This window comes from Aythya ferina (genome assembly GCF_964211825.1).
Source record: "Aythya ferina genome assembly, chromosome: 1".
NCBI lineage: Eukaryota > Metazoa > Chordata > Aves > Anseriformes > Anatidae > Aythya > Aythya ferina.
In genome coordinates, this window is record NC_140296.1 from 184,501,516 (window position 1) to 184,645,694 (window position 144,179).

The window sequence follows — 144,179 nt, forward strand, 5'->3', positions numbered from 1 at the left end:
AGGCTGTATGATCTTGGCATTTGTTGAGCAACTGATAGCTGTCTGAAATTTTAAGTAACTGAGTGTGCACAAACTTCCTGGCAAGGCTACATACTATTCAGTGACAAGTTTACCAGGGATAATTCTGGACAATTATTTTAGACAGCAATTATGTTTTCTCGAATCAGGAAGCGCTGTACCACCTTTTCAGGTCAGTATTCATTCCAAGCTTTAGCCCCTGGGCTATGGCTCAAATACTACAGGAAACCTTTTAATGAAGACTATTAGGTAACAGAGCGCTTTGACACCTGCTGTCCAATTCATATTTTAATTATAGAAGATTTATTCATGTGCTTTTGAAGTACTGTAAAATAATATTCCAAAAATCCTCCAACCATGAAGGCTGTCTCAAGAAAATATTCTTTGTCATGTAACATGGTCTGCTAGGACTATTGGTGAGTTTGACTTCATACCTACAGATTTTTAAAGAACACTTTTCATTTATGAGATTTGACTTAAATGAGCTCAAACAGTGACAACATCTCCTTGTTCTATATAGTGGATTCTATAAATATGTCTGAGCTAAACTGTAGCCTAAATCTATTCAAGAATAAAAGTCATTGGACCAGATTATCTGTTCTGGGAATTTGTTAAAATCAGCGATTTGGTGAAAAAGTTGGCTGAATATGATAAAGAAATAAAATAATCTGAAGTAACCCTTTGGCTTCCCAACTGCAAATAATGCTGGAATCTTCAACCAACATTTTAAATAGCATTCCCTGAAGTAGAAGGATGTTGGACATCCCATTCCCAGTTCTGGTATGTAGCTACTTCATGATTTTGAAGAAATGTACTCACAACTTTTCAAAATAATCCAATAGTTTTGTTAAGTCTTTAGTAACTACATTAAATATTGCATCCTTATTTATTTTTTTTTTCAGATCAATTTCCACTGATTTTCTTAAATGTTGTGTAAGTATGTTGCTTCTCAAAACATCATCAAGAGATAGGTCTATAGTGTTTTGAGGCACATCCCAAGGCTACATTCAAAATCAGTTTCTCTGATTGAATGGATAATAAATTTAGTAGCTTGACTCAAGGTTCAGCTAGAGACTAGTCTCTGGACTGCAGGCAATTTTTCATGTGAAACCAGCAACATTTTGTGGCATTTGTTGTCTTGGTACATTGCCAACGTACACTGTAGGCTGCCTATAAGTATTTCTGTACCATTTGAAGCCAGTCTGTGAAGCAACTCTTTTCACAAGGCAAATGTATTTGGAGATATGTGTTGCCCTTATCACTTTTCCTAAAGCTGTGTAGGCATTGAGTATCATGTTAGACACATATAAAAAACATGGATTCAAAATCATTACACTTACTATTTCTCACCCATATCTACTTCAATTCTTATTTGTCAAATAAGAATTATTGTTATTCTGAACACAGGAGGGTACTAAGAGCTTAAATTCATTACAGCTCTTAAAAATCTTACTGCAGATATTAATAAGCTTGATTTCACTCTAGTACATACTCAGTTTTTCCAGAATGAATCAGTTTTTGCAGAATGAATCTTGCATCAGTTATTTGCTTTGTAAATACAAATGAATGTTTTTGTCTGAACTGAAAAATACACATGCAGATTTGAGGAACAATGTAGGGTTAGGTACAGATGCTTTAAAATTTATGAGCAACAACAAACAGGGAAACTGTAATGTGGCCCTGTACTGGGCTGAACAATGGTGAATAATGCTGGAGAAGGTGGATGGTGGTGGGTTAAAACAAACAAAATTTTATGGTTCAAAAGCTTGCAGAAAGGTGTGTATACAACATAATACAGAAGGTCATTTTCAAACCAGCATAGCTTTAAATGTAACCAGGCTTCATATTGTAATCTCATGATTTGAATATTGGTTGGAACAATGCCACATGTCAGCTAAGTAAATATATCCCTTATAGCCAATCAACAAACATACTGCAGTGAATGTGTATATGTAGTTATATAAAGCAAGTTATGATTAATCATTTTGGATTCTAACTGATGAGTAGTTAAACCTGCCTTGCTATTGCTCAATTATAAAGAGGTTAGTCATCAAAATATACAAATAAAAATATCTGTCCAATAGGTCAAGGTCTGAGTTGAACTTGATAGTTTAACAAACCTGACCGACTCTGGTCTCTGAAGGAGGTGAAATTCCAGGTGAATAAGCCAAGAGTCAGTCATCATTTGGCATCCCTGCTATCTCTGGAGACCAGGAAAGAGGTGGTGGTAGAGACAGATCCTAGGAGTAGCTGGCATACAAGTCTCAGATAACTCTGGAATGTGGAAAGGAAACTGGAACTTATGAAGCTTATGTATTTATTTAATGTTTACTTATATGTCTTCCAAAATAGGTTAGACAGACATAACTGATATAATTCTGTGAGGATCACAAATTAAAATTAGTTTTCCTTCAGAAAACAAAGAAATGGTAGTAGTTAATAGGACTGGTACATTGTCTTTTCCTGCACTGTCTGTCTTCTTTATGGAAAAAGTGGAGGATGCTATATTTGCTATATTTGCTTATGCGGCTAAAATCAGATCATATGGATTTAAAAATTTTCTGGCTCAAGGAAAACAGTTGTATGTGGTCCCCTTTTATTTTTATCAGTCACTATGAAAAAGTAGGCATCTTAGGAAAATTGAAGTTGGTAATGATGATGACCATGCCTATGTTTTTCTGTTATGCACATAAACTCTCAAATTTCTCATCACCAATCATTTCCTTTCCTCTGGGGAACATTTTCCTACTGGGGAACAGTACCACCAGACAATGATTGTGTACTATTATTGTATCAAGTAATGTGTGAAGCTTAATGCCTGGAGACAATAAAATCATATTGACTCAATGTGAGTTTATGTATATAAGAAAGGCAGAAAGAGATGAAGTGAAAAAGACTGATAGTGGGCATTTTAAATACAGTATACAAACAAAATAAAATCCTGAATGTGTGGATACAGCTTTTGAATTTTTTTTTTTTTTTTTTCAATTTAATAACAAATTTAGGGAGAACAAAGCATACTATCAGAAAAAATAATACCAAGACAGATATTATAGATAGCTTTGCACTTTAAAGGCTATATCACTGCTCATAAAAGACTAGGGAAGACCACTTGAGAAACGAAAGCAGTTCTTATTTTGGATTTTTTTTTTCTTCATATAATTCCCTCAGAGATGAGATAAAACAAGGACTGCAAGTAAAGGGAGCTTGTGTAACACTTCCCTTATTCTTGATGGATTTTCGACATTTGGATTCTCAGTGTGACTAAATACACATCTTTAAGAACTGAAAGCACAGCTAGCACCAGTGTTTGTTCACTATAGCTCTGGATCTCAGTAGGAGTTCAGGTAATCTCTTCCATAGACGTGTCTCTTCTCACCAGTATTCTGAATTACCTGCTGCTTCAGCTGGACACGTTATTGTAAACAGGGGAGGAAAGGCCTCACATGGTATCCTTCCTCTGTACATATTTGATCCATCAAGCCCAACTTAAGACAGTAATGTTGCTAAAAGAGAATCTGTAAACACTGGAGAACAAACAGCAGAGTTCTGGATTCACCCTAAGCACATGTTGCATTCCAACACAGTATACCTATCTATCTAAGTTTGTCCATCTTATATTTAACTGTAGAGGGAGCTTGTTCTCACTTTCTTGGGGAATTATTTTGTGAATTATTTTATCCATTTTATGTAGTTGCATTCTGCTGGCTAGAACTTTTTTATGGTCCTTCCAATGTCATTTCTTAATACTGAAATCCCTTGTAAAATATGCAAACTTCAAATGCAAACAGATTTCTGATGAGTCAGATTAGGAAGTCCAATTAATGATGTCATTTTCAGAGACTGATATGTGGAATATTTTATATATATATATATGTATACATGTATGTATACATATGTACACAGAAAGATATACTCACACTGTTATATAATCAACATGCAGCAAAAATGCTAAAAGAAGAATAAGAATCTCCATCTGAATCAGGATAGAGGAATACTTGTCAGTGTTTTTTGTTTGTTTGTTTGTTTGTTTGTTTGTTTTGAGTTTTGGATGCAAGAATCCCTTAGAAATTTTAATTAAACTTCACAACAGTCTTCTGAAGACATTTATATATTTATTTATGATTGTTAGTCCCATTTTACATGTGGGAAGACAAAGGGGTAGTGCACTGAGGTGACTGACTAATATCTCAGAACATTCAGAAGAAGATAGAATAATAAAACCTTCTTATTAATTCTGGTTGTTCTAAATAAACTTTTTTCTTTTTTTTTTTTTTTTTAAGCTGAATACTGCTTAGCAAGTTGCCTGAAGGTTTATTTTTTCTCACCCTCTCTCTAAAATCCTATCAATGTCATTGTAAACTGTTATAGATTAATCTAATCTGACTGTAATTGCCAGTGTACATGACCTGGTGAAGGTATCTAATCATCTACATGTAGATAAAGCAAAGAGACAGTTTGTGAAACTGGCATCATGTTTTATTGGATTTTGCATGGTTGGATAGCATGTATTTCGTATACAAAACAGACTCAGCAATTTACCTAAAAAAAACAGATGTCTTTTTTTTTTTTTTTAATCTTGTTAACATGCAACCTTACTGGTCTTGTAACAATCCAGAGATGTTACCCTCTAAAAATCTGCTAAAGTGTGAAAACTCTAGTATTAAAAAAATAGGTATTAAAAGTGAATTAAAGTGGAAATGGTTTACCTCAAAACACCAACTCACTGGAATAGATATTCCAAATGAACAAAAGTTGAGAAAATAAATTATTTTAATAGGGTTAATAAGTTTTAATCGTTTCTTCATTTTCTAAATACAGAAATATATATATATATATTTCCTGTCCTTTTTCTCTCCTGCTGACATTTGTACTGAGTCCATTTGGAATATTCTGAAAGAGTTGAGAGAAAGTGTGGAAGTGTTTCATGGGAGCAGTTAACAGCATCTCAATTCCTTCCAGACTTGGGGGTTACGGAGGGAATGAGAATGGGTTTCAAGCAACATGTTTAGAGTGTGGGAATAACGTCCCTAATTTGCAGCAGCAGATCAGGTCCTTTAGGCAGCAAAGCATTAACATTCTTTGATGGCAATTTCAGGTAATTCTCTAAGTGATCTGTATGGGGAGAGTGAGAAGATGTGCATTTCTTCTGAAAATGTCAGAATCACTAATATAGACAAAGAAAGTTTTGTAAGTGCCAGAGGTAAGAAAAGGTAAAAAAAAGTAATTTTTACATTAAATATGATATCTCCACATAAATTCTTAGCTCTACCGAATAACAATTCTGCTAGATCAAGATTTAAAATTTATGCAAACAAAAACTATCTTCAATTTAGTTAGTTATTTTATATGTTAATAAATTTTTCATAAGAAATTTAGAAAAGTAAAAGCACTGTCAGCCTATGGAAAATGTTGGGAGTGCCTTGACAAAGATATTTTCTCTGATATAAGAGGCAAAAAGGGACAAAAATTGGTCAAATCTGGGACACTGCAATGGGAAATTATCAGTCTGCTTTTATAAAAAAGCTGCTTTGCTCTTGTGTCATGATATGCTTTTTGATCTAATCTTACCATGTATTAATATATTTATTTTATGGGAATGAGTTACGGGAATATTGTGGAGTTTATTTGTCTTCCCTAATTTGCTTATCTCATGCCAGGAACACAAAGATGAGAGAGGTGACTAATGAAGACTTTCAGGCTTTCATTTTTTTTCTGCATGGTTTGTAAAGACTGTCATTCAGCACAAACGAAACAACAGCCCAAATGACCAAGCCTTCCTGGAGATGAAATTCCATGTGTTTTGAAGGAATGCAGAAGTAAAACTCAGCTCCCTTTTAACAATCTCAGTGCAGAGAGGGAACCACATGGTGTGAAAAACCATGTGGTATGCTTAGCACTTTTTTGGCTTACAGCTTTCACCAGAGGTGCAGTCATGAAGAGAACATTGCAATGAAGCAGGCTGAGTCCTCTGATTCTTCCAGGCAGAAAATGGGCATAAACTGAGGAGCCTTTCAGGTTGTTTAAATGTTGCTTAAAGGATCTCAGTGACCTCTCCAAAAAGGACCTTCTCCTGAGCTTTGTTTTCTTTGCCACATAGCATGTGGTTGTGTCATGGAGTTATTTTTGTTTTACCACTTATAATGACAGATCTCTCTTTGCCAGTGCCTAGTTACTTATGGTTACCTTAAATATGTTAAAAGTTGGTGATATTTGGAATTGAGACAAAGGTCAAAGCTTAGTTCTAAAACTCAGGATGTGGGATTTAAGGATTTCCAGAATAAACATTAGAGTGAAATGAGAAACAATTGGAAGATTTGCGACTGTCTGCTAGTTCACAAAAGATGATCACTTAAGATGAACCCACCAGCTTGTCTTGGATATTGATTTTTTTTGCTAAACCTGAATAGCTCTGCTTTGTTGGATTTATGCTGGCTATTTAATATTACCAGAATGGTTATACCATTAGCTTTTTTTTTTTTTTTTTTTTTTAAGCCATTTCTGTTTAGCATTTAAAGCACTCTGCTTTTACAGATGGTTTAAGCTTGTAAAAGCCATTATGTGTTTACTGCATAGTTCTGTTGATAGCCTGCTTGTTGTCAAGGACCACAGATGGTGAATACTATGTATTTTTCATTACTTTGGAATCCAGATTTTTCCATCTTTTTCTGTATCATTTTCAATCCTCAATTAAATTATATTGGTGAGTCTTCAGTGATCATTCTATGTATAATTTAAAGACAAGGTTTGTGTTCTCAAGAATGGCAGTTCTGAATGGAGGATATTTCTTATATTTTGCTATATGGAGATTTACCTGGAGAAGACCTGTTGTCACATGCATTGGGTAATGAGTGACAAATGCTGGTAAGAGAAAAGGTGGATATGTGTCTGAGAGTAAAAATTATGCTTATATGAAAATGTCTTCTTTGGATTTAAATAAATGGAATTGATTCATTTTAGCAGCATCTCTTTCCCAAAGGGAGTCATTTTTTTTCTGTGAATAAAATTAAATGGGAGTTGTTGTCAGCGTCAAGGGCCCTAAGCCCTAACAGGTCTTATGGGCCACAACCAGCCTCCATTGTGCCCAGGACCCTATTTTTCCCCTGTCAAGGGTTGTCAGCCACTCACCTGGAGGTGGAGGCTGCTCCCTGGTGGCTTACTTTGTTCACGGCTGGGACATGGGAAGGGCTCTGGATGCCAGGCCCTGGACAGCCCTCCATCCAGCCCTCAGAACACCTTGACATAGAGGGTTTTGGAGTCCTCTGTGTTCATATGAAATCAGACAGTTCATAGCCATCACAGGAGATGCTGACCTGACTAGAAGTCTTTCTTACAGTTGCTAAAGGAGGTGAAGAAGCTTTAATTGGACTGGTCAGCCTGCAGACTGTGAGATAGTTGAAGGCTTCAGGAAAATTAACTGTTGTCAAATGCTATTTCCCTAACTCATTGGAAAGCACATATGGGTCTTCAGCTGAACCAAAAATTCATGCAGAGAAAAACAAAGGGCTGTCCGTCATTTTTTTGATTGGCAGTTCAAGAAAACCAGTTGCAGTAAGGCTCAGGAAAGTCATCTGAAAGACAGCAGCCTCTTGCACCAAAATGTTACAAACTTCAGTGCTCTGAAAAGTGCTCATGTGATACGCTATGCAGCAATGACCTTTCGGAGAAAGTATTATTCTACATCATGTGAATGTTTTTTTAGTCTGAGCTGTACCATCCATCTCTACTCATGTTCCAAAAGATTAAATTATGTTAAAAAATAGTCATGCATACAGGTTTTTAACATAGCTTATTTTCCATTTCTTGAATTATTTGCCTTCTGAGTTGTTGCTTTTTTTTTTTATTATTTTCTTTTTTTTTTTTCTTTTCTTTTCCCTCCCTTCTGCTAATCGCCAGGACATTTTCACCATCATGACTTTAAGGAAGAGGTATCTATCTCTAAATCAATATAGACATGCCCAGAGAAGTGTTTTGATGCTCAAAACTAGTAATTCCCAGGAAAACCAGACCACTTTTAAGTGCTAATATATGGATTTTTTACAGCTTTCAAGACAACTTTAAGCACTTTAATGAATTGCCAGTATTTACATATTGCCGATTTCTAAATACTATTCAGAAGTGTTTACTTTGTGATTTGCAAGTGACCTAGGACAGATTCTCAATTTCTCCCCTCCAAAAACAGATGGAGAAGGGAAGTGGAAAGGGAAGGGGGAGAGGGAGGGGGAGTGGGAGGGAAGGGAAGGGAAGGGAAGGGAAGGGAAGGGAAGGGAAGGGAAGGGAAGGGAAGGGAAGGGAAGGGAAGGGAAGGGAAGGGAAGGGAAGGGAAGGGAAGGGAAGGGAAGGGAAGGGAAGGGAAGGGAAGGGAAGGGAAGGGAAGGGAAGGGAAGGGAAGGGAAGGGAAGGGAAGGGAAGGGAAGGGAAGGGAAGGGAAGGGAAGGGAAGGGAAGGGAAGGGAAGGGGAAACATCAAAGACTATCCAGTCCAACTGCCTGACCATTTCAGGGGTAAACCAAAGCTAAAGGCTACTGATGGCATTAGCCAAATGCATCTTGAACACTGACATGCCTTTACTAGCTTTGTTGTCCTCCTTTGGACACAGTCTTAATCTGTTTCAGGATTGTTGCATATCATCCAAAAGTGTTATAGATTAACTGGTGACAGAAACCTGTTGTCTATATGATTGTATTTGGAATGATGCCTTCATAATCAACTAATAAATGCTTAATTTGCTGCTCGGTCTTCAGAAAGTCTGGCCTCATACAGACAAATATTTTTAATAGCTGTGTACCAAACTCTTTAGAAATATTTTGCAAGTGAAAATAAACTTTTTTATTGCCATATTTTATTCTCCTTCCATGCAGCAGTGAACTATCCAAAGGGCACAACCTTAAATCTCAGTATTCTTTCAACTGAACAATGTAACACTATCAGTCATACTCACTTGTGCAGATTTGGCAGAGAAAGTTGATACATTTTAAATTAAGTTGTATATTTAACGCAGCTTAATGTTCCTAAACTTGAGGTTAAATTTTACTAAATTAATGACTCATTAACTCTTGCATTAAATATGGCTCTTATTATCTCTTTGTGCCTAAGCTTTCTACTTCACTTACTGTTCATCCACCATCCCCTCTCTATTTAATACCTATACTCAGTGATTTTAAGGCTTAAAGGACCATGGAACTTTGGATCGTGTTGTCACTGTAAAAGTATATACACAATGCCATAGCAATGACAGTAAGAATATTTTTGCCCTTAGAATGCCTTACATTTTTATTTCATCTGAACTGGAATATTGAATTGGAGATCTGACAGGTTCACATTATCTCAAAATAAATAAATAAATAAATAATAATAATAATAATAATAACGGTAATCACTATGAGAATGAAAAGCTTTGGTAACGAGAATAAGTTACCAATCATGACAAATTTTAATATATTAGACCAGATTCACAACTGGCAAAAGAGACAAAGCTCCTGTGGCCTTCAGCAAGCTTCTGCCATCTACAGCTGTTATTGCTTATACAGTTCTCCAAAAGAGAGATATATTAATCAATAAGAATATTCTCATTATTCTCTGTGCATTTCATACAGGCAATTAATATGTCTATTGGGCAGGATTGTGGTTTATGTTTTTTAAGCCATATTTGAATTTGCTATGTCATTTAGAACTTGGTGTTCTTCTTTTCTTAACTGATGGGATTCAGGTCTACATTGGACTCCCTCACTGAAGGATTTCTTGACACATAAAGTGTTAGCTGTTCTTAAAGACAGGGGAATCTTTACATGGTTTCTTTTCTGCTGCTCCAGAAACAGTTCCAATCACCAGCAATTCCTATGTGACTTTCTGGGAGAGTAATAAAAAAAAAAAATAGAAAGAAAATGTAATAATTTCAAGCAGTGATTGCATTGTAATTCTATTACTGTAATTTATGAAAAGTGACAGCAAAAATCATGGGAATGATTAATTATTACATAGTGCAAGATAGTCTTGGTTTGGAAACATCAGTTTTTATTATTATTACACTTTTTTTTTTTTTTTTAATAAAGGATGTCATTGATCTTTTAAACTGTGTAGCAGAAATGATCTGTAAGGTTTCAAGATAAGCTTGTATTGTAAAAAGCTCCATGCAAAAAGAGGGAGGGAGGGAAAGGTATGGTACAGAACTGTTCATCTGCTGGAAAGATGCATCACTGTCTTTCGTGGACAACTTGGGAAGTAAACTGGAGCTGCTGCCAATTGTAAGAGCTCCCTGTTAAATAATCTCCGAATTTAAAAAGAAATCAACTTCCAAGTCCAATAGGTGGTGAAAAGAGACAATCACATTTATATTTGGGCTTCTGAGAGCTATTACTTTTGCTTGGAAATGTGTTAGAGAACAGTGCTTTTCATACATTTGTAGCCCATAAGCTTATTTTGCAAGCAAATACAGTAAAATTAGCTTGGCTTAATGGTGTGAAAGGTGCATGCACCAGTGCTCAACACATTGTCTTTGGTGGTCATTAGCCATTGCCAAGAAAGTGACATAATTTCCACACTGACATTTAATTTTGATCTGTTTATCATGAATTAATAGCTGATTTACTGAAGCATGTAAATAGCTGTAGCAAAAGGGGTTTGTTGTTTTTTTTTAATACTTTTTTGTTGTGCCAAATAGTTATGTTACAAATTACTGTGCTATACCATGGTCCTCTTACACTCAGAAAAGAAGCCCTTCTAAAAATGTGAGTGCTGAAGAATTAAAAGTCAATTGATTAGGTCTAATTAGGTTAGACAACAACATACAAGTTACATAGATCTTTCCTTCTTCCCTTCCCTTCCCTTCCCTTCCCTTCCCTTCCCTTCCCTTCCCTTCCCTTCCCTTCCCTTCCCTTCCCTTCCCTTCCCTTCCCTTCCCTTCCCTTCCCTTCCCTTCCCTTCCCTTCCCTTCCCTTCCCTTCCCTTCCCTTCCCTTCCCTTCCCTTCCCTTCCCTTCCCTTCCCTTCCCTTCCCTTCTCTCCCCCTCCCCCTCCCCCTCGCCCTTCCCCTCGCCCTTCCCCTTGCCCTTGCCCTTGCCCTTGCCCTTCTCCATAAAAAAACGTAAAGACAAAGTTCTCAATTAAATTTAAAACACCTTAAAATATTTGGCATTCTTTAGAATTTGAGATATTATTTGCAGTTCAACTATCGTGGCTAATTTTATACCTTTCTGATGGGCCTGTTTCTGATGATTTAGAGCCTATTCCTGCAAATCTCTTTCTAGCAAGAGTCCTGTGGCTCAAATGACTATCATTTATCCTCTGCAAAGTGAATTTAAAATGTTATCAAATAAAGAATGTTAGCATTGAATGCTCACTTTGCTCTGGTGTAAGTACTGGTTGATACATAAAATCTTGGTTTCTGATTACTTTACTAGACTGTTGAATGCTTTAAGAGTGCATTTCAAATTTTCACATCTGGAAAGGAAAGCATTTATGCCCCCCCCCTAAACTTTTATAAAACAAACAAAACCGCTGTATCAGTTCCTGGAGAAGGAGACAGGGTTTATAGCCTTTCCCGTTAGCCACTCATTATTTGCAGTTAGACATGGGATACATTTAGTAAAGCTCCCTAGGCGTGCATTTTCATAAATTCTGTTATGGTTATCAAGATTGGTTTTGCTCCTTACAATATCTGATTTCACATATTCGTTCAGCTATTAATTCATAAATAGAAGTTTGCAAATCTCCCCTTATTTGCTTTTCTTATTCACTTTTATAGAGTAAAAACTGGATTGATTTCCCCCAGTTTTTCCCAAATCCAGGAACTATAATACAACTGTTTATAGTCATTTATTTCTTATGACATTACTATATTACATAACAAATAGTGTCATTCTGTATAAATGTTGTAATGCATACAAATAACCCATTAATGGCTTCCTCTAAAGCCACTGGAATGTAGTTTTTCCTGTAATGTAAAAGGAAATCATGCATGGGCAACATAATAGATTAATCATTAGGACTCTGTATTGTGCTGTAAAAAGTTATCTCTGTCTCTGTGTTCTGCATTGCAATACATAAGTATAGGAGGATGACTGCTTGTAATGTGACACTATAATACTACCAAGATTCCTTTGGAAAATCTATCTATTTTTTTTCCAATTTGCAAGAAGAAATGGAGTGTGAGTGTTATTATATTAAATTAATATTTGAAAAACAAACAAACAAACCACAAAATCGCAGACTTTGAGATGCTATGCTAACCATACATGGCTCTGTTTATGCTTATCTTGCTAATGTGGTGTCTCACTAATTTAATCCATTAACAATTGAACAAGTCCTCCATGCTGGATTTTGTCTCTCTCAGATCCTTAACAAGTGGGATTTTTCCCAACTTTGTTGTGTATTTGGTATATAGGACTATATATAGGACTATTATGTGTGCAGAAAGAGAGGCACCTCTTCAGCGTCACTGGCCCTTAATATTTTAGACCTTTCTTTAAGATAGAATTGCTTTGTCATTGACTATAGTCAGAGTACGGACTCCCACAAAACACATCAAATAGAGAACATTGAAATACTATCAAATATATCTAGAATATATCTGGAAACAGGGCATTAAGGATATCTCTCTGGATCAAATGACCATATTTTAGAAACTAGCGATTCTGATAAAGAAAATAATCTCAGTTCCCAATAATATTGAGTAAGAAGAGAGAATACAGTCTTTTAAGTGATAGAAGAGGTTTAATGCGGACAGTGTATAGAGAAGATTTTTTTTTTTTTAATTGTAGTATTTTTCTGATATTGCTACTGAAAGTCTGTATGAGGTTCTCAATTTTAAAATAATTATATAAAAATTGAGAAGATTCAAAATTTTTCCATAAAAGGTATTTAAAAGTAGGATATTCTTGAGGCCTAAAGAGCTCGAATGTTCTAATATGTCAGAAAGAAGATGGAAAGATGGAATTATTATTCTTTTACAATTCTTGTATAATCTTCATGGATAGAAAATATGAATTACTAAATTTATAAAGCCTCAATAAGAAGCACTGATTGAAAGCCGAAAACAGACATATCTGAATTTGAAAACTGAATTACCCTTTTTAACTGAAAAGATATTTAATCACTGGAAAAAACTGTCAGATGAAGAGGTAGTATATCCATCTCTTTCTTTTTAAAGTTTGAGACCAAGTGTCATCAAGAAAAATATGCTTTACTCAAATGCAAGTTATGCTTTAGTTAGTATGCAAATCATTAGGTTTGATACAATAATAACTGGATGAAATGCAGCACTAGCAGAAAATAAGAGGTCAGAGTAGATTATCTAATTGTCTCCTCTGGCCTTAATTTCCAAGTAATGTTAGATATTGTAATGGGTCAGATTCCCAGCTATCAAAAAATGGCAGATGCTGCAGATTTGAGGTGTTTCTGACATATTAATAATATATTTTTTCCTCTTGTTAAATACACTGACTACATTATTACAACTACCGTTGATAATCAGTTCACTGGATCACTGGAAACCTCTTCAGGTTTAGAGTATACTACAATACTACACTTATTTATTTATTTATTTATTTATTAATAAAGCCAATGTACTGATGCAGCATTTGGTTTTGCTTTCAGGTTATTAAAACAAAGAATGTTATATTTTGTAACAATCTTATTCTTAAGAAGTGTTTACAAGATTTGTAATGAAATGTTTATCTCATATCAACTTTATGCTTTTTTTTTTTTTTTCTAAAATATCTTCTAGACTATAACCTGATTAAATGTATTTAACATTATTCAGTAAAATGATAAGCAATAAAAATGAATGAGACCAAATCATTAAGCAAGATGCTGTTCACTCTAATCTCTCATTTTATGCAGAGTGCTAATAAAGCCTGGCATACTCTAATGGAAGCTCTTTTCATGATAGAGACCATCTTTCTCCTGCAAATGGGAATACACAATGGAAAGAGGTACAGGTGATACAGACAGGTGACTGACTTGTGTGGAAGAAAGACATATGCTTGTTATCAAGCATATGCACCTTATATTGAGATCAAATTCAGATCTGTGTTCAAGTAATTTTTATTTATTTATTTATTTATCTATTTATTTGTCTTAGACAAATCTGAGAAAATCCCATTTGGGTTCTCAGTGTCCTTTAATGCAGGGCCAAGTGACTATATTTTTACAGTGGGGATGAACCAGGTATGTGATGCTTCTTTTAGCTACCACATGTAACTGCTGTCTTTCCAAGAGAGCTGCCAGCATTGCCTGCAGTGAGAGCAGCAAGAATCTAACGGTTGTCTGAAGGGGTGCCTTGTGCTGGGTGAACCTGACAGCTGAATGTAGTGGCAAACTATGTGCAGTACTTGGGATCCCAGAGTCTTCTAGGCAAAGTAACAGGTCTGCTACTGCAGGGTGAACATCGTACAATTGATATCTTCTTTTAAAATAAAATAAACATAATTGCATATTCTGAATTATTTATAGCACTAGATAGACAGAAAAATAATCACTTACAGACTTCTTTGTCCTAAATCAAAGCCAATGAACTTTGTAACTTGTAAAGCTACACTGAAATGCATTTTGGAACAATCCTAAAACTAAAAGTTCTGTTGTTTTCCTGGATGTTTTGGGAAGAAGAAGTTTATAGGAGTTTCATAGGGTATTTGAGGAAGAACCAAGGTGTGAGCACCTTGGCAAGAATTTCACAAATTTTGGATTGCTTTTTGTTAAAGTAAAACTTGTGAGTTATAAGCAAACCAAAACTGAATGATAATTCTGGAGCAAATCTCTTTTCAACTGAGATTACCTAGTTTGTCAGAATTCTGACTGATATAATTGCTATTATAAGAATGACCAATTAGACCACATAAAAGAAATCGTTGACCTTATTCCACTTTCTATTAGATGCATGTTCAAAACTCTGTCAAGCTGGCACCTTTGTACACACTTTCAAATATGAGGTCAAGAGCAAAGAGATTGAATTACACAAAGAGAACATGAAACGTGGGAGGTATATTCTCAGACTTGAGAATAGGGAAACAATTTTATATGGCAACGTGGCTGGAAAAAAAAAAAAAATCACATGAAATCCAGGCCTGTTTGTTCCAAGTCTCAGCCCAGAGCAATGAAAAATATGTATCTGGTGTGAAAAAGTGGTGGAACTGGATGTTTGTCCAGCAAAGATATAGACCACTTTCAGGAAAAAAGAGGTGTTATCCTTCTATCACTCAATTCAAATAAAATTGGACTTCTGATCTATATTTGAAATATAGACTAAGGGTTAAAATTAGACATAGGAAAAAAAATAAAAATCCAGGGAAGTAAGGCTTCGTCACTGCTGAAATGGACACTAAATAACACAGCTAATTAAAAATATAACGTATTTCTGTAGACAGTATTCATGAGACAGCAATAAAGTTTTAAAGTCAGCTGAGTAAGTATGTCACAAGAGAATATCTGCTCTGCATGAGAGGTGTAGTCAGCAGAGGAACTGACTAGAACTGAAACATGAAATACTCCTTAAATGTTGTTTGAGTGACAAAATTGAAATGCTCAAAGCCCAGTTTTCACACAAGGAAAACAATGTCACTTTCTCAGTGTTTTGTTGTGGGTTTTATTCTTTTTTCTACCTGAATAAAAACAAAATGAAACAAAGTATTACACATCATTTTAGGTTTTAAAACCACAGCAGCATTATTTTCAGGAAAGGGGCATAACATATTATGTAAACTGTAACATGGGTATCAAAGCAGAAATATACAAAACAGAAAATTTCTGTTCTGGTTAGATCTGAAATACAGCAACACAAAAGCCTCTGTTTTGACTTACCAAAATTCCTTCTTCTGCTCAAGTGCTCTTCTGCCATCAGATTTTATTGAAATTGACATATTCTTGCAGAATATGTAGATTTTGACAAAAAAAATTTTTAGATGAAAAGAAAGGTTGCAGGAAGATTTTGCCTAGTGCTAGTGAGGAATACTGTGCATGTGAAGACCTTCTGATGACTTAATATCACACAGTTATCAGGAATCCTGGGTGCTGTATGATCCTTTGCTGTTGTATGCCTACTTATTTGGTGGCAGGACATGTGGCAATGAATCTATAGCTTTATGTTTTTAGCCAGTTCTTCCCACCTTTCCTATGAATATGTTGTCACTGTTGATGGTAATGCAACTCCGATGCTTCATTCTCTAAAAGCATTACAGTTGCAAGAGCATTCCTTCCTAATGTGGGCTGTAGAACACATTTTCCCAAATCCCTCCAGCTACATTGTGTCACCTAAATTATTAGTGCAGCTACACTATTTCTGTACACATGAGGGTAGGGGGCACTGTAATAATAATGATGATGATGATAATAATAATAATAAACTTTTTTGACTTATTTATTAAATGATCTTTGACTTTAATCACCTATCCATTTAGCACGTCACTAATCATTGTTTCATGTCAAACTTAATTGGCTATGAGTTAGTATTTTCTTCCATATCATTGCTAAAAATATGAGAAAGCATATGTCCCTAAAACAATCCCTGAGCAATATCACTGTGATTACATACATGAAGTATTGGTTCACAATTTCATTTTCCTATGTGTAATAGCAGCTGCCCTAGTTTTAATATACTTCAATTTTGTATTGGTGTTCTTTTATATCACCTGGGTCCAAGAAGCCTTGCAGAAAAACAAAAACAGAAAACCACAACATATCAGCACAATATTATCTTCATAATTTATTTTGCTTTTCAAAATAAGATTAGTTTATTAGCCTAACAGCTAGTTTTGCTTTGGTACATAGCATTATAAATTTACTTGTGAGATATCCTTTAGGGTTTAAGTGTGTTATTCTATTGTCCAAACTGAATGTGATACACAACATGGCATGGAGAGATACTGTGAACTAAATAGAATGGGACATTGACAATGAAAACTGATATATAATTGCAGAGTACTGATGCTATTATTATTTCATAGTACCAGCAATGGTTTTGTGTTTTGCAGAAAGTTGCATCTTTTTTTTTTTTTTTTTCAGATATAGTTATCTCTCATCATTCACTCTTCTGGAGAAATAACAGCATACTCAAATCCAGGTATTAAGCCTTTATCTCATCAGTACTGTTGAATAATTCCTCTTATTTTTGGTCAAGCAAAATACATTATCTTTTGAAATCTCATAGGATGACAAGGCAAAATGCATCAGGAGGTGTGTATTTCCTGGTATTTTAAAAGAAGTTGAGTAACCAAATAGTTAAAAACAAACAAACAAACAAGCAAAAAAAAACAACAACAAACAAACAAACAAAAAGACTGAAAATTGTTGGGTAACCTGTGAAAGATGATGAGAGAAATTATATTTATCTAGAATTATAATACTGGAAATGGTTAAAATTCTGCTTTTTACTAAATACTTTTTTCCTGTTAAATATATTCTTATCATCGGTTCCATACCTCACCTGAAGAACTACTCTTCACTTTGTTGCTCTGGAAGTGGCTCAATAAGTAGCTCACTGGCCACCTTTGGCAGCCCGTAGGACCCAGACATTTTCAGGGAGGATAGCAATACTGTCTGACTTTCATTCCTAAATCAGGACAGTCACTCAGCATTGCCAATTTTTACCCAGGGACTTCTCAAAGTTCTAGATACCAGATGAACATTTTTTCCACACATGGTGGTAGTTTTGCATAGCTAATCTGGCCAAGTGTTTCTCTGAATTGCATTTTAAAAAAGGTTACATTAATTACTAAATTATCATTCTGATCAGTCACTTTCTACAACACGTAGTTTCCTTCTTTTTTTTTAAATGTTAACTCACATTACACTGATCAGCTCTAGAAATGGGACCCGATCTCAGACGGTTGAGTTAACAGGCCTGACTATAGAATAGAATTAGTCCAAACAAGGATGTGCACAGGAGGCATAAAGCAGGACTTTCTGAAGCTAGCATAACATCAAATCAGCTTTACAGTGGCCCGCATGTAAATAGGAGCTGTTTTACTGGCTATTAGTTTAAACTGTCCTGAAAACCTAGTGCTACATACCATTGCTTGATCCCATAGGTCATTGCTCTTGGGTGTGGGCAGATTATTGTTTCATCTATTCATTCTCTGATACTACTGCTGCATGTATTTGTCTGTGAAACATTAAGATATTCTTGTGATCTGTCCACTGCATTCATCCCACAAAAAAAGGATCTTAATTTTAAATGGAACAGGGTAAGATGGCAGCAATTTTCACAGCTGGATTTTAAATGGTGCCTTCGCATAAAAAATGAACAGTAACAGAGATCACTAGGAAAACTGTTACTTCTCAAATCTTTGTTCTATCTAGCTTAATCTGTTTTAAAATTATTTACTTTCAGATCATAGGGCAGTCTCAAAACAGAGTGTCCATCAGTCAGTGCTGGCCTTGTGTAGGTGAATTGTTAATTTGGATAGAACCAGGCCATAATAGATTATCAATAGTTGCTCATGTACTATCCCATACAGGAACAGCAACACAGTATTTCTTCGCTCCTAAACCTGTATGATCCACAGCACCTGCAAAAAGAGCCTGTGGAGTCATACATTTCCAGCTGGGATTTTAGCCAAGACAGAACTAGAGGGCTTAGCTGACAAGAAAAAGGATTTGGGTTTTTTGTCCAGCAATAATTAATTATGAGTCCTTTCTTCTAGTTCAGCAGGCAGTGGATCGGGACTTGTCAGATGGAAGGGAATTATTTTAACTCTGTCAGTCAGTGGCAGAATCTTAGCAACTGGTAGTCACAATAAAGAAAAATCTTTGATTATCATTCAAGAGATAAGCATCACAGACCAAGAATAGCTGGTTATATTCTTGGTGCCACCTTGGAACGGGAAAGCATTGTATTTTGTTATGAAGAAGTTTGTGGTTTAAGTTCCTTTAAATCACTCAGTTTTACTGCCTTTATATTTACCATGAATGAAGACAAACAAACAAACAAAGATAATAAGTAGAGAAAAATAAATAATTTCAAGGCTGATGAAACTAAGGAATTTTACCCACTTAAAGTAGTGTGTCATGGTTGGATTTTCCATAAATGTGTAAACCATGGACTAAAGGTTGTCCTATGTCTGGGCTTTTCATAAGTGTTCTTTGCTGTAATGTCCATTAAGGACTGAGTCTGCATTTCAGCCTTTTTTTTACCTTGACTGTAGTCAGGTCTTCACTTGGCTGCCTATATTTGACTGAAGTTGTAGGAATTTAACATTTTTTACACAATCTACTGGATTATAATCTGTTGGGAAGACAGACCTTCATGTTCACGTGTACACACATCATAGAACTGAATAAGATGCATTTGCATAGGAAAACAGACCAAAAAGCATAACAAATTCCATACTGCAGTTTAATTACTATTTTCAGTAGAAGTAGAATGACAATGTGATATGAAAACCTGTATTTAGCCAAAGTGTCTGGAAAACAGCTCTACACAGTAAATTTCCTTTACTCCGATTTGGCGGACAAATCTAGAAGTAATATGGAGCTGTATCTTATAAAACATGTAGTCCCATTTAGTCAAGAACCTCTGGTGTATATATTAGGACAATTATCGATTGCAAATATTGATAGTTATGAAGATCTTTGTGATACTTTTTTAACAATGCACTTAAAATCACCAGCTTAATTCAGATAGGTTATCACATAATTTCTGATTGTAATATTTCTAGGTCACAATTGAATTGGGCAAAATTGCTTGCATTACCCTGTGTTGCAGAATATACATGTACTTCCTTCAAACGTATTAAAATAGATAATAACTGAATCAGGCTTAGGTTGGTGATGTGTCACTGATTTATGGGCCAGATGCTAAAATAATAGGATGGGGAAATAAACATATTTGTCAAAAATTGTAAAGCCTTCTCTAAGTTATTGATATTCTTCCAATATATTTTGAAAATAAAATAATTCAACTTAGTGATGCTAGAAAACATCCCTTTCATTTTATTAAAGGGCTCTAGAAAAGATATACAAAAGCTCTAATAACATTCTTGGCAACAATATCCACCATTCTACATGTATTCTGAATCAGATTTAATCTGAATTAAATAAAAATAAAAATGATTTACTATTGCACCCTAAGGACTATAATTTTCTCTCAAGCTGTTACTTACAGCCACAGTATGCTTCACCTTTAAAATAGTATCTTCCCTGTTTTTGTGTTCAGAGGGCAAAGTTTTGCTGCATGTGTTTTTAGACACAAGACAAAACAAACAAACGAACAAACAAAAACACTGGAAAGGCTAATACAAACAGTGACAAATTAAAAAAAATTCAACTTTTCCCATCATAATGTAAGAATTCTTAATTTATATCTTTCCAACTGACTGGGACACCAGTATCTGCAGCTAAGAAAATGATATTACTCTGTCTCCCATATCTTATCCAATGTTACTTCTTTCTGTCAGGATTTCTGCTTTGTTTTAGTCACCAAGTAGCTATTATCCTGCTCATTTTGTATTGTAGCCAAAATATTTCCATTATAACTCCAAGTAGCTAAACTCTTCAGTGCCAGATGGTATACAAATTGGTCTCATCACAGAGATACAGATATTATTACACTCACAATTTGTTTATATTATGAACCCCACTCCTTGCTGTGAACTTAGTGTGACAGAGTTCTCTTAGTTAATCTGTAATTTGCTGATTAATGCATATCATAACACACTATCATATAAAAATGTAATAATTAAAAGAAAATTAGCATTTCCTCATTGTCAGCAGATAAATACCCAACTTGAGAGTCAGTGTAGGGATCTGCTGGAAGTAGATGCACATTAAAAATTAGGTTAGCTTTTCAAGTGCTACTGTAGTGCATGTTAGCTGAATTACTGCAAAGTGGCTTTGAATAGCATCTCACCAAAGACTGTAAACATTTGTTTGCTCTGTAGGAACATTCAGCTATTCATGCCAAATGAACAAGAATAAATGACATCCTACCCTATTCCATGAAAGTCCCTCTGTACAAAAGATTTATCACTTTGTCTTCATGTTCTTGTATATTACAATTTCAGTAAATTACTGGAGGGAATTTCAAGACTAATGCAGGTTAGCTGCAACACAGGCCTTATCTTCAGGAAACAGCTAAATATCATTTTGTGTCATCTATTTGACTGGGAAAGCTTAACTGAGAAGACATAAATTTAGTTAAGGAGCTTAATAGCTTTAAAAGGTTATTCAAAATTCTAAACCTGTCTTAGGCTGCAAAAGGTTTTCACACAGGAAGATGGGCAGAGAATATTCCTCCAATGTTCTCAATTAGCATTTATCTATCTGTCTATTTTGAAAAAAAGAGAAGAATATTTATAATCTTTTGAAAAAAATATCTGAAGTAAACAACAGAAAATGTTTTTATTTTTATTTTTTACATATACCTGCATGTATGGGAGCATAATGTTTATTTGTATGGCACCCTAATACCCCTTTCATAACACCTACTTTGTCCATGCAACTTGGATACCCTAGTTTCACTGTAACCTTCTTCCAGCTAGCAGCACCTGGAGAGAATTACAGATCTTAGGGGAAGCTGGATTTAATTCATTTCAAAATCCAGAAGATTTCTCCTTTTCCAGTCAACTGCATGTGTGACTGCTGTCCATGCTTGGACATATCCCTGTCCACCTTCATCCTTCTTTTTCTCTAAACTTGTCTCATCCCAGACGCATAACCCACTAGTAATTGATTACCTTTTTCTCTTTTGTCATATCCATTCTCTTTTGCAATATCCATTCCCTAATTTGTCATTTCTCATGTGATTGATGAAGTAATCTTGATCTTAAATGACTTTACTGATAACAGTTACTTAAGTACTGCTTGTTTCCCAGACTCTACTCTCCAAAAGATCATCATAGAAACATAGAATGGCTTGGGTTGGAAGGGACCTTAAAGAACACCTAGTTCCAACCTCTCTGCCATGGGCAGGAATGCCACCCACTAGATCAGGTTGCCCAGGGGCTCGGACAACCTGGATACTGATTTTCAAACTTGTTGGAATTCAGTAATTTCTTACAACTCTCCCCTAATCACCAGCCAAATCTAGCCATTCCCATGTAAAACTTTTGACAGCTTTGCACATTTATTACACTTATTATAAGTGTATTACACTTATTATAAGTACACTTATTACATTCTTATGATATATTCTGTTGTGTGTTATATTCTGCTTAGTTAGATAAACCCCAGGCCATGGCCCAGTCAGCTGCCTACATATCTTAACAGCAGTGTCCTACTACAATCTTTATGCCTAAAACAGACTGTTGCTCCTCCTCCACGGATGCTAACCATGACTTGATTTGGAAGATATTCCATGAAAATGGATGGACACAAAACTAGCAATCAACGGGTACAGGAAATTTGTATGAAGTGTAAGCCAAAATTTTCCCTATATGAATTCTTGTGCCAAACCAGTTATGTAAACTACCTTTTTGTGTCTCTACAAAATGTGCATACCATTTGGTATGTGCAAAGAACTGTACTTCAGTATCTAGCCTTCATAATGAATGGTAGTTGGTTTGATAATAAGACTTACAAATGTTGCTAACACCAAAATTGATAACCATTGCTAACACCAAAAGAGAGATAAATATTGTCATTGTTTATAAAATGTGTTTCCACAGGGCATATTTACAAATTTAGATGTAGAAATGAACATCTGCAAAAACTAGATTCATCAAAACCTGTGTATACTGGGAAGTACATTTGGACTCCTACTGCTCTGTAGGTCTGAAGGTGAATTTTCTGGGGAGGAAGGCAGGGAATTCACAGAAAAGAGTTAAATTTTTGTTGATTAGTGTTAGCGTGAATGTTTTTAGTCTAAAAGGTTGCTCATTATAAAGTTTTAGTATTTTTTTTTCTCTCTAAAAAGAATCAAATTATTCATTTTGACTAAGAATATTCTGTTTTAAAGCACCTTTTTAAGGAAAAAAAATCCAAATGGACAGTCAGCAATATTTTCAAGTTAAAGAAAAGTGTTATTTTTGTCTTAAAAAAGACAAAGAAAATCAAGATCCCTACATTTAAGTTCAACTTAGTACATTTTATTCTACATTGCAATAGTTTCCCAGAGAAACTTTTCCATTATGTCTATTGAAGCTGACATATCAATATTGCAGCACCAATGGAGAATAAGAAATCAAGAGTGGTCTGTTAAAAATACTGAAACTGAATAGATGCTTTATATTCTGCTTTGTTGTTGTTGTTGTTGTTTTGTTTGTTTGTTTTTTTTTTTCCATATTTTTATTGGGTACCATAAGGAAGAAAGTCCTGCATAGACATGTACTCAGCTAAGATACAACTAATATAATAGTTGTGTAGGATGACTGACCAGAATATCTCTCTTTTTTGCACAGGGGTTTGTATAAAGTGCTGAAACTGATTAGGCTAAAGTAGTGTTTTAATTATACTAAAATAAAGGTACTAATCTCTTGGTAGAAGTTCTATACTAAACAGAAAACAGCTTGAATTCAAGCAATATAATTGCAAAGATACAATGTTTATTTTTAGACAAGTGGTAAGATTAGATTCTTCTACAATTTTAAAGTTTATAATTGAAGTTGCAAATTTTGTTATCTGCCTAATGAAGTTAACTAAAGAATCCTGATTATTACTATTTGTTTAATTCAATTCCTCTTGTGGAAAACATGGTGCATATGATTTCTACAGTTTAATTTCTGTCAAATCTGTGTCCATATGAGGCTTAGACATATAACTTGGGAAAAAAAATCCTTTCTTTTTTATTTCATTAATATTCACTGTGTTATTTTATTTTATTATTTTTTTTTTAATTTAGTTGTGTTGTAAGTATTTTTTCTGTCTCCAGATAAATAAATCATTTAGCTCTCAATGAGCATTTTGAGGCAACAATAAACTCCTATATTTCCTACCTTAGTACTAACAGTTGTAATGAATATTTGTAATATTCAGTCCTGGAAGGTTTAGAACCAAAATCCCTAGAGGTCAACAGGACTTGGGCTTCCTAATTCTGAAGCTGAGAATTCCAAAAGCTGAGAAACAAAACTGAAGAGGTGCAAATGCTTTAGTGTTTATATGTTACTTTTGGTTCTATTTTTTAAGTGTTTGAACTGTTGATCACTAAAAGGCTCTCTCATTTATAAATTATAACCTGAATCAATGTGGATCACTTAATGGCTTTCTGATTACCTGATGTTGAATACAGCAGCTGCATATTAATTAAACTTGACGTAAATGCATTTCTAACATAACATATGTGTGAGGGGGTAAGGAAAATAAATTTACTCCATAAATAAGAAACCCCAAAGGATCACAGCTTTTGTATGTATCAGTCATGGTTTAAGAATTTTGGCATATAACTCTTGTTTGCCTGTAGATAACTTTATCTACCCCCTGCATACGTTTTTTTTTTTTCATTATTCTGCATTAACATCTTGCAACCTGGAATCTGATGCTGCTGTCTGAAATAGTTATATGATTCCCATGACTGTAATCTTTAAGCATCTCATGTTTTTCAAGCATTTTTTTTTTCTTAAATACTGTTTTGATTGGGGAAATAATACTGTGCAGTTTTAGCATGTCCATGTATGTGACAGGTCTTTATTCTGTCTAACAGCTCTTAAACGGACAGTGTATCAGCAGAAAATAAATTCTCCTCCTTCTTTTTCTGGATGCATATTCTCACCAGTTTACACAGTCAGTCTCACAGATTAGCACCTCAGTGGCCCAAAACCTGTTTATCAAATGGGAGCAAAACAAGATTGTTCCAGACTTCCTTACGGTCTAGTGACTATGAAAAGCTCTGAAAAGGAGACCATAGAATTAACACCCCCTTTTCTCAAAGCTCTCTTGTTCCTTCGTTATTGTAAAAACAGTTATGAAGTTACCTCCACTGTGTGTTTCCACTGAAAGTCTTTATGTACTAAAACTAAGATATGGGAGTCTGTATTGTGAAGCCTTCAGCCAAGTAAAAAAAAAAACTCATCTCAAAGAGTAGTGAATATCCCTACAAAAGTTGTCCATAGGATCTGAAAGGAAAGAATATACACTTAGTGTTTCTGAAAAAAATCTACAGTGTTACTGCTTCTCTGTTGGCAGGATAGGGACCAATTTGCAGTGTTGCAAGTCATCCAGCAAAACCCCATTATCTAAATATTATAGTAGTCAACTCAGAGAAACAGAGAAAGCTACTTAATCTTCCTTCAGTGAACAACACAGTGCAAGTAATTTTCCTGTGCCTAACTTCCAGTGCTTCACGGTATTACCTACAAAGACCCAAAAACCCACACAGAAACAAGGACCTACATAGCAATATAATGCTGAGACCAAAAGTATGTCATAAACCTTATTTCCTTTTAGAGCTTATGTGCTTTATTCAAAATTTCATGCATTAACTTTCTGAGTACAGTAATCAGTGGGGAAGGTTCACCATCAGAGGGACAGAACTAGATTTCCCATCTCTTTGGACAGTGGTTTACTTAGTAGAAACAAAAACATTCATTAGGACAGATAGAAAAGTATGATTCTGTTGATTTAAAGTTAGTATACCAACTGGGAGGGCAAAATCTGTATTCTAGTTTTCTATACAGGGGAAGATTACATATTTTGCATTACACAAAGTTGACAGAGTACAGAACCATTGAAGTTCCCTTGAAGACCCTGAAGTTCAGTTCAGGAGCCTGGTCATTAAGCTATAAACCAGTATGAACATGATCATTTTCTTTAACTTTCATCCTCTTCAGTCAGGAAATTTAGCATGTGCTTAATTTTAAGTTCACAAATGTTATTCATTCTAATAGTGACTTCTGTTGTGCTAGAAATTTCATATGTGATCAAGAATTTTTATGAAATATAGCCTCCAGGCTGATTTTTTTAACAAACATTATTGAAAAAGTTTGCACCTCTAATTTCTAATGAGGTCAGTTGGTTCACTTTCCTGCCAGTGTTGCATTTGTCCCTTGAGATTATTTTCTAGTGTCATTTAAATTTCTCATACATATCTAAGTAGCTTCAGTAAAACTACTGATACACTATGAAGTCATAAAGGTCATAGGAAAGAAAGGCCCAAATAACTGTTTACTAAAACAGAATGGTTCATTGACACGTGTCTCTTCTGACAATTAGTATTTGGGTGTTGTTATAACTTTTTCTGCTTTCTTGCTTCTCTAGGCCATCTGATGGTAGATGTCTTGCTACTGAAGTGTACAACTATCTCATGTCCAAGATTCTAACATACCTCCAAGACAAGTTCCTCCATTATACCCTTAGAGTTTCTTACAGATTATTAACCACTAAACTAAAAAAAAAAAAAAACCTTTTTTTTTTTTTTTTTTTTTTTTTAATAAGTTATATTCTTTTAAATAGGAATGAATTAAGAGAGAAACTATGCTTGAAAATCAAGTCAAATAGTCCCATGATTTCTATTGACTTTACAAAAATATGCATAATTGTCATGGAATGATTTTGTAATTCTGACCTGAGTATGTAATATAGCCTGTATGTTTTAATATACATGGTACAATTACATAGTTTTAGAGAAGAGAACAATGACTGACATTTACACTTTTATCTTAGGAATAATTAGAAAAAAAATAGTCACTTTCTGTAAGCTCTGCAAAGGTAATGGAAAGGAGCTAGGACACAGACAATTTTGGTTTAATTATCTATTTTTAAGTGTTTGCTATTTTAATAACCTCTTAAAAAGAGCAGCAATATGGTGGTCTTCTAGGTGGTGTCTCATTAATCATGTAGATGATAGTATTCACATCTGTGTATCCACATGCTTATATAAAAGCAAAGACCACATCATAATTCAGCAGACGTAATTGCAGATAAATTATTATAAACCTTGGCTCTGTATTTACTGTATTATAATATATTTTATCCAACACATGCATAGAGAAGGAATAAGAGGATATAGTTTATTCTTTTGAACTTGATTTTTAACCAGAAAGAAAGGTGACCTAGTGCAGCGCAGAGCTGTAAATTTTATTTCAGAGTTACACTCAACTTGGAGATCAAAATTTACAAGTTCTTCCACTGTAAGGCTTTCCGTCTCTAGTCAGGAGCTACTTGTTAGCTTGCACAAGTTTTAGGCAACAGCTGTAGCAAATTGTGTCTGACTGATGCAGAATCTGTACATTTAAATTTTATGATTATTTATACTGATTAACAAGCTGCATAGCCAAATTACTAACATAAAAGTTCGGTTTTATGTTTTGGCTATTATTTCTTCCTAATTATTATAATTTCCTCAAGGTACTATAATTAGAAGTTTTGGATAAATGTATTGGGTTTATACAACAAGTTTTGGTAGCCGGGGGGCTGCAGTGGTGGCCGAAGTGAGCAGAGTCCAGCAGCTGCCCCACGTTAGATCAGTACCAGCTTCAGGCGGCTACAAAGGGACCCACCACAGGCTACAACCAAGCCAATGAGCAATGCTGTTTGGGCCTCTGGGAGAGCAACAGCAGCTGGGAGAGAAGAGTGAGAAGCAGCCCTACAGACCCCCAAGGTCAGTGCAGAAGGAGGGGTAGAAGGTGCTCCGGCAGCCAGAAGTTCCCCTGTGGCCTGTGGAAAGGCCCCTCATGGAGCAGGCTGTCCCCCCCGCAGCCCACGGGTCCCACATGGAGCAGATCTCCATGCTGCACCCCATGGAGGAGCCCCTGGTGTAACAGGTGGATGTGGCCTGGAGGAGGCTGCGGCCCATGGAGAGCCCCTGCAGGAGCAGAGGGCCTGGGGGGTGCTGCTGCCCGTGTGGCACCCGTGCTGGAGCAGTTTGCTCCTGGCGGATGGACCCCGTGGTGTGGAGCCATGTGGGAGCAGTTCTTGAAGAGCTGCTGCCTGTGGGCAGCCCCCGCAGGCTTAGTTCAGGAGGGACCCCGCGTGGAGCAGGGTAGAGTGACTGTGAAGCAGCGGCGGAGACAAAGCGTCAGGGAGTGACCAGTCCCCGTTCCCCTGCACTGCTTGCGGGGTGGTAACAGAAGAGGATGGATGGGGGGAAGGTGTTTTTAGTTTGCTTTTAGTTTCTCACTTCTCTATTCTGTTGGTAATAGGCAATAAATTATATTAATCTCTTTAGACTGAGTCCATTTTGCCCATAGTGGTAATTGGTGAGGGAACTCCCTGTCCTTATTGCAAGCCTTTAACCCTTTTTCATTCTATTTTCTCCTCCTCTTCCTTTGACGAGGGGGGGTGAGAGAGACATTGTGATCAGTTGCCCATTAGAGTGAAATTAGTACACTAATGCTTTCAAAAAGAGTCTCAACTCAATCTGAATTTAGTAATATTTATGAAAGGAATATTTATAAAAGGTAAGTAAACAGCGCTGGGTGTGTGGGGAGTCTACGCTCCACCAACACGCACACACGAACATCAAACATTCTGAATATACAGAACATTGCTTTACATACTAAACCCGAGTACACCTATACATATGTACTATCAGAAAAGGTAACAAACAATCCTTTATGTCTATTACTATCAATGTCCATGACTGGGGGAGCATAGTTGGCCTGGTTGAAGTGCTCCCATATCTTCCATGACTTATAACAGTCTCCAATTTCCATTCCTTTTTTTGATTACAAACACCGGAGGATTTCACAGCTAGTCATGGGAACAATATGTCTCAAGCAACTCAGCCTTTGGGCCTCATGCATCGCACTCTTCCTGGATCGAAGGGAAACATGTCTCCTTTTCAAGGCCAATAGGGCCCCAGGCCAAAAGGCACGTCCAGGCCACCAGGGGGCGGAACAGCAAAGGCCTGCGATGGCAGTAGCGGTGGGGAGGCTGATGGTGTAGCAGAAGGATCAGTAAACGAGCTTGCAGTTCCCTCACTGTCTGGCAAACCACTGTGGTCCCGCAAAAAAAAAGTTGTGTGTGCGGGTCTGCTTCTTCAGCTTGAGCTTCTTCTTAGCTCCGGTGCACCTGTTTCCAGCGACTTTCAGTACAAACTTCTTTGAGCGGTTTGCTGAGTTTGGCCGAACCTATCTTCATGAGGCAATCAGTGTTCCTGTTCTTGTCCTGGTCTCCGTTCTGCTAGCCTGTTCCTTTTCATTCCTTCTTTCTGCTTCTTTATTGATCACATAACTTCATCGTGTTGCCTTTTTTTTTTTTTTTTTTTTTTTTTTTCATCTCGAGGACAGGCTCCCCTCTTATACCCCTCTCCCCACAGCAGTCCTTTTCAAAAACAACTTTTCATTGGTCAAACAACTTTGCATAAAACAGCAACAGCAAACACCCAGAAACTTCCATGCCTTAACGGCTGGAGAACAAGCAACCCTCGACTGCATGGCATCTCCTGAATCAACCTTCTTTGTTTCCTCTAAACTCTTTTACATTCCTGATGGCCTCGTCGTTAAGAGTCTGATGTTATCATCAACCATGGGGCTTGCCGACCCCCATGGCCGCACTCCCAAATCTTCCCCTTCTTTATTAATATCAACCATCTTCTCGACACAAATTACCACTCCACGTATAACACTGAACTAGGAGAACAGAAGAGATACTGGCAATACAACCTTCCCCTTGTGCTTTTTTTTTTTTTTTTTTTTTTTTATTCCAAATTGTCTTTGATAGTTTGCTTTATATCCAGAGGATAATATCAGCAGCAAAGACATCAACTGATGAGGTGTAGCTTTACATTGTAGATAATATAATTTGTCTTGTCACTAGCATTTTATGTGACCAGCAGAATTCCCCAGGTCTCAGTTTTACCTCCTAGATTAAGCACATATGGAAAGCATCAGTACAACAATACAGTTAAGGGGATATATTAGAGTATGCAGTTACACTTCTGCTAAATTACTACACTGAGTCAGGTTCTCCTGGAAGAATCAGGCATCAAAGTGCTGTAATGGAAAACAGCATCCCAGAGCAAGGACTGAGGTACTTCAGAAAGGGTACTTAAAGGATGACTAAGGTGTGCTTCTGAAAACGAGCAGGAGGAGAAGATAAGGAGATAGGGTTAATATGTTAACACTTTGTCAATGTTAATATTTCTTCTCTGGATTAAAATTTTGAGTAAAAATATTTCTAGAAGTATAAAAATAAGAAAGGTTTTCTGAGCATTGATTTGCTTTCTTGGCTTTGTTATATATGGAGTGGTAATTCGTGTTGAGAAGACAGTTGATGTTAATAAAGAAGGGGGAGATTTGGGAATGTGGCCATGGGGGTCAGAAAGCCCCGTGGTTCATGGTAACATGAACTTAAAGGATTGTTTGTTACCTTTTCTGATTGTATATATGTATAGGCATACTTGGGTTTAGTATGTAAAAGCAATGTTCTGTATGTTTAGAAGGTTCAATGTTCGTGTGTGCGTGTTGATGGAGTGTAGACTCCCCGCACACCCAGCGCTGTTTACTTGCCTTTTATACCTTTTATAAATATTCCTTTTATGAATATTACTAAATTCAAATTGAGTTGAGACTTCATTTATAACAGTTTTATATTTTGTCTGTGTATGTGTATGGTGGACAGAGAGAGATGAGAGAGGGATGCAGGAACTTAGCAGAGCAGAAAAAAAGGCAAAACATGAATATATTTATTTATTTTAATACAGGAACATATACGTGTTCTCAATGCTATGTTAGCAAATAAACTGACTGTTTTGCAATATTTGTGAAAAATATTTTAGCTTTAAATTTCATTAGATGGTTGTGATTTGAAAATACTTGCACCACTAATGTTTGACATCATTTTTATTCTGATTGCTATTTAAAATAAGAATGATTAAAGTGTACCTATGTAGTGAAATAAGGTATTCAGAGCAAATTGTAGAGTAACTAACCAATGAGCAAAACTCTAAGGGGTAGAAAGAACAGCTTGAAATTTTGGAACTTTGTCTTTTGTCTTGTTAATTTCTGCTGATAACTCCTATTCTAGTTGGATTCCTAGATCTAGTATCTGTTTTCTTTAATGTTTCAGTATACAGCAAGGGGTAAATTGCAATGCTTTTTATGCCTTTTTTTTTTTTTCTTTTTTTTTGGGGGGGGGGGAATACCCCTTTTGAACCTGACTTGTTTGTATGCTACCATCAGTATTTTGGCCTGGTAAGTAGATGATGCAGATGAAATGTCCTCCTTTAAAAAGCTGCATTTTCATCTAAACTTTTGCCAAAAGGGAGACCTTCAGCAGGGTCTTTTACAGCACTAACTCAGTGCTCAATCACAGCTTAGAATAAATTTTTATTCTTGTTTACTGTTATTCCCTGAAAACTTGTTGATGTATCTTACACAAAAAGAATGTTCCAACCAACTGAACTGAACATGTTTTCACTAATGATACAGAAGAATATAAATGGCAGTAATTGTCATAAAGAAGAAAGGCTGATTCAGCTATATCTTTGGGAAAAAAGAAAACACAGCTTTTGATTAAGCAACTGACCTTAATTTACAAATGTATTACTAGGTTTTTTTTTTTTTTTTTTTTTTACTGGAATCATTATATTATGAGTAGATAGAGAATCACTGAGCTTTCTTTTTATATCAAGTATATGCTAGATACTGCTTATTCATTTACATTGAAAAAAACAGGTGCAATTATCATTTCAGAACATATAATAATGTTGCCCCACTTTATAATGACAGTCGAATGAAAAATATAATTGCTTAAAAAGTGCAAGAGAATCATTTTTGGTTTACTTTTTTTTATTTAAAGAAACTGTACTTTGACAACTTTTAGGTGGGGATTAACCTCATCTTGCATATAAGATAGTAAACTGCAATTTACACTCTTAAGTTGATTCATAAAGTTCTTCATGTCAAGGGTCCTGACTACCTGTTCCACTGTTCTCCATGCAGGGCAATAGAGAATGGATTTATCCAGCTATTCTGGTCATCACAAATAGTCCTGCCTTTGCTGAATGGTGGGGCTGTGCTGAGTGATGGCTTCGTTGTGGCTCTCTAAAATCATGGACTACTACCTGTAACAGGTATATATTGCACAGAGCCAATCTGTAAGGTAAAGTTCAAGATTGATAACTTGAGAGTTTACTGCTTCAGTAAGAACCAAGCTTTTGCTTGTCTTAATTCAAGCTTTCTTTTGTGGGGATGCATCCCAGAGCACTTTCTAGTGCAATAGTGCACATAAAAGATATATATATACAGGACATTATAAACACAAAAGATATATATACCACCCTGCTTGTAGTTGGGTTGTCCAGAAGTGCCTTTGAACCTATATTACTCTATGACCTATGACATGTTATTCCAAGCAGTTTTATACATTTTGAGTAGAGTTAGAAACATATACATGGTTTCCCTGTATTGGCTAACGTATGTCATCAGCCTAGATTTTCAAGAAGCTCTCCAATGGTCTGTACAAGCTTTGCTTGTTTTTATCTGTATTTTGAATGCATAAGCACATCAATCCCAGTTATTTTAGTTATTGACACATTTTGCAAGTTTAAATCATTCTGAGCTATATCCTTTCTGTTTTCATGTGAGTTACACTCAACACAGGTCAGTCTCTGTATATAATTTTCATTGTTACTTGCCTTCATATTTTATTTTGATATTATTATCCATTTATTGATTCCACATGTGTTCAAGTGAGTTTAAGACAACAAAAAAGATACTTTTTTGAGTTTGTATTAATTTATTAATACTATTAAAGTGTTAGTAAAATTTATTTTTTCTTGCTTGTGCTGCTAAGGCATTTTTCAACATTTTTGACATTTTCTTATCCACTGTATAAGTAGGATTTTTTTCACTTTATTTTATTCCTTTGTATTCTGCAGAATCTTTGACAAAGATGACTAAACATGCATAGCATACGTTTTCTCTGGCCTTCTGCAACATCACAGTGGTGGAGTGGATTTGAAATGATCTATAGTTACACATCGCTGTGTGACAGACTTTGTCTATTTTTCTTATGGCCATATTGCTGAGAACTGAGAGCACCAAAGGCAAGTTCCAGTCTCTCACTTGACCTGTGAAGTAAGGCTATATATGCTGATTTATACCAGCTGCTTTTACTTGTGATGGCCAAACACAGAAACAGATGAGATAGTATCAGCTAGATGCCTCAAGTTCCCAATACAGCTGGGGAGGAATCAATTTTCTTATCCTGAAAAAAACTTCGCAGAGTTGCAAGAATTCTTCTGTTGTGCTTAGAGGTGAAGACAAAGCCTTTGGAAATGTGACTTAAAACACACAGGGGAATTTCTTCCCCAGTGTAGATAATATTTACTCTGAAAGAATTGCAAAATGTAGACCGGGATCTGGATCTCTACCAATGAAGGATCCTTTGTGTATACACTACTTTGTGTATGGCTTTCTAACCTTTAGCTGAAAAAAATATCTTTTTTTTTTTTTTTTTAATGGAATCTAGTATGTTCTCTCAAGAAAACCTTTTGTTTAAATGTTATAATATTTTCTGATTTAAAAAACAACAGCAAGAAACAGTTATAATACTATGAAGTGCAAAAATATCCATGATAATGATTCATAGATTCATACCTGTGAAATTATTTAAGTATGCATATGCACAGCAGACCTACCCAAGGTGTGTATCAGGAGACAGGAAGATAATCTTTCAATCAACAACAAAGAGATTTTAAGTAGTTTATTTTCTCCTCTGGGTAAACAGGGAAGACATCCCAGAGTAAATGCAAATGCTGAGCATAAATATCAGAAATTCATCAAAGAAAGAAGGTCTGGGTAATGCCTGATAGCAAAATCTCTAGAGACAAGAAATTCTCTGATTTTCTGCACTATTTGCCACCTAAGCAAAAAAACACCAATTTTATCACACAAAAATATGTATTTTTCATCATATTAAATACCTGTATATTTGGGGCCTTTTTTAGGGCAGAGTTAAACAATTGTGCTTTCTTAAGCTTAAAGCTTAAGCTTTCTCATTAAATATGTAAATAAATGGCTTTCTTTAAGTAAGGAAATCAGATCAATGCTCACACTTAGGTTGTATACAAGCATTTGTTAAGGTAACGGAATATCTTACATGACAGCATGAATACCTTATATCAGTATTTACATGCATATTAAAAACCTACAGCCTGGTTATCTTATCTAATCAAGGCAACTGAAAAAAAAAATCTACAACAAAACCAAAAATACCCTACTCTCACACCCTACTTTTTTCCTTAACCAGTGTTAGGACTTTGAATTTTCAATGTTTATTGGCCAGGATTGTAACACATTGTGAAGTTTGAAATAATTGAAATCAGCAGATAAAGAAAAGACTGTAGAATGCCCAGAATTTTTTCATTTATTTTTCTTTAGAGTATGTTTAAAGATTATGCACTTTTCTCTGTTTCCACTTCTAAAAAGTTTATCAGTGTTTCTTTTTTAACTGTTTACATATCTCCCTTTCTACCTCCTTTTGTTTTCAGCTTTTGTAAATGCTATGGCAAAGTCACTTCCTGTGCCAGTATCCTTGACCAAGTCCTACTTCTTAGGCTCACTTGTCCTTCTTTTCCTCTGCATGAGCTGCAAGTTCCCAATCAACCTTTCAGATTGGCATTTGCCTCATTTTTCTCATTTCTTCTAATTCCTTCTCATTTCTGCCTTTGCTAATTAACATAATTTATTTTCTATTGCAGGTCCTCCTGTTCATGCAGTTCATAACTGCACGTACCTACTCCTTCAGTGCAGGTCCATGTATACCCACCTCAGTGCTCTTCAACAATTCTTCTCAGAAGTCCATATTCCAGCACTCCTCACAGGATAGCTGGGAGAAAGAAAAGAAGGAAGAGTACAGGACAAGTAGCATTCATTATGTGCTGTCATTTTTAATAAACAGTTACCTGACTCTTTTTTAACCTTTTGCAATACTTAGTGAATTTCAAATGATGGAGAGAAATAAATATAACATGACAGAGAAATGGAGTAATTCCTGTAAATACTAATAAAAAACCTGTGTAGTTTACAAAATGGTTACTAGACTTCATACTGGGTTGGACTATGAGTTCAATGACTTGCTCATATTTCTATATTCCTGTTCAAATCAAAAAGTCTTCTAGATACTTATTTCATGTTCTGTAACATCTCTGTAAAGACAAGAAAGCCCTTAGCACTCTGTGGTATTTGAGACAGATTGGCATATGCTCTATTCATTTTCAAACGTGAAGCTGTGCTTAAGAGATTGTGCTTGAGCTTTGTTTTGTTTTAGAATCTAGCTTTTTTTACTGCAGAGGCACAAGCAAAATAAATACACAGGTCAGACTTGTTAGATGAGGAAGACAAAAGAGACATTCAAGGGATGCATTTTGTGAAATGGGTATTGATTTGGTAATAACCTGTTTTAATTGCATGGTAGAAGGAAAAGGAACACAATTATTGTTCTGTTGGCAAAGAAATGCCTTTTTGTGTTTGGAAACAATTCTTAACACAGAAAAAAATAATCTTATGAGCATCTCTTCAAGGGATTTAAATGCAAATTAACCATGATAAATTCTACATGTGTTTCATGCCATGCAACAATACCTACTAAGAGAAAAAAGAAAAATAAAAGGTACTAAAAAGAGCTGTTTCAGCCTTCAAAAACTAGCTAATCAGGTATCACAGCAGTGGAGACTAATCAAAGTTTCTTTAATTGCTTGTTAACTGGACTTTGTGTTGTGAAATGCATTGTATTACTCAGTTGTAGTAAGCTGACTGAGAAAAAAAAAGACCACTGTGGTTTAACAGGATACAGATTTATTTATTTATTTATTTATTTAATGAGACTGAAATGCAATGTAAAAAGACATCTGTGGGCTGTGGTTTCAATAGGAGGCAACTTACCTCACTCCTTTCTTTTCTTTTCTCTTGTTATCCTGAAAGTTCACACCAGCAGGGTTGCCATGTGGGTACAGAACAAGATAATTGGTCTAAAATAAGGTGGTTCAGTGCTTCTTAAAAGCTGCTCTGCAGCCAAAGACACCATACTGACAGCAAACATTAGCAGAGCTAAACAGAGATTACAGCTCTGTGAATTATAATTGGCTGACTCAGTTTTGGCACAAGTGCTAGAAAACTAAGCAGGGCTATTTTCTGCAGCACTTCTTCAGATATGATACTGTGTCTTTTAGACATTACTGGCTATTTTGGGGTTTGGTTTTCTTGGAGAGATCTGGATCATTGTCTTTGTCCTTCCTCTATTACCTGATGTTGCTCACTAAGAAACTGGAAAGACGTAAAGTCGAATTCACAGGTGAAGTGTGGTCCAATAACTCATAAATGCACCTTGCTGAATTTTGGCCTTGCCTGTAATACCTGTAGGAACAGCAAGGTATCACAGGTTGTTTTGTGGTATAATTTATTTCCTGAGTTTCTATTTAATTGTAAACAAAAAGTTTAATTTATAATCAAAGCACACTGCCATTAATTCTCTATAATTCATGCAAAATTAACTTCTGCTATGACAGTTGCTTTGAAAGCTTCCTTGCAATGATTGTTCAAGTTGCATGTGTGGGAGTAATAAAGAAATGTTATTATGCTTTAATTACTTAATATAAGAAAAGCAGCAAAAACAGTTAGTCAATTGCATATATTTTGCATCTCTTAACATTATTTTTACCATAAAACTGCACATAAAAGGGGTGGAAAAGAACACATAGGTCACACAGCAATGATATGTGTCACTTAGGTATCACTTCCTTGGAGAGCATCTATTTCCTTCCCATCTAAGTACCATAACCTGTTAACTTTCTTTAAATGTTTCTCACTCTAAGATCATTTCAAGGGCAACATCTATATCACTGTCACTGTTAGATTAACCAGTTTCCTAATTGCATTTTTAAAAATCCATTTTATACTAAAAGTGAATGCCAATTGTTTTTCTTCTTCTCAGATTACCAAATTGTTGAATTTATCCATGTTACACTCTTGCAGGTCAGGCATGTACTATAGCATATTTATGATTAAAAGGCATAAAATCTTACCTGTACCAACATTTCCCATTGGTTAGATAAGGGACCTGATTACAGGATATGAATTTTACTGAGGAATAGGAAACTGAATTCATTGCAAGCTTGTAAGTTACTAAACTTACAAGCTTACTTCAATCTCCTTACGACTATGAAATGTGAAGAATTTATACTAACTATGAATGTAACAGGCACGTCAAAAAGACATTCAAATAATATTGGAGAATCCATGTGGTTATGAAAGAACCTTAAACGGAAGAAAAGATGCTGGCTAGGGCATTTAATAGGGTTATGCTGAAGAAGCAGACGAGAAACAGATCATCTGATTTTTTGAGGCTATAGCTGCTTAAATGAAGGAAGTCAAAAATCTAGTTAGTAAATATTTACTGTTACTTTTTTTTTTTTTTTCTTGTATGAAATTTTTAAAAGCAGGCACTAACTTTCTAGAATCAGAAGGACTGTGTATGGATGGCTGGATCTGGTTAGTAGCTGTCTCCTCTCAATTGCTAAGGAAGGCACCTGAAATTTATAACGCTTTATATTTCCCAGGATGAATATGGAAATATCTTTAGCCTCCTACTGAAAGAATGAAATAGAGGAACGACGACTCCCACAGTAAGAACTGAGTCTGCTATGGACTCATACACAGCTTCCTGGCTATACTAAATCCAAACTAAAATTGAAGAGTTAAGGAAAATAGGTAGCCCATAGAAATAGTGTCTTTGCCAGTATATTTTTAATTCATAGTTTTCTATTTATATTCTACATTCTATTTATACTAATTCTCACCCCAGTCAAATAACTGTCAGAACTAGACAAAAAGTAAATAGCATATGTCTCAAACACCCCTAAGAAGCTGCTTTCAGAATTCTCATGCAGAATTTATTCTCTCTTTTATTTTATTATTTATTTATTTTTTAATGTGCTTTTTAAGTAATCAAACTGAGCAGGTCATGAGCAAGTGGTGTGAAAGATACATGGAAATAATATTTCCACAAAGCTAATATTTAAAAGCTAGGTTGTTGCTATTTCAAGCTTTTGATCTGAGTGATCAAGACCATGTGTTTGCTCTAACTCTTTCAGCCATTACTGGATATCACTAAAAGATTAATTCTATGAAACAGTCAAAGTTACTTCCCATTTCCCTTCAGTAATGTTTTAGGCATTCTTCAACCCCACAAAAAAATCTTCCTTTCCCCAGATGAATTCTATGAACCTTACTTTTAAAAATAATTGAATCCTACTACTATTGTAAGTGATCATCCTTACTTTTCACTTTTCCTTAATCAAATGTCTTGAAGAGCTGAACTGCTGCTAGCAGATAACACAATGGTTACTGACTTCTTGTTCAATTTCTTCTTTCTCATGTCTCAGTATTTTTAGTTTTACATGTGTATCTTCACTTTTACTTTCACATAAAATAGTATTAATGTTGTACAACCACATATTAGCTGGGGAAACTAATTCTCTTTTCTGTTGTGGATTAGTGTAATAAATACTCAAAGCTCTAATTGTTAGTTAAAGTCTTATTTGTGTGGCATAATAAAGTTTGCATAACAAAATTAGAAGTTTTGTAAATATAACAATGCTTTGACTGAGTGCTTTAAACATATATATTTTTTCCAAAAATAAGACAAAGTCCACTAGCTGATCCAATACACTTTTTAATTAAACAGCACCTTTTCATTCAAATGACAAATGAAAATCCAAATGGTATTTCAGAAGGTAAATGGATTTCAGCATCAAATGTTTCATTTACTGGGGTTCAGAATATAATATGAAAATTTAAAAAATGCTTATATAATTAATTTTGGAAGGAAATGATTTTACTTTAAGTATACTTTAAGCTAAACTTCCTGAATATTACCTAATGAGACTATGATCATTTTTAAGTGAAGATATCATAACATTCTCTAATGTTTAAGTTTTAGAAAATCATAATTTTAAGGTGGAAAAGTCTTCCATTGGGGAATCTATCCATAACCATCTGCAAGATATTTTATCATGTGTGAGAAAATTTGTTTGTTACTTGAAGACAACTTCCCCTACTTTCCCATCCCCAAGCAATTCCAAGAAAAATGCAGGGGAGAAAATGTTTGAATGTTTTTGCTTTATTGTTTTTCTCTTAACTTTGTTTTTATTGCTGATTTTTTTGATTATTTTTTATTTTGAACTTTTTTTTTGTAATTACTGAAACTACTCTCACAACTCAGGCTGGAGATTTCAGAAGTTCTAGGAGAAAGACAAATGTACTGGCTGAGAAATAAAGCCAGAGAACTAATTTGTTTCAAAGAAGCAGTTCAAATCCTAATGTTACAACACAGTTTAAAGTGAGAAAAACAAAAACAAAAACAAACAAAAAAAAACAAAAACAAACAAACAAAAAAACCACCACACCATCAATACCAACACCACCAACAGCAAAACAACAGATTTTAGAACTCAGAGGAGATATACCTAAGCAGAGTGCTGTAATGCACTGTGTGGAAGCAAAAATAACAGGTATACAATGAATGGCAGTAAATTTTAATTTTCAGCATTGTGGTCACTATGGAGGTATAGTGCTGAAGTTACATATATACAATTTTCTCCCTTCTCTGCTCTGAACAAAGATCATTCTTTACTGTTAGATTTCAAAGTATCTTTTGACTTGAACAATGAACTGCTACTTTGATTTTCTTTGTCACTCTATTTCTTTTAAAAGGAGACAGAATGGAGAAAGTAAGTTTACTTACTTTTTACTTTTTTTTTTTTTTTTTTTTTTTTTTTTTGTGGGAAATTGCACTTTGATAACAATTTCTGAAAATCAGTTGGAACTGCTTCTTTTTCACTACAAATTCCCCTCCCCTTGATTTCCAGAGCTGTAGACTCCTTTTCAGCTCTAAAACAAGCAGTTAGGAAGTCTAGCATTTCCAATTACAAGGTCTCTGATTAGTAGACTCTCTCAACAGAGTACTGAAGATAAGCTGCCCAGCCACATCATTCAGCAGCCACACTATAGAGACTTGGCAGTCTGCTGCTCTTGCCAGAGAGGCTTGGTACACATTCTGGCTGCTGGTTTATTACTTTCACAGTGGCTCCATGTGTGTTTATTATTATTTCCTGAATTACTGGCGTCATAAGAAGAGATGTAGAAACTTGTCGAGGACAAAGAAGCAGTGATAAGCTGTCAGTTTTTAGGGCATTGTGATCTCAATAGTCATGAATACGTTGTGCTCAGCTTTAAATTTGCTTTAAAAAGCTCATGGTCAGATGACATCAGCAAAGTCCAAAAGACGAGTGTGTTTGACAGAGGTATTCCACTTTGCACTGGTGTGGCCTCACCTCAAGTGCTGTGCAAGATTTTGAACGCCACAATGTAAAAAAGATAAAACTATTCGAGAGTGTCCAAAGGAGGGTACAAAGATGGTGAAGGGTCTAGAGAGCAAGATGTATGAGGAGCAGCTGAAGTACTTGATTTGTGCAGCCTGGAGAAGAGCAGGTTGAGAGGAGGCATCATGGTGGCCTGCAGCGGAGGAGCAGGCACTGAGCTCTGCTCTTTGCAACAGCAACAGGACCCATCGAACTCAGACGGAGGAGGTTCAGGATGGATATAAGAACAAGGTTCTTTGCTGAGAGGGTGGTCAGACACTGGAACAGTCTCCCCAGGGTTATAGCACTGAGCCTAAGCATTTGGACAATGCTCTGAGACACACGGTCTGATTTTTGGGTGATTCTGTGCGGAGCCAAGAGTTTGATTCAATGATCCTTGTAGATCTCTTCCAATATTCTATGCCTCTATAATTCTGTTATTCTCCCGTGTAAACATGTATGTCACAAAGCTGAGATCTGTTGGCTACTCTGAGTGAGTTTTTTTAAGTACTAGAAGGACAACAGAGCTATTCTTGAGTATTGCAGCTAAGGATAAATACTTCTCATAATTTTATGTTTTTCACAGGTTATACAGCTTGAACAAACATTGTCTGATTTAGCTGTACTATTCAATAAGAACTTAACAAAGCTTTCTGTACTTTGATTACATGTCTGAGGAAGAATTGCAGTCACCACTGTTACAATTCTAGTATTGTCTGTACTTAGGTACATAGCTTGGCATCTTTTTCTCTCAGTTTTCTGTGAAATGATTCAGAGATCAACTATTACATCAACCATCATATTATTTCTTTGTGCTCTGTCATGATATTTGACATAGAGCACCCATAGATCCCCATGGATGTTTTCTATCACATACTCACTTTCCAAGCAACCTGTCAAGAATTCTGCCATATTGTCTGGAGTACTTTATATCTTCTTAATTACAAAATACTTAGATTTAATTTCTGCAGCAAGGCTTCATAACTTTTTGAAATAATGCAAATTGTGACATGGTTCTTCCACCAGAATTCATAATGAGCTGATAGAAAAAAAAAGCAAATCACATATTTTTCACTATATATTAAAGCCAAGTCATAACCTAATCTAAATAGCCTTTCAAATTTATTCTTAGTTATCACCACAGTTCTTTTGTAATTAAAATGATGTTATAGTTGACATTCTCATTGCATTACGGTTCTGTTTTTCTCCAAATATTGCATCAAACTTCTACAGACAATAGGAGAATGTTAAAAAAATAGAAAAGAAAAAAAGACCTTCTGAAAGCACTTTATAAAAATAACCTCCTCGACTGTTAAACCACCATTACCAAGTGTTCTGTCATTAAGAAATTGTCTAAATCCCTGCTTCTCTCCTTCTGAATAAGAGCTGTAAGCACTTGTAAGTCTGCTAGAAAAGCAAGATGTGGGTGGTTTGGTGGGCTGTGTATGTGGGAGTTACTTATCCAGTAGTTTTCTGGTTTTTAGAACATTATTTTCAGGTTAAAAAGTTCACCCACTATATGTTAAACAACTTTAAGTATAGACTTCACATTTTCTCAAACTGTCTTGCTTTTACTAGAGAAGCTTTAAAACTACAAAAGTTTCAAATAACATTTTTCCTTTTTCCAACATTCCTGCAGCATAGGAGATGAATTTACTTTCTACCCCACAAGTTCTCTCACATTTTAAATGTACCAACCTGTCACACTGATGTATTCTTCTGAAGCTTAACTTCTTCCATTTCTTTCTGTATTTCATATGCTTCCTCAGTCTTAAATAGGAAAATACTGAATTGTTTTCTTCTGAAAACTCTTCTTCAGGTATTCCTGCTGTTCAATTGATGAATTATAGATACTTTATAGATTTTTTTCAGCATCACTGTGGACTGTGATCTTGTTTCATTTCACATGCTAAATGGTTTAGATATCTATTATTTTATTTACTAAGTATTCTCAGTTGGTCATATTCATTATTTGGGTTGTCGATCTCAAAGGACAGTGTAGGCATAGCAGAAAACAGTTTACAATTCACTGAATGCTGATCTCACCCTCAGAGCTAGTTTAGTGGTAGTGAAAAACAAATGTATTTTGTTTATATACAAGTAACGGAGAGGTATATATTACAATGAACACAGTTTTATCTTTTTGTTTATCCACCCTCAGTATTACACTTAGATTCAGTATAGTTGCTATGTTTTAGATGAAAAATATAAAAGGTTTCAAGTACCTAGAAAACTAAAAATCTCCTAGCACTTTAATAGAACAGTATTATTTATCCTCGTTTAATGTACAGATCCATTTACTCATCTGAATAGGTTTGTCAAATTTTGACTCATTTTTTGTTATGATTTACTGCTGTTTAGCATATTGCTGTGCTTTGAATATTGTCAACTTTGAAAGACAGATCATAATTTCAAAAGAAATTAAATAATTCTGAAGTTTTTTGTTTTGATTTTATTTGCAAACCATACATTTAAAATATGCAAGTGTTTAGGCAGTCTTTTTTTAGTCTTAGGTATGACCTTTGTATTATTATTCTTTACTATATGGTGTCACCTTTTCATGAAAGAGTATATTTTATTTACACAAGGCCTTTTGCATCTTTCACTAAAACTTTTTTCATTTAAGAAAAAAATCTGAAAGTCTTCTTGCATATAAGTCTCCTTTTCAAAAGGATCTTCATTATCAAAATCACTTGGAAAATCTATTATACATTGTCATGAAGAATAACCTTGTACAATAATTTTCAGAATTACACCAAGGTAAGCCATGTGTGTCAATAGTTTGTAAATTAAAAAGGTTACCTGTTAATAACACTTGCCTAAGGTTGTAAAATTTTGCATATGTTAACAAACCTCTGTTGTGAATAGCTGTCTAATAATGATGGTCTTTGCAGTCACTGACATTTGTAGAGACTTGTTCTACAATGTTTGCTAGGTATGCATTATATTAGAATTTGCATGATTCTTTAATATTGCTATGCATATTTTTTAGGTGAGATACATTTAACAGATAGAATATATTGGCAACTACAATGACTTGAAATTGCTTGCTCTTGTTTATAAAAATGTTTATGACAACATTTTGATAGGGATGCAGAAAATCTATGCAATAATCATAATTTGATGTATGTATGAACATCATTTGTCTCCATTTTATCTGAAAACATTTTATATGGATTGTATTTCTGGTCTTTTATTTCATTTCAACAGAATTCTGTCACTGATGTCTAAGACTTTGTCCATCAGTTATATAAAGAAGTTCAGAGACCATGTACAAAAGAGACTGAGACCTAGAGCTATGTTCTCTGTCACGCAAATATTATACGAAGCTGTCCAGTCTGACTCTTTCAGGTAACAGTAATCTCATGGATCTCAATTGACACAACATACTAATAGCTTTTTGAGATGATCACTGTGACAGTTTTCCTAGTCTTAGTATGAATATTGTGAAGCAACCTCTGGCCTTTATTGTGATCCTTCTGCCTCTTGCGACTTTTAATGATTAGACTAGACATTATTGTTATGAGAGTTTTGGCATAAATTTGGGATACCCCATGACTGATTTATCTTCAAATGTATTTTAAACAGACTATATATGAGCTGCCTTTGTAAGCCAACAGTTTCACATTCAATATATGTTTTGTCTATTATATTTTCACTTTCACAAGATAATGACACATTCTTTTTCTTTTGCAAATATGTTTAGAGAAACTATTCAATACATGGTCATTTAAACTGATTTATTAAGGTCATTCACTCAACACGTTATGTATTTTTGATTCTATGCAGAATCATTTCTTAAAAAGACATTTGTAATAGTTTACCTGTAGCTCTTGCAAATTGAGGTTATTGTAAGAAAGCCAGAGAATTTGTCTTTATACTCAGTAAAAAATGCTTATTCAGTAATAAAAGGTAGTTTAACCAACAATGTTAGGTTATATTTATACATTTTAAGAACTGTACTAGTGCACTTTAGATTCACAAGTTTGAAAATCAAAAGGAAGCATTCTATTGCTTCTTATTTGCAAATTGGATCTGCACTTCAGAAATACTTTTGCCTTTGAGTTTATCATCACTACAATAATTTCACAAGCAAATTTTCTCCCCTTGCTGAAGAGTTCTTGGTCAATACAGATTGAAGATTATTTGACATGACAGCTAAAAAAAATGGGAGCTTTTTTACTTATCCACTATTCTAGATTGATGCTGTGAATCTGAGAGAAGTCTTAGTAATAATACTGAGCTTGACAGCTATGATGGGCAGAACAGAATGAAGTGATATGTAAAAATGTTTAAAAAGTGGCTTTTAAAATTGACATGATACATTACTTTTGTTTTCAGCTGCTGTCACCAGTAGTCATGTAATGACTGGATGAAGTAAATGAAAAGTCTCCCACTGACTTTGTTGGCTTTGAGTAAGATCTTTGTACCTTCTGGTGAAATTCTCCCCTAGAATGGTGCAAAATGCATCTTGATAGTCAAGATTCACCATAAAATGGTTATCTCTTGGGAAAGTGATAATTTTTTTTCTAGCATACAGATCCTGATCCCTCAAAAGCAGACAGCAGGTCCTACTAGGGCAATGCATGCAACTAGATTTTGAAGTTTTCTAGAAGAAGAAAAGCACTGGTGAAAGACAACTGAATGCTTCCCAACAAAGAGGGACCTGCAACTATCATTGAGTCTTTTGTGAAGATTGGTGAGCAGGGCCTCTTCTTTTAAAAAGACACACATAGGAATAGTATATCTTTTGTATGGTTAAAGTACAGGGGTCTGCCAAGCAACGTAGACAACTGGAATACTTGCCCTATATCCTGTGAGTTGTATTTATTTATTTATTTTTGTGTAACCAAAATTAAGTTTGAAAGGTGACAGAAAGTTGAGAAATGGCAGCATTTGGTCCTTATGCATATCACAGAGTTTCATTGCCTTGAAACTAGAAATAAGAAGCAAGATCTTGCTACTTCTACGTAATTTCCTGAATCATGAAGTCCAAGAATTATGTTCCTTTTATCTCTCACTTGTCCTATGGCTTTTGTTCCCATAGCTGCAGTATTATGTTCATTTCCCAAGGGAGACAGAAAGGATAATACACAGAATTATGAATTCTCCTTTCCCTTACATGCAAAAGCCTTTTTTTTTTTTTTTTTTATTTATTTCTATTTTTTGACTTTTATCAACTGCTATTAAATAACTGTACAATGGAAAAGGTAAATGACCACTATCAGAACTCTAGAGAGATATTCTAGTTTCAGGGTAATCTCATTTCTCCCAGTAACTCATTCAAGATGTTTCTGTTTCCTATTCTGAACATGCTGACCTGCAGCCTCTTTCTCTGGACAGTAACAACAATTGCTGGGAATATTAAAACCTTTTCAACCCCAGTTAGTACTCACCACAGGCTATGCTTGTTGTGGTCATTCCTCCTGTGCTCTAGTTTACAGCTCTCTATATTGTGATTGGTTTGAGAAAGCCAGTTTTCAGATACATCTGTAAGGAAGAGATAAGAGTAACTTGCAATGGTTGATAACAGGAAGATAAACATCTGGCCTTGGTAGCAAATTATAAATTTTCTTTTTATTTTTATTTATTTATTTATTTATTTATTTAAAATCAATTATAGTGAAACTATGCTTGCATATCTGACATTATTGAAAAAGATTGAAAGGAGACCATGATTAGGTGAAAAAATCCATCTTAATATTAGTTAGTAGCTAGGAATAGTAGATTGGCTTCATAAGTGGGGTATGTATTCTGGCAACCCTGAAGTTATATGAGACACCAGAGAAGCAATTATATTTTCAAGGGGAAATCATGCTTAGCCAATTTGATATCCTTCTGTGATGGAATGACTAGACAAGTTCAGGAAGTGCGGGCTAGATGAGTGGACAGTGAGATGTACTGATAATTGGCTGGATGGCAGAGCTCAGAGGGTTGTGCTCAGTGATGGTCTAGTTGGAGGCCTGTAGCTAGCGGTGTCCCCCAGGGGTCAGTACTGGGTCCAGTCTTGTTCAACTTGCTCACTGATGACCTGGCCAATGGAACACAGCGCACCCTCAGCAAGTTTGCTGATGACACAAAGCTCTGGAGGAGTGGCTGATACCCCAGAGGGCTGTGCAGAGAGACCTGGACAGGCTGGAGGGTTTTGCCAAGAGGAATTCATGAAGTTCAATAAAGGCAGGTGCAGTGTCCTGCACCTAGAAAGAAATAACCCCAAGGAAATATTACTGATTGTGTGTGTGTGTATGTGTCTCGCTGGTGAGCAGCTCTGCAGAGAGGGAGGGACCTGGGAGTCCTGGTGGACAGCAGGCTGAGCCAGCAATGTGACCTTGTGGCCAAGAAGGCTAACAGTATCCTGGGCTGCATTTGGAAGAGCGTTCCCAACAGGTCAAGGGAGGTGATCCTCCCCCTCTAATCAGCCCTGGTGAGGCCTCCCCTGGAGTACTGTACCCAGTTCTGGGCTGCCCAGTACAAGAGGGACATAGAGCTACTGGAGCAAGTTCAGAGGAGGGCTACTAAGATGATTAGAGGACTATAGCACCTGTCGTATGAGGACAGGCTGAGAGAACTGGGACTGGTTAGCCTGGAAAAGAGAAGAGTGAGGGGAGACCTCATTAATGTATATAAATAACTGATGGGAAGTTGTCAAGAGGAGGGAGCCAGTCTCTTTCCAGTTGTGTCCAGGTGGGCACAAGTGGCAATGGGCACAGGAGGTTCCAGTTGAAAATGAGAAGGCACTTCTTTACTGTGAGGGTGACAGAGCACTGGCACCGGTTGCCCAGAGAGGTTTGAGAGTTGTCTTCACTGGAGATATTCAAAACCCACATGGATGCTATCCTGTTCAATGTGCTCAAGGTGATCCTGCTTGGCAGAAGGGTTGACTTGATGATCTTCAGAGGTCCCTTCCAACCTCAACCATTCTGTGATTCTGTGAATCATTAATGTTACAGCAAAGAAGTTGTGCTGAGGATACACACTTGGAGTCAGTTACAGCATGAGTTAATTCAATGACAATGTTCCTATTGCCATGCCTATCGGACCATTCTTCTTTTGCTACCCCTCTTAACAGGGATGATGATCACGACAAGCACCCACAGAGATTCCTGACATGGTGTCTATTGTACAGGCCTTTGGATCTTCTCATCTGGAGGTCTCTAAATGATCTCACAAGGTCCTTTCCAACCTTGTCCATTCTGTGATTCTGTAATTTAAAGACTTAAGGTAGTAATAAATCAAAACAAAATTCACTATTTTTTTAATAAGATACAATGCATTAATAATGTCAAATTCAATTCACTTACTGTGGACTAGTTTGTGATCTATTTTTATGTTTTAATTTTTAGAGGCAAGTAATGACATGAGTTTCACTTATTTTTTTGAAAATTAACTTCAGTTTGCAAACACAATGGAATATTCTTTATGTATGCCTCCCCTGTGCTGAAACTGTCAAATAATTCAGATGGGCTGCTCATGAGTTTAGTTTTAAGTAGAGTCCAATTTTTAGTTACCCCATGGTCTGTATAGTTAAGCTGGATCGGAATTTATTAAAAACCTCCCAAAGAGGTATGAACAAGCAGTTCACATTCAGGGAGTAATCAGCAAGTCAGGGAGTCAGGGAGTAATCAGCAAGACTCGCTCACCCTTTAATAGTCCTATATGGCCAGTACGAAAGTCTAATGGCGAGTGGAGGCTAACAGTGGACTATCGAGGCCTGAATGAAGTCACGCCACCACTGAGTGCTGCAGTGCTGGACATGCTAGAACTTCAGTACGAACTAGAGTCAAAGGCAGCCAAGTGGTACGCCACAATTGATATTGCTAATGCATTTTTCTCCATCCCTTTGGCAGCAGCATGCAGGCCGCAGTTTGCTTTCACTTGGAGGGGCATCCAATACACCTGGAATCGGCTGCCCCAGGGGTGGAAACACAGCCCTACCATTTGCCATGGACTGATCCAGTCTGCACTGGAGCAAGGGGGAGCTCCCGAGCACCTTCAGTGCATTGACAACATCCTCGTGTGGGGCAACACAGCAGAAGAAGTTTTTGAGAAAGGGAAGAAAATAATCCAAATTCTCCTGAAAGCTGGTTTTGCCATTAAAAAGAGCAAGGTCAAGGGGCCCACACAGGAAATCCAGTTCTTGGGGGTAAAATGGCAGGATGGACGTCGCCATATTCCAATGGATGCGATCAATAAAATAACAGCAATGTCTCTGCCAAATAGCAAAAAGGAAACGCAAGCTTTCCTAGGCCTCATGGGATTCTGGAGAATGCATGTGCCAGGCTATAGTCAGCTTGTGAGTCCTCTATATCGAGTGACTCGAAAGAGAAACTATTTTGAGTGGGGCCCTGAGCAACAACAGGCATTTGAACAAATCAAACAAGAAATAGCTCGTGCAGTAGCCCTTGGGCCTGTCTGTACTGGACCAGCTGTGCAAAATATACTGTACACTGCAGCTGGGGAGCATGGGCTCACCTGGAGCCTTTGGCAGAAAACCCCAGAAGAAACTCGAGGTCGACCTCTGGGCTTCTGGAGTCGGGGCTATCAAGGATCAGAAGCCAATTACACCCCAACTGAAAAAGAAATACTCACAGCATATGAGGGTGTTAGAGCTGCTTCAGAAGTTGTGGGTACAGAGGCACAGCTCCTCTTGGCACCGCGGCTACCTGTGTTACATTGGATGTTCAAAGAGAAAATTCCCACTACACACCATGCAACTGATGCTACATGGAGTAAGTGGATAGCATTAATTACACAGCGGGCTCGAATGGGAAAACCCAATCGCCCAGGAATCCTGGAAGAGATTATGGACTGGCCGGAAGGCAGAGATTTCGGAGTGCCAACAGAAGAGGTAACCCGTGCTGAAGAGGCACCACCATACAATGAGTTGCCAGAAGACAGAAAGCAGTATGCGTTGTTTACTGACGGATCCTGCCGTGTGATAGGGAGCCATCGGAAATGGAAAGCTGCTGTGTAGAATCCCATACGACGAGTTGTGGAAGCCATGGAAGGGGAAGGTGAGTCGAGTCAGTATGCAGAAGTAAAAGCCATACAACTAGCCCTAGATATCGCCGAAAGAGAAAATTGGCCAGTATTGTATCTTTATACTGACTCATGGATGGTGGCAAATGCTCTGTGGGGGTGGCTGCAGCAATGGAAAGAGAGCAACTGGCAGCGCAGAGGTAAACCTATCTGGGCGGCTACCCTGTGGCAAGATATTGCTACCCGGGTAGAAAACCTGGATGTTAAAGTATGTCATGTAGATGCCCACATGCCCAAGAGTCGCACTACTGAAGAACATCAGAACAACAAAGAAGTGGATCGAGCTTCGAAAATTGAAGTGGCTCAGGTGGACCTAGACTGGGAACGTAAAGGTGAGCTGTTTGTAGCTCGATGGGCCCATGAAACATCAGGACATCTGGGGAGGGATGCCACTTACAGATGGGCTCGTGATCGAGGGGTGGACTTGACCATTAAGGCCATCACACAGGTTACCCATGAGTGTGAGACCTGTGCTGCAATCAAGAAAGCCATGAAGGTAAAATCTCCCTGGAACAGGGGGAGATGGCTAGGGTTTCAATATGGTGAGGCCTGGCAAATTGACTATATCGGACCACTCCCAAAAACTCGCCAAGGCAAACGGTACATACTCACCATGGTAGAAGCAACTACTGGGTGGCTGGAAACATACCCTGTAAACCATGCCACGGCCCGAAACACTATCTTGGGCCTGGAAAGACAAGTATTGTGGCATCATGGTACACCAGAGAGAATTGAGTCTGACAATGGGAGTCATTTCCGAAACAATCTTGTTACCTCCTGGGCAAAGAGGCATGGTATTGAGTGGGTGTACCACATCCCTTATCACCCACAAGCCTCTGGGAAGGTTGAGAGGTACAATGGACTGTTAAAGACTATGTTACGAGCATTAGATGCTGGGACGTGGAAACAATGGGACACAAATCTACCAGAAGCCACTTGGCTAGTTAACAATAGGGGGTCTGACAGCCGTGCTGGTCCTGCCAAAACAAAACCCCTACACACTGTGAAAGGAGCTAAATTTCCCGTAGTGCATATAGGAAGGTGGATGGGGAAGGCAGTGTGGGTTGCTCCTGCCTCGGGAAAAGGCAAACCCACTCGTGGGATTGTCTTCGCCCAAGGACCAGGGTATACCTGGTGGGTCATGCAAAAGAATGGGGATATCAAGTGTTTGCCTCAAGGAGATTTGACATTGAGAGAAAACTAATCTATAATCTAAGTTATATGTTGTAGGAAGATGCTGTAGGATCAACGACAGGTCAACTTTGCAAGGAGCCGGGCAGTGCAACAAGGACTTGAGCTAAGCTGGTGCTGGTGTCCAGACATCCAACTCCGCCTGCCTTGAGTGGCCACTTTGGCAGATGAAGACCTAATCATCAACAGTTCTTATGAACATTTTCCAAGAAAGACCTATGGAATGAAAAGATACACCTGCCTATTAATCCTGTCCTGTTAAATCCTTGTCCTGTTAAAGGACAAGGGATAATGATGAGAATGCTTGTATGCTAAAGTATGGGGATCTGAGTGTGACACAAATGTTATGGAATAAGGGGTGGAGGTTGTACTGGGTCTGGCTGGAATGTTAACTTTCCTGGCAGCAGCCCATACAGTGCCGTACTCTGTACTTGTAGCTGGAACAGCAGTGTTATCACACCAGTGTTGTGTCTACTGCTGAGCAGCAGTGGCACAGCATTGGGCCTTTCTCTAACCCCCCTAGGGGGTGGGCAAAAAGTGAGGAGAGAAACATCACTAGGGCAGCTGACCTAAACCAATCAAAGGGATATTCCATACCATGTGGTGTCACACTCAGCAATAAAAGGTGGAAACAGGAAGAAGAGGGGAGGGGTGGGCTCTCATTGAGAAGACGTCGGTCCTCTTCTCGAACACTGGCTGCGTGCGTTGAGGCCTTGCTTCAAGGATGTGGTCAATCATCGCTCATTTGTGGGAAGTAGAGAGTAATTTCTTTCCTCTGCACTTCCATATAGCTTTCATTTATTTTGTTTGTTTGTTTTCCTCCCTTCTTTTTATTTTTCCCTTTTTCCCCTCCCTTTTTCCCCTTTCCCTTTTATTTCCCCTTAGTTAAATTGTTTAGTTCATGGTAGTCTTTATTTAATTATTATAATTATTTCCCCTTAATTAAATTATCCTTATCTCAACCCGTGAGTTGTTCTTTGCTTTACTTCTCCCCCTCCTCATCTAAAGGAGGGGAAGTGAGAGAGCGGTTGTGGGGTTTAGCTGCCCAGCACAGTAAAACCACCACAGCAGCACACATAATAGACAATATTAATGCAAAAGGCAATCTAAAAAAAATAATTGCATTTTATGATTAAAAATAGAGACAGTTGTACTGTTTTAGTGCCTGATGCACTCAGTGATTGCTGAGATTTTAAATACAAATAGCTTTTCCCTCAAAGAGTAAACAAACAAAATGGAAATGACATAGAGATTATTTCTGTTTTGAACCCAAACTTACGCAGACGAGTAAAGTACATGGAAGTAGTCTTCCATATTTCGTTTCTTTGTGTAAACTATGAGATTATGCTTCCTCTTAATCTGTCAGAATTTCTCTCCTACTATTACCCTTAACATGGCCTCTAAGGTTCTATAAAGCACATGCTGAAATATATTTTAATCATTAGAACATAATATGGTACAGAGGAGGCCATTTTGATTAGCTGTGGATAATCCTTCTTTATTCCTATGAAGGAATGCGATAGTCTTCTTCATTTAATACACTCTGTTTTCCATAATAGTCTTTTTAAGGAATGTAATTAAGATTAGTGACTAGGCTTTCCAGAGGAAGAAAAGTAAACTGTGCATACATTTAAGAAAATAAGCAACAAAAATGGGCTTTATTGCCTGGTCTGTTTTCTAATTGTGGTATTTTATGGGTTTTATGTGTTAATATATTATAGCATTCTGTTCCTACATTAACTGTTTTAGCATCTTGCCACAGCAATGGCTGTTGTTGAAAGTGGTAGTGTAAGTGAAAAATAAAAAAGTACTACTCTGTTTGTTCTGAAAGAAAGATAACGTAAAAACAAAAAAAAAAAAAAACAAAAAAAATAATAATAATAATTTAAAAAATCCCTTAGGTTCACCCTAAAGCTTTTCTTCTTCATATGTACCTCCAATGTCTAGATTTCACAATCTGTTTATGTGTTATGAATAAGAAGCTTTTTAAAGAGTTCAGTACCAGGTGAGTCATAGCTCTGAATCATACAAAACTATAGTATCAAATAGCTTTCCTCCTACAATGTATATTTGAAAAAAAAAAAAAAAAAAAAAAAAAAGGAGAATAAATAAAGAAAATCAACCTTCTCATTTTTCTTTATTTGCATATGAGGAAAACATTAATATCCTATTATATTCTTCTTTCCCATGAGTATGTAGAAATCCCATAAACTAGATTACTGCCTTTAATCTATGTTAGCAGAAACCCTAAGGAAAATAGATAAAGGAGAAATCCTTAAAGAAAATTTTTATTTCTGTCTTCAGTATTTAAGGAAAATACTCTCCAAACAACTGTTAGCTAGGAGGAAACCCGAAGATCAAAAAGAACCCTAAAGATGAAACTTATGAAATTGATTAACCATCATATGATAGTTAAAGGGATTCTGTGATATCCAACCATCTTAGATTGCTTAAAAACAAACAAACAAACAAACAAAAAAGACTACATTAAAAAGAAAAAAAATCTTTAATTGTAACAGGAACTACACAAAAATGCCATTTCTGCCTCCACTCCTTAGTGCACAATTATTAACACTGTATTCAGATTGTGTGTCACAGGTTAATTTTTGAATACTTGCAATCACACCTGTTATCTTCTAAAATGATTTTAAAAATTAAATAATAAGTGCCCCAGATTTGTATTTTCCTAAAAAAAAAAAAATAAAAATAAATGATTGTATACAAAGGAGAGATGGACAAAAACTTTAAAGTGTGAATTGTCTTCTCAAATCTTCTGTGAGCAGATTTTTTCAAAAAATATCTAGAATATAAGATTGTTTTTTTCCTAGAGACTTTGTAGCTTTCAGGACAAGATATCCATCTTTTGTTCTCTAAGTATGTTTGTGTACTATGAGTAAAAAGAGAGAAGGTACATGGGAATTGGATTAGAGGTTAAAAAATAAAAAATCTTAATATTTAATATTAAAATGAATGGTAGTTTTGTCTTAGATGTAAGATAAGTCTCCAGTAATAGAACCATCATTTCTCTATTGGTAAGCTAGCATTACTCATTATAGAATAGTTATTTTCAGCAGAGAGCATGATTCTGGGACCATTTTTGCTTACTTGAATTGAAATCAATTAGAGGTATTTTAAATAAAATCTAATATAATTAATGTTGTAGTTTCAAAATCAGAGTGAGCTATTACAAACCAATGTGTACTCCTCCCCCAGTGACCTTCTTGAACTGTTACAGGTATGCATCTGACAGTGTGGTGAACTAACTGTAGAGTTAGAGATATTTATTTTTTAAATCATGTCATTTTTTACCCCAATCAAGTTTTCTTAGTTAGCTCCTTAAATGTCTGCCTCAACACTTGTGTCAGAAGAGGTTGAGGCATTATATTTCCATCCATTTTCAGAGACCTGTTAGTATGCTACCATGGATTCTGAAACTTTGGCTTACACCTAGTGTTAACTCCAAACTGCTGCTGAAATTAAGGTCTGGATGGTCACATCTGATACAGGCTGATGTACATGTTACCTGTGCTTGGCTATCTCACAGAAATGCGAGAGAGAGATCAAGGAAAGAATAAGGGGACTTTGAATGACTGTCTGTTTAAATAAAGAAAATACTATTTACTTCTTCATCCAGTGCATCTGAATGTGAGGGTTAGGTTGAAACATTTAATCAATTATGTCTATCTCCCCATGATTTAATTTTTTTTCAGGGGAATCTGGCAGAGGTATCTGATGAAATGCCTGTATGTGAAGACAGCAGAGTGGACTAAGTCTACCTGATAAATGATTTAAAACTTGGTTCCCTGGAAGTAACTATTTGCTAGTACTGTAGCAATGTATGACTTGCTAGTAATCATAAATGGATTATGGAATTGTACATGTATATGGTTTTCTTGATATCTAACATAATAGAATGAATAGGAACTGCAGAGGTTTAGGAAACAAGCATGAAACAACTTGCATTATTTAACCTTGGGACTTTTAAATATATCTACTTTATCATCTAAATATGCCTAACCATTCTTTGAATAAAAGTTACAATCTTCTTTATTCACCATTGTTCAAAGTGGAGAAAAAGTGGAGAAAGACAGATGGAAATCTCAGGAAATTTTTTTTGTTGTTGTTGTTTTAAACATGCTTTTACCATTAAGAACAAAAGCAGTAGCATTTTCTGACATTTTCAACTTTTTGTCTTTCCCTCTTGCTAAATATGTTGTTATTTCTAAAATCTTACAGGCTTCTATGCTCTTTCTTCTCCTCCTTTCTTTCAGATAAAAGCATCTGATACATCTTTTCATACGCTAGACTTAAAACAAACCACAAGGAAAAAAAAAGGTAGAAAAGGAAATATGTAGCAGAAAACATAAGCACACATACATACTCATATTATTCAACACTAAAGAATGCAACTTTTTAAAACACTAAGGTTTTGTTGTTTTTTTCATACTGTGTCAAAAGCATGTTTTAAAGCTGTTGAAGAGAGAATCCATTTCCTCTGAGAGAAAAATCAACATTTGCAGGTAAGCATAAAACTGAGGCTTTCCTTTTTTACCCATGACTATAGGTAGGTAGGATTGACTGAACCCATGATAAGATGCCTAAGGATGTAGATCATATGCCCACAAGGAGAAGAAAAAGTGAAAAGTGATGCCTGGGTTAACACATGTAATTTCAAATACATAATCATTTCAGTTGGCATTTACCAAGGAATTTTGAAAAAGGAAGGATGATTACTTTTTTTTAAAGACATTTCCCCCAGGCTTCAATAAAAACTTTCATTTTTTTTGGATGATTTACCAGACATAACACATTTTGACAAGCTGTGAGCCTTCAGTTGCCGTGTAGTTCTGACCCAACTGCTAGTTCCATACTTCCCTAAAGTTATTTGTATGTGATCTGAAAGCAATTACATTAAATGAAAGTCTCAAAATTCATTGCCAAAACTGTGTTTATTTTAATGTAAACAAAGCCATGTGTTGTTTTTACTATAATTTACTTAGACAAGTTTCTTAAGTCCCTGATTCCATAATGTATTGCAGGACATGAACCTGAGTCTCAAGCCGTGTTAAACAAGAATGGAGACCTGCGCAATTAAAATCAATTACATGCTCAAATGCTTTTCAGGATCAGAGCCAATGTGGTCAGCAATCAGCATGATTCTACGCATAGGTAATTTTAATTTCTCTTTGTAAAGTTTATACTGTTGTATATTCTTACAGCAAGGTGTATCTGACTGCTTTGTATACCTTAGTCTGATGCAGCTTCCAAAATAATTAAGTTGGTTTCCAGGTCATTTAACTGGCTACACATTGTTCTGTGGTTAGTCACACAAGCACTTGCATCAGGAGCTCTTCTGACATGACTTCCTTGCCAAAATAGATTCTTTCTCCTCTGCCTCCCATCCCCTCCTCATCCTTATAATATCTCATTGGTATTGAAAGTGGATGGACCTAGGCGAATGTTAATACTGAATTTAATACATCCCATTATGCTATTCATCTTGAAAGTACATGACAATCTAGCAAAAGCACATCTACTTTTGTAAGAATACATATCTTCAATGTGTGGCAGATTTTCATATTACTTAGGACTCTGTACTGCACAATTTTCTACCTGTGTATTAAAAAAATATTTCTGCATTTTTCTCTGTAGTTTATTGTTTGGTTCAAAAGGGATGTAGACATATTAAAGCAGCTACTTAAGTTAAATAGATAATTATTATATCCTTGAGTAAATACTGTTTATTATGGTATTACAGTATGAACATGAATAATTTCCCTCAATTTAGACACACTGGTTTGTTTTTCTAACAAACTAACTTTCTTTTGTAGTCATTTTTATAGAAAGCATTCTTCCACTGTGCAATTCATTTTGCCCTTGTAAGAAACTTTTTCTCAAATTATATTAGTCATATTCTACACATTCCTGTCTACTAACATGAATTTTACAGGAAATATGATTATTAGTTTAAACTAAATTAGTGGAGTCTACCAGTTGGATAGCTGACTCACACCAGCAATGCATACCATGCCCAAAAAACTGTTGAGCTGGTAGGCAGCTAAACACCACACAGCCGTTTGCTTGCTCCCCCCATTCAGCAGGCAGAAATGCTCACCACCAGCAGACTGATGCCCAAGCAGCAGCAGTCCCCTCACCCTGGCCAACTACCTTACAGTTTAATTGTTCAGCATGATACTATATGTCATGGAGTATCCCTTTGGTCAGTTTGGGTCAGCTGTCCTGGTTCTGTCCCCTTCCAGCTCCTTGTGCACACCCAGCCTCCTCACTGGCTGGCAGGGCTGTACGAGAAGCTGAAGACTCCTCAGCTCTGTGTAAGCACTGCTCTGCAACAACTGAAACATCACTACCATGTTTGCCCAGATACATGAAGATTCATCCTTCATTAATTTGGGTGACTCTTGCTGTAATACCATTGGTATGATATATATCAACCATAGTAGTGATGGCATACAACACTATATATAGCAGTTAATATACAATTCAAATCACTGTCTATTCTCATCCCAGATCAAATCCCCTCAAGGTGCACATTGGACTTCCTCATAACACATTGCCCACAAAGTACACCCAGGTCCTTGTGCAAAAGCAATCCCATGGGTGGGTTTGATTTTGATCAAGGCAGAAATAGCCCAAACTGCCTTCCCCAGCATGTTGTTTATGTGCAGTATGGGGACTTCATCCCCTTCTACACTACTATTGTGCAATTTTGACTGGGCAGGGCCAGCTCATTTGACAGATATATTCAGTATTTGGTATTCAGCGTTCAGTAACCATTCATAAAAGATTAAATCATTTTCTGTTTTACTTTTGAATTTATTTTATACTTTTGCAAGTTTCACTACCAGTTGCAGGAAAGACAGAAAAAGCCTAGAGCAGAGTAGGGGTGATTCAGGGACCTGTACCATAGGCCAGCTGTCTCTTTAGTATCTCTTCCCAGGACCTGATGTACTGCCTCTCTAGCAAGGTGCTGCAGCACACAGCACTACAGTGAAGACAGGACAGGTCCCTTTGGGAGACCACCTTAATTAATCATATTTCTATAGCAAGTTCAGCTGAGTTTTGGGCAGTGCTACATTGTTTGTTAGGGTTAGTTGTTTCATGGAGTAAATAAAGTGGACATTGGCAAAAAAAAAAAACAAAAAACAAACAACAAAAACACAATACTTCCAAACAATGTGTTAGATTGGAAAAAATGCTTTGTTAGGTAATTAAGCATATTTCCATATCTAAAATCTCAAGTATACCTAACTTATTTCCTACGTCTCACTTTCTGAAGTGACAGATTTTGAATGAGTAGCAATCATTATCTTTCTTCTAATGCCCTCTCAGCCTCAACAGAATTGGGGTTTGTAGTATTTGTAGGAAGGGACCTCTGAAGATCATCTAGTCCAACACCCCTGACAAGCAGGACCACCTAGAGCACGTTGTGCAGAATGGCATCAAAGGCAGATTTTGAATATCTCCAGAGAAGACAACTCCACAACTTCTCTGGACCACCTGTTCCAGTGCTTTGTCACCCTCACAGTAAAGAAGTGCCTGTTCCAGTGCTCTGTCACCCTCACAGTAAAGAAGTGCCCTCTCATATTCAGCTGCAACTTCCTGTGCTTCAGTTTGTGCCCATTCCTTCTCATCCTGTTGCTGGACACAACTGAAAAGAGACTGGTTTCATCCTCTTGACACCTCCCCTCAGATATTTATACACATTGATGAGGCCTCTCCTCAGTCTGTTCTTTCCCAGGATAAGCAGGCCCAGTTCTCAGCCTGTCCTCATAAGACAGGTGCTTCAGTCCTCTAATCATCCTATTAGCCCATACAAGACTGGACCCAGTACTGACCCCTGGGGGACACCGCTAGCTGCAGGCCTCCAACTAGACCACCACTAAGCACAACTTTGAGCTCCGCCATCCAGCAAATTATCAATCCACCTCACTGTCCACTCATCTAGCCCACACTTCCTGAGCTTGTCTATGAAGGCGTTATGGGAGACAGTGTCAAAAGCCTTGCTGAAGTCAAGGTAGATTACATACACCACCTCATGACATCATACCCCTCATCTACCCAGCTAGTCATTCCATCACAGAAGTCTGTCAGATTTGTTAAGCATGATTTCCTCTTGGTGAATCCATCCCTATCACTTTCTTATCCTCCACATGCTTGGAGATGACCCCCAATCCCTATGCATGGGATTGTGTGGCAGTGCACTGTCAACAGGCATTCTGAAAAAAAATAGCATTGCTCTGGTTGTAAAAAAAATATTGAGGAATAAATTCATCCATAAGTAGATTTATGGTGTGTTTCAGACCAGCCTGACTGGCCTGTTGACCAAAAGCCTATCAGTGCAGCCACAGGACAAGCCATATTTTTCAGGACATATGAGACCTCAGCTGGCTCAGCACATTCACTATGAAGTCTGGTGGCTGTCATTGACGTGCTGTATGCTGTAAGGAGGAGGCATATTCTGGAGGTGTCCACTCTGGAGGTATTATAGGTGCAGCCATGGGGACAGAAGGAGCCAGGGTGGCTAGGAGGCTGGGCTGGGAAGGAAGAGCACTGGGTCAATACATGAGCATCGAGGCACAGCTCTTTTACCAACACCGAGTTGTTAGGTGTTGTTTAGCTGCAGGTCATAATAATAATAATAATGCTAAAAAATGCATTACAAAAATACACCAAGAGGGAAACAGTTTCAACAGACCAAAGGTTCATGAAAGATGTATTTTGAAATAACATTGTGTTTGTTGGGAAGAAAAAGCTGCCTGAAAAGCCTTCAGAGTAACTTAGCAACATTTTTTTTTTTTCCTATTTGTTTCATATTGTAACTCCTAAAATAAATATTTTTTGTAAAACTTTCTTATCTGGACTCTGTTATGATCCCTAGCTCAGGTCGTCTGTCACATATTTCATCTGCTGTTACTGATGAAACCAACCCCAGAAGCAACATCTGAAGATTTTTTAACTTTGGGACTTAAGGTGTCTGAATTTTATTTTTACATCTCAAAACATCACTACCAGTAGCTCATCTGAGTTACTTATTGCCCAAATACCTGTCATTTATATGTATATGCTTAAGTACATTAATATTCCAGTTAAAAACAAACAAAAAATCTTATTATCCACCTTACTCCCTTAAGGCTCTCTCCTTCCTATTTATCATCACTTTGCCCTTGCAGAGATCTCTGTCTCTAATAACCATGGCCTCTTCAAGCTATCTTCCCTTGGTTGTATAGTGTTATGAAATTTTAAAATTAGTTTCAAACTTAATTCTGAAATGACTAGCTTTAGCCAAGACCGATAAAAGAATCCCAAGACAGTTTTTATGATTTAGTATTACAATGATATCAGAAATCTTTAAGCTTATTTGGCATGACTGTTCTTAAATGGTACTATCTGAAAAACACATTTCAACAACAGATTGTTCCCAATGGCATTTTAAATCTTTGGGCTATCTGTTTCAGGTAAAAATTAGAACACAGTATTACATGTCTACCAAATGAACTTCAGTGCTTCAGGCATTTCAGCTATTTGGGAGGTAGCACAAATAATCTCTGTTTTGTAAATGCCTTTTTAATGAAGTGCTTAACTGTGTGCGCAAGTGTTAAGATAAAGGAATATAAACATATGGAAAATTATAACAAAATATACATGCCAGTTCTTGATAGATATTGATCTGAGAACTTGAAAACTGTACATAAAATTAGTATTTTTCTACTCCTTTCTGTTTTGTTTTGTTTCTTTTCACTCCCACTAATTTTTTGTCCTATTTTTGAGATGGTTAATATTCTCATATAGTCATATTGCAATGTTATCATTTTTGGGGTTTTGGTGTTTAATTTCTTTTCTTGGCTGGACAAATTATCCTCTTGTCCCCTGCAGCCAACTATAATTTCCACTGACTGCAGTAATGAGGGCAGAACTGATTAAATGCAGACTTCCCTCCTGTTTAACTCAGCCAACAAGCTGCCTTTCAGCAGTTAGGGATATTTTTCTAGAGCCTTTTTTTTTTTTTTTTTCCCAAAAATGAAAGGAGAATTTTCGGATCAGAGGTTTATATTCCTGTCAGTAATAGATATAAGGATAGATGAGATATGTGCAGCGCCAATGATTGTAAGGTAGGGTCCAGATGTATAATTGTGTCACTGTTAATGGTATTCTATAAGGAAAGCATGTTTCTGTGGTTATCCTCTGTATTTACCCTGTTTTGGAGGACAGCTGGTCTGTATAAGGAGATGCAGCAGCATTTACAACCTTTTATCACAAGAGGAACTCTCTATTGTAACATCATAGAAATAGAAGAATTAGTGATATACAGTGCAGAGAAAAGACGAGAAATATTGACTTAGATAAACAGTACATTTCCTCTGTGCCATGTGACACAAATACTTCACTCTTCCCTATTGTTTAGAAAAGGCTAGAAAAGCTAGACCAGAAATAAGATACGATAGTATTACAGTCTATGAACAATCAAGCTAAATTCTCTGGTGGAAAAACAAAAAGTAAGAATACTTCTAAAGATACTGAAATGTTCATGGACCTACTTGGCTATTTTTTGGTTATGTTTAATGAATAGACATTGTCCAAAAAGCTGGAGAAAACATGTTAGTGACATTAGTTAAGGTAACATTAAAATATCTGGCATCACACTACTGCTTTAATAAAACAGACTAAAAGTATAACAAAAGTATTGTAAGTAATCTTAATGATTCTATGATTCTATGATTCTAATATATTGGAAGTTTAAATACTGTTATTTATGCTGTATAGATGCCCACATGGCATAGTCATAATCTATGATGGTCAAATTGATTTATAAAGATTCTTCCATTTTCCAAAATAGTCCTAGTAAAAGAGGTAGTTTTGCAAATTGTTTCCCATCTTTTGTAGTTTAATAAACAGTTCAGGTGATGGATATTTTTAAATGAGAAGAGATGCACATGTCATATAAAAGGCCATATTGAAAATAAGAAGTATTTATCAGTATTGTAACATATAAAACCAGCCTATCTCTTCGGTGTAATTCTTTATTGCATTCTTTAAATATATGTGAATTACATTTGATTCCAAGGAAAGTTCCTGAAAAGAAGTTCTATAACCATATGGAATAAATCATTATGACAGAACTCTTTGCAGAAATATTTGAGCAGTATTTTGAATAGTTCATTTAATTATTTCCATAATAGAAAAAATATCCAGAGATTGAAGATTATACTAAACTGGGAGGAATTGTTGACTCCCTTGAGGGTAGACTGAGGGATGAGAGGCTGGGTACAGACTGGGGGATGACAGGCTGTAGATCAGCTCTTCAGAAGGAGATGTGGGTTTCTGGTTGATGGCAAGATCAATAGGAGTCAGCAGTGTGCCTTGGCAGCCAAAAGGGCCAACCATATCCTTGCAGCAAGGACAGCATTTCTAGATGACTGAGGGAAGTGATTATCCTGCTTTGCTCTGCACTGGTGCAGCCTCACCTCGAGTACTATGTGCAGTTTTGAGCACCACAATATAAGAAGGACATAAAACCTAGTGTCCATTTGAGGTTCAGGATGGATGTTAAGAAAAGGTTCTTCACTGAGAGGGTGGTTGGGCACTGAAACAGGCTCAATGGTCATGACACTGAGCCTGCTGGAGTTGAAGCAGCATTTGAACAACACTGTCATGGCTTAATTTTTAGGTAGTCTTATGTTGAGCCTGCAGTTGGACTTGATGATCCTTATGAGTCCCTTCCAACTCAGGATATTCTACAATTCTATAATTCTCTATTCTTATAAGGTAATATAAGAATTCTTAAAAGATCTTGTTATGTATGGAAAGGCCACAATGGAGAGGAGAAGGCTACCTGGAGCCTTCTCCTCTCCATGCTGAATAACCCCAAATCTCTTATCCTTTCCTCATTGGAGAGGTGCTCCAGCCCTCTGATAATTTTCATGGCTGGCCTCTGAATCCAGTCTAACTGGTCAATGTCTTTCTTGTACTGGAGTCCCCCAGAGCTGGACGTGATGCTCCAGGTGAGGGCTCACAAGAGTGGAGTAAAGAGAATGCCCTCCGTCAACCTGCTGGCCATGCTTCTTTTTGTGCTTATTTTTGTCATGGCTTAACAAAATAAAGACTGACAGTAAAGAGGTTTTCTCCGTATAAATACAAGTATGTAAATTCCATAGAAGCCAACCAGGTACAAAATCTAAGAAAACATGTTGACACATGAACAGTTGTATAAAAGTGGAGCAGGAATAGATCTTGGCTGAAAATTATAAGGACATTTAGAATTTTTAGAGGAATGTGACTTTCCAAAAGAGTAATAAGGGGAAATAAAGCTTACCAGTCTTGAAAAGGGATCTGATATGGGGCTATAAAAGATTATATTATTTAGTTATATTATATAGAAGTAAGCTAGAGCTTTACGACACAGTGCCCTTTCCACACCTAACTGCTGAGGGTCTTTCTTCATTTTCATATGCTGTTAATAATTTTCAATATAAGAACAAATGAGCAAGTATACAAACGTATAATACCCTGTACTCTCTTAACAAAAATGTGGTGTTCTTGTAGAAAAGCCAGACTGCATAAAGCCACACTCTCTCTAGCTACATTTTTTTACTGCTTTCAGTGGCACTTCCTAGGGTTACCCCCTCATACAATAAATTTAGAGGGTAGAGAAAACTTTCCAAAGGAGTCTAACTACAATATTGATCAATTCAGCTTGTATTCTTTGCAGCTTGGCTTGCCCTCAAGGTCTGATTTTACTAGTCTTCTGCTTCAAAGACAAGGTTCATGTGATAAGATTTGCTTTCTTCCATTTTTTGTAAGTGCCACTCTACAATATCAATGTGTTCCTAATGTTTGTGATGTTATACTATTAAGAATGTAGAAACATATTTTGCTTAATTACTTTCCCCCAATGGGTTTGAAAATGAGACTCAAATTTTGCCTTTTATGCTGCACTTAAGAGTGTTATGGATAATGAAGCAGAAAGAAAAAAAAAATATCTAGAAAACAAATAAACAAATCTAGGGTGAAAAATGAAATAACAGAAGGAATGGAAAAACAATATTACTCAGAGATGGATGAGAATGTAATATGAAATGAATAAAAAACACATCTGCAGTATTTTAGGCTTAAAATTGTGTGATCTTGTTTTTGTTGGAAGCTATGAAGACTTCTCCTACTGTTTTAAAATAAAAGGACTCTTCTTCAAGCAAAGAACACTTAAAATTTCAGATTTTTAAAAATGATGTGATTTTAAAATTATTTTTAAAATCTAACGATTTGTGGTATTCCAAAATAGACTGATGTTATTAGAAGAACAAGATTGTTCTATGAGATCAATCTGTAACATCCTGAAGTTTGAAAGTGTATCCTCACTCTCCAGTGAAGTGGCATACAGGCATATAAAGCCTGCCTGACACAGGTCATGTGTGATAAAGGGAAAAGGTCACCTTTCTTGGCCTTGCAGTGGCTGGCTCATGCTGTACTTTTGGTCTTTTGCATTATTCATAGCAACACGTTGGTTCTGCTGGGCATAGCAATGCTGCTTTAGGATGTTCCTGTGAGAATTTGAGTCTCCTTTCAGACTATCCTTCTGCTCCTTTTTCTGTCTTGTAACACCCAAAGCAAAACATTTCTGTTGAATGCTTGTAGCCAAGACATGTCTGCTGATGATTTAAATGCTGCTGAAAAGAAGGACTATTATAAAGCAATATGTATGGCCTTGAAGCGTGACTGGTGTAGGATCAAACTCTGAAGGTTGTGTGTGGGTGTTCTGTAGGGGACATGTATTGCTCCAGGTTATATTCATACAGGAGCCCATCACATCACATCTTATTCTTTATGGATAAGGATGACAGACAGATCCAGCTTTCAGTCTTCATGCCTGAACTTACATACAACGAGGAGGACTTTTTCTTTCTGTATTATTGGCTGACACAGGCAAGAGTTATATTTGTTGCACTGGACAATGTTCTCAGAAATATGGTTTGATTTTTGGGTGGTCCTGTGCAGAGCCAGGAATTGGACTCAATGATACTTTGGGGTCCCTTTCAAATCAGGATATTCTATGATTCTATGATTCTGTGATTCTATGCACTGGTAACAGTTGATCAATTCATTCAAATGTTTATTAGAAAAAGTTTATTAGAAATCAATTAAGATGAAGAGCCATCCATAAAGATCTGTAGTCCGCCATCTAAATGCTTTGTTGTCCTGGATTTGGATAGGATAGTTAATTTTCCTCCTAATAGCTAGTATGGTGCTGTATTTTAGATTTCAGATAAGAATAATGCTGCTAACACACCGATGTTTTAGTTGTTGCAGAGCAGTGCTTATACAGAGTCAAGGAGTTTTCAGCTTCTCATACTGCCTGGCCAGTGAGGAGGCTGGGTGTGCGCAAGGAGCTGGAAGGGGACAGAACCAGAACAGCTGACCCAAACTGGCCAAAGGGATATCCCATCCAATATAGTGTCATGCTGAACAATTAATATGGCATGGCTAGCCCGGGGGGGGGAGGGTGGAGGACTGCTGCTCAGGGACAGGCAGGGCATCAGTCAGTGGGTGGTGAGCAATGGCATTGTGCATCACTTGCTTTGCACATATTATTATTATTACTATCATTATTATTATTATTATTTCTCCTTCTTTTCTTTCCTATTACACCGTCTGTATCTCAACCCACAAGATTTTACATTTTTTAAAGCCTGATTCTCTCCCTCATCCTGGGGTGGAGGGTGCATTGTGATGGTGGGGGTGAGCAAACAGTTGTGTGGTGCTTAGCTGCCAGACAGGTTAAACCACGTTTGTTCATATGCACTTTGCTTTTCCAAAATCCAAAAGGTTTAACAAACAATTTACTCAAGTATACCCCATTTCTATCCACTCTGGTATGCATAATTGTTATTAATAATCAGCAAATACAACTATTATTGGATCCCATATAGCTAAAGAAATTATTTGGGAGTTCTTGAGATAATCACTCACTAGAACAAGTAATTCAAACTGACTTTTTCATCCTGTTGGCTACCCAGATTCTAGGAAGTAATTCACAGACTCAGTTGTTTCTGAGTTGCTGGTAAAAGACTATGACAATGTCTCCGTGTAATTTGTTAAGTGTAATTTGAAAACTTTTAATGAGTTTTAAGGAATAAATAAAGAACAAACCAGTTCTATGGTTGAAGATGACAGGGAAGTCATGAAACAAACTACAGTGGTAGTTTGCTATGGCAATGCATAGGATTGTTAGGTAGAAAAAGCTGAAATAGTTAAGATGAAAAGCCTGCTATAAGTGTAGCGTATGCAAAGATTTGAAGAAGTATACACAAGCACTGTATTCATTAAGCCTGTTTTGACTTTACGCTGGATCTAATGATGGGTTCTACTTAGGAGAAATAGCAAAAGTAACAAATGTCTTTATGAACTACAATAGTTTATTTTGTTATAAATGGCTCAGGATTCAAATTAGGATTAAATAAAAAAATAGGATTTATTGAAAGAATATAAAGGAATAGAGGTAAGCAAACAGCGCTGGGTGCACCGGGAGTCTCCGCTCCACCAGGACGCACACCAGTTACATCAAGCAGCTGATTTTTATGCTCCTAGACTAATACATATTCATTACTACTTCTAAAAAAATAGATTATTAAAATTAGCTTCCGGGGTGCAGTCCCTCCTACTGGAGCATGCGCAGTCTCCTCTGGGGTCTCTTCTGGGGGTCTCTAGGGGTCTTTCATGCTGAAGGCTCGTAGTCTTCCTCTCCACCTTTGTACTTACTGGGCACCATACCAAGTTTTCGGAACATCTTCTTCAAGTCTTGTCTCCCAGCCGCCCTTCAGCTTCTTTCTCCTTCCTCTTTATCTTTTGGCCCCCCCTAACCAGATACCAAAGATCCACATAGTATCCCATAACAGTCACTAGTTGTTATCAGTTGTTCTGAAACTCCCAGACACATGAGTAATTAAAACATTCTTCCCCAGCCATTCACAGACACATCTATAGCAGTGTTAGAAATAGAAGTCCGGAATAACAAAAGCAAACAGGTTCATAAATTTAAGAAGTGATAAATTGACTAGAATGAGGGGGAGACTGGGACACACTGCATCTGTGGTTCAAGAATTAAATTGCCAGTGCAGGGCCCAGAGGCAGACAGGATTCAAACAGAATTGTTCTTTATGGACACGAATTGTTAAAACATTCCTCACAATTTTGATAATAGTCATTTGTGATGGTTACTATTTAGTTTATGAATAGTCCTTTTCCAGTGATGTCATGAAAAAACAACAACAAAAAAGAGTAGAGGTATACTGCCTATCTTTCTATACTTTTGATGTTAAACTTTTCAACTGAAAGAGCAACAGGTGCCAGAGATCATCAGAAAATCTAGATTTGCACATAAAGACTGAAAAACTCTTTGACTCTTTCTAAAATGTCAGAGACAAGGATATAAATGCACAAGGAGATGATTCAATTATCCTGGACACAGAAGAGATGCATGAAAAAAGTGCCCAAATGTTAGCATTAAATTAAGCTATCTATGCACATGCCAAGATTCTTGGCATAGTGTTATAAGGCAGACAGACCATATGGTCTCTTTAGCAATATACAATGCTTTTTGCAGTGTCCCACTTACTGCAAAAGAAACTGTTGTGATTTAGGGTGTGCCAGATGTCTTGTCAATCAGCCAGTTTCACGTTTTACAGTATTCTAAGCTTGACGTAAACACAAGGCACTGCTCACTGAATAGCCAATTCCTTACTCTGAGGGAAAATATTGCAACAGAATACATGAGCTGGCTGGCAACCTTAGTTCCTGGTGGACAGGCTTCCTTTGAAGAAAACATACCATTTTGCAATTACAGAAGAAAAATTAAATTTAACCTTAAAGAATTCTCTTTAAAAGAAGTGTGTTCTAATATATATATTTTCCATTTACCATTGCATTTAATAGTTTCTGTCCATTTACTGGTGCATTTCTTTAAGTGCTGTGACTACTCCCTAGTGTTTGTGGTGGGATCAGTTCAGTTACCTAAAAAAGGCATTGCAGTTGAATGGGATGCCAGCTCTTGGTGTTAAGGCTCAGGGAATGGGATGTCACCTCAGTACTAACCTCCATCCCTTATCCAGTCTCTCTGGAATTTCCACAGTACCTGATCAGTACTTTTGGAGACATCATTGCCTCTCCAAAGACATGGCAAAACATCTGTGGAAAGTTTGCCATTCAGTGCCTTACTAATCACACCTCTGACTTCCCAGAGGATGTATATGTATTAAAGAAATGTCAAGCCTCGCTTATGAAGAAGCTTGGTATTTCTCAGGAGGAAACTCACATATTTCTCAAGTGTCTAAAATTTCCTTTAGGTATGTTGAGCTAGTACAGAAGAATGACCTCAGTAGACCCACTCGTTTTGGAATTATGGTGACAGTTACAAACCACATTCTCAGATTTCATTGAAGGCATTAACTATGCTTAGATTTCGTAGGTAAATATAAATGATCTTTAATTTTTCAAAGATAAGATGTGACAGCTAAGACTGAGGATTTTTGTAAAGTAATTTAAGTTGAACACCCTGGATGAATATATAGCCTGAAACACACATTAATTTCAGAGCATTCTGCTTAAGGAAGTGACTGAGAAAGAATGAGGAACTAGTAAAATTTCAAAGTAATTATATAAATTAAGGGAAAGTTGTTTGTTTGCTTGGTTGGTTTGGGTTTTTTTTTGAAGTTCACAAGTGTTTAGTGAGATTTGCCCTTCATCCCCCCCTTCTCAGACGAGATGAGAGATGAGATAGTGATTTCATATTTGACTTTTTTTCTTTGCAGAGCAACTTCTCATTGGAGATTTCCTATCCCTTTTCTTAATTAGATGGTGAGCAGAAAATGTACTTATTTCTCTGTACTTACGGTATGTATGGCATGCTAGTCTTTCCTCAGGTCTGCTTGGTAAGCCCCTGTGATTCATTTCTGTTTACTTTGGTAAAGGACACAGTAATCTTCACGTTTTTGTATCTAATTTGTTGTAACATCTAGAATTTGAGAGAACATAAGCATTGTTTAGATTTTTTGACCTCACCACTGTCTATAGCTCTGTACATTGACACAGAAGCTCACTTACCATTCCAAATAACCCCCAGTCAATATCTAGTACAGGCAATCTTCAGAGGGGAGGGGTGGTCACAGTACTCAGGAAAGTCTGCTCATGATGAATGTAAACGTATATTAAAAACTTATTTTGAATTCCCTATTATATGGCAATTTTTGATCTCAGTCACATAACAGAGTACACTAAAGGGAAAAGCTAAATGTGAGGTTGTAGTTTGCTGAGAAATAATTACGTTAAGAAAAATATTTTGAGATATGTCATATATCTCATTCAGTGCTGGATGATTCAGGTTCTCCTTGACTGAGTATTTTTAAAAGTAGCTTAAAAAGTCTCTAAGCATTGCTAGTATATATGAGTACCAGTGCATTTCTACCTGGTTGCAGCCTCATTCTTCTGCAGTCCTCGTCAAGGAAAATGTTTTTACAGGGAAGATGGTCAAATATTTAAACAGGTTGTGAAATTTCTGTCCGTGGAGATAATCCAGCCTTGGCTGGACATAGCCCTGTGCAACTTGATCATCTCTCCATACTTGTGGGACACTGTTGGACTAGGTGATTTCTAGAAGTCCCTTCCAAGCAAAATTATAGCATTCCATCATTTTATCCCTTTAATGTAATGAAATGTCAATTAATGTAATGCCATTTGAGTCTGACTTCATACTTTTATTTTCAGGTATGTTTCACATAGTATATTAAAAGCTGTGTGTGTTTGTATACATCTGTCTTTCTGTCTATTTCTCTATGAAGAATATAAAACTAAATACCTTAGAAGACTGTTTTGACCTTATCAGAATAAAGAAAGAGGAAATAAATCATTTATATACTTTCCCATAAATAATTTAAATTGGCATGATACTGGAAAATATTACATTTTTAGCTTTATATTTAAATAACGTTTCTCTATGAAAGATCATAAAATCATAGAATAATCCAAGTTGGAAGGGACCCACAAGGATCACTGAGTCCAACTCCTGAGACCAACCCCCAACACCCCCCCCCCCCCAAAAAAAAAAAAAAAAAAGTTTGTTCCTTAAATTTATTTGACTGGTTCTAAGGTTTACTAACTCAGCAGTCACAGACTTTTAAAACCATACATTACACACCAAAATTTAAAAATTATCCTGAGCATAAAAAAATGATTTTCTTTGGATGACACGTGTTTTGTCAAGAACATAAAGAAAATCAGCCTAGTCAAAATCAGCCTAGTCAAAACAGTATAAAGTCCATTATCTTTCACGAGTACCACCCATTGTGCTCCACAGTTATGCTGAACATAGCGACATAATGCAGAATAGTTGAAGAGTTTAAAATAACATGTTTTGTATTCATAGTAGAAAAGTCACCTTGATTTTTTAGCTCTCCTATGCAATTATATTACCACTAACAAAGTGAGGGAGGCCTGAGTTGTCATTTTTGCAGACTGAGGAGCACATTGTGTACAACGTGATTCACTGAACCACAGAACAAGTACATACTGCTGTCTGTGATTAAAATGCAATTGTGTTTGTGAGGACCGTGTTTAGAATAGAGCTTGTTTATCTTTATTAATCTACTGGATAATTCCTATTAGTTGATACAGTCTTTTTTTTTTTTTTTTTTTTTTCTTTTTTCCTCATAAGTATTTTGAAGAGGGGGATGGAATAGAACCTTATGATGTATCATGAGAAGAATAATAAAGGGTGACAATTGCAAGGAATATTCACCACTGTTCAGAGAGTGATTTGAAGTCCTCTGAATGTAATAGGATGAGACTGAGAATTCAAACTTCAGATCTGATACCTATACCTTCTTCTAAGAGCTTAAATAGAACTCAGTTGGTACATTCATAGACTGTGTTGGCTCTCCATAAAAGGGTGAAATTCATTTACTGTAAGGTATGTTATTATCCTCTTGAAAGGGATCTTTTAGGTCCTTAAAATCTACAGTGTGAAGACATTGTTGCCGCCTAACTTTGTGCTCTACTCAAAGAGATATACGCTTAGAGTCTAGCATTTCTTAGATAATACAGCAGAAGAAATATGGTGAAATATTGGCAGTTCTGAACTGGTGATATATTACTACATATAATTTATTGGAAAGATGGGTTTGGAGCAGGTTTCAGAGAGAAAAAAAATGTGGGAAGAGAGATCTGATCACAATTTTCCTGTTGCATTGGAACTAACAATGAAATTTTAATTTCTTAGACCTCGACAATATACTTCACTTTTGAGAATTCCCTTTGGCAAATGCCATTATGAACTCACATGCATAATAATTGTCTCACAATCTCTACTTCCTCTTTTCCTCAGTATATTTTCTTGCAATGGCTATGTAGTGACAGCTGCTGTAACAAATGATATAAAAAAGCTGTGTGAAAGAAGTGAAATTTCCAAATATTATCATCTTCAAGGAGGAAATTAGTTAATTATTATGTTTCTTACATAATATGCATAAAGCAATGCAAGCAGGAAAAAAGGAGCATGAGTTTGCATAAAGTTAGATATGGTTTTATCTTTCTCCTTTTACTTAGAAAGTGATATTTCTATCATTATAGGCCACTTATTTTTAGATGTCCTTGTGGGCAGTGCTGCCAGGAATTAATAAAATAAAATAGTCCCCAGTAAGAACAAATTTATATAAAAAAAAAAATAAATGCATGTTTTTTGGCTGACAAGTCCTCTCCCAAAATTCACCTTAGTGGGGACTGCAGTTAGACAAATAACTTCTCCCTGTCTTAGCACTCCTTAGTAGGAATGTATAGATATTGTGTAGATATCCAAGTGCTCATCATGCTATTATAGCTATTATATCATGACTGTACCTGTAAAGCAAATGGGCTTGTGTCTATTCTCTGATTTTGAGAGAAAAAAAATATTATTAGGAATATTCTCAGTTATGCTGCCTATTGGAAACTTTCTCTGGGCTGTGTTTGATCAATGTCTGGGGGAGCACTAATTGTTGCAGGTCAGAAATGCTACAGGCTCCAATAAACAATATAAATGATTATATGCATTGTTGGAGATGAAGACCAGGCCTGTTCACATTATTAATGTCAATAAAACACCTGTGTCCCTTGACAGACATCCTGTGTACTTCCTTTAGATACATAGATACTGATTGTGAATCTTAACTATGCTGTCAGACATCTGTAATTTAATGATTAACATTGCTAAGCCTCATGGAAGATTTGCAACCTAACATTTGGTGTCTTGAACCTGCAATGTTTGTAAGGGGTATATAACACTCTCGTCAGCATAGGAAGTAATTTTCTTTCGATCCTCAAACAAAATGTTTAACATGAGAATTATTTAATCCAGATGTTGTTTGAAATTATTAATATTTTGCTTATAGGGAATGTATGAAAAGTCACAAATAGCTGGCTATATGGCCGTGTATTGTATCATTATCTAGGTACTCTGTTTGGAACATTGTTCCATATTTTTATTGACTGGGGACATGCAAAAGAAAGGATGGGGCACTTTTCTAACAGTATGTATAAATTTGCTACTTATACCCATCAGTGTTATTTGTACTTTCTTTGGGAGACATGAAGAAATAGTTATGCCCTTAATTCAGAGAGTGGTCTCAACTCAAGTGAAAACCTGGCAGACATGAAGCATCTATTTAGACAAATTTTCTAATCAGTAATTACATCAGCATTTGGACAGTTCACGTGGTGAAGTGATAGTTGCTAGTTTCTGGCAATCTGGTTATTTTATTTATTTATTTATTTTCAGAGAGTTACAAATGCAAGTTTAATAAACTAGCATGGTATGTGCAAAAGAAAAGGAATTAGAATAATAATAGGATGTAGATTTCCTCTGCTTTTGACCAATATGAGTGGACAATTGATCAAAGACACAGAAAAGCTTGGGTGCATCTTTATAAAGATATTTGAGAACAGAAGTAGACTTCAACAATATTAGAATGTTCTTGGTTTACAGCAAGAGTTAAAGGAAAGTAAGAAGTTCAGGAAAAGTTCTTGAAAAAACATGCTAGTATTCATGAATCATCTCTAAGCAAAAATAAATAAATAAATAAAATTTTCTCTGTGATTAAATAAATTCTATATTATATTTAAATTTCAATTAAAAATGATAAGTATTTGGCCTATGAATTTTCTCATCTCCATAAGCTTCAAGCATCAAGGAACATGGGGGAAACAAACAAACACAACTTAGATATCTTTAGGGACTGCAACTATTCTTTCTCCTTCCGCAAAAAACACATACACAAGATGTCTCAAGGAGACAGAGATACTTTTCACAGAATTGCAGAATCATCTAGATTGGAAGAGATCTCCAAGATCACCTAGTCCAACCTATGAACTAACACTCACAAGTCCTCCACTAAATCATATCGCTAAACTCTACATCTAAATGTCTTTTAAATACCTTAGGGATGGTGACTCAACCACTTCCCTGGGCAGCCCATTCCAATGCCTAACAACCCTTTTGGTAAAGAAGTTCTTCCTAATATCCAATCTAAACATCCCCTGGTGCAACTTTAGCCCATTCCTCTTCGTCCTATCACCAGGCATGTGGGAGAATAGATCAATGAGAAGTATCAACTGATCATTCCTGTATTAAAATTCCAAACCTTATGTCAGTTTTTAGAAAATACTTAGAATTGTTAGATAGTCCATATGCAGCATAAGTATGACTCACAGAGGAAACTTAATGGCTGTATGCTTCACTGTGCCTAATTATGTTGCATGGGCTTCTGCCTTCACAATCAGTATTATTACCTGAATCTTCAATATGCACAAGGTGGTGGGAAAATTAATGTTAGTTCTAGTGATGTTGAGGATTCTCAAGCTTTGTGTTAGTTGCAAAGGATTCTTTTCTCCTTGAATAACAGGTTACATTTGTAGGACATACATTTTACTACCCATCTGTGGAAATGTTGATTCTGTGCCAGAATAGACCTCTGAAGAGGAAACAGTGACATAAGAAGAGATGGAGATGATCTGAAATATTGTTTAAATAAGAACTTTAAACAATGAAATATCTCAGTGCCGATCTAGGCACAAATCTAAAACCAACAACATGTAGAGAATAGTTTCTCAGTACAAATTAATGATTCAGATATTGGAGTGTGCATATATATTGTTCCTCCCAGAAAAAAAAAAAAAAAAAAAAAAAAAAAAAAAAAAAAATTCTAATAGTTTTCCTTTTAATCTACTGGATATCAACCTTCAGCAAAGTGTTTACAGCATATATACATCAGCGGCATATATAGTTTTGTGTGTCCTGTAAAGTACAAAATACGGACATTTTATGTCATTAATGTTTCATCACATTTAAAAAAAATCATGTAATATATTTCAAGACATCAAAAGTGAGATTTTAAACATAACATAGATGGTTACATTTAAACCAATTCAGTGGAGGGAAGGGAACATCTTATTTCATAAGTAGATTTATTTCATCTTAGCATAGGCAGAGATGGTGCCTCTGTTGTCTACTGCTAAAGGCTAATTTATACAAGGCCAATAAGACCAAACACTGTATTGGACCAGGATCTAATCAGACACCATGATTCATTTAGGCTAGACCTAATAAATAATATTAAAGCTTAGTAAAATTAATGTAGTGAAATTAAAGTACACAAAAACTATGTCACAGCAGAAGTTTTTGTGGAAATTTTCATAAAGGCCTTGAAGCACATCAGGTAAGAATCTTTGCTGTTGTAAATCAGTGTAATTGAATTTACTGCCATTCTCACTATTTACACCAGCTGAATTTCTATCCCATAGACTCTACTAATCACAGACTCACAGAATCGTCTAGGTTGGAAGAGACCTCAAGATCATCGAGTCCAACCTCTGACCTAACACTAACAAGTCCTCCACTAAACTAATGTGACATGTTTATCTATACACACAGTAATTGCAGCCAGAGAGCATTTCTGAAAAGCCTCCTATGTACTGCATTACCAATAAACACAAAATGTGCCTTGTATGCATAAGGCTTCCTGGGTTTGAGGCTTAATTACCACTTCAACGGATCTAATTATTTTTAATTACTATCTAATTTTTGTCAGGAAAACTAATATTGGGATCCTCCATAGTCCTATTTACTTACATATCTAATTTCTGACTGTATACCTTCGGGGTGGAAACAGAAAAAAAATGCAGATAACACTACTTATGATGTACAGTTAATAATGCAGAGATATTAATATATATTATTGCAGGTGCTGTATCAGAGTTAATCTGAGAAAGCTCTCCAGAGTAGCATATTGTTTATCCTATTGACACAAAGCATTAAAAGTCTGTCATCACTTCCTGCTGCTGTGAGCTACAGAGGAGTTATTGCTGAGCTTTAGAATTATAGTAACAAAGAGCTTGCTAAAGGGCTTAACTGTGCCAGTCATCTGAGCAAGAGACTACCCCTTAAGCAGAGAAAATAAGGGATAATCAGAAGGAGGAGTATATATTCCTGAGAAAACCAATAAAATAAAAACTCAGTAACTGTTTTTTCCTGCTTCCTTCCTTTTTAGGAATGGATGTAACTGTAAATGCTAGTGTGAACATAAGCAAAGTTTGAAACTATCACAAGAATCAATTAAATGTGCAGTTGCACTAAATAGTGCTTGTATTTACTCATAGAATACCCTGTGGTCTTTAGAAAAAAAAAAAAAAAAAAAAAGATTTGGCAGGCATTTAGCTGATACTTGTTACTAGATGATGCTTAAATCTCATCTTTCAGTCCCATGGATACATTAATTAATACTCCAAAAGGTGACTGTTCTAGAAAGAAAACAGAGATTTATTTCTCACTCTTGATTAATGCTTTTCACAAATCTTGCCTTTAATATTTTCAAAGATAGGTTTAACACAGCTAAAATTTAGTTAAGAATTGAAGTTCAAACAAGTACTTAAATTTCTGCTTCATGAATAATGGACATGCACAGCATTTAGATGGCATGACCAAGTTCCTCTGTAAAGTTTGCAGGAAAATTTCCTATTGGTTTCAGTGGTGAAGGATCAAGAATATGGAATTCATTATAAATTCATAATAGTGTTGCTGTGTTTCTAGGTCGTCATCCTGTCTCAGAGAATGACCAATCTTCAGTGGTCTAAGTAAAACCAAAACCCATCCTTTCTTGAATAACTATTATAATTTCATTAATACTTTGTGCATTTTCCAGCTAAGGTTGCCTTATGCCCAGCAAGTTGAAGATATATATTTTTAACCAAAACCATAAAATAAATATGAAAGAAATTTAGATGCAGGTAAAATAAAGTATTAAATGAAACAAAAGAAAAAGATTAACTGTAATGTAACTAAAATGATAGCAAATGCCACTGAGACAGGTATAATTCTTATGTAATGGCTCAGAAGAAGTAGATTATGATCATGTAAGCCTGTGTGTCATGTGCTTTCCTTCCATGAGCTTAACAGACATAATAATTCCATCTCACCCAGTACAGAGGAAGAGCCCAACCTCTGCTTGTGTAGTCACATTTCCAGTGTCTACTCTGGATAACTCAAGGTTTCACCCTCTCACGTAGTACAAAATTATGACATTGTGTATGGCTGTGCATGCATATTGTGTAGGTTTCTTTCACATGCCACTGTATGGGTTTTTGTGATTCACATAAACATCCATTTATTTTGCTTCTCATTAGTTTCTCTACTCTGCCCTGGTCAGACGTCACCTGGAGTAATGTGTCCAGTTCTCGGATCCCTGGTACAAAAATTACAGAGATCTCCTGGAAAGAGTCTGGTGGAGATGATATGGGGCCTTAACCATCTCCCCTATGAGGAAAGGCTGAGAGACCTGAGTCTGTTCAGCCTTGAGAAAAGAAGACTGAAAGGGAATCTTATCAATGTTTATAAATACCTTAAGTGTGGGAGACAGAGGGATTTGGTCAACCTCTTTTCAGTGGTCTGTGAGGACAGGACATGGGCCGCAAAATGGGTCACAGGAAGTTCTGCACCAACATACAAAAGAACTTCTTCACAGTGAGGGTGACGGAGCACTGGAACAGGCTGCCCAGTGAGGTTGTGGAGTCTCCTTCTCTGGAGATATTCAAGACCCACCTGGACACCTACCTGGGCAACCTGCTCTAGGGAACCTGTTTTGGCAGGGGGGTTGGACCCAATGATCTCTGGAGGTCCCTTCCAACCCCTGCAATTCTGTAAAAAAGAAAAAAGAAACACAACCTTGTCTGTTAGCTTCACTAAATGTAATATGATGAGAAAGGCTGATGCCAGAATTCATCATATCTGTAACATGCATTGTTTTGTTCAATCTGTCAAGTATTTAAGCTAATCAACAAGTCTTTTTTGTCTTCTCATGATGTAATCTCTTAGTGTGTCTTGGCATAGTTTGTTTTTACCACTGTAGAGAGCGAATTTTTATTTACAGTTTAGATGATTGGAAGATGACTTGGAAGTCTGGGACAGGGAGCAGAAGAAAGCCCCCATGGTTCAGTTGAAAACAATTAGAGATCTGCTGCTCCACCTGGACTGTCACAAGTCCATGGGGCCAGATGGCATCCTGAGGGTGCTGAGGGAGTTGATAGATGTGATTTCTGGGCCGCTTTCCATCATCTATAAGTGGTCATGTTCATCTGGAGAGGTCTCAAATGACTGGAGACTTGCTATTTTGATGCCCATCTATAAGAAGGGTCATGAGGAGAACCTAGGGAACTACAGGTTTCCTCAGTGCCAGGAAAGGTGATGGAACAGGTAATCTTGAATGCAATCACATAGCATATGCGGGACAACTGGGAGATCAGGCCCAGTCAGCAAGGGTTAATGAAAGGCAAGTCCTGCCTGACCAACCTCCTCATTTTATGACTGCATGACCTGCCTGGTTGATAAGGGAAAAAGCCTGTTGACGTAGTCTACCTATACTTCAGCAAGGCTTTTGACATGGTCTCTCACAATATTCTCCCAAAGAAGCTGGAAGCCCATGGCTATAAAAGTGAAGATATAAAAGTCAAGAGCACATGTAATCTAGATCACAAAATTGGCAGTAAATCATACAGTACAAAGAGAGTATTTGTAATTTAATAAATGGAAAAATAATATGGGAATTGAATTTCCGATGATAATAATTCTTTTTATTTGATTAATTATGGATCTATGTATTTACTCTGTAAAAAGTAAAGTTGTACCTCAGTCACTTCATTTTAGTAAAGGTTTTACGAGCTAAAACAAAGAAATAGAAAGGAGGGAAATAAAACATAAAAGACAAGTCCACTTGTCTGTAAATTATTAAATACAGATGGGAAGATCCTACAGCACAACAGATGGCCTGCAACTACAAACAAATTAGCATATAGACAGCCATTACTGAATTCAATTAAATGTGAATCTAAATATTAATTAGGATTTAAAGGCGATAGCATAAGCAGAATAAATTGCAGGTTTCTGTAGCACAGGGAAGTCTGATTACAGAGGAGGGATCTATTGACAGTTAGATTAGAATTTGACATGGTAATTATTATGAGTAACATACAGCTCTAGAATGGAGAATATAATTTTTTATGTGTGCTTTGTGCAGTGGTCAGTTCTGATCTACTACCCCATGGAGGGAATTGACCTAAGATATGAAATAAAAAAGATTTTTTTCCACTTGATGCTGTCTAGTGATTCTAATATATGTCTAAAGCTAGTTCCAATGCATTAGCAAGTATTCTAAAGCATAAATGCATTTCTGAAAAAACAAAAAGTATTTTCTGCCCAAAAAAGAAATGCTTCTCTGAATAGAATTCCTAGTGTTTTGCTGTTTTATTACATTTTAAGAGTACATTCTTTCCGCATATATTGTAATAGTCTGATTGAAAAAAAAATGTCAATGAAGACTGTAGAGACTAAGGCTATGGTCAAGAACAAGAAATTGTGGTTTTGTAGATTAATTTGAAGATCAGTAAACGATTTTTACAAGAGCAGGAATGAGAGACCAAATTATAAAGCAATAGTTGTATTTTGTCTTTATAAACTCTGTCGAGATTTAAAATGAATTAGCACTTCTTGGTTTCTTTTCAATATACTTTTTTTTTTCTAGCTATTGCAGTTGTACCACCTTTATGTTATTAATATGCTATTTGCTAGTAACAGACTTCATGCTAAGTTTGTGAGGTCTCAGGACTGAGGCTTGACAGGCCTGCTCTGCCTCAATATTTCTTAACCTGCCTGCAGTTTTATTTTCCTATACTTCACTATGAGATCACTCTAATTGACCAGGTGTCTATATCTCTACATCTAATCTGTTTATTTATGTATATTAGATATTTTATATGACATGTCATCATTAATATTATTAATTATTATTGATCATTATTAATTACTTATTCATTAATAATTTTTATTGATTTATTGTTATTGTTATTACTTATCTTGGTGTGAAATGATCGTTTCATATATGTTAGCAGGAACTAACAATTGTTCTAGGCAGAATGAAATATTTTTGGCTCCAGCACAATGATGTAACAGAGAAATACAGCCTTGGTACATCAGCAGAGGCCTTGAGAAGTGGAGACATGGGAAGGAGTGTAGAAGTGTGCAGGCATGGGATGATACAATTTGGGGCACAAATTCCCCAGGCTGCAACTGAAGAATTTGCAGCTTTAAATATCTTGGTACCTGTCAGTTAAAAAAATGCAGATCTGGAGACAGATAAAACTTGTTTTAGTGGTAACACAGAGAATAAAGAAATAGGGAATATCATATTCACAGAATTCACAGAATTGTAGGGGTTGGAAGGGACCTCCAGAGATCATCGGGTCCTACCCCCCTGCCAAAACAGGTTCCCTAGAGCAGGTTGCCCAGGTAGGTGTCCAGGTGGGTCTTGAATATCTCCAGAGAAGGAGACTCCACAACCTCACTGGGCAGCCTGTTCCAGTGCTCCGTCACCCTCACTGTGAAGGAGAAGTTCTTTCTCATGTTGGTGCGAAACTTCCTGTGCTTCATTCTGTAGCCATTGCCCCTTGTCCTATCCCCACATACCACTGGAAAGAGGTTGGCCAAATCCCTCTGTCTCCCACACTTAAGGTATTTGTAAACATTGATAAGATTCCCTCTCAGTCTTCTTTTCTCAAGGCTGAACAGACTCAGGTCTCTCAGCCTTTCCTCATAGGGAAGATGCTTCAGGCCCCGTATCATCTTTATGGCCCTCTGCTGGACTCTTCCCAGGAGATCCCTGTCTTTCTTTTACTGGGGAGTCCAGAACTGGACACATTACTCCAGGTGAGGCCTGACCAGGGCAGAGTAAAGGGGGTGGATCACCTCCCTTGACCTGGTGGACATGCTCCTTTTAATGCATTCCAGGATCCCATTGGCCTTCTTGGCCACAAGGGCATACTGCTGGTTCATGGTCAACCCATCGTCCATCAGGACCCCCAGGTCCTTCTCCTCAGGGCTCCTCTCCAGCAGGTCATCCCCTGGCCTGTACTAATACATGCTGTTGTTCCTTCACACTCTAGAGCAGGACTCTACACTTGCTCTTATTAAACTGTATTTGGTTTCTTCCTACCCATCTCTCTAGCCTGTCCAGGTCTTGTTGAATGGCAGCACAGCTTTCTGGTGTGTCAGCCACTCCTCCCAGCTTTGTATCATTGGAGTACTTGCTGAGGGCAGACCATCATCAAGGTCGTCGATGAAGATGTTGAACAAGACTGGACCCAGCACCGACCCCTGGGGAACAGGTCTCCAGCTGGACTCTGCACTGCTGATCACCACCTTCTGAGCTCAGCCAGTCAGCCAGTTCTCAAACCACCTTACTGTCCACTCATCTATCCCACACTTTCTCAGCTTTGCTAGCAGGATGCTGTGGGACACTGTATCTAAAGCCTTGCTAAAGTCAAGGTAGATGACATCCACTGCTCTCCACCCATCAACCCAGCTGGCGATTCCATCATAGAAGGCTATGAGTTTGGTCGAGCACTATTTCTCCTTGGTGAATCCATGCTGACTACTCCTCATAACCTTCTCTTCTAATTGCTTTGAGATGGCATCCAGAACAAGCTGTTCCAGCACCTTTCCAGGGACAGAGGTGAGACTGACTGGCCTGTAGTTTCCCGGATCCTCCTTCTCACCCTTCTTGAAGACCAGAGTGACATTGGCTATCCTCCAATCTTCAGGCACCTCTCCTGTTTTCCAAGACTTTTCAAAGATGATAGAGAGCGGTTCAGCAATTACCTCCGCCAGTTCCCTCAGCACACATGGATGCATCCCATCATATGTATATGGTACTATATATAGTAAATTTGGATGCAGTCTGAAGCTACAGACCAATGAATATAGAAAAATATGTAAATGCTTATTATCAAACATATACAAATGAACCCAAAGAGAAGAGAGAGGAATAAATAGATAAATAAATGAGAAGAGTGGAAGAAGAAACCAATCAACATTTACATATTGATCCCATCAAAGGCTCCTTTGACAACCTACTGGCACTACTCCTACCACCACCACCAGCATGAAACCATCAACCTTAGGACCCAGAGGAATAGAGAAGGGTGAGCATGACACTAGAAAAAGGGACTGAAATTAACAAGTGTGCCAATTAAAATTTTAGTTTTATTGTTGCTACTGTTGTGACTTTTCTAAGTACTCTACCCATATTATTACTCTTTCTTGTTTTCTTTTTTCTTTCTTTTTTTTTTTTTTTTTTCTATAATACAAGATATAGACTAATGTTGGTTCTTGAATTGGTTAACAGTTTTTCTTTGTGACACACTGAGAGCTCAGCATGTTAGGCAAAATTGTCACACCAATAGAGCATAATCTTTGTTGAATTCCTATCAGTGTGTTGTATTTATTCACAATGTCTTCTGTCACTGACAACATACATTCCTCAGCGGAGTTTGAGTAGGCAGAATATGGCAAGATGCTTCAGTGAAGGAAGAATCCTTCCCTATATTCCCAACTTTCATATAGATAGATAGATAGATAGATAGATAGATAAACATTTAAAGGGGAATATAAAATGAGTCTTGGAACATGAGTCTATCCATATTTTTACCAATATTGGACAATAAAAAAGACATATTTTTACATTTCACATAAGCTTTTCCTCAAATTATGTTGCTTACTAAGATACGTGACTCCACAGCAATCCTGATGCAGTTACCAGAAACTACTGCTCACATTTATTTAAATTTGAGCTAATGGTATTTCTCTAGATGTTAGCTATAAAGTTATAGCTATAAAATAGCTATACATTTTCACATATTTCTCTATAAGCAAGTCAGGTAGTCAACAGAATATCAATATATAAATTTCTTAAAAATACATTTTTTATTTTTGATCTCAAGATAATAACAGCCCATGTTGAAAAATATGGTTCATACCTGACATATAAATTCACATGGGAAGGAAATGAGAAAATATAAATACATGGAGAACAGAGATGACTTTTAAGATCACCTTTAATACAATATGTGAAAACACAGAGCCTTATGCTTAATATTTCCTATATCCCAATCAAGAAGAGTACCAGCATCTTTTTTTTTTTTTTTTTTTTTTTTTCAATTTACTACTTGTCTGAAGTAAAGGAGGGCATCTGTATTAAAATATTTAGCAATGATATTTCTTGAACACTGGTTATAATAATTGCTTTTTTAAAAACTATAAAATCATTATCACCTTGGAAAGGATGATTTAGGTATATTTATATACATATAAAAATATCACATATTTCTATGCTTGCATTTTTACTGCAGTTTATTTTGGCCAGAAAACTCTGGTAAAATGACATTTAATTTGCTATAAATTGCATTCTAATCTGAGTTGTCTAAGCCCATTTAAATTCATTTCTATATGCATTTGAAATGAGGTTGTTATCCTTTCAGAGAATCTCCTAATACATTTAAAGACCTTATTTGAGTACAGCAATCTTGATAGTACAAAGTGAGAAATGAAACAGACAGAACAAATGGCCCATGAAATTGGAAAAGGAAAGAGAAAGGGAAAAGGAGAGAGAAAGGAAAAAAAGAAGAAAGAAGAAAAAAGAAAAGGAAAAAAAAAAGAAAAAAAAAGAAAAAAAAAAGAAAAAAGGAAAGGAAAAGCGTTACATTCAAATATTTCTTTAAAAATATGAAAAAGGAGGGATCAGTTTTTGTCACTTCAGGAAGTTTATTTTATTTATTTATTTATTTATTTTTATACAAGGGTCAACATTTACTTTTTAGTACTGAAATGATTTTTCTGGCCCAGATTGAAATGCTAATGCTTCCACATTTATTGCAACTGTAGGACAGATAGACAGTGTTTTCTTATACCTAAGTGTTGCCATTTTAAAGTGGAATCATAAAAATCAGAATGCTTGACAGAAAGCTGATCCCTTGAAAAAGGGGAAATGATAGAGGTGCTGCTTTGCCTGTTCAGTGAGCATTGGTCTTTCTTTTTTTCCTATTTTTCTTGTTTGATCACATTTTCTGATTTGTTTGTTGTATTCATTATGCTGCAAAATCAGTAAACAAAATGGATATGTCAGCAAGTAAATAATTAAAATTTTTAAGTAGCAGCCAGGGAATACTCCCACCTTAAGAAAAAGATTATATGCAAGATAAGATGGGAAGGGTGTAGATTACCCTGAACAATTGCAAGAAAGGAACCAGGATGCCAGAACAAAAAGTTATATTTAACAGAGGACCCCAAGTCCTCTGCTGTGCATCAGCTGTTACTTTTATTAAGATAAACATCTCCCAACAGGCCCACATCATCAATGAACTTCATTAATAGTATTTAGAATATTGACCTACTAAAACCTGAAGAACGAAATACAGTGTAGGCTGTAAGAGGAGCACAATAAACTGCAGATTAAGGCGATGAAAATCTCCACACAAATTTTCTCATCCATAGCTGGAAGATCCCTGCTCACTGATGTCACTGTCACTGCATGATTCAGCAGGCTCACAGTAACCCTTCGTGGTATAAGGGGTTGCTTCCGTTTTTCTGCTATTTCCCTCTAATGGATTTCCCTTTTATGCTGATCCTCCCCCCTCCCCCCCTTCCCCCCCCCTCCCCCCTTTTTTTTTTGGTCAATATCTCCTTGAATGTTCTCCTGCACTGAATGTGCTATATGTTTCTGTATTTTCTAAGGAAATTTCACCCAAGAAGTCTTCAAAAGACGTTTAGATGTAGAGCTTAGGGATATGGTTTAGTGGAGGGCTGTTAGCGTTAGGTTGGAGGTTGGACTCGATGACCTTGAGGTCTCTTCCAACCTAGGAAATAGGAAATTCTATAGGAAATTCTAAGAACTCTCTGTCTTCAATACAAGGTTGTAGTATAAAGTCAAATGAGAAATAGGGTGGAAATGAATCAGGGACGCTATGTGGCTGGGAGGAAGTGTGGGAGTTGGGAGGGTTTGCAGAATGGCAAAAAAGAAAATCAAGAATCCTTGGACTGAAGATGAAAACTCAGTAGTCTTTCTGCATCCTCACGCTCAAACTAAGTTTCACCCCTCCTTCACATTTAGGATATAATTATGAGTTGGATGATTTCAGGAACAGAGAAATTTAATTGAATGGCCTGGGGGAGATAAACATAAGAGCTTTTTGCTTGCATAAAGTTTTTCTGCTGGTTTCATGAAAACGAGGACAGGTTTAAGTCAAACAAAATTCAGATACATCAGGCTGAAATCAGAAAAAAATAAGCAACAAAATGGAGCTCAGTTTGTGCAATTACGGGGAGGATATTAACATACTCAAAAGTAGCAGAAATAGAAAGCTTTTATTTGTGCAGTCTGAATATAAGCCTCAGCAGTGCATGCACACACACACATCTGAGGCTACTATCCTAAGTTTCCAAGGGATGGGCATTGACATCCTGATCAGGTATCACTATTTTACTAAATCTGTGTTTTTCATTTAGTCCAGACTTCATCCAAAAATACCAGTTCATGAAGTGAAATTCTTAAATGGGATAGAATTCATATTTTACTGTGTTGTTTTGTTTTGTTTGTTTACTTCCTTGCCTGCTTTTGGCCAGATTGACCAATAACAGTTAATTTCACTAGCCAAACCAGAATGGATACAACAAATAACTCAAATTCATGTCAAGAGGAAGATTAAGAGTTATGTGCCCTGTGGTTTTATAACAGAATCGTAAGATCAGTGTAAGCAATTTGTTTTGTTAAATTGCCATGTGTTTTTCAGCAAGAGATTTGGTAGAAATTGGAAGCTCAGAGAGTCTAGAAAGAGCAGGAAGAAGAAAAAAGTGATCTTATTCTGATTATTTAGGATTATCATTCTAAAATGAGAGCTTTTTGTCATTTCTTTCTCTACTCATTTGCCAGGTCAACATATCAACAAGATACTATACTATGTCTGTAAACATATATCTGTCATTTAAAAACACGTTTCTGTTTTCTTTATTATAGTGGAGTTTTATAATGGTATGTTAATAAAATAAAATATTACCAATGCCTAAAATAAACAACAACAAAAAAAATAAAACTGTGTAGTAGACAAATAAAATAGGTGAAGAGTTCAAAAATCTTTTAAAAATTCACAGTGTGGCTGCAATTTTTTTTCCATTTCAAAATGGTGTTAACTTAAAATGAGAAGTCTGGAATAATCCACACAGCAGGAAAACAGTCATTAGAAAATAACTTCTTAACAACTTTTACTGAAATATATATTGTCTTCTGTCCAAAAAGCAGATTATTATTGACAAAATTGCAATATTTTACAATGAAAGGATTTTTCTTGGAAAAAATATTGCAATAGTACATTATTTGGTCAAATGGAGAAAATCAGATTATTTTTTCTTCCTTTTTAGACATTGTGTTCCCTAGTCATTCTACTGATAATTACATTTTGTCTTAGATCTAAATGGATGCAAATTTCATATAAACTCCTAAAATAGTATATTGCTGATATGAGTGTTATTTGAGAATGTGCTGAAAGTATTTTGATAAGTGTTGTCTGCTTTCAGTTACTAACAGAATAAAGAAAAGTTTGAGATTTTGGGGACTGATCATATTCCAGAGACAGACAACAACTTTTCAGGCTATCCTGAAACAGAGAGCACTATTGGATACTTCTGCCATTCCCCACATCTGCACTCCATGGAAAAATTGGAAGTACTTGAGATATGCCCTCATGTGGCTATCCCATAGCCACATTAAAAGATTTTCCTTCTAAGCTGAAACTACATTGCTGCAGTTGAGCATGAGGAGTTTCTATTCTGCAGAATCTCACTTTTAGGCATTTGCTGCAGACATGGGAAGCCAAAATAGCAGAGCTTTGATAGGTTTTGCACTGCCATGGAGTATAAGGAAGGTTCTAGAATATGAAGTGAGATCATGTTTGTTTGAAAAGGTAAATGGCTTTTGCTTACCATGTTTTATTCTGTAGATTCATTGTGCTTCACATCGATGGATGGCAGCAAGGGTAGGATTCATTGCAAGCCCTCAAGAGGTGGCCCATTAGGGGAATTTCCACAGAACTTTCAGCACAACTCTTTTTCACTAAATAGAAAACAGTTGTGACAGTTCTCAACTCTCTGCCACTTTTCAGCTGAAGAATAAATATGGTTTTGGAAGTTTTCCTTCATGTATTTTATTTATATGTTGTGCTCAATGTTTTTATTTTCTGAGTGAAAGTGTTTTGCAAAATTTCTGTGGATAGCAGTCCTATTTGTTATGTATAATCTGCCTGAATTCTCATGAAAACCATTCTTCCATAGAAGATGAGATAGGCAGAAAGAAAAGCATGCACCCCACTGCTGGGAAAAAGAGCTAATTTGAACTGTTTGATATCTAGTGGTTTGAATTACATCATTGTTTTTCTTTACAGTACTTTGAAACATCAGCCTTACCAATGCTCCTGTGGAGAGAAGTAGAATAAAATTATATGGGCCAAAGGCTCTGAATCTTCAATCTACTAGCATATTGTGTAGCACTGTTTAAAGGTACAAAGCAGGTTTTATTTATCTTTGACACAAATTTTAAGATCCATTGACTGAATTTGAATGCTCTGCTGTCTATATATGTGATTCTAACATGTAATTTAAATGCTCACTACAAATACCTGTTTGAAAAAAATAAACATTAAAGAAAGTTAAACAAATTCAAAATAAATTATCAACAAAGATAAAAGTAGTTAAACTAAAAGAAAAAAATGTTTCTCTGCATAACCTAATAAATTATATAGAATTAATCAGGAGTTTAGGTCAGAGCCAAACCTCATTCTTACAATGGTAATACAGTGGTAAGGTGTAGACACATGGTCACATTGGTATTCACAGAATGAATTGTCCAAAATGCCCTCTACCGATGAATTTGTTCTAACTATTCAGATGTATAGGAGGGTGCAAGAAAATTAAAATTGACAAATACCTGCATATTCCAATGTGCAAAATATTTGGAAAGATCTGAGGAGAAGTCAGAAATTTTGTTCATGCAGTAATGAGAGGGGAGGGGAGGGGAAAATAACAATAATAATTTTATTTTTAATCAAGAATTGTAGGACATTTTAATATCTTAACAGATTTTCTTCTGTGTCATGTAGGGGGAATATAGTAATTTCTGTACAATAGTAATTATTTAAAATCACTGTTCACAGAGCTTGTGGGGATTTGATCTTTATCTGAGGGCAGGATAGCTTCATGGTCAGTGATGGAGCTGATGATAACTTTACACCAGGCTGCAAGTTCTTCAGTGAGCTATGTCAGAGTCCCAGATCACTGTGAGTTCAGGACTTTTTCTCTTGGTAGTAAGTAATAAAGCTTCCTGAGTGATATGCAGTAACTATCATATTCTTTCAGGCATTTAAGAGTGGAGAAAATCTTTGACATTGTATGCATCGTATGGGTGGGAAAACTGAAATTTGCTAGAAGCATCAGTTAGCTTTTTTTTTTTTTTTTTTTTTTTTTTTTAAACATAATGTTAATAGAACCAGGCAAAAGAGAAATATACTATAAAACAGCACAGTAATCATCCATGAAATTTGATTAACTTCCCCTTCTGGGGAATTTGCAGAGTAAGAAACAGCTAAGCAGAGGCTCCCAAATGGGCAGAAAAAGAAAAAAGGGAAAAAGAAAAAAAAAAAAAAAAAAAAAAAGAAGAAAAGAAAAGAAAATGCTGGGTGTCTGGTTAGAATAAAATCTTGTATTCCATTATATTAGGAAAAAAATGACATATTCTGTAGATATGAAATCACCGATTCCATAAAGTCACGGCTGGGATATAAGGAGAAATTCACAGTTCTCAGAGATATAATTTAAGACTTTTTTTCTGTCTCAGGTAGACATTTGGTTACGCTCTTCTACCTTCCTGCAGGTACAGGTGCTGCTCATGCTTTCTAGGTTATAGCAAGGAAAGCTAGAAGCAAAGCTGTATTTTGTTTTAATGAATAGTGAGATGATGAAGTCCATGTTGGCTGTAATAAGTACTTTCTAGAGCAAACTATGCAGCCATGAAATAAAGCATGCCCTGGATTCATTTCTTTCTCCACACATTTATTTGTATTCTCCATTTCAGAACCACTATCCTTTAAAAAAATTATTTTGAAAGGTTTTCCAGCCATTTCTTACTTCCATTAACCAATAATAACAGACATTATATTGTCTTATATTGGTCAGAAACTGTATATTTTTCTAACTATTTTGTCCTTAAATTGCAGCAGAATGCAATAGGTTCAGTTCTAAGTTATGCTACTATAAAATGAGAATACAATATGAAGAAAAGAATCATAAAAGTTTCTGTGTAAAAGAAAGAATACCATCACAGATCTCACAAATTGTTGTATATGCTTCACGGTTATAATTGATTAAATTATTTCAGATTACATGAATATCAGATGCTTAACAATGACATATTTAAGGTAGGAAATTTCTTATAATATGTAAGATCCATTAAGTGGTATTTTTATTTTATGTATGGAAGTTCTAAACCTATATAACTTAATGGGATTTTCCCGGTGAGTAAAATGACTCCCATAAATTTAGAGCGCATTGTTCTTGCTTAGTCTTATGGTAGTTTCTTCTCTCTCTCTCTCTCTCAAAACAAAACAAAACAAAACAAAACAAAAGAGAGACAGAGAGAGAGAAAGACCAGGCTTTAGAAGAGAACTCTACATCTCTACTACTTGAATAAGAGATGAAATGAAGACCCCAGGAGATCTCAGGCAGAAACTTAAAGCCATATGCATCTATTTTTATTGTGCTCCTACATAATGTTTTCTTTCTTGGTTTGTTTGTTTCTTTGTTCTTTTGCCTGGCATCCTGTGAAATCCTGTGAAAAGTGTTTTTGGTTGAAAGCTGAACACATTTGGAACCAATAAAATAATTTATTTAAAAGAAGAGAACCAATCAGAAGCTATCAGAAGAGAACCTAAGAGAACCTGAGAGTTACTCAGTTGCTCAGTTGTTGATTGGAGAATGTCCTTTGCAAAGTAACTGTACTGCTACTGCACTGTCACATACAGTTTAAATGAATGAGTCTTATTAACTGTCTACTTAAACTGATCAGAATAATTCTGACCGTACTTATGAAGTTTCTTATAAATGAGACCAAGAGAGTATCATTGTATCTTTTGTATCTTCTTCTTATCTAGTACAAAAACTAGGAGAATGTCCATATACAATAAAAATGGTTAACTGTTTTGATTTAGGAATTGATAGATTGTGTCAGAAAGAAACGTTTTTTGTCAATCACAAAATAACTTCTATGCATCTAAAAGAAATAATACATAGTCAACCAGTCTCCTGAATATTCTAACATATGTTAATTTCTAGATTTATTTATTTATTTATTTATTTTGCCAATCAGTACCAATGTATGGTATGAATTATGTCTTCCTTTCCCCAATAAATCTTTCACAGATTTTGAAGTTGTCTGTGCAAGCTGATTACTTCTACTAATTTCCCTTTCTATTGGCATGACTCTAAGGAGCAGTCTCTTTCTAAATGTTAAAAGTACTAAATGAATGTTCCATTTTTCTAATCCATCTTTTGTGTTTGCTATAGAAGGTTGCATAATTTCCATGTGTGCATACTGTTTTCCTTGAATGCAGAACTTGGAAAACTAGTGGTCATCACTGGATGACCATACAGACAAGTGGTCCACAATGCTTTGTCATTTGCATATTTCAGAGAACGAATACCAACCCAGTTTTCTTTTGTATAAAAATATATAGCACTCTTATGCTTGGAGACTTACCAGAAGAGTGCTTTGAACCATCATGAATATTGTATAACACAATGATTTAGAGAAAAACTGCAAATTGGTACACATGGAGTAACACTTATATGTTACTCTTCAAATAGCAGTAGACAATAGGCTAAAGGCAGATTGAATGCGTAATTTTAAACCATGTCTTATGGATTTTATTTTAGTTTTCCATAGGATGAATCTTTCATACTGCAATCTCCATGTTAAAATAATCTGCCAATTTGTTTTATGGAACAACTTCTAATGATTTTATTTATTTATTTATTTCACTCAAAAGCTAATAAGAGAAATGTAAGACAAAAGCCTAGGTATTACCTTAAATATAAATAATAATTCATTAAAGTTCTGTCTTGCATTCTATTGTTGGAAACAGACGTATGTTTAATCCAAGTTCTGGGATTGACACTGCAGATTTCAGGTTTCTTAAGATTGTGGGAGTTAATAGTTAATGCAGGAAGCTGAAGACTACATCAGATGCAATTGGATTCTGCTTCTTGAAGGTTGAGAAATTCTTATTGGAGGTTCTAGAAATGGAGCTTCAGAAATTCAGAAATGGAACTAAGAAGTCATGTGGGAGAAAAGGACAAATCATGAGGAACAGAGAAGAGCAGTCTATGAATGTATTTTGTTTAAAAATGCTGTATATGAAAAACATATTATCTCTAAACACAGGGAACGAACCTAGATGATAGTCTCTGCTACTGCTAACTAACGTATAGCATAGGAAAAACAAACAAACAAACACATTTCTGTGGAAAATATATCTTTATAACATATTAAGTTTGTTTTTCAGGGCATACAATGTTTTTTTGCTTCTCAAAAACTTCATTCATGACACTGGCAACAAAAGTATGTCAAATATACTCTAAGAATAAATGAAAATAAAGGCAAATATTGTACTCAACATTCACAGAATTCTTTAATTAATTCTTTAATTTAATTTAATTCTTTGTTCTGATCAGTATAGCTTTTGCCATTATTCATATTTTAATTTGAGATCTCATATACAAAATTTCTGTTTGTTCGATTCCTGACCCATCAGCTGTATTTATGTCATCTTTTCTCATCATAAGATATCCGAAAGAACATTTAAAAACTCATTTTGTTACAATGTCACTAGTGTCAAATTTTGTAAATCTGAAAGTAAGCAAAAATGAGTGGGTCTTCAGTTTTGATTAGTGAAAATCACGAACTGGCCAGGATGTCTCTAGACATACTGCCGTAGAGAAAATGTAAGTGAATGATACATTGAAGGGCATCCTGAAACTAATAGAAGAGAGGTCAGAAGGAACTCATCTGGCAAAGATGTGTCTATAAAGGTATGACAACAACAACAAAAATAGAGTTAAAGGAGTATAAAGGTATATTTTCTGTACCTTTTTTTGGTATACTCTGTGTGTGTGCACATATGTGCTTATATGTGTATGCACAAAATGTGTTTTTCAGTCAAAAGACATGAAAAAAAATCTTATATATATATATATATATATATTTATATATATTGCATTCAATTTATAATTCCTTAAAACATTTTCTTGTGGTGGCAGCAGATTTTCTACAGGAAAATTCAAAGTAAAAAATATGTTTCAGTGATGCAGTCTGCAAAATTTGTAAATCTATACAATAAGAACAGTTAAAATGAACAAATAAATATGAAAGAGTTTTACAACAGGAAAAAGTATCTGTGCATTAGTGTAAAGAAGCAGAATGCAGGTCTTACATTATATTAGAACTGAAAATTAAAGGCATTGATGAATTCACCTGATCTAGGCTTCTTATCATGGTTAGAAGGTATTTAACAAGGTATAAAAGAGAAACTATTACAGAAGGTTAATTATTGATTTATTTTCTTATCTGTATGTAGTTTCCAGTAAATCAGTTTATCACTATTTTATCAGATAGATAAAAATATCAGGATTAACATTTATTGTCAGCATTATCATGAACCCCTCTACTCCAAGGTGGCCTAATACTTCTGATGATGGGATGTTTTCACCTGTTTATAAGGTGAGAATGACTGTACTCAGACTCTCACTTGAAGTGAGATTAAATTTGTTTTACAGGGAGTTTTGATTCATCATCAATGTGTGTGCTTCAGGATCTAACATGTATCAGTTGTAGGGGAAGAAGGATGTAAGAGTCTGTAAGAATAGAGCTCAGGATATACAGAATTTTATTTTATTTATTTATTTTTTTTTTAAGGCAGCAAGTGGGAAATTCTCCACTGTCTCTTTCATCCTTTACTGTCTAGCCCCAAAGAAAGGAATATATTCATTTTCATCTGTTACATCTACTAATTATTTAGTTATTTCTGTGACATACTTAAGGAACTTGAATGACGAACCAGAGGGAAATCAACATGGTGTTGTACAATGGTATTTTTGTGGAGAGAATTCACATTTCTGTTTTTAAATAGCTTGAAAGGTATGCTCACATTAAAACTGTTTTGATGTTGTAAATCAAGCACTTACAATATGCCTCATATATAGGTCCTGTGTAGAAATTTCTAATTTCTAAACTCATTCCTTTCTTTATGGAATCTGTGCCTCATTCATTCCACAGAACTAAGTACAGTTAGGGCTGAACAAAGCTATATAGGACAGGCAATGAATCTGATTCTTAACATAAAATGCAAGGAAGTATGGACAATAAAAATCATCAACAAAAGAAAACTCTTCTGTTGAAGAAGAATCTGATGACTTCAACATTTTAATGCTCCCAGTAATCATAAAATAATTTCTGACCCTGTCCATTTTATGATGATGATGACGATGATTTTTTTTTTTTTACAATCTGGGCATCTGCAAGTGTACTATTTTTTCATGTGTGTTCAATGAAAGCGTATTCTTTTACTGAATTATAAAATGTTGAGTATTGTAAGAGAAAAAAATGCAAAATCATGAGTCCTCTAAAATATTAGTCCTCATATCAGAGGCATCTTAAATTGAATAACCAATATTAGTTACAGTAATGTCTCTATGCTTCATTAGGTTTAATAACACCACCTCATACCACAGGTGATGGATAGATTCATTACTGACCATTCAGAAAATATAGTGATACATATATATATATATATATATATATATATAAGTGAATAATTCTATTATAAGAGCAATTTTTAAATAGCATGGTTCTAAGAAAACAAAACAAAATATTATGCAGTTGCTCTTTCTGTGCTTTTTCTGTAGGTGTCAATCATTTTGAGATAAGGCATAAGTTTTATGAGATAAAAGTGTATAGTTTTTTAATTGGAAAGAACCATGGAAATTGATAACAAGCTGAATTTAAGTTGCATGGGCAAACTTAGCTTAAACATTTTGATCTATTGGCTTTTCAGACTCAGTGTTCGGCAGCATAGTTTCCTCTATGCTATCAGAGGAAATGGAAATTTCTTGTCCCAGAGTAATATTCTTATCTATATTAATGTATCTTTTAATTTACCTAACCCCCAAACAAACAATCAAAAAACCTACACTAGAAACAAAACAAAACAAAGCAAAAGCCAGAATTATAACATATACTACTAAAGACCATGTCTATACAGCAGTAAAAACAAAGTACATAATTCCCTGCTCTTGATGCATTATCATAGAGCAGTTGTGTTTAAAGATTTTTTTCCTAAGGCAGATAATATTAACTACAATACAGTACCAGTAGCATAGCAAATATGTGCCATTGAATCACATGTGTCCTGTGAAACACCTCTAGGATACATGCTCCCACATCATGGCTATTTCATAGAATGGCAACAGGACAAAGCTAATGAGTTGGCCTCAGGTCAACCATATATCTTGCTGTGAAACAGGCCAGCTGAGACTATAAAAGTTGCTGGCCACTTTAGCAGGCAGTTTCATGTCTAATCCATCTTCCAGTGATGTGATGGGATGCCTGTGGCATTGCTGTCATTTCTTACTTCTCAGTGATCTCTACTGTATCTTTGGCTCTTGACCAGGTGCATAGTAGGAATGCTGATCTTCTAAGTTATCCTGTTCTCAGGGCTGGGCATAACACCCTTTCATAGTACTGTGCTGTATACATATACCTGAGTTGATGGTAGCCTGTGTTACATTCCCTGATAACATGAAGCTACAATAGTTGCTAAGGGTTACAAACTTCTTGTAACTGTCCAAGCAGAAGATGATCAGTAAATTCACATTTTTGCCTATCTCGTGAAAGCTGCAGAGAGAATCTAGGTGGTCAGTGTTTTCCAAAACGTCTAAGACTGTCTCAAGAATTATAAGGGTGAATATGGTACTGCCAGCATTTTATTGAAGACTTTTTTTTTTTTTTTTTAAACTGGGCTATTAAATTGGGACCTTCTAATGTCTGTTATGGAGTGTTATGTTTACACTAAAGACAAAGTCATGATGCTTATCAGTGGTGATACTCCTGGATAAGTGAAAGCTTCTGCAGAAAATGCCTTTGGGAACTTCAGACAGAACCTCATTTAACTGAGCTATATTTTCTAATATCCTGAAATATAGGGATTCATGTAAGACTTGAACTATTTATATCAAATAAACACTAAAAAATCACTGAAGTTACTGAAAAAAAATGCATTTATATTGATCTTATACAGCAATAACAACAAAGGTATAGTTAAGACTGCATTGTGCAGTACTTTTTTTTTTTTTTTTTTTTTTTTAACCACCTTGGAATCTGCCGTTCGAATCTTCCTTTTATCATGGGTGTAATTTGTGAATTCATAAGCAGCAAGTATATCTGATTTGCAGATTTTAAAATCTGCACTTTGCAGATTTTAGTAGTCTGCAGGCCAAATAAAAAGTTTTGCCTGATTGATTATTAGAGACTGTAAGCCTATTTATTATCACTATTTTAGAGCATATTATCACTATTTTAGAGCATAACAGCAAAATGAGATTCAGTCCTTTATCAAAATAGAAAACAAGTTTTTTTGTTTTGTTTTGTTTTGTATTTTTTTGGTTTTTTTTGGGGGGGGGGGCGTGACCTGAAAATTGGCTATTTCTGATATTTTATGCTTCAATCTTCACTTTAAACTTTGTTTAAAATCTGATTTTGCTTTTTTTTTTTTTCTTTAAAGTCTAAATACCTACCAGAAAACAGAATATGAGTTATTTGCGATGTTGAGAATTTACCTACAGTATATGACAGAAAGAGAAGAGGTGAAATCTGTTCTTTCCATGCCATGATATATCTTTTCTACCAGATTTTTATGAATTTCTTTTCTACCAGAAATGGGCATTGTGGAAGATCCAATATCTCCAATATCTGGTTGAAAGGCAGGTTGCTTCATTTTATCTCCTTCCTGGGATTTTTATTTTTTATTCTTTTTTCCCCCAGTACAGTAAATTTAAAGACTAGATCTTCAGGGTGGATGGCTATGATGATGCTGGAGATCTCTTTGTTAAAAGCTTCTTGCTAGACATTGTCAAAAGGTCAAAAATCAATTTCTGCACCTTTGTCCCTCATCTTGCTGCTCTGTTGGTCAAAGAGGCTTCAGCTTTTATTCACCATTGGATATTTCTACAGTAATTCAAGTATGAATGCCTACCATGAGAACGATGATTAAAAGATTGCTTTGCAGACTTGTGGGAAGCCCTCAACCTGCATAAGTGTTCAGCATCAAATTCAGCACCCCTGGTAGACCCTTTGGGCTTGATGTTAGTGGAGAAAAACAGAATAACACTAAGAAAGTCAAAAGAAAACAGGAAATGAATTCATGAAAGATAGGATCAAAACATCTATATGCAATAATGGAACCAGTTTGTGAGGATAAAATGACAGAACGATGTTAAAAGATTTTATTTCAGAGGAGCGAAGAATTTTTTTTTTTTTTTTTTTTTTTTTTTTTTTTTTTTTTTCCCCTGCCAGAAGAGAAGGCTCCAGATCATTCTTCACTGAGAGGGTGGTGAGGTACCAGAACAGAGAAGCTGTGGATACACTGTCCCTGGAAATGTTAAAGGCCAGGTTGGAGGGGGTTTGAGTAACCTGGTCTAGTGGTAAGTGTCCCTGATTCTGTGATTCTATGATTCTGTGATTCTTTATTGTCTTCATGAAGGACAAAGATTCATTTATTCCTACACTGCAGGCTTCTCAAAAAAGCAAGCTGTGCTGGTATGTGAAAGGAAAGTAATTAGTGTTGTTTACTACAGACTTTTCCTTGAGGCTTGAAACCCAAAGTATATAAATCAAGATAGTACTGCTTGTTTGAATATCACAAAATGTCAAGAAAATTGTTGTATAGGAATCAGTGTTTGGCTACATTTTTCGGCCTATATAATGTATATACTTCATATTCTATAGCTAAAGTACAAAACATTTTACAAAGCTTCTATAATTTCTTACTATTACTATTACTATTACTATTACTATTACTACTACTACTACTATAATTATTATTATTATTAATTGAATTTGAGGAGCTTGCAATTACAAACCTTTATTCCAGATAATTATTAATTACAGCATGCCTATGCATTCACTTCAGTTCTCCTCCTGAAAACAGCTATGAGAGATAACCTAGCTGAGAATATCTACGTTGTATCTGGCCACTTGAATAACCCCTCTAAAATTATCTCAGGATGGAACAAAAGTTTTCATAACATTCCAATAAGATTATATGTAGAGCCTGACAATTATCCATTATATTTCTAAAGAATTGCAGTAAAGGCTTTTTGCTGTTCACAGCGTCATCTGAGAATGAAGAGGGAAGAATAGCTGCTCTTATTTTGATTTTCTTCCAGGACAAACTACAGTGAATAAAAAGCAACTATATGAAAGCAACTAGATGAAAATACTGAGTAAAAAACTCAGACATTAAAAAAAATAGTTCATCAGACTTGCAAGTAGGCTACATAGTGTCTGCACATATTTTTTTTCTTCCACTAGTGAAACAGATAAACTAAATTTCAGTAGGCAGAGAAGTAAAGTTTAATCTCATTTTAAAGAATACAGTTAGCTTTTATTTTGTTCAGTCTTCTCTGTTATCCAACCTCTCTTTGTTCAGGTGTCCTGTGTCCTGACAGAATATTAGCAAAGTGGACTGAGATACATTTGGGAATCCAATTATATATTAGTACTGATTGTTGACTTAAAACAAAATGTTAAAGAAAAAAATACAGAAAATAATAAAAATAATAAATCAATAGTCCTCAATAAAGAAAAACTTAGAATGTCTGAGAAAAAATAGATAAAATTACATGCGTTCTGATCTTAAAAGAAGATTTTACAGATTTACTGCTGGCAGAAAACTATATGCATTGTTCTAAAACCTGGGGGTTTTGGAACTACATTTTCATTGCAGAATTATTTGCCCCACCCATATACAAATACTGTGCATTAGCAAATGCTATTTTATGGCAATTAAAGTTATGACGCATGTTTTACAGTATAATAACAAACTTTGTGAAGACTATATGGTCAAATTTACCAGAGAATTCAAATAATAAATAAAAATAAATAATCAAAAGTGACAAAATATCTAGGAAATATCTAGAATATTTTATGGGAATTAAAATTATATTTTATAATTATTATAATTTTATGGGAATAAATTATATGAAAGCATTTGTTCATAATAAAATTGGAAATGTCTGTTTTCAAGCATCTTCCAAGAAGATGCTGTTTCTCTGGAATATTTAAAAAGCCTTAATTCACCTGAATATATTCAGGAAAAATATATTTCCAAAAAGAGATCCCATCTATTCATCTATACATACAGACATGATTAAAAGGTATAAAGAAAGGTTTTTTGTTTTTTTTTTTGTTTTTTTTTTTTTTTTTAATTAAATTGAATCAATAATATAATGGAAATATATTTTCTTCAGAGGAGATTTTATTAAAAGTAAACCATTCCTACCATAAGTAGAGGCTGCTAATAGAAGGAACAGACCTGAATGTTTTGCTAGCATCTCTGGTATGGCTGTAGTTAATATCCCTACTGGCAGATAGGGAAACAGAAATCCTTGTATTTGTACTTGATCTTTCTCAGGGTAGCCATTTTCTCTGAACTGTTTTTTTAGTGTGGAATGTTGGAAGGTTTGTTATTATGGATTTGATAAGCTAAAGAAAGAAGAAACAGGAAATGAGAAACATCCTAATCTGATCCCAATTGGTCTACTGAGAGAAACTAGTATTCCAATGTTCAAATAATTTCTGATTAATTTTCCAGTACTGATATTTATTTTTATTACAATGAAAAAAGTTTGTTTTATTTTTGGTTGGTTTGTTGGTTTTGGCTTGTTTGTTTGTTTTCAGTTTGTGTGTGTATTTTGTTTTTGTTTTGTTGTTTTGGTTTTACTTTTTTTTTTTTTTTTAGTTATTCCAAATAAACACACTCATGAGAATAATAATCTTGCTCACAAGGAAATCTTCCTGAAAACAATGAAACAATGTTGCTGAGATCAGTTTATCTAGAGAAGCAGATTGTATTTTCTGAAAAGCTAATTTAACTTTTCAAATGGTCTCCAAAATACTTTTTTTTTCAATGATTCAGTCTTAGTGTCCTATTTTACTGGATATGCCTCTTAGAGTAAGAAATATGTTAAAGTCCTACAACTAAATGTATGACTTGGTATCTAGTTTTCTAAAGCAAAAAGTTTTTTACCTGTTAAAAATTTCTTCCCAAGGCACATTTTAAGTACTTTCTTCCAGCCTGGTGCAGCCACTACTGTGGAATGGCTGGATGGAAATTTTACAGAAAAATTCCAAAATAAATTACTGTCATATATGCTATTCTGTCACATAGCACAGAACCTTTCATACTTTCAATGACAATAAAGTGCACATCTAAGTTGGGAATCTACATTATTTTCATATAAATTGCTAGATAATAAATGTAAAATTATTGTTTGTTGAATAATATTATGAAACAAGTTATATAGACATAAATATATATTCATATACTGATACATTTCCAAAAACAAATTATGAGGCCAAAATAAACTTGAAATGTCTTAGGCTTTGGAGTTGGCACTAGCTTTACCTTTTGTAAAATCAAATAGAATCTGGTAACTTATCTCAAACATAGAAGTATAACTGAATGGTAATATTATTAATTTTTCTCCAGTGAATATATTCACAGATATAATTTATAGTTTTATATATAGGTATATATGTATATATACATATATGTATATGTACACAGAGTCATAGGAAACAGCTCTGTTAGCTCTGTAAGCACATTCAGTTGACTGTATTCAGCAGTCAACACAGATTCATCAAGGGGAAGTCATCTGTAACCAATCTGATAGCCTTCTACAATGAGATGACTGGCTAGATGGATGAGGGGAGAACAGTGGATGTTGTCTACCTTGATTTCAGCAAGGCTTTCAACACTGTCTCCCATAACATCCTCCTGGGCAAGCTCTGAAATTGTGGGATCCAGGAATGGACAGTGTGGTGGATCGAGAACTGGCTGGATGGCAGAGGTCAGAAAATTGTGCTCAACAGTGCTGAGTCTAGTTGGAGGCCTGTGGCTAGTGGTGTCTCCTAGGGGTCCAGTGCTACTCAACTTATTCATCAGTAACCTGGATGAAGGGACAGAGTGTACCCTCAGCAAGTCTGCAAACAGTACAAAGCTTGGCGGAGTGGCTGACACACCAGACGCCTGTGTGATCATTCAGAGGGACCTAGACAGGCTGGAGAATTGGATGGAGACGAACCTCATGATCCTCAACAAGGTCAAAGTGCAAGGCCCTGCACTTGGGGAGGAACAATCTCTGGTACCAGTAGAGGTTGGAGGCTGATCTACTGGAGAACAGCTCTGCAGAAAGGAACCTTGGGATTGCGCTGGATAAGTTAACCATGAGTCATCAGTGTGACCTTGTGGCCAAGAAGATTAATGGGATCCTAGCCTGCATCAGGAGTAGTGTGGACAGCCAGTCAAGAGAGGTGATACTCACCCTCTACTTAGCTTTGGTGAGGCCACACCTGGAATATTGTGTACAGTTCTGGGCTCCTCAGTACAAGAGGAGCATAGAGGGGGTCCAGTGTAGAGCCATGAAAATTATTAAGGTATTGGAACATCTGTCTTATGATGAAAGACTAAATGATCTCAGCCTGTTTAGGCTAGAGAAGTGGAGATTGAGAGGGCATCTTATCAACCTCTACAAATACCTGGGGGGACAATATAAAGTGAATGGAACCAAACTGTTCTCAGTGGTGGCCGCTCTTCTCAGTGGTAGGATGAAGGGTAATGGGTATAAATGGAACCACAGGAGGTTTCATCACCATATAAGGAAGAACTTCTTTATGGTTTGGGTGACAGAGCACTGGAACAGGCTGCCCGGAGATGTTGTGGAGATACTATCCTTCTGTGGAGATATTCAAAACCTGCCTGGCTGCTGTCCTGTGTAATAGGCTCTGGGTGACCCTGTTGAGCAGGGGGTTGGACTAGGTGATCTCCGGAGGTCCCTTCCAACCTGAATTGTCCTGTAATCTCATGAATAAATACATTTTTGTCAATGAGCAGAAAACAACGACATTTCAAATGGTCCATCCTTCATTTTTCATAGTCTCAAAGTGACTCCTAAGTCTTGTTCACTGAACAGGTTCATTTAATTTTACTGCAGTCCTACCCTACTAGAGAAGCAATATTCTTGTCTCGTGTTTGTAGATATCAAGAAAGTGAGAGCCAGTTCATCAAATGCTCTGAGGAAAAGAACTAAGATCTTAAACTAGACTGAATATTTGTGAAGCTAGTCCAAACAATGGAAGACAAATTAAATATTTCAGTAATCACATATGTTAACAAGAAAATATACCTCAGTAGTCCCTCCTAAGTATATTTTTACCATTCTAAATACTTCATGTCCCAGCATACTTCATTAGTGCAGGCTGGCTGGAAAGTGAAAAAAATATCAATAGAGCTGACTATTAATAGTGATTGCTTTGAGTAAAAGTTTACTGACATCAGATAAAGCAAATTCCTAATTGGACTGAATCAACCAGTTCTGGATGTGTACTCAGCACTTATAATTAATGACAAATATGTTCTCATGGATACGTTCTCAGCTTTAATAAATATATGACCAATCCCATTATTATTAGATCAAGAAATAAAGAATTTATAGTCTAAAGAATGTAGCTACACTTGATTTAGAAAAAATAAAAGTCAAATTTCTTCAAGCACAGTGGAACCAGAAGAGGTTAGAAAAGAGTAGGATCTTTTTTTTTTTTTAAGTCGTTCCCTCAATTTCCAAGATCAAATAGATCAACAGGAAGCTGGTGCCAGTAAGTCATCCTAAATTCAGAGAAGCAGATAAAAATATATTTTATTCTGAACAATTTTTTATTGTTAAAGCTACTCTGTGAAAAATAATTCTTTTATTCTTCAAGTAATTTATCTCAGAATATTAATTTGAACACTGTAAAAAGTGTTATCATGCTGAGAATTTTGATTGTTATTTTGATTTGAATTTTAATAGTTTAAGAATGTCTACTGAAGCAGTAGGAAAAATATTTTCAGGCATGTTAAATCTGAAAAACAATGTTTTTCTGAACATATATTCAAATTAGGTAGATAAAGAATAATTGAAAACAACCATGTGTACATGTATATATATATGTATATATGCAGCTAGATGCAGCCCCATTCACTACTACTCTTTGAGTTCTGCTGTTCAGCCAGTTCATGACCCACCATAGCATGAACATGTTTATCTCACAGTTGGACAGTTCATCCAGAAAGATGCCATGAGGGACGGTATGAAAGACCTTACTAAAATACAGAAAGATTATGTCCCTCCATCCATGCAAGTGGATGACCTTATCATAGGAGATCAGATTGCTAAAGCAGGACTTTCCCTTTGTGAACCCATGTTGATTATGCCTGATTATAGTGTTGTTCTTTAAATGCCTTTCAGCTGCACCTTTCAGCTGCACCCAGGATAATCTTCTCCATAACTTTTCCAAGCTACGAGGTTAAAAGGTGAGGTCTGTAGTTTCCTGGGTCTTCTCTCATGTTTGTTTCGTAGAGTAAGATAATGTTGGCTAGCTTCCTGTCAGCAGGGTCCTGGCCATACTCCCACAACCTTTGGTAAATTGTTGAGGGGGGTCCAGATATAACTTCTGTTTACTCCTTCAGTACCCTGTGTCAGGACCCATGGACGTATGAATGTTGAGCTGATACAACTATTTCTGTACAATTTTGGTGACCACATATCTGTCACTGCTCATCCAGTCACGGTCCTCAGGCTCAGAGATCTAGTCATTACTATTAAATACTGAGTATTTATGAATTTTTTTCATCAGTCTTCCCAATGTCTACACTTCAGAATTTGTTAGTTTGACATACATATCTTTTTATTCTCTTCCACAGATTTTTATTTATTTTTTTTAAACTTAGCCTATCTTTTCTCTGATTATTCAATAGAGCAGAAACTGAATTCCTATAATGAAACCTGAAATCATGAATATGAGGCAGGAAATCAAACTTGACATCATTATAAAAGGTACATAAGAACTGAAAGCAAATTTTATACAGAGGGACAATTCCAGAACAGCAAACTTAAATCAGCATTTTAATACTGTAGATAAGTGTTATTCAGTGCAATACAGACTTACATGGGATTATTCTTATCCACCCAGAGGTCATCTGTCTTGTTTTTGTAAGTGCTCTGTGCCTTCACCACATAGCAGTGAATGCCTTATGGCAAGGAAAGCTTAAATCAGAATCCCTGGAACCTGTGCTGTTTTAACTTATCTCCTCTCAGAAGGTGTTTTTCAAGGCATATGCCTTAACTACTTATTTCTCTGAGGCTATACGGAACTTCTGACATTTTTCCTTTCTGAGAAATACTGAGGAGGATGATCATTAATAATTAATGTCACTGTATATACTTTAGGAACTGTATCTTTAGCCATATATTTTTAGACAAACTATTAAATAATGTTATTGGACAAACCCTGCGCCACACCAGTATCAACATCTGAATAGACAGAATGGACTCATTATTTCCATTTTTACAGAACTACAGAACAGTGAAAGAAATACTGTAAGGTTACATGGCTCACCAGTCACAAAGCAGTCTGACACAAGAAGGACTCTCCGGAGGCTAAGTCAGTAGTTTCATAAGTTTCTCATTTCTTAGTCTGCTACATTTGCTGAAATATTGTTCTGTCTTTCTAAATATGCCTTACTTTCATTTTGTTTCTTTTTTATTTCTTTTGTTAATTTTTATTTTTTTTTTCATTTATTTACATTTTGTTACTTATATGGTATCCAGTCTCATAATAATAATCATTCATTTAACAACCTTGATCAATTAACTGCACCGGGTAGAGGAAACACTACCACACTTTTTATACGAAAATGTAACCTGTAGACTGCTGTGAGTAGTTTCTGTCTAACTAAGGAATTTGTGAAAGATCCTGGAGGTAGAACACTGACTGGGTCACAATAAGTAACTATCATCTTCTTCAGTCTGTTTGCATCTGTGCAGGGAGTATATTTGTAAGTATATGTGCAAGAAGAAATTAAGCTTCTTTTGTCAACAATATGAATTCAACTCACCTATATCTACCTCAATATTCTGTAACAATTTAAAAGTGATAAAGTGATTTCAGATATACCAGGCTGTCTTTGTACAATAAGTAAGGGTAATTTCCCTAGGGTCGTCTAAAGTTTTCCTGACCATTCAGATGCTGGATACTTGTCCACTTTTTATTATTTATTTATTTATTTTTTACTGTAATGCCATGACATCATGTCACTGACTACACCATAGAATCAAAATACTGAGATCAATAAAATTTACTGAAGTCTAACCTGGTTTTCCCCAGTACAAGAAAGACGTGGACCTGTTACAGTGGGTCCAGAGGAAGCCCATGAAAATGATTAGAGAACTGGAATACCTCTCCTGTGCAGAAAGTTATGAGAGTTGTAGTTGTTTAGCCTGGAGAAGAGTTGGCTCTGTGGATATCTTATTGCAGTTTTTCAGTATATAAAGGGGGCCTATAAGAAAGCTGGAGAAAGGCTTTTTACTAGTGCCTGTAATGACAGAACAGGGGGCAATGGTTTTAATCTGAGAAAGGGTAGACTAAGATTGGATAAAAGGAAGAATTTTTTCATGATATGAGTAGGGAAGCTCTGGAACAGGTTGCTCAGAGATGAGCAACCCCATCCCTGGAGGTGTTCAACGCCAGGTTGGATGAGGCTTTGAGCAACCTTGTCTAGTGGAAGGTGTCTCTGGCCAAGACTGAGAAATTGGACTAGATGGTCTGTAAAGATCACTTCCAACCCAAACCAACATATGATTCTATGATTCCAGATAAATGCATAATACTTTACACAAGAAAAAACGTATGCTTACTTAGAAGAATGTTTTACATTAATGAAGGGGTGAGAGAGAGGGGGGGGGAAAGACTATAATATATTCTGCATTTAGGGGAAAATAGCGTTGTTATTATGCATGCAGAAAGCTTGTAAAATGCACTGTACGTTAAATATTAAAAAGTAAGTAGAATCCATAACCATATATTCCATTCTTCAGCACTTCCCACATTATTTGACAGTGCAAAATCAATTTAAATTCTCAAGATTAAGAATACTGTTAATATTTCTTTAAAGTACATTTTTTTCAGTGCCTGGGGAATATAAGATTAATTTTCTGTTATCATATTGCCAATTATGTCCTTTAAAACTTTGTACTCAGACAGACAAAAATTAAACAACATAAATACATAAATTTAGCATGAGTATTTAGCATAGGCTAAATAGTGTCTCAAGATATAAAAAGCATTCCTGTCAGTGGACAAAATTTTTCCAGTTTGGAGATCAGCCACATGGAGAAGTATATATTCAAAACAGAACAAATGATATTTTGTATCATCCAGATCAAAGAATCAAGATGTGATTTATTTTTTGTCTTTCTTCTGATAGTTTAGATGAAATAAACAGAATTCCACATAAACTAATTGGACTTTGAGAAACTACATGAATTGAGGCAGGGATCCCTTCCAAATAATTATGTACAAAAACATACAATCAATTAAATGGTGGTTGCCATGTCCGTTATTTATTTATTTTTTTTTAAATCCCAAGTTAAGCCTACTGTTTTCACAGCATTCAAAAAAGTGGAAGCTTGAACTTTCAATTGCATAATGTTACTGCAAACATTTTCTTTTTAATCTCCCAGCAGAATGCTATAAATACTCTAAATGAAGTCTAAACCCCTAGAAAAGTAATTCCATCATGAACTAATCAGACCTTTTCACCATCCTTGTTTCATTTGGGTCACTATGCAGATAAGACTGTAAGACTGAGAGAGACAGTAAATAAGATAGAATGTGTCTCTGAGCATTAAAGAGAGGTTTTTATTTTGTGTTAAAATGCTATCTGATAAAATACATCTACTAACAGTCTTGCACACAGATGGACACTGCCTTTTTTCCCCTCTCCTTCATTCTGTATTATTGCTGGAAAATGTGTACCTAATTGTGTATGGAGAATTCAGAACACATACTTTCTTTCATACCTGTATATCTACAAACCCATTTCTGAAGCCAGTGTGATTCCAGGCTGAGTGCTACTGTGAGCACATCACTTGGGACTGAGGATTTCACTGTTATGACCAGGATCAGATACTCTTCTGGGATTCTTGGTTTCATTTTTGATCAGATTCTGCAATCTGTTCTCATCTGAAAAGTGTTTGTGCTCAGTCAATGTATGGACACTGCAAGTGCACTGTCACATATCTGTCTACTGCTGATGCTTTCTGATTCAAAGGCCTTTCCAGACTGGAACAGTCAGCAGTACCTTAAGAAGTAAGCAGTAGTCTAAGAAGTATAAATATAACATGAAGTCTTGCCCCCCCTCCTCCCCAGTAAATAAATAAATAAATAAATCTAGCAATCTAGCTTTTTAGGTTTCACTGGTAAAGGCTTAACACATAAGATTGATGTATTTCTAAGATTTATTAATTTAACTTAATAAGTTCATAAACGATATAGCTAGATAAAATTTAGAGATTATATTTAGAGATTAGACATGGATCTGTATGTGGGTAATTTTATATTTACAGTATATAATTACACATTAAACATAAATACGCATGTGTGCTCTATACACATGCAAACACAAATATTTACGGTTCAAGATATTGTAAAACTGCATACAAGATTACTGCATTTTTGTAAATGTTATAGTAGAAGAGATAGCGTAGCTAAGGACAGTAGAACAATTAAAGAATAGTTGTATTATAGAGGATTTTAAATTAAGGCTTTTAAGAATTAAATTAAGGATTTTAAATTAGGTAGAGAAAAGAATATCAAGCATGCAAGTAACCCTTAGTTTGTTGATTGATGCAAATGCTGAAATTAATATGCATGGTAAATGCTGAAATTAATATGTATATCTTCTCTCTCATCCTAAAAAAAAAAGCAACTGTTTGTAATAACTCTCAGTCAGATAAAGATACTTAATTGTCCCAGTTAGATAACACTCTGTCCTCTTCATAAAATACTAGATAAACAAGACAGGCCTGTTCTTAAACATACCTGTTTGTTTGTTACCTCCAGGTGATTCAATGCTGTTCTCACTATCTGAATATTGAGTAGGACAAGCATTTATTTTTACAAAAGTAATTCCATCATGAACTAATCAGGCTTCTCCAATGAACTAATAAGCTTCTCCAATTTTATTAGTTATTCTCAGCCCTGAAAATACATGTTTAGAATCAGTGGTTATGATAGGTTAGGTGCAAATAGTTAGGTACCCTTATCACATCACATTTGCTTTGTAATTTATGTCCATGTTGTGTAATGAAAAGCAAACAAATTAGCATGGAAGAGGAATTATAACTTCTGTTCTCTAAGAGCAGTCAGTAATATTGTGAATGATAGAAGATGACCTGTTTGTTCTATGCTTACAATAAATACGGAGAAGAAAAAAAAAAAAGTAAAAAAAAAAAAAAAGTGTGAATGTTTTTTTTTTTTTAAAAAAAAGAGCAGTCAAGAAGGTTTTTCTGGTTATAGATAAGGAAGGTGAGGATGAAATGGTGACAGGGTCAAAGCCACTTGCTATGATATAATTTTCTCAGATATAAATTTGAACTATGTTGTGAACTAATGCTACATGCTGTCTGGTGAATGCTCGTTTATGGATAATGGATTTTCAATGAACAGTAAGTGCCTGGAAATGATAATGGCTGTATAATGTATTGATTGTCTACAAATGCTTTCAATTTTTAAGCACAACAGTTAAAAGAGACGTCCAACTTCAAGAAACCACTTGGACTGGACTGTTCAGCCCTGCAAGGGATTGAAAATCCCTTCTTCAGCAAAAGTGTCACAGTTCAGCTGGGTTTGAAACTTGGGCTACTTAAGTACAGAACATATTTAAATAGTGACAAGTTCAGTCAGCAAGCTCATCTGAATATGGAGGGTAATAAAAACTGTCAGAAAGATGCAACAGTAATAGTTACAATCTGTAATTCCCAAACAACATTCAGAGTAGGATAATCAGCAGCCAATTTGTATATTCAAATCTTCTTACTCTCCAGCAGCAGAAATTAAAATTAAACTAACAGCCCAGGAAGCCTAGTCTCCTTATTAATCTAAACTATATTACATACAATTCTTTGTGTAATAACTTAATTCCATTCTTCTGAAGACAGACCACAAAAGCTTCTGTACCTCTCTTCAAACTGTGACTCAAGGAAAGAACATCCTGTAGCTGAAAAGGACAAACATTTGATTAGGAAAGTTGAAACTGGAACTCGTTTTGACTAAATAAATAAATAAATACAGGTATTGCTGTTTGTTCCTGTCCACCTCAGGATCACCCAGATAAACAACACAGTGCCACAGTCACAAAAGATGATACTGAAGACTTAATTCTAAATGTAGCAAAAGAGGCTTAGTAGGGCTGTGTTAAAAAACACACATTTTTACTGATTACAGAGCATTTCAGTGCTGAAGTGGGAGAAGATGTTATTGACTAGAATGGAATAGAGAGACATAATTTGGTAAAGATCAATAAACTCATTCAATTTAGTTCTGTTCATCCTTGAAGACAGTGCATTTTAATATGATAGCACAAGAAAGTAGATTTGGAGATTTCTAGATCAATCTCGCTTGAATTGCTTATTCTACATTGTTGCATAAAACCAGGATAGTAAAAGTTTTCACATGTCAAAAACATTGCTAGATGCTGATATGATTCAGATTTTTAGTAGATCAATCTCTGTTGGAACATATAGGAGAAAGCCTTTGTATAGCCATGTGAAACTTAGAATCAAATGTGCTATCAAGAGATATAAGACGTGCCAAAATGAGCAAGGAAATTAAATAGGTAACATAGACAAATGTCAGAAAGAAAAGTGAACAAACAAGCTGAGGGAACAGATGGAGTGTGAATCACTGCTATTCTAAGGACTTGAATTTCAAGAAAAAAGCATGTGTAGAAATAAAAACAATTGATTTCAGATAAAGTTTTACCACCTGTAAAAAAGCATAAAAAAAGGGCAAAGGAAGATAATACAAGGAAAAAACAGACAGAAAGAAGAAAGTGTTACCATGTGAGTTATGACTGGTAAAGCATAATATACAGCAAGGATGAAAAACTTCTTTTCTTGCTAAAGGTTTAATAGGCCTCTGAAGTGCTTTTGGCAGCCTAAACAAATTGCATGCATCTTTCTGTCAGTGAGTAACAGCAGAGGAATATGTAGTTGTGGACTGTAATACGTAATATGGAGAGTTTATACCTTGGCTAGATGTAGTCAGCAACCAAGCTAATTAAAAGAGGATACTGAGAAAAAATAATGCTAATAGAACTTTTTTTTTCTTAGTTGTTTTTGAAAGTAAATTTCCCAGAACTTACAGTCTAACTTTTCAATCATCTTTGTACATTTGATTTTTTTCAACTTTAATGGGTTGGTCAGAACAGAGGTTGTGATTTGTGTTTTACTGTATCTGATGCAAATGGACTGTGATCCAATGGGAATATGTGAGTTCTGCTACATTACAAATAAAGAATGAAATGGAATTCCATGATAAATTACATATGGTGAATAACAAGTACCAGCTCCAAGAAATGTTGGGCAGAAAATTAGTCAATGAATATAGTGTAATTATCCAGAAATTGATAGCTGGTAGTTTGCTTATTAAGTACTTGATACAGCATGTACTAAATTACAGTCTGTATTAAGACATGGTTGGGCTCCAAATGAGGGTCAGCTTGTAAGGACAAGAATTCCAAACATACAAAAAATGTAAACAAAGAACCACAGTAAATGCATGCTGAATTTGCAGCGGGAGTGTAAAGAAGCTCTGACTGGGCATATAATGTGTGAAATATCTGCTGTCAGATCTATTAGAAAATTGCGTTCCTAGATTTACAAAAAAGAGCCAAGAAAGCCTTCCCTTCATTTATAATTTATTTGAAAGTACTGATACCTTATAATAAACACCTGTATGGTCCTTGGATACCATGGATGTTGTCTCCTCAGAAGCACTTAAGACAGAATGATGAAACAGATGGATAATTAAACCTCTAGTGAATTCACAGAATCAGAGAATTGTTGGAAGAGACCTCCAGAGATCATCGGGTCCAACCCCCCTGCCAAAGCAGGTTCCCTAGGGCAGATTGCACAGGTGTGTGTCCAGACAGGCCTTGAATATCTCTAGAGAAGGAGACTCCACAGCCTCCCTAGGCAGCCGGTTCCAGTGCTCCGTCACTCTCACTCTGAAGAAGTTCTTTCACATACTGGTGTGGAACTTCTTGCGATCCATTTCATGGCCATTGCCCCTTGTCCTGTCCTCACAAACCACTGAAAAGAGGTTGGCCAAATCCCTCTGTCTCCCACATCTCAGGTATTTATAAACACTGATAAGATTCCCTCTCAGTTTTCTTTTCTCCAGGCTTAACAGACACAGGTCCCTAAGCCCTTCCTCATAAGGAAGATACTCCAGGCCCTGTATCAACTTTGTGGCCTTCTACTGGATTCTTTCCAGGAGATCCTGTCGTTTTTGTACTGGGGAGCCCAGAACCGGATACATTACTCCACATGAGGTATGACCAGGGCAGGGTAGAGGGGGAGGATCACCTTCCTTGACCTGCTAGCCATGTTCCTTTTAATGCACAACAGGATCCCATTGGCCTTCTTGGCCACCGGGGCACACTGCTGGCTCATTGCCAACCTGTCATACACCAGAACCCCCGCATTTATTTGTTTATGTAAACTTTAATATTATGTCTGATATTCTGTTCCTTACAGTAACTTTAGCTCTCCCTTCCCTTCCCATATGAATAAGAATTGCAGAAATAAGTTCAAGACATGTGGTCAAAATGAAATTTATCATTAGAACAAGATATTGAAAAGTTGTATCTTATGGCACATTAGGAAAAAAAAAAAAAGGTGATCAATAGCGAGAAGTATTTTAAATAGTAAAAATAGTAGAGAACTTACTAAATGGAGAGAGATCCCATAAATGTAATTTCATTTACCACAAAAAGGAGGTGTAAACATGAACTTTGCTTAATACTCTCCATGGTTGTGGAATTTCCCATATAGATCCTGAAAATACCAAAAAGAAGCTGAAGAAAGCAAAACTTTTTTTTTTTTTAATTTTATTTTATCTCTAAATTTTATTTTTTTAATAATCAAGTAGTAATCATGTCTTGTTAATCATTTTGCAGGAATAGTAACAAAAATCATGCTGGTGAAACGACACAGCAGGTGAGACTGTCAAAAGTAGAAACTAAGTAAAGATTTGGAAAGACTAATAGCATAATAAAATTGGTAATATTCAAAATAAGTCTAAGGACATCCTGTGTGACCCCAAAATCTACTAGTATCTTCACAGAATAAAAAAATGACATATTGGAAAAATGAGAAGAAAAGGGTGACATCATTTAGTTGATACAAAAAATCTTTTTTCAGCTGATACCATCTTTTAACAGAGAGCAAACAATTTTTTTTTTTAAATTAATAATTTGATGTTTTTTATTGAAATGAAATATAGTAAAAGAGAATAAATATTCCAGTTAAAATATAGAACCATTATATTTCATTAAATTACTTGTATGAAATGCGGCATTTGTTCTCAATCTTCATTGCTAACCTGAAGCAGAACATAACTCGTGTCCTGTAGCTAGTTCAGTTTTTTTCTCTTTCCTATACAAGATATTACTTTCTGAGTTTTTGAATCTGAAACATTATCCCTTATTTAACACCCCTAAATATGAAGGCCCCTGAAAAAATAGAAAAGATAAGAAGAAGCCTGGCCCTTCTGGTTATCCCTAAATGCTTCAGTGTAAGAAAGGGAGGGCACCTTCATAAATTAATTTCATAAATAAACTCTGCCATAAAATAAATAAATAAAAGATGTTTGAACATGCTGTAGTGTTGTGACTTCCTGGTTTTGTTAATATTTAAAATAAAGGAAATAATTCATCCACTTTGCTCAAGCTTTGTATCCAATTCAATTTATGTTAAAATCATATTTTATTATTTGGGAAAGACAAAGACATGATGAAAAAGATTCTGATATCATTTGCAGTAATACAAATCCAGAATCTTTTTGCTAACTTCAGTATGGTACTTTACTTTTTGCCTTAAAGTTAGTTTGAATCCTCATACTATTACCACATTTTTTGATGTCATACACCTTGGATAGGTGTAAGAATCAGTACAGCATACTTCTCTTTCCATGAATGATAAACACTTTTGTTATCATGCATGCCATAAACAGAGAGTAGATTGTTAGACAGAAAATGAAGGAAGAGCAGAGAAAACTAGATTCATGTTGTATGCCTTTGTGAATGGGAGCTTGATAATGTATGCGCTAATCACTTTTTGTCTTTACAATCTGTGTATTGTGAATGATATAAAAAACTGTGTTTTTTCTCTAACTGAAATTTTGATTAAGAAAGATAAAATAAAAGTTCCTTGCTATCTGGATGATACCGTGATTTCATTTCTAGAAGTAGAGATTCTGGAAAGTATGATTACACTAAGGAATTAAGTGTAGCCAGAAAAAGGATTTTGAGAGAACACTGTAATTAACTGGAAAGAATATATGGTGGTTAGACACTTGTTAGATAATCAGTAACAACCTCCAGACTATGAAAATGCATTTTACCTCACTAGAACCTCAGGAATTAAGTTATCTATTACACTAGTACGTCTTAAAAGAAACTAGAACATATGCATTTAAACCAAGTAGAAACATCTAGGAAAGCAATGTCCTTAAGCCACACTGTTCTTGTGAAAAAATATCCCTTGTAACTTCTACATTCCACTGAAAGTTCACTATATGCATCTAAAGGTAAATACATAGACAGTAGAACACTGAGAAAAAGATAATCTCAATATTTAATACCCAGCCACTTGCTTAAATAATATCTTTATTTTTCTTGTTTGTTTGTTCTTATTCCTGCTAATAAGAAATTTTTAATTATCAAAAATTCAAGAACTGGATTTCAGAACTCCCATTTAGTCACTAAAGCAAATAGCAAAATTGTGAAAAGAACTAAGAAATGAGAACAATGGAAGAAACTATGTAGGCTCTATACTATGCTAAAGAGGTTGGTTACCTCAGGCAGAAGAATGAATAGCATAGCATAGTTCAGTTGTAAGGGACCTTCAGAAATCATCTAGTCCAACTGCCTGACTTTATGACATTCACAGAGGAGATGGAGGTACAGGAAAATGGACAAAAAAAAGAAAAAAAATTAACTCCTCCTCCTCCCCCCACACAAAGGAATAAAAAAAAAAAAAAAAAAAACCAAAAAAAAACAAACCCAATCCAACTGATCCCAAAAGGAAACACTCAAAAATTAGTTGTTAATTGAAGATGTATGTAGTATCCATGGTTTAAAAAAAACTATTCATAACACTTTTTACACATATGTACATTGTTTGCTTTTGTTGACCATATGCTATGTTTTAAAGCCTAAAGAAATTTTAGATAAGCAAAAGTAAAACCATATTAAAGAGGGCATCATCCAAATGCCTCTTGAACACTGACAGCCACAGGGCATCAACCAGCTCTCTAGAAAGACTATTTCAGTGTTTGACCACCGTCATAGTAATTTTTCCTAATGTTCAATCTAAGCCTCCCCTGCTGCAGCTTTATGCAATTTTCCCACATTCTATTATTATTGGTTATCAGGAAGAAGAAATTGGCATCTCCTCTCCATTTCTTAAATACTTCTGACTTGCATACGTAATTTGCATCAGTAAGACTTCAGCGTTACTTGTTAGGTGACCATCTTCTTGAAGTATCAGTCCAATGTTTTCCTTAGACCTCCTTTTGCTGCTGACATATTTTAAAAAAGTCTTTTTTGTTGTCACACCACACTATCCAACTCAAGTTGAACTTTGTCGTTTCTTGTTTTCTCTCTGTAGATGCAAAAGTCAAAAAGTCAACTCTACCATCAACCTGTGAAATCAGACTTTAAAAAAAAAAAAAAAAAAAAAAAAAAATCCCCAGAGATTATACATCTTCTGTTGTGGTTCCAAGAGAAGTTCCCTGTTCAGCCTCATTGGCCTCACCTGCCTTGCCTGACCTGCAGCAAAATAGGATTGCTTGTTCCTGGGCTTTTAAAAGGTGGTTCTTGAAAAGTGATTGGCTGTAATGGACCCATAGCTCCTCTAAGAGCCAACTCCCAGGGGTAACTAGCTACCTGAGAACTTAAATAGATGAGGCCTTCACTGAAACTCATTTCACTCTTATTTTCTATTCTTCTATATCTCTGTATTTATATTCCTTAAGAAGAAATAAATGCTTATTTTTTTTTTTCTCTTCCACAGACAGAATGACCATAAGGAATTTACCTTTTAAATTGTAGTAAGTTTGGGGGATTAATTAGTACAGAAATGGTGTTGCTATTGTATCAGGTAGCGGTATCATGAAATTCTTCAGTTTAGATGAGAAAAGAAAAAGTGTACACAAATAGCTCTAAGAATTGCTGTTTTTGTTGTTGTTGTTGTTTTGGTAGTCACTGTAAGGCCACCACTGTTGATCCAATTATTTTCCAGGGCTATATGGCTTTCATGATACAGAAACAGCTTAGAGATCCTTCTCACCTTACATTACACAGCTAAAAATTAAACATATCAAAATCTCTTCAGCTACTTTGTATTTCCTTTGAAATCAATGGAGAGAACTATATTCTTCCAGAGTGATTCCTTTAGTCTACCTTGAGTCAAACTGTGAAAGTGTCCATCTCTCTTTGTTAGCTATAAAAGGAGTTTTGCAACCTAGCTACAAATACATGCATTTTTATCACAGAATTCTAAAGTAAAAATAAATCCTCTTGCACTTTGTTTTGCTTAGAATTTGCTCACTAGTGCAATTCAGTACTTACGGTTTTCTAACGTAGTGTAATATTCCCTGTAGCTTAAGAACTGAAAGTAGTGTTTTTAATATGACACCTATTAAGTGATTAATGTTAATGGCTACTTACAGGTTATTAACAGCCTGTTCTCATGTGTGAACTTACCTGGATTTGAAACATAAAGTCAATAATAAGTATTTCATTACTTGTCATCCGAATTTCTAAATTCATACTCTTTCAGGCAGTGATCAAATATTAAATTCAAAATAATGTGTAAGTGGAATTATAGAAACAGGCAGAGAAGAAATCTATGTTTCCTCTTTTTAAAAAAAAAATAAAATTATCATTATTATTTTTATTTTCCATAGGAAAAGAAAGTGAAGAAAAATGAGATTTCTCTACTAGAAAATATAAGTAAATATTCTAATTGTAATAAATTTAAAGTGTTATTTATTAATGAAAATGTTTTCATTCACTTTAGGCAAGAAAAAATATGAGAACATTTTATACATAGAACAGGGACTTAACTGTATTTTCATTCAATCCAAACTGCTACAATTCTCCGCACACACATTTTATATCAGTCCTTTTTGTATAACAAGATGCTAGTTCATCATAGAATACTTCTGTTTTGTTTGGTCTTGGAGAAGTGTTTTAATTTATTTGAGCTATGAGTCTGTCCCATTTTTTTTAACCATGCCTTGATATGTGCTTTAGTTACACCAGAATGAACAAATTTCCTGCCATAACCTTTGATGACACCTATACAACACAAACAACCAGTCAAACAATGAAGATATGGAAAGGTTATTGGGAGGTTCTTTTGAACCCCCAATAGGATGCACCCCCCACACACACCCCCTCCCTGTCCCCCTAAGCAGTTTGCCCTAGTGCTCCAATGGCTTTGCTAGCTTAATAGAAACCTCTATTGCTTTAATAATGTCTCCTTTGTCAATTTCTTCTACTAGTGACATAAGAAATTTCTTTCTCAGTTTATACTTCAGAACTATATTTTTCAATTTTTTAGTTAATTATAAGATCTTTCCCAAGGTTTTTCTTCTTCATATTAAGCAATCAGAGCAATCTCAACATTTTCACAACCCATGTTATCACTGTTGTTGCTTTCTGTGGACTTTGTAGTTATTGCAAATACTGAGGGCTAACATGCTCCAAAACTGGAGGCATTGGAGGCCCTATCACTTCAAGCAGAAAAGAAGTGTGTGGGTCTTATAGAAATACCATTGTATGTCCTGGAACAGTATTGGCCTTTTTTTCAAAGTTGCATGATGTCTCTTTCAGTTCGAAAATCTATGCTCTCTAGGTAATTTTCATAGACTGCTTTAGACAGTCATTCTGTGTCTTCTAACTGTTGATTGTTCCTACAAGATTATGAGAACTTTTCAGTTGCTCTTACTGAACTGCACAATTTTCCCCAAACCTTTCTTTGGTTTATAAGGTTATTTTAATTATCATCCTCTTCCCTGATAGACTTGCAGCTCTTCAGAGTTTTTGTTTGTTTGTTTTTTGTTGTTCTACCACTAAGAAAGCAACCTCTCTTTTACATACCCACCATCAGTATAATTTTGAATAACACTAGAAAGTTCCAGAAAATATCCTTACAAAATTCCTGCTGGTATACCCATTCAGTGTGAAGTTAAAAAGAAACAAAACAAAACAAACAAAAAAACCCTGTTCCTTTAGCACATTTCTCTGCTTGTCTTGCCCCATTCACTTAGTGAAAATAATTAATCTCATCCACATTTTTCTAATTTTCATATAAATGTATTGCATGTGACAGTATCAAATAAAATCAATATACATGACAGTTGCTGTTGTTTCTGCCTTATCAGCAAGGATTGTTACTCTTTTGTAGGAGTAAATTGGATTTATTTGAATAATTTTATTTTTCACAAATTCATGTTCATTTTGCTCATCTTCGTTTATTCTTTCAGATGCTTACAAACTGTTCATTTATTCTAGTCCTTTATTTGGGAGTGAAAATTAAGTTGTCTTGTATTGCCCTATATCTCCTCTTCCTATTTTAAAGATAATTACTTTTTCCAGTGCTTCAGAACTTCCTTCACTCTGTTCCAATTCTCAATAATAACTTCAAATAGTAACAGTTTTTCTTAGAGTAAATTAATTGATCATAATATACATATGTTATATATATATATATATATATATATATTTTATATATATATATATAAATATATATATATATATTATTATTGATATATGTTATATATCAAATCATTAGCAAAGTATAAAAGGCCTGTTAGGTGACGTATCATATTTACGAAAATCCAGCAAATGTTTTCAGTATCAATAGGAAGAATTTACTGACAGTAATTTGATAACTTTGAAAAGCAGTTTGAAACTTCATCCTTGTAGTTCATATCATCAGAACATTCTCATAGTGCTATACTTCAGAGGGGTTTGATATTTACTTTCAAAACAGTTGCTGTCTGTGAGGGTTCCCACACCCTCTATGGAACTCAGCCACCAAAACAGCTGGTCGAGCCCATGCTCTTGCATAGAACACACCTCTTGTAAAGATATTTTACTAGTCTCTGGTGAAGAAAAAACTCTGACTTTGCTGTTACTGTCTTTTCTGTTACTTTTTAAATATCACACTTTTCTGTCCTTACATCAACATTTTTGATACTTTCTTTTGTGATGAAGACAAAATGGTTGGCTGATGGATGAGAGGGCAACGGGTAACAAAAATTTGGCATGAAGGAAATATTCTTTTCAAGACAACGAAAATGAGTATACTCTGCAATTGGAAATCTCCATTGGAAGATCATTCTACAGTTTCTTAGAGAGTGCCCCTCCTCCCTAAACCCTCAAATTAACTGCATTTCTGCTATATAATTGTTTAATCTGGAAACAATTGCATATCAATTTCACATTATATTTCAATAAATTTCCACTGTTTATTGAAAACAGTGATACAATCACAATGGTTCTGTGAATTTAAGTACAAATAAATTCAATAAACACAACAAGTGTTTCTAGCCAGACTACACAAAGAGCAGAAGGAGGTATAGCTCCAGGTCCGTTGCCTTCCTCTTTGTAGATGAAACAGAATACTCCCTTATAAATCAAAGATCTTCAATTGTGGGTTTCTCCTCCTCCTTTTTTTTTTTTTTTTTTTTTTTTTTACCTTTTTTTCCCTTTTCAATATATCACTTTAAATCTTTAAATACCTCATTTAGTGTGAAGTGACTAGAAGTCATTTAGGATATTTTTTAAGCATTGGAGGAAAAAAAATGCATCCAAATGCCTAAAATTCATTCCCTTTTAAGAGCTCTGTGATCTGTGGAAACTGCAGCCCTCAGATGGGTTAATTTTCTTCTTTGACCTTTGACCAGTAGCTTTATATTCTCTGCTTATAGTCTTGCTAGTCTTCTATTGAAGACTATAGTCTTCAATAGTATTCTTTCAGAATTTTCCTTCAAAGGAAGGCAAAAGAAACTTAAGAAAAAAAAAATATATCAAGAGGAGAAAAATGTAAAATAAAATCTTATTTGTTTTTACATGTATTCACTCATGAAGCAGAATTATGGGTTAAAAACTTTAGGAGGAGGGAAAAAATCAGAAATCAGGTGATTCAGAAAATGTGTTCCAGAACAGCTATTTCACTATTTCTTTATTCACACAAAGGAAAAAATAACAAAAGCATATTATTTAAAACATCTAAAATAAATATACAATAAATTATTGTTCTATAGGAATGACACTAACACATGCATTTTTTAAAAGCTAATTCTTTCCTATAGATGCTTTACAGCACATAGAAATTTTCGTCAGAAACTCAATTAAGTTTGATTTTTAAAACATCAAAAAAAATAATTATCTAAGTAATAACAGAGACTAATTTAGAAAAGTTTGTTATTAAGAACTTGATGTTATTCAATATCTGTTGGTAATTTTGTCAATTTTCAGAACAAATGGTAAAGTATTTCCTGTTATCTAATGTTTGAACTGCAATAATATTTTTCTTTCCAAGGGATTAATATTAAAATATCAAAGGATTAATTTTAAATTATTACTTCATATTCAAGTTTAAGCTTATTTTATCATTGTTATTATTTTTAAACAAAAAAATAAACCCTTCCTTTTACTCATTAGACACCAGCAAGAAAGACCAATTCTTCTAGGTATATAATGATATTATTTAAGAAAATATAATTTCCTTTCACATTATTTCCTCAGTTATTTAATTCAGGTTTTTGTCTGAGCATTTTGAAGCTGTTGGATAATGACATACAAGCATAGATATAACTTCTCTTCTCAACTCAGTCTCAGATTCATTGTGAGATATTAAAGAGGTTTGCACTGTGGATTAACTTCCTAATCTGTTTAAACGTCCTGGGGAGCTGAAGACAACTAAAAATTATGCAATAATATTAATACAAAATATATAATTTACTGAACACATAATGTAAAAAAGTCTGTTCATACTTGAAAAGTTTTTAATATTAAAGGGCTTATTAAGTATCTTGAATTCTCTAATCAAATTTATGCCAATGCATTATTTGCTGACACTTCAAAAAAAAGCTTATGTTACAAATTCACATTCCTAATGTTAGAGTCCTGATTAATAGGACAAGGCAGCCTTGTCCTGATAGCAAAGGAATTATCATTATTTGTTGATCATGATCTGCTCTCTAGGATTCTCTTTGGCCTCTCATTCATTAAAACAGGGAAGGAATGCACAGATTAATATATTAGTTGATATATAGAATGTATTTCCAGTCTACTTGATGGCAATATGGCATTTATTTTTGCACTATGAATTATTTTAACTTTGAAAACTGTTTTATTGTCTGGCATTTGCGTACACTTAAATTAATCCTTTTTTATAACTTCAGAGTTGTTGCTTACTTGATCTCTCCCCCCTACCTCTCTCCTGCTCCCATAGGCAGTGTTTGGATACAACAATTCACAAAACAAGTTTTGCTTGGAATGAATTGAATGAATTGAATGAATGAATTGTTTTTGAAACATTAGTAGGATATAAATCATGGGACTTGTGGACTAAAAGAGAACACAGCTACACGGTTATCCACTGAGGAATGAATAGAGAAATGAAAAGACATCCAAAAGGATATTGAAAGGTTTTGGTGAAAAACTTTTTGATGGAACATGAAGAAGCTCTTGTCCTTTTCGTATGTGATTCCAACAGTTTGCAAAGCAAGAATGCAATTCATTTGAAGGGAAAAATAGATAACCAAGGAATAACAGCAAAAATAAAGCCTGGCAAAACTAATGTGAAAATATGTAAATACATAGCTTTTCCAATACATTCACTGAACAAAACGAACACACAAAATGAACCTTCTGTGCTTCTTGTTATGTTGGTAGGTTGTGTTCTTTTATAAAACATAATTTATTCAATATGATCTCTGTCTTCTTAAGTGAGTTAATAGTTAGCTCTTTGCTAATTTGATATTATCTATTATAAACCCAAATAGTTTAAAACCAAGTCTGGAATACATATACCTCTTATTACAAAGACGTATTACAAAGGTTTATTTAAAATGCACAGTGGAATTCAAGAACTCATTGTCACACATGTGGGATTAGGTAAAACAGATATTTGAGTGCTACAAATAGGTTTTCTCAGAACTATGTATTTTTTAATCAAGTTATCTTTATTGAAAAACAACAGGAATCTATCTTCACTTGTACACAAACTTAAGCTCTTACATTTTGTGTGGTTTATTTTCCACATTTCTTTTTCTCGTGTGCCCTATATTCAGTACGCTAGTGGGATGTAGTTGCAAACCTTTTCAGTCTGGGAATGACCCATACTAAATCTCACTTTAAAAGGAGTTTTAATATGTTTTAATGACTATATTGTGCAAAAGAAGAATGTTGTTTCCAGGACCATGATTTTGAGATAAGCAAAAAAATATTCTTGTATATTAAATGATTAAGTGATTTTTTTTTGTAAGAATTATTATATGACAAAGACATCTAAGAACCTAAACAGACTAATTTGCATGTTTTTGGAGTTCAAGTACATAAACTGTATTTTATAATGCCTTTTCTTTCCCTTGCATCAAAGTATATTTTTTGATTTAGCGTTCACTAGACAAAAGAAAAATCTGTTGGTAACAGAAATCTGAAAATTTTGGAAGTAAGCTAGGAATCTAAGATCAGTGAACAAAGAATTAAATTCTGAGGTGTGTGTTGGACCATTTCTGTAACAGAACTCATTATGAGGCACAAGTCAGCGTGATGTGTTTTTAAGTCAAACTATGCATTTTTACTTTGTTTACTGTTCTAAATCCAGACAGATGACTATCCATTCAAAAGAAATAGAAAGTTAAAAAATATTAACCTATTTCAATTGATAAACAAAATAGAGTCAATTTAGGTGAGTACTCATCCAGGCCCGTCTCTTATGTTTTTATGATTGTATAGGTATTTCAGTTCTATAAAGCTTACTCTGAAACTCTGTATTGTGCCAGATTCCCTCTCCTTTTTACACTGTTCACAGGTCTTCAACAAAAACTTCCACAGTTATTTTTGAATGCCTCTCATTTGTACCAAAGTTCACAAACACAAACAGATGCTCAAAGTGCTCAAAACTTTGTTACTTTCACCCTAGAGTGTTGCATTTATAGAACAAAATATGAACTTAAAATATATACAAAAATCTCACATTTACTGCTGAGTTCCAGCACAGATATGCATACTAACACAAAACTATACCAGAAGTTAGCTTTCAATGTCAGGTTGAGTATCTCAGCCTAAAGAAATAAATTCTGATGAATTTCCAGATGAATTTCTGATGAATTGAGCTTAGAATATAATTTAAAAAAAAAAAAAAGAAAAAAAGAAAAAGAAAAAAAGAAAAATAGGAATAACTTTAATTCTTTAGAAAGGATGAGAGTCAGAGGAAGAAAGAGAGACAGAAAGAGCTGAAACTCTGAAACTGTGAAAACTATGAACAGATATTTTATGCAGTGGGAGCGATGCAGAAAATCGTTAAGCATGACACTACCAGCACATTTATAGAAAAGCTCTTTGAAATATCATATAAAATATATTTCCCTCACTGCTTGAAGTAAAGAGGTTAAGTGATGGCTTACCTGGAAAAATCTATTATTTTTACATATTCAGTAAGCATATTCATATTGGTAAAAAGCACTCTGTACTAGTGAACTGTTAGTGACATAAGGATGAAAGACTAAACAATTTTTTGCACTGTAAGTATAAATGTAACAGATTCACAAAATTTACAGATAACATTATTAAAGATCTTCTGCTGCATATGATATTCAAACGTAATGACAATCAAATGCTCCCCATTAGTTTATTTCCACTTCTATTAATTTGGCAATAGTCTGTCTAATCCACAGTATTAAAGATGAAAAAGAAGAAAATGGAAAAGCAAAACTTATCTTCACATGGATTCTGTTGTCTCATGTACAGAACACTGCAGAGTTTTTGCTTTCTTCAAAAACTATGGCATAACAGTAGTTTTACATACAGAGTTTTACATACACTTATCCTTTCTTTTACCTTTTAGCTGAAGAAACAGCGGTCAAGCTAGTATAACATACAAATGAATCACTCCCAGCTTGTCTGAAAATCTTGTATATAGTATTATTTTTCATGTTATCAGTAGCAGCAAATCTGTATGAATTGCATTACATTTTGAAGATCCTAGGGACATGTTCTATGAAATGGCTGCAGTTCACAGATAGATGTTTTTGTGAAAAATGGGGCTTCCTTTATGAAAGTATTTCTGCTTGAAGAACTGAGGTCCAAACTACTACTAGTTATTTGTTCGGACTCAGTCCTCCTCTGAAAAGGATTTCAGGATTGGCTATTTGGAATGGAGAATAAAAATTACATATGGAATTATTTCTCAGTTGAGCACAAATTTGAAACAAGAAGATAACTTACCTATTTCCAGTGCCCTGAGATTTGCCACTGCACAGAAAAGTTTGGTCTGGTCACAGCTGAAGTAAATGGAAAAGCTTCCCATTGGCTGCAGGACATGAATGATAAACTTCAAAGACACTAAAGTCAGTGAAAATGTCTTTTCATCAAATGAGAAGGATGAAGAATTTCTCTCAGGCTTGTCATCAAGACATGTTTCTTGTTTATTATATATAGAAAGATTAACAACAAAGGAAATGCCATGATTAATCAACAGTACTGTAATTAATACCACAGATAACAGAAGAAACAAACAAACAAGAACAGCAGCAACAACCAACCAACCAACCAACCAACCAAACAAACAAACAAAAACCAACATCACCCCCCAAAACAAAACAAAACAAAACAAAATCTCTGACATTAAGGAAAAATATATTCTTAGACTCTTGAAAAGATGTTTACTATGATTTACATTTTTTCCTTCATACTGGTTAAATCAAAATACCAGTACATTTCAATACTTTGTTTAAATGCTATAATGATATTACAAATAAAATGAAATAAAATAATAAAATAAATCCTAAACATTGTGCTAGCATACTGCCAATGCTTCTGCAGACTGTGGTATTTGTGTGCATATACAAACCAAATCTGATATCTCTCAGGACTAGATACAGCTGTGTTTACGGAAGATCAGATTTAGGTTTTGCTTCTCATCAAGGGAAAAAATGAATTAACTTTTGGACATTTTTGAATGAATGTCCAAATAAATTGATTGTGTGACAGTCACATCTGACAGTTTTACATCTAATGTTTGGAGTGGGGATTAGGTAAAAGGAATTACTGCATTCAATTTATGTTCCTTGGTTAAAAGAATATGTTTTTATTTTAATTCCTCATAGAGTGAGGAATTGAAACCATGTTCAAACTAGTATCTAGGGTTTACAAGAAAATTTTAAGAAAATTTAAGGTTTATGAAAAGCAAATGAGAAAAAGAGGGTGATATACAAAGACAGGAAAAAACAGATTAGCTGAAAGCTATCTTTTTTTCTTTTTTCTTGATGCGATAATTTCAGAATTTCCTTTCATTTTGACATAAACCAAATTTATACTCCTCTTTTTTATTTATTTATATATTTATTATTATTATTATTTTTATTATTTGCCTGAGGGAGTGGGAAAAAGGGAGTTCCAACTTGTTCTAAGTTCATATACTTATTACTGAATACCCATATTCCAAGGGGAACCACTGTTCTTTCTGTTCTGCAATGGAAAATGGATAAGCTTGGATTTACTTGCTGCCAAGGAATGCTCAGTAACCAGATTAAAAACAAACAAACAAACCAAACCAAACCAAACCAAAACAACAAAAAAAAAAACACTCTATTTTTCACCATAAATGTGAAGACTCTTTTAAAGAGTCTTCCAAAATACAGTCTCTTCAAAGACTGATGCCTCTAAAATACTTTGCACTTGATAAATTGGCATTTTCAGATGCAAAACATTTGTCCAGTTCAAGCTAGTATACTGCTACATCAATCAGATTTCCTGATACAATGAAATGCTTTGTGTCCTACGTCTTCTAGTCAGTGGAGAGTGGAATGTCAATTATAATTATAAATTATTGTTATTTCTCCTTCAAAGTCACTGTGTTCTTTCTTGAGAGCTGCATGAATTTGGTTCCTCTGAGGCAAAAAATACAGGGATAAATACTTTCCTCAGATATTGGAAAAAGGTTCAACATGAAGAATCAAATGAATAAACCTATTCACAAGACCAGCCAACCAGAATGATTTTATAACTGATGAGAAGGCTTTTGAAAATATTCCCATGTAATAGCCTGAAAAGATTTTTAACATTTTTTGCATATGTTTTCCAACGTCAAGTGTCTTTCACTGGAGATATTTTTTACCATTTTTACCTCTCTACCACTGAAGACTGCTTATGTCTTCTGTGACAGTTCATTCAAAAAGATGATTCATGGAACTCCTGTCTAGAAGCTCTACAAAGACAACACAGAATAACAGAATAATTTAACTCTGAAAAGACCTCTGGAGGTTACCTGACCAAAGTTCCTGCTCAAATCAGGGTCAATTTCTTCTTCTTCTCTGGAGATATTCAAGGCCCGTCTGGATGCCTACCTGGGCAGCCTGCTCTAAGAAACCTGCTTTGGCAGAGGGGTTGGACCCAATGATCTTTCGAGGTCCCTTCCAACCCCTTCAATTCTGTGATTCAGTGTGATTCTGTGAATTTCAAAGTTAGATTCAATACAGGGAGATGATGGTCAAAAATGGGAGTTAATTTTTCTTGGATCCCTATCTGAGAGCAACTTAGCATGCAACTTCATTGTTGTCAATCCATATATTTCAAAGGCCGTGTGTAAGTATGAAGATTTAATATATAATACATATAAACAGGATGTTCCTTATAGCTCTCAAGGGATACTTTCCAGATACACTATTGCCTTTTATTAAACTGTCTTTAATTGAACGTGAATTAAGAATGGATTTCAGAGCAATTGGAAGCATTAGCTGAGTTTGCTTTATCAACATAACTGTTTTTTACTACTGGATGTGATATAATTACTTGAAGAATGAGCTCAGTGAACAAAAAAAAAAAAAAAAAAAAAAAAAAAAAAAAAAACAAGAAAGAAAAAGAATTGCTTTCTGCAAAGACAGTGAGATGGTTCAGCAAATCCAGCATGTAAGGCTGACTGCAGACCAGACTGACTGCAACATTTTGTAAGATCATCTGTTGCTTTATTCATTTAACAAAGGCATTTGATGACACACAGGGCAGAAATGAGAAATTATTAATTTTGCTAAAGATTGTGGATACATCAAAAGTGGATACAACAGTTTTGGTCAACAAATAACTGAAGATTGGTTCAAGCTGATAAGTAGCAGAGTACTAAGAGTGTTCTGCTTAGTATCCCCTAGCATCTTCCCAATTGCCAATATTCAAAGCATGCCAGTAAAGATGCAATAGCCATACATGTAAATTTTAAGACAGAGGTCAAGGGCAAGAAAATTACAGTATCAACCATAAAACAATAGGACCTAGAAGAAAAAAATATATGATTCTTACTCTAAAACCCCCTACCTTCCTCCCAAAAAAGAAAGCCATACCCTACAGAAAATCTGCAATAATATGAAATGACATGATGAAGGGTTAGAGATCAACTCAGACTAGTTTATATGTTTTTCAGCCCTGGGACAAAAGAAGAAAAAAAGTCAACATATGTTATTCAGATCATGCTTTAGGAACAGTTTCTTTAGTGATTTGCAAATTTTATGCTCTTTTTTGAATTTTATTTTTAATGTATATATTTATTTTTTTTTCCCTTTTTCTAATTCTAGTTGATGATGGAGGATATAAATAGCTGGTGTTAACAAATTTTGAATTTATAGCTGTTCCATAAAAGTATTTGCATGAAGATCCACTTTCTTTTCTTTGTTTGTAGTTTGGTGGCTTTTCTTCTGGTCTTTTCTTCTTTTATTGGAAAAAGGTGTCCAGCAATTAATCCCTTTATATTCTTTTCTGCAATATATCATAATGGATTTAACCTCCAGATCATGGAAAATCTCATATGGTGTTGTATTAGGCATTATATAAGCACACACACACAAAAAAGGCAAATAAAAGCAAAACTATCTTTGCCACAGAGAAAAATATGCTGTGATCCAAATAATGAATATGTTTAGACTCAGATGCATGGGTTAATTTTAAGATGAACATTTTTTGTGCTTCAGTAAATACTGTACAGGAGAGACAGGAGGGAGGTAATGCTCTAGAAACCACTAAATTATTTTTTAAGAATTCATGCAGCAGTTTCAAAATGCATATGCTTTTTAGGGTAATTAAGCATATGCTTAAGCAATTATTGATTTGATGTGCTCACTCTAGGGCTCAGAATGCAGAAAGTATTTTGTGACACTGGGAAATACGTTGCTATGCAATTCTAAGAAAACTCTGGAAGTAGTTGAGTAGAATTTATCTTGGTAATTCGAGAACATTGTTTTTTTTCTGTCAGGTCTACCAGGGTAAAGAGTCTGCTCTAGGCACACAAGAGTATGGGTATAGAGTGTACACAGAAGAAAACTCAAATCAAGTACCAGTTACTTTTATCTAATTTAAGATTCTGTTTCCTTCTGAATTCTCCTGAATTACGGGTGAAAAGAAGGCAGGCTTGCGCTTCTTGGTATCTTTTGTTTCTCATTATTTATGGCTTGATGGAACATCAGCGTTGCACTCTCTAAAGAAAGGTTTTCAGAGGAATAGATGTTCCAGCTACATCCTGTGAAGACTGTGCTGAAGAGGTGTCTTTTTCTTTCTGTACCTCTGAACTGAACACATTTTTAATTGCTTGATCCACGTTTTTACTTTTTTGGGGGGGATTTTTTTATTTGTTTATTTCCTAATTAAACAGCTTATTGCTAGTTTGACAAATACAACCAATTTAAGAATATTACACACCACATATGCCCAAAAAGCCTTGTCTACACCAAATACTTCATTATTTTTTTAATTATTGAAATTCCTATACTTTTTTTTTCATCACAGTAGCAATGACAGTAAGAACCTGAAATAAAGATGATCTTCTGGTTTAACTTCCAAATTTTAAGGGTGACAGTTCTAAAAACAAAAAGGTTTTGGAGACACAGAAATACTATGTTTACTTTATTTGTGTGGTTTATATTCTAATAATGTGCTATCTTGAATTCCTTGGGATATTTCTTGACCAGTTTGCAAATTTACACCACTGATACTGTCTGGCACAGTAATTCCATGTCAGCTATTATCTGTGGGAACAGATTAAAGCATCCCTGAAGCTTTTTCAATTCCTTAAAGGCCTTTAGAGTATGGATAGGAACAGAAAACAACCCATTTTCCAGTTCAAGTGTACTCTGTCTTTTGATTACAGACAGAATATAGACAATAGTGCAGTATTAATCAGCACTGATTGACAAAATTTATATCTCTCCATAAGCATTGATTGAAGGCAATGAACAGAAAGCCACATCAATATCTACTGTTATCAGTATATTGGAATGTACATTTGCATACAGTAAAGAATGCTAAAATAAATACTCATTCTGAGTAAGGATGGTCATCTGTTTAAGAAACACTTTGAATTGCTATATTCTGACCATGAACAAAGGCCTAAATGGTCTTAATGGCATTTGTGTTTGTAATTCAAATGCAAATAAATGATCTCAATAAACTCTATTCTAATAACATATACATTTTCATATTTGTTCTTTAGTTTCAGAATATCAGAAAGTATGGGCATATAATCAACTTTCTTCATGTGGAGGTAGGGTGTTAAATTCACATTTAGAATTATGGTATACTTCCTCCATGATTGTTTAAAAACATATACCACCCAAACAAAATTGAAACTCTAGAATTGGGCTGGTAAGAATTGCCAGATTTCAAGAGAATAGGAAAAAAATAGGGGATGAAAGGGTTACCAAACATAACAAATCAAAAGAAAGAGCTAAAGGAATCAGGATAGCTGGCAAGGAGAGTGAAAGAGAGGGCAGAAGGCTTAGGAAGGTAGAGGTCTGACAGGTAGTAGGTGTAATCAGATGAGGAAGCAGTTTAGGAAAGGATTACTTCCTGTGGGTGAATGTGGGGAAATCCCATGAGTCAGTACCCTAAAGCAACACAGAGAGTTTTAAGACCACAGAGAGCAAAAAATGTAACTTCAAACTCCAGTAATAGAGTTGCTTCTTGTATTTTACCTTACTTGATAAAGAAACAAGGACTGAACAGAGATTGACTCACACCTGGGACAAAATAGATGGGAATTAATGAGATTATATGTAATGCATCTAGGAAGGTGAATAATACTTAGGATTTCAAAAAACATTGCAACCTCAGAAAGGGAGGAGGAAGCTTAGCGTCACTTACTGCCTGAAGGAACATGTCAAAAAAATGATAAATTAGGGTATTTGTGAAGTAAGGCCTTAAGCTCTGAAGTATTCTGGAATAGTGAAAAATGTCTCTTTCACCTGAAAGGGGACATTTGGGAGTGATTTTTAAATGATATATATCAGATTCTTAAAAAGAAAACAAAAAAAAAATATATGCACGGAACAACAACAACAAACACTAAAAATACTCTGTTTTGCAGATTTACATACAAGTTCTCTGGGTCTACTGATTTTAAAATATTTTGCCTTAGTAAATACTGCCCAGTATCCTTCTTAGCTATAGGAGGTATTTAATGATTTAATGATACATGGTGCTGGTATATAATGGATTTTTTAAAATAAAGACTCTATATTTTTTGAATATTTCTCCTTCTGCATGTCTCATTATTAGCAATTTGATGTTTCCGAAGGGTTAAAACTAGCATAATATCCCATGATGACTCTTATCATCTCTTAATCTCTTATAGTTAATAGACATTTCAGATTCTCCTAAGTTTCTGAATTAAAATAATTTAAGATACTTGACTCTCTGGGAAGTTAAGATATTTGATAATTAAAAATCTCCATTTCTAAGTAGGATCATACTTACTTCCCAAAAGCATTATATTACAGATTGGTTAGCAGATGACATTTTGCTATTGGATTCTCACCAAAGCTGTGGATCAAATAGCTTTCCATTTTATCTCTTGATTGTTCAAACTGTACCCCTGATATCATCAAATATGATTGGCTTTTTCTTGAGACCACTCTCTAAGCACACAATTTTTATAGTTGTGTATAGTTTTTATAGTTATGTCTAAGTAGTAAGCGTATTTATCCCAAGGTTTATTTATTTATTTTTAATTTTGCAGATTCTCTCTATCAAATCTCAGAGGCCACACACTTATTTATCTTTAATTTATTTATTTATTTTTTTTGGTGTGTGTGTGTGTGTGTTGCTGGTTTTTTTTTTTTTTTTTTTTTCCTACTATTAAAATTTTTTGGTTAGTGAGCATTTATTTTTATTTTATTTTTTATTTTTTTTAACAACAAAAAATGATTAGTAACTGGTAATTTACATAATTTCAGGCACAGCATATAGACCTTTTATCGGTTTTATCCCTTTGGGAATCTTTTTTTACATTGAATTCTGTATTTAGCTACCTCACTAGTACCAATATGAAGAAGCATATGTTAATAGTGCTCAAGATGTTGTTTCCCATTAATATTAATATAATAAATTATAAATAAAAATGAAAGACCTTGAATATGCTCTTGAAATTTACCTATCTGTTATCCTCTTCACCTCTCTATATAACACAATGAAGAAAAAACAACAAAAACAAAAACAAAAAACAAGTCAGGTAAATACCAAAGAAGCACTGACTTGGAATCTTGAGAATATGTTTAATGGAACAATGGATCCTAAGAGAAAGAAGCAGATAACAAAATGTATACATGGAGTAATGTTATATTATCTCATTGTGCTCTGGATAACTCTGTGAGAGTCCCAGAACAGCTAAATCCCTCTAAGAATTCTAGGGGTATGGAAAGAGAGTTGAAGTATGGCTGCAGCTATTCTATACAGTAAATCACTTCTTCTGTGGCCACCTTTGACCTTCAGAGTGAAAATCTGGAGCAAACTGCTCCAGCATGGGTCCCCCAAGGGCAGCAGCTCCTCCCAGATCCCCTGCTCCTGTGCGGGCTCCTTTCCATGGGCTGCAGGTGTGACCCGAGGTCTGCTCCTGCGGGGGCTCTCCATGGGCTCTCCATGGGCCGCAGCCTCCTCCAGGCCACATCCACCTGCTCCACCACGGGCTGCAGCGTGGAGATCTGCTCCATGTGGGACCCATGGGCTGCAGGGGGACAGCCAGCTCCACCAGGGGCCTCTCCACAGGCCAAAGGGGGACTGCTGCTGCATGCCTGGAGCACCTCCTGCCCTTCTTCTGTACTGACCTTGGGGTCTGCAGGGCTTCTTCTCACTCCTCACTGTCCCAGCTGCTGTTGTGCAGCAAGTTTTTTTTTTTTTTTTTTCCTCCTGTATTAAATATGCTCTCACTGGGGAGCAAACAACATTGCTTATTGGCTCGGCCCTGGTCAGCAGCGGGTCTCTCTGGAGCTGGCTGGATCTTGTTGTTATCTTACATGGGGCAGCTTCTGGATTCGTCTCACAGAGGCCACCCTTGTAGCCTCCCTGCTACCAAAACCTTGCCACACAAATCCACTGCAGAACACAATCTTTGAGCCTTTGTGAATTCTTCTCTGAAAACATCTATTCTCTGAACACTAGCAGTTGAAAGTGGCAGATATGTTTGAAATTAGTAGATAATAAATGGAGACAAAACAGCTTGTGTTATTTTACTGTGTAAATCCCTGAAGCACCCACAACTAACATAACAGTGTGCAGTTCTGGTCACTCTGATTAAAACCATTAGAATGGAACTCCAAGGGTCACAGGACAAGAAAAACAAAACAAAAACAAACAACAACAACAAAAAAACGAGTCAGCTACAGACTTACTAAAATATGAATGAAGTCTGTGGTATCTACGTGGGTTCTGTAAAATTATGAAAGATTTGGAAAATGAGAGTGGAAAATGACCATTCTTCATTTCTCCCAATACAGGCAGTGAGAGCACCAAGTGACATTACTAGGTCACAAGCTCTCATAAAAAAGGGAAAACTGTTTAAGTGAGGAGCTTTTTTTTTCTTTCTTTTTTTTTTTTCTTTTTCTTTTTTTTTTTTTTTCTCTGTTAAAATGTTTGATTGTTTTATTGCCTGCATTTTTTTTTTCACTAATTCATTTGTGAAATAAACCATTGCATGCTGCTATGAAAACCAAAGGATCAGAAAGGGATGATGTGTTCATGCAGGATAACCTAATTTATGCCATTTCGATGATCTTGAAGTTTAGCATTGCAGTCCTTTACTGTGTGATGATACTTCGTGAGATACCTCAGTGTCTCACAAAAATAACACATGATTTATTGATCTAGACTTCCTTTCCCCTCAGTATAGAGAAATAAGCATTTCCTAGAATGGATTCTTTTGATCTGTTTTAGAAACCTAGTTTGGACTGAGATGAATTGCATCCTAAATTATATGACTATTGTGAGAGTCTGGATAGCCAGTTCAAGTGCATATTTCTGCATGTTATATTCATCAACAGTGGATGTTTAGCACCACAAGATGTTTAGAAGGCCAAACATTCAAAAAAGTGATTGAATATATTCATAGCAGCTAGAGTAGTGGCTTTCTCAAATCAGTGTATTTACATAGTTGATATGTCCAGTGATCTCAGGGCAAATCACATTAAAAAAACAATCACTCATGGTTGTTGCATATCTAGGTAGCTGAGAACTGAAGACAGAATTGATTTTGAATGCACTACAGTGCAGAATCACTGTTTACTTACTTTCCAGAAAGCAGACATAGCACATAACATAGCACAGTTTTATTCTGGACAGATGTGGAGCCACAACAATTGTGGCAGGTGATGATCTTGTGGAAGAGCATTATTTTTATTTAATAAAAACAATTATTTCAAGATTAGAAACAAAACTTGAAAGTTTCCTTTTAAAGAAACCTCAGAAAAATAGCAACAAACCTGTGTTTTGCTATATCTACTCTATCTGTTAAATTCCCTCCTTCCTTCTCACCATGAAGTCTTCTTATCCATATAATCCAGAGTCATATCTGAGAGTCTGTTGCTTCTTGGTTGTTAAATTAGAGGCTTTAGGTTCACTGCAATTCTCTAGAAGGGTATGTTCTGACTTCCAACTGTCATTCTCTTGTAAATGACTTAGTGAGTCCTGATAGACTAATAGGTCATGTCTACAGTTGAATGACTTTAATTGTTAATTAGGTCTTCATGCTTAAAAATGATCTCAGGGATTATATGCTTCATCTTCCATTAACTCTGGGGTGATACCTTCACAATGGTTACATTGGGGTGTGTTTAAATTTTCCACTATCAAAACATTGTTTGCAGTACAAGGAAGGATCTGGCATGTGACTCTTCAAAAAACTGGCGCAGCTCCTTCTAACAGCTCCACCAACTCTAGCAGGAACTTTGTGAAACGGATTTCTTTCTTTACTAGAGAATTGTCTCACTGGGCTTTGGTGCCTTGCATATTAAAACAGATTTATGCGGTAAACTGAAAAGTTAATAAGCAAAATTACTCAGGGCCTCCTTATTTATAGAACTGACAACTTAGGAAATTAATTTGAATTCACATAAACATATTTTTCCTTGAAGTTTACCCACTATCACCACCACCTTGCTATTTGTCCTTTTAAATATAATGTATCCTACTATATTTCCAAGATTAAGATACAGAGGGAAGTATTGTTCCATCTTGTAACTGTCCTGCTCCTATAGCCTGATTTTTTTTTTTTTTTAATTTTATAAAAAGATAGACTGAGCCTGTGTTCATGCACTCATCTTAAAGCTTGTGCAAGTTCTGAAAGATCAAGGGGAAAAAATCACATTTTCTCATATTTTGAACAGTTAGAAAACTAAATGTTCCAAATAATCAATTGAATTATAATAGACAAAACAAGTAGCAAACAGAATGTAAGATTCAGTCAGATGCACAGAATGGAATATGAAAGAAAATACTTGAATTAAAGCTCTCCCTCTTTATATATTTTTAAATGTTTAAATGCAATACATATTTTGATATATTTTTGATTCCCTTCTATCACAATTTGATTTAAAAGCTAATCATTTAAACAAATTGTGTAGCAGTTAAAAAAAACAACAAATATTAATGTAAGCAAATGAAAATATTTGCATAAGCCAAATTTATGTTCACGTGACAAATTTTGTCAATAATCAAGTATAATAGAATCATTGTATTCAAACTATGATTCCATCATATAAATCCAAGGCATAGTAAGTATCTATTTTTAAAAATATTTAAATTGCAAACAATAGCTGCTTTTATTTTAGAAGTCATTAAATTTAGATTACACTTTTTGTGGCTTTTTCCTGGCAGAAAAGTCCTTGGCTCTGTGTAAGCCCTGCTCTGCAACAACTAAGAACATTGGTGTGTTATCACCACTATTTTCATCAAAAATACAAAACACAGCATTATGTGAGTTTCTACAAAGAAAGTTAACTCTATCTCAGCCAAAAACATGGCATATAAAAATGGAAAATGCTACACAGTCACAGTAAGTCACCTCCTGTAGGCAGTAAATGCCCTCTTTTAATGGTTCTCACTGTAAAGAAACATCATCAGCAGTGCAGAGTAAGTGACAATCTGACAATTTCACCATCTGCTTCCTGAAAAAAAGTGACAAAGCTACTATCCCAGGGAGTTTATTATCTCAACTTCATAATGGAACAACTAATGTAAAACATAATATAGACATGAATTGCTTGTAGTGAGCAGATTAAGAGTGAGAAAAACAAAATAAAACAAAATAAAACAAAATAAAACAAAATAAAACAAAACATGACAATGGTAACTTTGACTGAAGAAATTAGGGATAATTGTTTGCATGTAATTAAATTAGAAGGGAGAATCTTGTTGTTCCAATGCACAAAAAAAAAAAAAAAAAAGTGTTTTAAGAGACTGAATTTTTTATTGGAACACAAATTCTGAGTTTCAGATCATTTTATCTGGGGTTTTTACTTTAGCTCCAACAGAATTTTTCATTCGGACTTCAGACAAACTTCATTTCAAGAATCAAATTAATCAAAACCAATTTCCGACATGTAATTGCTAGAAATATATATGTCTGAGGTGCTGTTCTGGCACTTATTGAATATGATTCTGATTTTAGGCAGGATGAATTGCCTTCAGAACAGCCTGCCTCTCTCCTTTCATTACAACAGAAGCCAGTAACACCCATATTTCTTACCTAAATCTAGGGGATGAACTGGGACTTGCAATCAGGACTGTGACTGCCTTTACAACACTGTAGATTAAGATAAATTTAGATAGATCACAATGTCAAGGAAGAGAGTGGAGAATAGGTTTCATGGGATCAGAGTTTTCCACAAGGTGGGAGAAGAATGAATAAATCTAACTTTTCTCCTTTGTCTGGTGTATCAGAAAGGGCAAGTCGTTCAAAAACTGAAAGAATCCACTATTATTATAACCTAAGTGCAGCCTATTTGCAGGGAGAATTCTATTCTTTAACGACTTACTTGCCAGAAATATTTTGTTTGAAGGTAATATCTAATTATCTTTTTATCTTATTATCTTTCAGGAACTAAGTTGATGGTGGATAACCAAAGCATTTTTAGACTGTTAGATGGAATGTGAAGTATTGTAGTAAGAGCCATGTTGCAGCCTCTAAATGCTGTTGTATGTCTTGTCTTGATACACTTTTATAATCTAGTGAAAAAGATTGTACATAACAGCTATGTAGGTCTGTGCTTATTATATTGTATATTTAATATGTGAAACATCTTTTTTTTCCCATTTCACTAATGCTCCTAAGGACATATCTATACCAAGCAATAAAGAATGACAGAGAATGGTTTAAGCTGAACCATTGCTTAGACCTGCAAGTAATATGGGTCACCCAAATTTTAGCCCAAATACAACATCAAATTATTTGCTTTCAGTTTTGAGCCATGCAGACATTCCAGTGCTGTTTTCTTAAGTGCAACATTTAAATGTTCTCAGATTTTATTTCTTCCTCTGTGGATATGAATATCTTTCTGTGTTTTGGCTTACCAGTGCCATCTTCTCATATCTGGAATGTTTAGATTTGTTCAGATTACTTAGGCTTGGAGAGTGGTGATAAAGTGTTTTTTTTGTTTGTTTTTTTTTTTTTTTTTGTTTTTTTTTCATAGATATAGGGCATATAATCTATGTGTGCAGAAGTCATCAAGGAACGTAACATCTCACAGTATTGATGCGTCATCTCATACAGCTGCAAACTCAGGTCTCCAAATCACTGAACTCTTCTATACTCTGAATATACTCTTGCATCCTCTTCTGGTGAATTCTTTCCACCATATAAAAATTGAGAAATATTCTCTTGGTAAAGGAATTCAGGACGAGGAAGATGAGGATGCCGAAAAATCAACAGTAACTACCCGAAACCTATACCAGCGTGAGCTACGAGATGTGCAAAAAGATTTTGGTCGTTGCATAGGTGAGCAGCTTGTCACCTGGCTGTTCTGGTGCTGGGACACCGGAACCAATTGTGTGGAATTAGGTGGCAGGGAAGCCAGACAGCTGGGATCCCTTGCTAGAGACGCAGGCATTGACAAGGCAATTGCAGATGGAGCACAATCTCACAGCCTCTTTGGTATGGAGGGCGATGGCTGAAATATAAATATGGAGAGGCCTGGCAGGTTGATTACATCACACTCCCTCAAACTCTCAATGGCAAGCGCTATGTACTTACAATGGTGGAAGCAACCACCGGATGGCTGGAAACATATCCTGTGCCTCATGCCACCACCTGGAACATTATCCTGGGCCTTGAAAAGCAAGTCCTGTGGCGACATGGCACCCCAGAAAGAATAGAGTCAGACAATGGAACTCATTTCCAAAATAACCTTATAGACACTTGGGCCAAAGAACATGGTATTGAATGGGTGTATCACATCCCCTATTATGCACCAGCCTCTGGGAAAGTTGAATGGTACAATGGACTGTTAAAGACTACATTGAAAGCAATGGGCACTGGGACATTCAAAAATTGGGATACACATTTGGCAAAGTCAATACTAGTTATTTATTGACTGGTTAGTCAATACTAGGGGATCTGCCAACCGAGCTTGACCTGCACAATCAAACCTGTTACGTACTGTAGAAGGGGATCAAGTTCCTGTAGTACACGTAAGAAATATGCTGGGTAAAACAGTCTGGGCTACTCCTGCCTCAGGAAAAGGCAAACCCATTCATGGAATTGCTTTTGCTCAGGGACCTGGATACACTTGGTGAGTCATGCAAAAGAACAGAGAGGTCTGATGCGTACCTCAAGGGGATTTAATACTGGGTGAGAATAGCCCATGAATTGAATTGTGTCATGTTAATTACTATATAATACTGTATGTCATCACTACCATGACTACTATATACCCTAGATGAAAATGGTGATTAATTAGAATGTATTGGAAAGAGTGTAACCTGAGCATGACATAAATGGTATGGAATAAGGGGTGGATAGATGTCCTGGTTTCAGTTAGGACAAAGTTAATTTTCTTCCTAGTAGCTGGTAGAATGCTGTGTTTTGGCTTAGCATGAGAAGAATGCTGATAAAACCTCAATGTTTTAATTGTTGCAGAGCAGTGCTTACACCAAGCCAAGGACGTCTCAGCTTCTTGCTCTGTCCTGCCAATGGGCAGGCTAGGGGTGCAGCAAGAGCTGGGAGGGGACAGATCCAGGAGAGGTGACCCAAACTAGCCAAAGGGGTATTCCATACCATCTGACCTCATGCTAAACAATATATAGGGGTGGCTAGCCAGGGGAGGGGGACTGGACTGCTCAGGGTTAGGCTGGGCATCGGTCAGCAGGTTGTGAGCAATTGCATTGTGCATCACTTGTTTGTACACATTATTAATAGTAGTACTATTATCATCATTGTTTTTATTATTATTATTTTTATTATTATTATTATTATTATTATTTTCCTGTCTTAATAAACTGTCTTTATCTCAACTCACGGGCTTTACTTTCCCATTTCTCTCCCCCATCCCAGAGAGGGAGGGGGGAGGGTGAGCGAATGGCTGTGTGGTGTTTAGCTGCCGACCGGGTTAAACCGCTACACATACACACACACACATATATATATTCACTCAAGTTCTCACTATCCTTGGAAATTATTTGTAGAATTACAAAATTAAGAAAAGGGGAGCTAAGCAATTCTATTCATAGTCACCTTAAGGTTGTTACAGTTACTTAAAATTGGTCTCATGAGATCAGATATATTTATGTTTACATGGTTTCAGGAAGAATCTAATCTATCTTTCTTGTCCTTCACTAAATAATACATGAACAATTTATACTCCTTAGGTTCTGACTGTTTCAGGACCAAATCAGAATCACTCAGAAAAGAACACTCTGTTATTATTGACTGTCAGCATTATCTAAGTTTCTTTTTCATACAACTGTATAGTAATGTTATTAGTGCTTGCTAAGTCACAGTTGAAGTGGGAGGTTTGGGCTTGTTTTTGTGTCTGTGTAGACAACATAAAATTATGATTGTCACCCACAGCATTTTCCTGGACAATGATTGGTGAGGATATATTTTATATTTTTAAACATTTTTATTTTTATATAATTACATTTTTATGTTTTATATTATGTATATATATAGAGAGATTGATGTCCAGTTATTTTTCACATTTTTAAAAGATTATGATTCTGTCATTCTCACAGGCAGTTTTTTAAAAAATCTTTCTCCTTAATTTATCCTACTTCACGCTGCATGCTTAAAATCGCATTCACTCCACAGGCTGTGGCTAGCAACATAGTCAACATCCACAGATTCAGATAAGGAGAATGTATGTATGCATGCATTTCTGTGAACTCGTAAACAGCATAGCTCATCTCTGATGCTTTAGGAGTCTCAAGACACTGAAACAAGTATACGTCCCAAAGCTAAGCCATGTCTTCAATTCAAAGCAATTTCTGCCACTGAAGATGTGAAAAGGATTTTTATGGAGCTTTATTAACAAGGTAGAAACTTCACTAACCTCTGTGTCCTCTCTACTGGATGGAAATGTGTAGGACATGACACTGAGTACTCAGCTAGGAGAGGCTGGTGACCCTGTTTCCGGCACCGAACTCCCAGTCAGGATGGCAATATATTAAAAATCTCACTCGACTTTTCATTTCTTTATCCTTCTGCCTCTCCAAGTAAAGGATTATGGGAGGTAAAATAAAATAAAATAAGTTCCCCCCTCAACAAAATCATATTTATCAATAGACACTTTTTTATTATGTAGGCTTGTCATGGGGGTGTGAGGTTGGGTATATGTGGGAATCACTCCTCTTAGTGACATAGAATCTAAAGCTAATTGTCTAAGGGTTGTATAGCAGGAGGGTACTGATTTCTGCTTGGAGATCTGTCCTAATGACACAGACAAAGTGCATTCTAACCAGTCCAGTCCATGAATCTCTGGGTGTGGGAATGGTGGGGGCCTTACTGCCACATGTGACTGTCCCACCCCAGGCTTGGCCTGCTGCAGGGTGATGGAACTCTGTGAACATGTCCTTGCCAAGGGACTACTACTGTTTGCATTATTGCCTTTTAAATTATGCAGTTGGCAGCACCTGTCAATGACCAGCCCTCATTGGTCATATATCCCTTGTCTCTGACTTGCAGCTTGTCTAAAGTCAATCAGCGGTGGTTGCCTGGGATAACACTGCCTTCTGATCTCCTGCCTGAAACATATTACCAGGATGTAAAGTGATTAAAAACTCATCTCTGATTCTTTCAGATGCATACCTAAACTACTACAGGAGGGCAGATGTAGTTCAGATCTCATTGAGCAGTGGTTTGAGGTAGTCCTTTGTCATGATAATTATCTGTGCTGCTTTGTCTTTCCAGAGCATACCAGACTCACTGAATCACTTGGAGCTGGGCAGATAGAGTCCTCATTTTATCTGAGCTGTGCTTTCAGGTAGGTTTCACCCTGTGACAAGGCTATTGACTTTTTTATGTGTAAAACATTTTAAATTGTGGGCTTTAGATACATCAACCTATAGATAAGAACACAAATTGCAGTGTCTAAATTTTGCTCTATCCCAGAAGCATCTTTTTCTCTCCCTCTGTTTTGCTTTAGCAGGGAACATGACAACTACAAGTGACAAATACTTACCCTTAGATCCCAGATCAGCTGAGTCTGTCAGTTGACTAACTCTTTTGATTTCCCACTTCTGTTTCCTACTCCTGGGTAAGCAGCATACCATTTATTCTGCCATTTCTGGACCTATATACTGATATATTTAGAGAGCTCAGTGCAAAACAAAAGGTTCTGTTTATGAATCATCTAAGGCAGATGATTCAGCTGGTCAGGGCAGGAAATCCTACTGGGAAGATGTACAGAACTATTTGCTCTTTACTTTTTCCCTTCAAGCTTTGAAGCCAAGCTTAAGAAAACAACCCCAAATAAATTCATATAATGAATTATGGACATAGTAATAATCAAAATAACCAAGTAGGAAGTAAGGATGTCTACTCTTAGATGTCACGACATATTTAGGAAGGGAATATAAAGATCTCTATGATAATCTGAGGACAGTCTTGTTTTCACATACACATTGAATCTTTGCTTGCACATTGAATCACAGAATCATAAAATATCTGAGTTAGAGGGGACCCATAAGGATCATTGAGTCCATCTCCTGGGTACCCAAAGGACCACCCAAAAAATAAAAATAAAATCAGATCATATATCCGAGCATGTTGTCCAAATGTTTCTTGAACTACAGTAAGGTTGGTGCCATAACCACTTCCCTGGGGAGCCTGTTTCAGTGCCTGAACACCCTCTTGGTGAAAAACCTTTTCCTGATGCTCAGTCTGACCTCCTCTGTCGTAGCTTCAAGCAGTTCCCTCAGATCCTGTTGCTGGTCACCAGAGAAAAGAGATCAGCACCAGCCTTTTCACTCCCCCTCATGAGGAAGCTGTAGACCATGATGTGGTCTCCCCTCAGTCTCCTCTTCTCCAGGATGAACAATCAATGTGACTTCAACCTCTCCTCATGTGTCTTCCCCTATAGACCCTTTAAATTCTTTGTTGCCCTCCTTTGGGCACTCTCTAACAATTTTATATCTATCTTATACTGTGGTACTCAAAACTGCACACAGTACTCGAGGTGAGGCCACACCAGTGCAGAGTAGAGTGTGACAATCACTTCCCTTTACAAGCTAGCAATGCCGTGCTTGATGCACCCCAGGATATGGTTGGCCCTCATGGCCACCAAGGCACACTGCTGGCTCATGTTCAGCTTGCTGTCAATCAAAATCCCCAGATCCCTTTCCACAGGGCTGCCCTCCAGTGTCTTATCCCCCAGTCTGTATGTATAACCTGGCTTGCCCCTTCCCAGGTGCAGAATACGGCAGTTGCTATTATTAAACTTCATATATTTGGTGATTGCCCAGCTCTCTAATTTGTCCACATCTCTCTGCAAGGCCTCACCACCCTCTGTGGAGTCAACAGCTCTGCCCAATTTGGTATCATCCATGCACTTGCTCCAAAAACCTTGAAGTCCTTCCAAATCATTTATGAAAACATTGAAGAGAACTGGTTCTAAAATGGAGCGCTGGGGAATGGACCAGCCTGGTGTAACCCCATTTACAAGAATCCTCTTGTCAGCCAATTGTTCACCCATCTTATTAGGCTTTTGTCCAACCATATTCTGGTCATATTATCCAGAAGGATGTCATGAGAGAGAGTTTTGAAAGCTTTACCGATATCCAGAAAGATTACATTGACTGGCTTCCTTTGGTCAACTAGCTGGGTGATCTTGTCATCGAAGGAAACTAAGTTTGTTAGACATGACTTTCCCCCTGTGAACCCATGTTGTCTCTGACCAATGACCACATTGTCCTTTAGGTGTTTTTCAGTAACTCCCGGAATAACCATCTCCATAATTTTACCAGGCACTGAAGTGAGACTGACAGGCCTGTAATTGCCAGAATCTGCTTTCTTTCCCTTCTTGAAAACTGGGATCACATTTGCCAGCTTCCAGTCAATTGGGACCTCTCTGGATTCCCAAGAGCATTGAAAAATAATTGAAAGGTCCCACAATGACATCAACCAGCTCTCTGAGTATTCTGGAATTAACCCCATTGGCTCCATGTACTTATAGGCATCCAGGTGAGCAGAAAATCCCACACAGGTTTGGAGTTTGTGGTTAACTGGGAGTTTATTGTTCCTGCAGTCATGGTCCTCCAACTCAGGGCAGCATTCAGCACATCTTCTCCAAGATGGGAACACAGTTCTGGGTCTGAGATGGATTGATGCTCTAGAACAGTTCCTGATGTGTCAGAAGTTCCTCTACATTCAGCAAGTTAACACACAGCAAGCCTGTCCTATAATTAGGCTGTGACACAGTATCTAACAGCAGAACAGCAGGTGGTAGAGAACATTTCTAAAATAGTTTTGGTGCTTTAGGCACCAGTTCAGCTATCCTTACTATTCATGTGTTCTTTCCCAGGCTAAACCATGAAGTAAGACATTAATCCCAGATAAAACGCAGTAGGAACAGCCAAATACTACTGTTACTACAGATTGCCACTGTCCTGTTAAGATGAAGTATATACATGGGGAAGTGCTTATCTCTGCCAACAGCCTACAGGAGCAAAAAAAGAGAGTCGTCTTTACATGGGGATGTTAGGAGGGAAAAAGCAAACTAAGTAATGCTGGCAAATTGTAGTTCAAATAGTGAGTGATCTCTGCCTTAGCTGAAACACATTATTTTTTGGAGACAAAACACCCATACTGGAGGTCCCTGGGTCTTAGTTAGCATTTGGAAGATAGCAGTGGTGAAGCAGCAAAAAAAAAAAAAAGGATTCCTAAACAGGAAACAGTGTGAGAATCTTCATTTCAGAATCCAGACAAATACAGGAATTTATACTTTTTATAAATCAATATGATTTTGACTCATCGACTTCATTTCTTTGGGAATGCCCATGTTATCATTTACTGCTGAGATGTGCTGTGCCTTTCTGTCTGTCAGATGTTAGCTGGTCATGTGAAAACAAGTAATCTCCCTTTCCTAGTTGAAGCTTTGGTTCAGTCTTTTCGTCTACAAGGCAAATGAAATGACTTTATTCTTGGAATCTGAGTTTGCAACCACTCTTACCGTGCAGTCATACTTCTAGTTGACTTAACTTCTTCAACATGAAGAAACGTGATTAGCATCAGTATGAAAAGAATGTCAGAGGGCTATTCTCAAAATATCAATAAACAATTTCTGAATCTATGGAAACAGAGGTAAACTTAAAAATGTATTACCTACTTTTTGCTGGACACTTGTGTCCTCATTTTAAAATAGGGTTTTACATCAATATCTGATTAAGCAAATAATAATAACAACAATAAAGTATGTATCTCTTTCAATCTCCATGTTATTCTTCTTTATTATACGTTCCCTGCAACCGCTATGTATAAACATCCTGACTTGCAAGGACTCAGTTGCAGCAATAGCATGAATCTGTTTTGTAAGGCAGGCAGTTCATACCAAGCAGTCTTACAACTTACTGCACCTGATAGCACATATCAAGCTGTACTTGGTGTATTGAGTGTGGGAGGGTGAGCTTCAAAGTTCTGCCACTATAAAAATAAAAGGTGTGACAGTATGCCTTCAAAAACTAGCAAATGTTGAAATGTTCAAAAACTAGCCAAAACTCTGTGCAATTTTCAAAGTGGCTACATTTTGAATTAATTGTATTACTTTACTAAGGTAGGCTAAGCATATGATTTATTTAATAAATGTGTGCATTTTTATTATTTTTGGTTGAAGTATTGCCAAAATGTGTAGCAAAATAATTAATCCAAAGTTAAAATTTGATTAAGCAGAACAGGAGAAGGGGAAGAAGGAAATGAGTGCAGCAGACAACATTCATAATTAACGTTTATCAATCTAGCAACCATACAATTAAGATCTGGCAGGAAAGGTTGTAAAAATCTAGTAATTTGCCCAAAAGTAGGGATCAGATGGAGCGGCAAATTGCAGGTTCTCATTTGTGATCCAAATGAATAGATGGGTCAGATAAGCTAAGACCTAAAACAAGTTCTCCTGTCTGTGTGAAGCTCTGCTGGCTGCAAACAAGATTGATGCAGTGACATCCTCATTCATCTTTCTTTTCAGCTTTTTCATTTGGTTGCTGCTGCCTTTGATGTTGTGCAGCAGGCTTATGTCAAGGAAAATTAGCAACTTTTGTCCATCAATAATTACACTAACTTTCTTGCAAGCTATATATTACAACCTCTCCTAAGGCCAAACATTAAATAAAATAATAACAAAATAAAAAATCAGACTACTGCATTGACACTTAGATGAATTCTAAGTGTTTAAATCAGAAGCTGTAACCCTGAAAATTCTAATTTAGTTGCAATATCACCTGAGCATAGACATCTTACATTTTTATCTTCATAGCCCATAAAATTGCTTCTGTATTTTCAGGAGGCAGACATATAAGGAGAGAAAGCACCTCCAAGTAATCCTTATGATTCCAGGGTGCAAATTTTAACACCTCAACTACAGTTGCAGTCTAGCCATATGAATGCTATAGTGCATTCAAGCTACTAAACAGAAATCTAGGGCTTTTTAATTGAAAAGAAACATCACACTACTACCAGGATAATGTAGATAATACATTTAATCTTTTGCTAGTAAAGTCTGTTCTGTGCTGAACTGTGCATCATTTACAGACTTAAGTATACATGAACCCGATTACCTCACTATTTATTAAAAAGCACTAAGAAATACCTCAGGCTGGTTTCTGAGCAATGCAACAGGGCTGGGCACAGAGGCATTCTAGTGGGTTTTGTTTGTGATAATCCTCAAAAAATGAGATAGGAGGAGTGCAATGAAAATACAGTCATTGAATCACACAAGTCATCTCTGCACGGCAAAGCCACATGTATGCTAAAAGCCCTATTTTAGCCCTTCTCAGTCTCTCTGCTGAATCTTCTTGTGTGGCAATGGCTATCATGACATCTCCCTGCTTGGTACAGGAGAGCAGGCTAAAAATATTACAATGCAAGGGATGGTCAGAATCTACACTTGTAGTGCCCGTATGACTACATAAGTTGAAGAAAGTCTAGAACATGGAAGGACACATGTAAATTCTGGTAACTTAAAGGACAAGTTGTTGCAGAACCATTCATTTCCCAGCTCTTCCACTTCTTTCAGTACCAAATAAAGACACAAGATCACTGACTTTATTTTAGAAAGATTATCTTTAAAGAGTTGCAAGAGTGGTTCATTGAGCTATAGCAGCAGCTACAATTTTGCTTCCATAATGTTTGCTATGTTTTTCTACATATTAATTTATCTGGCTTGCTATGTAAAGATTGTACTTGGTTATTAAAACTAAAATTTGACACAGAAGTTGGTATTTTAGAGGTGGTTATTTCAAAAGAGTGAGTCATTTTATTGTACTTTATATTGGTTCAAGACACTTGATGTCATAAACTTTAACTTTAAAAAGTCTGGGCTATATATAATGCAAGTCTGATTTACTTTGCAGTCCTTCTTTTGAGCACATACCCTTATTCATAGTATAGCTATACACTTTCCCAGTGCAGAAGAATAATTAACTATTTATAATATCTATAAAAGTATTTCAAGAACTTCTGAATGAACACCGTAATGTTTAAATTATGCTAAAAACAGATGAGCTGAAAAGATATTTTACATTTCACAACCTTTGCAGAAGCAGTATTGACACTTTTACTGTAATTCAAAGCTTTTATTTATATACCTCCATACATGTTAAGCAGAAGTTAGTATATAACAGAACAG

The 144,179-nt window shown here is 35.6% G+C and overlaps 5 long non-coding RNA genes across 6 annotated transcripts; 2 read left to right on the forward strand and 3 right to left on the reverse strand.

Moving 5' to 3' along the window:
* The first annotated feature begins 27,292 nt into the window (after positions 1–27,292).
* On the forward strand, positions 27,293–35,012 carry LOC311431212. The gene is made up of 3 exons (XR_014689311.1): positions 27,293–27,477; positions 31,763–31,893; positions 34,525–35,012. It is a non-coding gene; the product is annotated as an uncharacterized lncRNA (long non-coding RNA).
* Positions 35,013–39,566: 4,554 nt separating this feature from the next.
* LOC311430400 lies at positions 39,567–42,005 on the reverse strand. The gene is made up of 2 exons (XR_014688766.1): positions 41,881–42,005; positions 39,567–41,221 (listed from the first exon to the last, which is right to left on the reverse strand). It is a non-coding gene; the product is annotated as an uncharacterized lncRNA (long non-coding RNA).
* A 9,077-nt stretch (positions 42,006–51,082) lies between these two features.
* LOC311430576 lies at positions 51,083–81,228 on the forward strand. Of its 2 annotated transcripts, XR_014688880.1 has the most exons (5): positions 51,083–54,747; positions 54,871–54,932; positions 55,452–55,581; positions 68,232–68,313; positions 79,995–81,228. It is a non-coding gene; the product is annotated as an uncharacterized lncRNA (long non-coding RNA). The 2 variants fall into 2 exon arrangements; XR_014688879.1 differs by having other exon boundaries at positions 51,083–54,932.
* LOC311430577 lies at positions 55,343–85,905 on the reverse strand. Its single transcript, XR_014688881.1, has 3 exons — positions 85,799–85,905; positions 68,313–68,434; positions 55,343–55,862 (listed from the first exon to the last, which is right to left on the reverse strand). It is a non-coding gene; the product is annotated as an uncharacterized lncRNA (long non-coding RNA).
* A 21,126-nt stretch (positions 85,906–107,031) lies between these two features.
* Positions 107,032–113,142, reverse strand: LOC311429879. The gene is made up of 4 exons (XR_014688437.1): positions 113,117–113,142; positions 112,773–112,963; positions 110,027–110,134; positions 107,032–107,292 (listed from the first exon to the last, which is right to left on the reverse strand). It is a non-coding gene; the product is annotated as an uncharacterized lncRNA (long non-coding RNA).
* Between the last annotated feature and the right edge of the window lie 31,037 nt (positions 113,143–144,179).